The sequence below is a fragment of the Molothrus ater genome, chromosome 8 (genome assembly GCF_012460135.2).
Source record: "Molothrus ater isolate BHLD 08-10-18 breed brown headed cowbird chromosome 8, BPBGC_Mater_1.1, whole genome shotgun sequence".
NCBI lineage: Eukaryota > Metazoa > Chordata > Aves > Passeriformes > Icteridae > Molothrus > Molothrus ater.
The window spans coordinates 13,134,238-13,256,133 of NC_050485.2; the positions used below are offsets into that span (position 1 = coordinate 13,134,238).

At 38.9% G+C, this 121,896-nt stretch overlaps 1 protein-coding gene across 1 annotated transcript; it reads left to right on the forward strand.

Annotated features, from left to right (window-relative positions):
• Nucleotides 1-48,729: 48,729 nt before the first annotated feature.
• RET (ret proto-oncogene) lies at nt 48,730-121,100 on the forward strand. The gene is given in 21 exon segments (XM_036386101.1): nt 48,730-48,812; nt 49,237-49,584; nt 90,459-90,710; nt 92,278-92,571; nt 93,040-93,281; nt 94,297-94,498; nt 94,956-95,155; nt 99,382-99,640; nt 100,822-100,947; nt 101,748-101,776; nt 101,778-101,859; nt 104,394-104,513; nt 105,126-105,382; nt 106,494-106,641; nt 109,824-109,931; nt 111,378-111,592; nt 111,693-111,815; nt 113,426-113,496; nt 117,060-117,197; nt 119,072-119,171; nt 120,110-121,100. Coding segments are annotated over 20 exon segments (3,192 nt in total). The 5' UTR covers nt 48,730-48,812; nt 49,237-49,538; the 3' UTR covers nt 120,290-121,100.
• Nucleotides 121,101-121,896: the final 796 nt, after the last annotated feature.

Consider the following 121,896-nt stretch of genomic DNA (forward strand, 5'->3'; position numbering starts at 1 on the left):
AATTGTAAAATCCTATAATTTGTGTAGGTAAGTGGGCTTAATGCTGTAATTCCAACCAAAAAAAAGCACAAGTAAGAATGAGTTTAATACTTCAGTGTGCTTGTATTTTTCTTTATCACATTTAAAATGTAGTAAAGACTTCTATTTTTATTCCTGTGAATGAAATTCTTCATGAATTGTACCAGAGGAAAGATGACCACCTACCAAGTGACTGAAATCACCTTGCTCTTAAGGTATAAAATTTTCAGTGTTCACATTAAAAGCCAAGGCTTGAACTTGACATATCTGGTGAAACTTAAGCAATGAAAAAGCCTGACAAATCGAGTAACTGAAGAAGCCATCACCAATTCCAGTGTAGCAGTTCATTTGGAACTCCACACCTTTTCTTAAAAATGCACAGCTCTCTCCAAAGCTTGAGGCATAGAATAGAAGTCTGGGGGAATTGTCTCCATTCTGAACTCTGCTGTGATCATAAAATATGGGAGTTTTTCTTGGTTTCTCTCAGTGACTCTGGGATGATGCTCAGTAATGCTTATTTCAGTTGCAGTGTCCAAGAGAGCCAGTGGGTCACCAGACATCTGTGGTCCCTAATCTGTTTATGTCAATCTGTTTATATTTAGGGTGCATCTGAAAGAAGGAAGCTTCTATTAAATTCTTAGAATTTTGGAAAAAAAAACATGGAAGACCTGACAGTAGCTAGGTATTAAATTTTTATATTAACAGCATTTTTCTTGTTAGGAGCACAGTGCAAGCAGTACAGTGCAAATTAAGCTCTCAACTCTCTCTGTGTATCTGTAGAAAATATGTCTCTTGGTGCTCTTGTGTGCAGAACCTTTCAATCCAAAACTGCATAACATGACAAAAACATATACTAGCAACCAGGACGAGGCTGCCAAAACTTGTGTTTTTCCAGGGCCCAGGCCTCCAAAAAGGATATATGTTTTTAATTAGTTGTGTGATGACAAGATTAAGAAGGCAGGCACTTCTTTTTACTTACCATAGTCCCACAGCTCTTTTGGGCAAAAGTATAAAGCTGGGGTTTTTGGGAGGGGGAAAAAAGGAGGGTAATACTTAGAATTGAATTCCTTTAGTTACAGCTAAATGGTATATAAGAATACTCAAGGCACGTTATGTGGGAATAAATTGATATAGATCCATTAAGTTAATTGAAGTTTAGGTAATTTAAACTTGCTGAGAATGTAACTCCTATGGTGAAAAACACGAGGGAAGGCAAACAGGATTTTGTGTGATTCATTTCTCTGGGGAGGGAACGATACCTTGGGGTCTTTGATATGCAATGGGGCCGATCTGTGGCTATTTCCATGACTATAAAGTGCTCTAAGTTCCATTCAGGAGTGGACTAACATTATGGAATAGTCCTTTTACTTTCTTTGGAGAAATCATCTTCGTTTGCAACAGTTATACATAATATGTAAAGAACTTGGGGATCACTGAATGAAAAGTGATATGTAAAGGCAGATGATTTCACTTTCATATAAATATTGATATCACATCAATTGCTGTTCTTACATGTCAGACTTTAGAAACTGAATATCCTCTGCCTTTAAACTATGTAACAGGTCTAGCTCTATTTCCCCCAGATAACTTGGGGTGGCTCTTTGAAACACCCATTCAAATATCTCATTATTTGCTGACTACCCTGAAATTCAGTTTCTACATCCTAGTGCTCTGCTCCTTTTTACCTTCTCTGTGCTGGGAAACTGTTGTAAATTATTTTCTTTGGCTGGGTCAGGAAGTATTTTTCCATTTGGCTACTCTTTATTCCTGCTTTTCATTTGCAGAGTAATTTCATAGTTAGACACTAGGCAGCTGGTCTTCTAATGTGTGGACTGGCTTAGCAAATAATTTTATTATGTCTACAGTGCACCAGGTTGCATTATGAAGTTTCAGACAAGGCTATCTCCTTCCTTTCTCATTCATAGCTTTTAGCTACGCCTATGCAATTAAATGAGGTAGCTGACTCTCTGCACATCTTGAGAGATTCAAAGAGGAATAGCCTCTTTGGGTTCTAAGGGTGTTGTTTCAAGATTAGTTTAAGCCAATCTAATTGCAGGCAGCTCCTGTTGACTCTCATTGTCCCTGCTTCTCTTCCTCCCCAGCAACATTTTCAGCCGAATCAGGTTCTTGGCATGGTGATGTGTGTGTGCCAGTGGCAGCAAATGGGAAAAGTAGGAGGGAGGAGGAAATGACTGGCATAGTCAGGACCCAGTCACACCAAGCCGGAGCCAGAATGGTGCCCCCAGCAGTGCAGACTCACCAGGGTGGTCAGTGGAATTTTGCTGTCATTTGTGCAGGTCACCTTCAGCGGTGCTTTTATCTCCCATCCTCCAGTAGTGCACTGTACATTAATGGCAGTGTTTGGTCGACCTGTTCAGATTTGGAATCCTGTAAGATTCTGCAAGATTTGAAAGGTGTGCTAAGGCAAAGGACATGAGTAGAGGTTTTAATGATTTCCATGTTTATGCTGAAGACAGAGTAAAGTGTTCAGTTTAAGATACAGAAGGTAATTTTTATCAAGTAGTATAGCAAGGACATTTGTGATACTATTTTTATTTTTGCAAATAGTATAGATTTTGGACACCAGGATACAAAGACAAGGCAAAGTAGTCATTATTATATTTCATGGCAAACTTTGCCTTGAGTTTAGAAAGGCCAGCTTCAGCATGTGCTTTTCTCAGTGGCAGTGCTATTTCAACAAGATAGTCATTTAGATTAAATAAATAAGCTTTAATTCTGTTAAACAGACCTCAATCTCCAAGGCATGCAGATACACCCATCAGATGTAAAGAAGCCAAATCCAATCTCCTCAGCATCAAAAGAAAACATTTTAGGCACATGTTCAGAGAAATCCTGCTCCTAGACTTAGAGCCAATAGGAAACACTTGTCAATGACATTTTGATTTACTTTCCACTTTATTAATGCCTCCTGATGACCCACTTGAAAGGATCCTTGCTAAGTATTTTTTGGGCAGTGCTGGAAGCTAAACTGAAATTTTGCTTTTCTATCTTTGTCTTTAGTATGACTCCCAAAGCTGCACATATTTCTGAGCTGTCTATTAGTATAGGATTTGGGCAATATCTATACAATTTTACAAGAATGACCATTTCTGGCATATGTAATCTCAGCAAATTAAAATTTCCACTAATAAGAGCCAGAAAACAATTATAATAGCAGTGTGTTTAAAAGCTGAGACTCTCCATATCAAAGAGACGAATTGTGACTTTGTAAGGCTGATAATAGTGGAAAAAGTTTGGCTATAGTGTAAGACAGGAGATTATGAGGAGCTGTTGCCATTTAGAAAACTATTTCCTTTCTGTTCTTTACATGAAGAGCTGTAAGTTATCAGTATCTATAAAAATGGGCTTTCCTGTAGTTCTTTGCCAAGGTGGTTCACTTGCATTGCTGTTGTACCTGCTCATTGTAGGTCTGTGGATACCCTTTCTGTAGCACCATTAGCAAAACATGCTTAACCCAATTAATTTAATCTATTTCCATCTGGAAAGTAAGTAGATAGTGTGTGTTGGGAATGAACTTCTATCAAGGCATAATTGAGAAATGCCTAGCCATTTCCTCTCTCTATAATTCTATCACAAATTTGAAAAGACTGGTTTTGCCTTTTGTGCTAATAGAGACAGAAGTAGTTGTCCCTGTGGGTTTGAGAAGTGCTTTAGGATATACAGTTGATGCATGCATGTTGGAGCATGTTCTGTTTGCCAGGACCTGTTTCAGAGTACTGTTTGTCTGGTTGCACCTCGGGGAAGACCAGGTGCCCAGGCTGAGCTTACACAGCCAGCTCCATCTGGTGTAGCCCCACACTCTGGGCACAGTCTCTGTCACTGCCAGCTGCTCATCCTGCTCCTCCTGTGCCGTGGCTAAGTGTCTGGGTCATCATGTCCTGACCATAGAACAAGGGACCTCATCCAGCCTGAGAACTAATCCTTCTTACCTGGCCAGTTTGTGGTTGAATCAGGCTCCTAATCCAGCCATATAATGGTGGTATGGCCATCAGTGACAGCCCAAGGTAGGAGCAAACTGGTAACAGGTGCTAAGGCCACATTCTGCATGGCAGCTTACAATGGTGTTTGATTAAGATAACTTTATAATCCTAATGAATACTTTTACACTTTCCTTAAATACTAACCATGTTGAGTACTCTGTCATTTTACTTCCATCTCACAAAAGCCTTTTATTATCTTTGTGTTAATGTGCATTTAATTAAAAATAATGATGCAGGTGATTGCTATGGAAGTCCCCAGTGAGAGTGGATATGATCTGTTTCACTGGAATCACATGTTTCCTTCATGCTCTTTTCTTGCACTAGTGAGATTTGATTTCTTCTGATTCTTAAATTCACATATTCGGATGGGTCTACTGCTTCCCCCCTGCTGTTTTTCTTTTTTTTTTTTTTAATTCCACTGAGACTGTTTATGTGTTTATTCAGTGGTTATATCTGAAGTTAGTGAATTTTTCCTTTGTGAGTTCCAGTGCTCTGTTGTGCATCCCAGAAAGGAAGCAGGGATGGGCTGCCTCTATTCGGAACAAACTGATTGTTTTTAATATATTTTTCCCGGAGTGCCTTCCCTCTGATTCTATACAGAACTCTCCAGCATTCAGCAGAAAAACATTTTCATATTTCCTTGCATTTCTCTGCCAGCACTACCCTGGACTCTGACTAATGCTAACCAGTGTAATTATCTGTGACTTTGCTCTGCAGCTTTCTATTTCCACTCAGGCCACAAAACGGTGTTCTCCAATCCACAGCAATTATGAGCATGATATATGAGACAGCTGGAAGAGGGTATTGAGGATAAAAAATGAGATGGTAAACAACAACCACTGCAAAGCCAAATGCATAGCAAGTCTCAAGTTACACTCTCTTCAAAACTGCTACCAAAATCATTGAGGATTCTGCCTGCATGTCCAATGCTTTGATCTTTATTTTTTAGTTATTAATTCTGTGTTTGAACTTGGCCCACTCTGCTAAGATATTTGAAACACATAGTTCTGAGTTGTCTTTGCTCTTTTGCACGTGACAACCAGGGCCAGCCTGGGTTTTTCCCCAACAGATGGAAACGAGGTCCATGTTTATATAGAGATATGTGGAGAATCATGGGAAGGTTTTGTGTGAATATGTCCTGAAATAACATCCACATTTGATAATTAAGGATATAAGATACAAGGGGTGGTGGATTTCTGCCGAGGCCCCAGGAAAACACGGTTTTGCACTTCTTAAAGAAGGGGGTCAAGAGTCTGGGTAGTTGAATGTCTCATGATTCCGTGTTTGCTGGACGCCAAAGTCATTTGAGAGCATCTCCTGCAGGTCCCCTTCAGCTCAAACTGTTTCTAGCAAGGGATACACAGATCCCAGAGGATTAATTACCAATCTCAGATAGTCTGTACTCCTTTTTGCTTCCATTTGTGCTGAATTTTACAGTTTTGTTTATCCATTTTTCCATTTAATAAAAATATGTAAGAGAGTTTTCTCAGTTTCTTTTGTTTGTCTCTGACCTTTGCTCTGGCTGTTACCTTTTCATGAGGAGTCCACAGGTGGAAGGCAACACAACTTACGTAAACAGGCATATTTTCTGAAGAGATTGTGCATATACTGTATGTCCTAAACAGATGGGGTATAGAATTTGCTGATTTCATAGAAATACTGGAATTATAAGGTGTACATATGGAAAGAATGGTAGCAAATTATGGCAAAACAAGTAATGCAAAGGCCACTGTTTATTGAAATAAACATGATTTGCATTATTATTTGGATATTTGTATTGTTGTGGGAAATACAAGAAAAGAAATGTGGGAAAAGTTGGATATTGAACAGTAAAGTGTGAAGTTTTCTTTTTTTTCTTAATTTCTCGTGCAAAGCTTTACATTTTGATCTTATTTTTGGTTTCTTTTACTTTTTTTAATGTATTGACATAATAGAGAGGGTTGCAGTCATTTAATTGTACTAATCCCTTAATTAAGCAACCTCATACTCAATTTAGGTGCGTATCTTCTTGATCCAAGAGTACAAATTTTCCCCCTGAAAAATAAGTTCTCTGTATTTTTTGGCATGATTTTCAGAATTGTTAGGTATGCTCTGCTATTATCATAAAAAAACCTTAGAAGGAAAAAATGCAATAAAAAGAGTAAACCTACAAACTCCTTCTTGTTAAGAAATACAACTTTAAAAAAACCCAAATCCTAAAATATTTTTACCATAATTTGTGGAAAGAACTCAAGCTGGTTGAAATATTCTGAATAAATAAGAGTGGTGTCCCAAAATTATTAAAAACATGCCATCTGTTTTGCAGTACATTTTGGAGTTTTGATTTTGCCATTTAAATTCCAAAAATAAATGGTATCTAGTATCAATGGCATTATTTTATATAATGTTCCAAAACATTAATATATATGTGAGAGAAATCATCTTGTATTTCTAGTCTTGATTCCATTTGAAACAAGTTAAAAAAAATTTAGACTTCTTAGATTTTTATGCAAAATACAGGTTCTGTTTTTTCCGTGTTTTTAATTTAAATTCTATTATTCACCCTAAGTCTGCAAGTAATATCTGCTACAACAGTGCCTGCCAGTTTGGATTACCTTCTAAGCTCTGCTGCAACAGAATCAAGTTTTTGGGAAGCATTTAGGGAAATAATGAGTGGTTTCCATGGGCTTAAACTGTGACTCATTGTGATCATCACTTAAATAGCTCCTTTTTTAGTGTCTTAGTGACATTGGTCACCTTTGTGATTCGAAGGAGATTTGAGGATGTTTGTAGCGAGGTCAAGAGATACAGGATACAAAAAATATTGATACTTTAGGCTCTTCACCCCAGCCCCCTGTGTGCACACACAAGTGAGTATTTCACCTCTAATTCTGTACATGTGCCCCCAGTCTCAGTGGAGCAAGATGTGACTGGAGAGCTGGTGATGGAGTGAGCGCAAATGAGCTGCTGAATGAGGCTCCTCTCGAGTTGGAGGCTACCTATTCCCAGTTTTCCAGGAGGCTACTGATTTTGTTTGCCTGCAGAAACAGGAAGACTGCACCATATTTAATCATGTTCTGAAAGTTGTTTTGCAAATGTTAAACCTAGGAACCAAAATTCTGCTGCCTCATTTGTTGTGTAAGGAATTAAGTGTTAGTGAGCTGCAAAAACATCTACTGCTCAGAGACAGTATGAGAGTGTAACAGCAATAAAATTGAATTCTGTGTTTAATAGTTTTGGAGAGACAAAGGACCTACTGTGTTACAGTCCTAGTTTAGACCTATGCTTAAGTTCCACTTTTTAGCACCTTGTGAGTTAGAATAATGTTGTCAGTTCCACTGAAGCTGAAATTAGCTTTTGTGGGTTCTACATGGAACTAATAGGGCACGCAGAAAGTCAGCATATGCAAGATTCTGCTCTTCATTTTATTCCATTAATAAATAAGAGTTTCTGCAAAGAAATAAGAAAATAAAATGAATCTTACAGCACTTGATTCAGTTACCTCAGGTTTTCTTGTGTGAAGAAAAAAAAAAGCATACTTTTATGCCAATTATCAATTAGTTAACCCTTACTTTTTCTTGAATCATGTCCATGATTGTCTGATTTAGACTTCTGATTTTATTTATTTATTTATTTCCAGGCTGAGAAGGTTATCCTGTTGCATTGTAAACAACCACTGAACCTTCAGAAGAGATTTCTCATCTGGGCTGTTTTGCTGGTGAGTTGCTTGAAGCCTGATGCTATAAAGATAATAGAATTAGGAGACCTAGCAGGCCTCATTATTTTTAATTACTATTGCTGCTGCTCACACACTAGATGTAATTCAGTAAAGCTGGAGTGGAGTGAGGGGGGAACACAACAACTCTGCATTTCAAAATGGGCCATCAGAAGCAGCAGTTGTCAAATCTTTCTGTGAATTATATGTGTTTCAGATGTATTATTCTAATAATATTTTGAAAAAATCTCAGAAATTCAGTAAAGAAAAGAAGAAAAGGGAATGTGGGCCTTAAATAGGTCAAAATCTAAGTACCTTCAGCTCGCTTTTTGGTTCATTTATCAAACCAAATCAATTGTTATTATTAGCCTATTATCATCATCCTTTCAGTGAGCTGGCTTCATTTCAATCAATATTTCTAATTAAATTACATCAAATGTGGTTTTAAATTGTAGCAACTTAGCTTCATGTAGGCTAAATTTATATGCATATCTTTATCCATTATTTTCATTCTCTCGTTATTAATTTAAGGTATTTCTTTGCAAATAAGCAATAAGCAGCTGTGTTGAGGCAGCTATACATCAGAGTTGATAGTGGACCACCTGCTATGCTGAAATGCTATTTGTCTTTTATTTGTATGGACTATATGCTTTAAATAGCTCTGAAACTGCCATTGAATTTTCCAGTCACAACCCAGAGAGACTGAGGACCACTGCTCTGGGCCATGGTTTTCACAGGGTCCTTTTGGCTTGTAAACTCACCATTTATGGATACAAATGGCACAAATACAACTCCTTGGTAGTTTTTTTTCATCCTGCAAGTATCTGCTCTGCTCCTTCAGCTACCCAGCTGTGTGTGCCTCAGTGCTCTGATTCCCCTTGGTTTGGTACTGCTGCTTTGTGAATGCAGTGCTAAAAGCAAAAGTGGAGTTAGTCTTGCTTTTGTATATTGCAGTGTCCAGAGCAGGAATCTTACAGCTTTTGAGAGAGCAACAAAAATGCACTTGCTTAATTTGTTGGGGCATTTTTTATTATGGCTTCCCATTAGAAGGATCTGTGGATTGTCCTTTTCTTCCTTCCCATTAATACAAATACAGTAAGTGTTGAGAATAATTGTTTTGCTTCCCTGCAGGGATTGAGGCACTAGTAAATCATGCAATAGCAGTTTCCATAAGATGTACTTTCCAGGATGATAATGTGGCTCTAGTTGAAGCATGCATGCCTTGGAAGTATTCAATATCTGTGTGTCTGTGCTAGTTTGAGGCAGCAAGGCAAGTCTTACCTTCATTATGTTTTTCATAAACACATGTGTGTGTGGATGGGTGTTTGCACACTTGTTTATGCATGTGAGTGTTTGTATATAAAAATCAGAAGTCTTTGTTTGGTGGCCAATGAAGAGATTACTGAGAGAATCCTAATCCTGTTGCCAGTGTATGGAAGTCAGTCTGAACAGTGAGGTCCACAAGAGCACACTCAGTACTACATTTACTACTATTTCCTCACTGAGCAATTTTTTTTTGGTGAGTATTGTGGCTGTGCAAGATAAATACTTGATTTTTTAAAAAATAATTTTTGGTATAAAGATCTTAAAGCACATTCAGAAGAAGAGTTAATATAACTTTTCCTGACTGATGTACTTACAAAGAGGTCATGGCACTGGGCAGATGTGGCAATGAAGACAGCAATATAAGGACCTTTGAAGTATAGGTTTGGCATAGGACAGAAGACATATGGTGAATCAATCTTTGTCCAGTAAACCATGTGGTGAAACTGGTGGCCTGTTGATGTACTTGTCACAGTATTCAAGACTAGATATGTCATTTGCTGTCTTGCACTTCACAGTGCACAGACATGCTCCTGTGAGCACTGCTGATATGGATTATGGATTGAAGTTCAGTTATGTGGTAAAGGGAGGTGTAGAGAGAGTCGTTACAATTTTAGTATCTCATGCGATGCATCTTTCTGGGAAAATAGCCACACAGTGACTTGTGCAGCATTCCCATTTGTATCACAGCTGAATAAAATCATGGCAAAGTGAAGTTTTATAAAATTTCATTCTGTATTGTAATCAGAATAAAATACTAGAAAATAGTAGAGACAAAAATGAATATTAATCAGAGAAAGGATGTTCAGTACATGATGATTTTCCCATTCCTTTGCTTCTGCATTTTTTCCTTCCAGGCTTTCAGATGCTGGGGTGATTTTAGGTGCATCTTTATTTCAGAAGCAATTTAAATACAGATTTGCATGTTTATTTGTGGCTCGGGTTAATTAAAGGTCAATATTTTGGGAGGGATTAAGGGGTACGTGCAGTTTCCATGGGATGAACCTCAAAAAGATACCAGTGATTTATCTATCCATATATGTGTGTGTGTGTGCATATAAGGTATGGTACTTAAACATCAATTACAGAAAACAGCACCCTGGGGACTTGGGTAATAGATCATTTTAATGTATGAATAGGTTACATCCCTAACTACTAGTTGGGAAGGGTTACTTCTTATGGGAAGGGGGCTAAAGTAATTGGCCAAGAAAATTTATAGTGTTGCAATTCAACAAAAATATTGATTGGAAGATGAGGAACTCCATTTTTATAAACTTAATCAACACTGATTGTTTGATTTCAGTTAGTAGTCTGTCAGGGAGAAATAAGAGCTTGGAGCTTGGAGCGGTGCAGGGGGGAAGGAGCTGGCAATATTCTAGGGAAAAAAAAGTTCTAAAAAGCCTAAATCCAAAAGCACTAATGTAACTTTCCAGAAGATTCAAAGACTAAATATTTAAAAGGGAATAGAAACTGCCTAGGTTTTGTTTTGTTTGCACGGCCATATATTTCCCAGACTGGAAATTATATTTCAACAAGCAACTGCTGTATTTATTGGCTTATATTTTATTTTGCTAATATTCTGCTAGTGTCCTGTATTTCCATAGTAATCATGTAATAATCTGTTCCACAAAATAGTAGGTTGCCAAGAGCCATTTGGAGCCGTGAGTGCTGTGGCCAAAGGTCAGTGCTGCGGGAGCTCTGCTGCTCAGTGTGCAGGTGCCACTTGCATCACAGCCATTAAGCAGGAAACTAAAATCAATTTCACTGCATCTTTGCAAGCTGGCAAAGGTAGGAGTCACCTCAGCAGAAAAATCCCCCGACCTAACTGGCACACATGCCTGGTGTGCCTTTATAAAGAGCTGGAGAGGACCTGAAAGAAGTTTTGAAGAGCCTGTAACTCTGGTAGTGTTTCCAAAACCAGCTGTTGTATTGTCTCTGCTGCCACCATTCAGCTCTTCTCTGTTGCATTTTTATACTGTGTTTCAAGTGACTTGCCAACAACAGTTTGATTAATGCAGTGAGGTTTACAGTGGTACCAAAAAGTGTCTCAGAGTGGGGGCTTCTAATCCTGGATTTAAAATTACAACATGTGGCTCCTCCTCAGTATGTGATCCACTATGACTGTATGCTTTCATGGCCATGCTAGAGGTTCTGCACTACCTCATTGTTGAAAAATTGACTTTCCTTCCTTCACTGGTGTCAGAGAGAAGACAAACTTTTAAGAAGCTTTTCCTCCTGAACTTGAGATGATTTATTAGGAAGATGACAATGCCTTTCAGGTAATTTAGTGAAAGGGCACCCAATTAATCGATATCAATTTTGAAAAATCAGTTGAATACCAATCATTTCCCATTACGATCGTGGTTACTTTAAAGTCAAAGTCTAATTCTTGGTGAATTTAACAATAGGGAATAAAACTCCTAAACCTGTTTGGCCCATGGGTACAGTTTAAGTTACTGTTTAAGATTGTGTTTGGTTCTTTATATGAATTAGTTGGAGTTTTTTTTTAGAGAATGGTATTCTTATTGCTTCCATTCATCAGTGATTAATGAGCACAGTGTATAAGGTTATGAAGTACCTGTGAATGGCTCAACCTTCCAAGATTCTGTCATACATGCCATAAGTACTCATCTTTTACCTGAAAGCCTCATCTGCTTTGAGGGCCCCAGCCTGAAGGAGGCTTCCTGCCTTGGCACAGCAATGTGGAGCAAGACAGAAGCTGGAATTTTGCCTGGAGGTCTTCTCTCTTTAAAATAGTCCTTGGCCTGGGGATTGATCCATGGCTCCAAAGAGCAGTGAGCAGCTGCTGCTGAGGAGCACCCTGTAGGACAGGGGCACTCCAGTATGTCTCTCACCCACCCTGGCTGCCAGGAAAGCTTCTCCTTGCTCTCATGGGCTTTCTTGGTTGTGCGGTCACTGCTAGATCACTTCAGTTTCTGTTTCCTTCAGACTTGTCTTGGGCAGGATGACCACTACCAAGTGCTTTTACTTTGACATTTTCTTTAGAAGCTATCAACATCCCTGGGAATAACATCTGTCAGGGAGGTGGCAAGCTGGGAATTGGGTGCCTGCCCAGCCATAGAATAACAAGGCCACAGGGCACAATTGACTGCAGTGAACAAGGAAATTTCTGAGCCATTGATCCACAAGCCCATATAATGTGTGAAATTGGAAATGTAGCCTGTCAGAAGAAGCTAGCCATATATTTTACATTATCTTTAAAAAACAGTACCCTTAACCATTGCTTGGTAGAAAAGAGTCTTTGTTACTTTTTTCTGAAGACTGTTTTGAGGGGAGTTTTGGTTGGTTTTTGTTTGGGGGGGATTGTTTGTTTTGGTGGGGTTTTTTTTTGTTGGTTGTTTCGGTTTTTAAAGTTATTTTCTACTGGTAATGATTGTAGGATTTTCTTTCAAAATCATTCTAGTAGACCAGCTTCTCTTTCACATCACATAGCTTTGTGTGAGCACATATACATACATAATTGTTAACATAAGTGGTTTTCAGAGGCCAGCACTAAGAAGCATTTTGCATTATATTTCTGGATGGTAGAACTAAAGACCTGGCAGGACAAGAAGGAGTGCTGAGACCAAACGTGCAATGTCACCAAGATAAATGAATGTGTATCTGCATCCTTAGGAGAAGTCTAATCTCTTCCTACTTACTTTCTTACCTATGCTTGCAAGTATCTCTTGGCTTCAGTGAAATTATTTCTGATTAGCATCTATGTGAAACCATCCTAAAGGCTGTCATATCTTCCTTGTTTGTCAGTTTCCCCTCTTTTTGAAGGGTTATTACTGTTCTGTAATTCCTAAAAGAGTTTTCCTAGTAGCTGAGAAAAGTTTGTTGTAATCTGCAGCATGCCTGCTTGAAGTAGTTTCTCATTCTGCGAATGGATATTTCTGTCTCATTTACCAAAAGAATATATGAAATAAGGTGGCTAGGCTGGGACAGCACCTTTCAGCACAGCTACCCCCTTGATTAGTCCATTCACTCCTACTGAGCAGTAGCAATTACCTCTTTCATGAAACTTTTTGCCTTATGAGGTATGATGACAACATTAGCTATTCAGAAAATTGAATACTGCCATCTCTACCTGTGGAGGAAGAGAAGTGAATGTTATTTGGGCATTGACTGCGTTTTAATGTTTGCAAACCTCTTCAAGTTTGGGAGGTTATCTTCTGTGCTATGTGCCAGTCTTCTGCCAAAGCCCTTCAGCGTACAAAATTCAGCAATTTTATTTTTCTCAGCTTAAAATCAAGGTGATGAACACTACCTATAATTTTATTTTTAAAGCTCTACACAATTTGACAAGTGTTTCTTTATGATGGGTGTAAAATAAATGTGAAGCAATGTTTCACAAATTACTATTTAGTAGCATCTCTCTCTTAAGGAAAAAACTCCATCACCTTTACTACTTGTTTAGTGTCAGTAATGGCAATTGCACAGGAGTTTTAAAATGGAAGATTTTCCATGACTCTCACTAAAGAGTAAGCAGATCATTCCTGTAGGGCCCATTAACTTTTACACAGATTTGAGAACAAAGTGCAGTTAAAGACCTTCCATTTGTCTCTGAGATGAGAAATAAATTAGAGTTCTAAGTCACCTAGTAGCTTAAAGAGTTGGCCAATGTAAAATGAAACTAATGAACTGTGCTGCTATTTTTGTAAGAATTAAACAGTGAATCAGAACATAAGTGTATATAGATTTTCTTACCATCTCTTATGAGTTTCCCTACTTTTGGTTGCTGAGGGCAAATGTTTTTTAACTGGTAGTCCTGTAAATATTCTGTATTCTTGACAGCAAACTAATTAACTAGAAAAGTATAGAAAGTTATCACCTAATGTCCCACTTTACTGCTTATCCAAAGCACATTAAAACCAGTTTCACAAGAATTAGACCAATCTAATTTGTGTCTAAAGTTTGCTCTGAAGAGCAAATATTACTGTTTAATTAAAGTTAGTAAATTTATTAAAAAAGAGAAGAAAAATGTCAATGAGATAGCCTCTAAATGCACTTATTCATTCAAATAGGAAACTTCTAATATATATTAAATCTAGGATAAATAATAGGAGAAAGAACCTTTGGCGAGAAAAGTTTTGACATTTCCTTCATTGTGTACCAGCAGTACTCATACTCCTTAGCACAGGGAGGGAGAAAAGCTGTACTTCCAAACATCAAGATATTTACTGCAATTATAATCTAGATAGAAAATCAACAAGACACCAATGGAGTTCCTTGTAATTTTATTTAAACTTTATCTTCTAACTTTTTTTAATTTATGCAGCCAAGCTGAAGCTTATTTGTGCACATCTCTACCCCATAGCCTTTAGTACTTCTATAAATATTAATTTTAATACTATCTCAGTGTTTCCAGTATTGCTGGTTCTCGTAGCAAATTATGTTCTTCATAAATCACATCATTTTTGTTATTAGCCTCATATAAATAAGTAGATTTTCCTGGATTTTAGGATGTTCAGTTTTGCTTGAGAAATTAAGCAATAATACTAATTTCTATTATTTATCCCTTTTCCAATAACATATCAGGCATTTTGCAGATGCAGAGCAAAACTGCTCCTTTCCTCAAATACTTTATAATTTAGGCTCCATTATTTTCAATTTTAAGCTTCTCAGAAAATATTGAAGTAATTTTTCCAAAATAAAACATTTCAAACTTGTTTCACAAATTCAGCTAAAGACTTAGAGCTAGCTGAGTTCTGATAGTAAGATTATTTCTAGCATGAGTTCAAACACAAATGGTGATGCACAGGGCCATATACAGTTTTTGCTGGGTTTTCTTGTTACCATATTATCCTATCCATTGGCATAGCACTTTTATTCAGGTGGTCAACAGGGTGTGTTGAGCCTTTTTGATGCTTTTATGTATATATATTTATTGTTTCATCCTTACAATCCATAAGTTTCCTCTTGAAGGACAGAGTGTCAAATTCCAACAGCCTTACAGGAAGACCATCTAATAATATATGTCAGATAGAAGAGAGAGGTATGTGGACCCTGGCTAAGATATTAATTTATTGTTGTTACAATGATTCATCATTCTGTCTGATCTTGGCCTCTTAGAGTCCATGTCATTATTGAACATTGGCATGACACAAAATCAAAACTAATTTCATTTTGTAAGGGACACCCACAGCTGTGACTCTTGCTGTAAATATGATCATGTTGTTTTTCTGTCACAATGATGAGTAGATGTATGTAATGTTAATAAGATAGCCTTTCTAGCAGTGGTGAGGGAGAAAGAGTTCAAACTAAATTGTGTCAAGCTTGGAGTTTATATGAATGGGCCAAGAGAGAGATTTCTTGCTATTCATCATATTAAGTTAGTTCGCAAATCAGGTGGAGTGTTCTTTGCTTAATTTGAAACTGTTAGATTAGATATTTAAAAACCTAAAATCAATATTTTGAATCATGAAGGAAGCCTACTATAAGGCTTTTCTACACCAGAGTAGGAGGACAGCTCTGAATCATGCAGAGTTTGGGGCTGAAATGAACAGTTGGAAGCAATTGCTTCTGTTTGTTATCTAATTGCAGCAGTTCCATTCTTTCTCTCTGTTGTACCTCAACCAAAAGTTGGATTTCAAAACCTTTGTAACTACTATCAAAAATGAAAGGGCATCATTTTGACAGGTCAGAATTAACTATTTCAGTCCCAACCCCTTCTTGTTTTCAGGTTATTACTGCAAACAAAAACTAGCATTAGTCTCAACCCTCCATAGAAAAGAAAAGAAAAAAATTCTAGGAAGGAAAATTTTCATTTTCATTGTTTTTTTTCTGGAACTCAAAGTTCAGAAATCTCTGATAGAAGCAACCATCAAGACATTTTATCTAGGCCATGAAAAAGGTGTTCTTGTAAAGCAATTTCATTTTTTCTTCAATGTACAATGGTTTCATCAAACAAGCTGTTGATTACCACAATTAAGACAAACAAAATAACTCTTTAGCTTCTAATATAAACAGTAATTACCTAGTAAGTCAGAGATCCCAAAATTGATACTAAAGAAAATGTTCTTTACCTGTGGTTTGTAGTTCTGGGGTTGTAATGAGAGTATTTAAAGTCATTCTTGATCTTTAAGTATTTAAGGATCGGTTTTCTAGGTTTAAGCTTTCAAATATGCTTAATAACTGAGTAGAAAGATAGAATGGTGATCCAAGTGGCATAATGGTCTGCAGAGCCCTGAAACTTTCAGTATAAACTTCAAGAGTATGATACAAGAGGAAATGTGAAGGTAGAGTAACATGATGTAACTTGTTCAGTTCTGTACTGGTCCTGTTCTATTAGACTGGCTTCTGGAAACCCTTACATTTTCAGCCTGATTCTGACCATAGGTGTTCACCTCAGGACAGATGCATTACCTCCCTTTGCAGGCTTCTGTTTGTGTGAACACTCTGACTGCAGGCTGGGAAACTGGGAAGCACTCTGTAGTCCCTCTGCCCAGGCACCTCAGTGGGGAAAGAAGCACCCATCTATCTCTTCCCCTGCAGCTTAAGCTGTGCCCATGCCCATCAGCACCAGCAAGCAGTGCTCTCAGTTAAACAGGGGGAGTTTTCTCTGCCTTTAGTAGTTACTGTTTGGGCAGATGCTCATGAGGATGTTTAATATATTAACCACTGTTAATCCTCATTTCTAAGGCCAGCTTTGAGTGAGAAGGGGAGATTAATTCCAATCTTCTAGTGGTCTTAGCCTGTACTCCACAGGAATCGTTCCCATTTTTGGAGCATGGTACATAGGCATTTTTCAGATTCCCTTGTCTTCCTCTCCCATCTGATTTGTGTTTTCAAGATTACCTTTGCTATTCGTGAAAGCGTCATACAATTTTGAGAGAGAATAAAAAAAATGAAAAAGCAAACCAACAAAACAACATAAACTCAAATTCAGCAGTATGGAAAGATTTTTACTGTGTTTGGTATGCTTTTGGGTGAGACTGTAAGTCACTGCAAGGGAATCCTATTTGATTCTTTAGCCTTGCTGTCCCCTGCCAGGATAGTGAATGACACTCTTGCTTGTTTCCTTTGATGAGGCAAGTCCATCACTCTGCACTGTCTCTTTTTAACCTGAGAACCTGAAGATGAAAATAAAGACCAAGAGCTGCATAGCCCCTTCCTGTTCTCCCATGTCAATGTGTTATAACACAGAGAATAAAGGCCAAAGTCTGGCAGTTTGCAGCAAGCAGCTCCCCAGGCACTAAATCCACTTGCATGGGCCCATGGCTGAGGTGGTCAGCCTGCTCTGGGAGCTCCACCTTACACACAGCTATAAATTGTTCCTAAAGCAATGGCTAAGTCACTTTTGTTTTCATTTGGGACATATTGACTATTTGAAAATATTTTTATTTCATATTTTCCCTTCCTCCTTGATCCCTTTGAAAGGTGTAAAGGTGAATTAAGAATATAAAGCTCTACCCAGCCAAAAGCATGTTGTTTTCTGTTTGAGGCACTGCTTGTCATGAGAAAAATTCAGATTGCTTGTTAGTACTGAAGCTTGAACTTCAGAGGAAACAATTACCCTTGTTAAAAGAACTCTGTTTAATGTACAGTGCATAATGAGAGGACAATAGGGAGGATCATTTCACTACTTAATGGACTACAATTAAACTTAAAGCAAACTTTTGTCCTCATTTTCACCAGTGTAACAGGCCAGAATTCTCCTCCTATGACTGAACAAAATATGAAAGGTATAGTTCTGCAGCTGCTTTGTTTCTGTGGAAAGTTTCCTTCACAGTGAAGTACTGTGAAAGAAGCAGCTGCAGAATCAGGCCCTTTGTACACATGGACTTGTAGTAATCTTTAAAGAAATAGAATGGGACCAGCTATATGGCACTTCAGCTCAAAGAAAAACCCAACGTCTTCCATCTGCTCCCTGATCTTGCAGCTGCATTGAATTATGATGTGCTGTCACATTTATAGGGTGATTTCATCAACTGATTTATTTAATTAATTTAGATTTAACATTGTGCAAGGGGTATGTGATAAAGTGGTGTAACTCTTTCCTCAGCCACCACAGCAGCCAAGATTTATTTTGAATATCCTCTGCCTCACTGTGTCCTCCTTGTGCTTTTCAAGCTGCAGCCAAGGGAGAGTTCAAAATAGCTGGTTGAACCTAAAGCTGCTTAACTAACAGTGCTGCCATGGAGCAGAAATGGCAATTTGAATCTTGTGCTGTGATGTTAGAGTTAAAACATCCATAGAGTCTCTCCACCAAAAAATATCACCATGGTGTATCCCCAGTGACTCCTAAATGTGCACAATGATTTCAGGTAGAAGAACAGAGGCACCTGGGGCCAGGTGGATCCTTGGGATCTTAAAAATTTCAGGATATGCTTGTTTAATACCCTTCTTGGATATAATCTTGAAATGGTTTAGCCTGCACTCTTTTACTTTGTTTCTGTAGAATAATGAAATCTATAGGTGCTAATAGATAAAATCAGTAGCATTATAAATCCACAGTTGTGATTTGGTGCCATGCTGGTTGCAAAAATAAGGGACTCTTTCCTGGGATGGTTTCAATAATCCTAGTGCATTTATAGAATGCTCCTATATAATGAAGATATGGGGAAATCAGGGCACGGGTTTTGGCAACAGCTGTATGCAGACTCTGCAAGTCATGATCTCTGTGCTGAAAAACTTCATAGCAAAATGGTGAGACAATAGAATAGAGGTATTCCTAATTAAATATACTCTGGTATACGTGTATATCTCTGTGTGTGTGTGTGCAGGAGAGTGACAAACAGGTGTTTAATTACTCTTCTTGGCTGGGTGGACAACTCTGAGAAACAAGAGGAAGTCACAGTTTCAAATTTTTTTGTCTTAATATTTCTCCAGTGCTCACTTTGAATGAGGGTAAGGCTATGCTGAGTAAAACCCAGAAAAATACCAAGAGCGGTTTAACTGAGTCAATGCAAAATATCTACATTTCTAGCACTTATTTTGTAGTATTGATCATGCTGCAGTTATGAGCCATAAAAATTCAATTATTCTCATATATAAGATAAAAAAATCAATTATTTTTGGTGGAAGAGGGAGTGAAAACAATCAAAAAGGGACTGGATATTTATTACAATGTGTACAGAGAAGTGGTCTGGGCATCTTTTTTGTACCCCTGCTTTATGAAGCCAGAGACTATGGAATTATCTTCTGTGTTTCATTTTCATTTGTCTTGCTTTGTTTTTCATAGTCCTGAAAGATATTCAACCTTCTGCACTGTATTTTGCTGGTTTATTTTCCTATAAATGAATATTTGCTAAGAACATAGATTATTTCTATGGAATGAAACCACAGAAATAAGATGGTTTTTCGCTAGTAGCAAAACTGTAAAATAAAAGCTCAGTTTAAATGCATGTGCTTCATCTGAAAAGCTTTGAAGTTCTGTTGGCTGTTCTAATTTCACAATATTGGATAAAATCAGTACAAAGAGAAAAGGATTATTACAGAAACTAGGCTTTGTTTCCACAATGCTAGAATTAGGATTGTGACCCTAGAACTTTAAGCAGCATTCATCAAATAAAATTGAGGGACACCCCAATAGTTTCTTGTGTTCATTAATCATAAAAGGACTCATCATGTGGTAGTTTGAAAAAAAAATGAGTCAAAACAGTGTAGGAACTATATCTTAATTTCAGAAATGATCAAAGTAATTGGCAGTTGAGAATGTCATTGAGGTAACAACTCAGACTTTTTGGAAGTTTATTAATCAAAAGGTGGAGATGAGAGGGAGAAAACAGCATAGCATGTTCAGTAGTACAGAATCATGAGCTACAAATAAATGACACAGAAGATCTATTTTTGTAATAATACCCATTTCTAATTATTTTTTACCCTGTGTCTACAGCTAAAAGTGGGTGTTTGTGTCACAATCAAATCAGATTTGCTTTCTCTGTCAGTATAGTTTATCTGAGTTAATAAAATTCTACTTCCCCCTTCCCCCACCAAGAGTTTGTGTAATTCTCATGTTGCAACAGACCCACGTGTAAAATCAGAGTTGGTTCTCTGTCACTACTGCACAGTTTAACTGCTGTTCTTATTGAGCAATTCACCTTTTGGTTCTCCAATCAATACAAACGGCTTGGCATGGATGCTGCTGCCTCCCTCCACTCCATGCTCTTTCTTTTCTGTGATTTCTACAGTAGATATTGCTTGTCATGGACCCATGTCCTGGTTCCTCTCACTGAGGGGATTATTTAGGCTGCCCTGGCTGAATACATGTAAAATTAAGGATTCTTCCTTGTAGAAGACATCCCTGCTAAGTGCTTTCAAATCTGAAGCAGGGTCATGTGAGTTGGTAGTTATGGGGAAATATAGTAGAAAATACAATGTTCAGCCAGAAATTTTATCTATTATTTTTGAATGAGGTGTTGATTTTTATGAACGTATCATGTTTGGCAGATTCCTCCAGGGCTGTGTTTAAAATTTTTGTCAGTTTTACTTTTTCCTTTTCTTCTTCCTGTTAATGTTCAGCTTGAAAACTATCACCACTTGCACCACTTCCAGACTGAGCTGTGGTTTGTCTAGGAAGTGAAAATGAAATGCTTCTCAATCAGAAGTCTGATCTCCATATGGTTTCTCTCAACATTAATAAGAAGCTAACAAAAAATCATCCCCTTTTGTCAAATGCAGAATGTTTGACTTTCATATCCACTTTTTAATTAGAGAAACATGTCTGAACCTGGGAGATCAAGCAGTTCACAGACAGCAAGTTAATCCATCACAAGTCTAACAAATCTGCATTTAAAAATAGTCTCAATGCTATCCCTTGGTCACTAACAAGCATTATGTTGTTATTACTTTATTATTAATGTTTTTTTCCCAGTAGTAGTCATCTGAGATGTCTTCATCAAACTGGACATGATCTGGTAAATGATGGGAAGTGTAATATTGGCCCTGGCCAGCAGAAGAGAGAAGTAGCCAAGAAAAGTTTTATTTATCTTTGCTTACATGAGACAAAATACTGTTGAGACATTTTGTGAACAAATCAAAATGTTGTCTGTTAGACACATTTACAGATGTAAGTTTTTTTTACCCTAAACCACTAGAGAAACTTATAGAGAAAAAAACTTGTTCAAAGATTTCTTTATTGAGTTCATTCCTTGCTGTTTGATTGGAAAGAAATAATGAATTGCTCCCTTTTCAAAAAAGAATACTAGTCTGCTGGGATAGTCTTCTCCTATCCCAGCACAAGACTAGATCATAGCTATGAAAAGTTTCTAGAATCAGTGCAGTTAATATTAGTGAGAAAAATAATTAGTGAGAAGCAGAAAATAGTTGAAATCACTGCTCATTGATGAGGGTTAGCATCTCATTCAGTAGCAGGTTAAGACCTTGGTCACAGTAATAACTTCCAAGATGAAGTAAACAACAGAATGTGTGCTTACTGTGCATCTTCTTGCCACACTCCTCTGAAGAGAAGCTCAGATCTCTATTTGAGCTCTCTAGTGTGCCTTTTCTAGCAGCACTTTTCTCTTTCCAGACACCATTTTTGAGCATCCTCACCACCCAGGTAGACTCCTTTTTCCACTCCTTGATTTTTCCTGTCTCTCATGCTCTTTATGGCTGTCTTCTGACTCCTGCATTTTATGCCCTATATCCTTTTTCTTCAATGTTTGCCTCTGCACTGTGTGATCACATTTTTGTTCTGCCTTCAAAAATCTCATCTCCTGTTGTCAGGCTTTTTAATTCCCTAGGTGGTTATGTATCATTGGTGAAGGGGCCATCATCTTTCCTGAGAAAAGTACACCTTTCATGGTCTGTAGCCATGTGAAATGGTAAAATCCTTCTGTGTGCTTGCCTAGGCTGTAAGCATGCTGCACCTAAGCAAAAGGACTCCAGGCATCACATCAATAACAAGAAGAATGCAGTGAGTGTTTTGGTCATTTGAAACAGATGAACAGATTGTGAGCAAAAACATCCTCTAACCAAAATCAAGAGTAAATGCTGTGAAAATTGTGAACTACAGAATGTTGGCAACTCTTAAATATTACAGTTTTGTGGATCTTTCTCCTTGTTTGTCAAAAAGACCATCACTGTCTCCAGAGATTATTGTGATCTCTTGTCTCTTTTTACTCTTACTGGCTTTTCTTTGACTTTCATATTTGAACCTTTGGAAGAGTACATAATAAAATTCATCCCAAATTGCTAAGATTTGCTTGGTTTCACATGAAATGATACAAAACCTCTGCGTTCAGCATAATTTCAACCTGAAATCGTAAATCTGCTCACAGTCACTCAGTCTAGGATCACAGAGAAAATTTTAAAGGGCCCAAAAGGAGGTTTCATAATTAACCTGTCAGCAGGTTTGGGTTTCATTACAAACAATTTGAACAGTTCTTTTACAAAAGCATGCATGAGCAACTGGCCAAAAGACCAATCACAACTGAGTTGTGCTATCACCAGAAGGAGGATATGAATTTTGTATACTGATAATGGAACAAAATGCTATAATATTCACCACTGGTCTTCTTTTTTGGGCAGAACAAGTCATTTAGTGGTACTCAAGATTAGGATTTTGGCAACTAGACGAAAAACTTGCAGAAAGTTAACCAAAGTTAACAGCACAGATCCTACACTGTATAAAGGCCCATGAGAACATAATAAATGCACCATAAGCTATCAAACCATGAGCATCTGTCTGTGAACCTAAAGAAGAGAGCAGGTTAATGTCATGTGTTGAGATCTGCCTCCTACAGAATTAGCAGAAGCCATAAAGGCTGGAGCTTCTCTGTCCAAGCATTCATGGCTTTTTGATCTGTATTGAGAGGCACATTAAGCAAAGAATAATTCTAAAGACTTCTCTCTGTTAAGAGCTAGGCTGCCATTTTTTAAAATTAACTTTTTAAGAAAATGACAGGACTGTGAAGGCCAAAATAGCTGATATAGTTTAAAAATGGGGAGATTATTAAAGCCATGAATAGAATTTGAGAAATTGTCATGAAACTGCAGCATTCTTGCAGACATATTGTCCATGCTCAAGATATATGACAGGACTCTGGGCACCTATGTGTAATATATCTTAAATGACTTCCTAGAAAGGTCTTGCTAAAAATACTGCTGTCTGTCTTCATAATTGAATGGCTCTAATATGTGCCTTTTAAAATGCTTATGCCCAGAAATTGTACTAAGGCTACTATAGTTCTAGAAGTTCTTACATGTGAAAAAAAATCAACTATTTTAATGTGATATTGATTATAACATGATAGATTAATTCACAGTGTCCTTCTGAATTTTTATTTTTTTAATGAATAAAGGGAATTTAAGATATTTCTTACATACTTTACATGAAGCACAAGGAAATATGTCTCTTGATTGAGAATTAACTATTCTTAAGACTTGATGAGTTTCTTTGAAATATCCATGTACTGTTTTCCAGTCCTTTACACTAGGTATTTAAGTAAAATATTGGAAGAAGGCATGATGGTTTTAAAGGAGGAGGAAAAATCAATAGGCAGCTACTTAGAGTATTGCAGTATGCAGATAAGCAGCTTTGCTAAGTCTGAACTTTGCACAGCAACATCAATACAACTTGTAGAACAATGAACTTCAATACAAATGCTGTGGAGGGAGAGTGGGGAAATGCTTCTTATAAACAGAGCTGTAAATGGTGTTAATGCATGTTGACAAGAGCCTGCTTGAGTAATTTACTGTGTTCAAATACTTTGCAAACCAATTCTTAGCAATAACTGCTTCAGAAAAAAGGCATGGAACTGATGTGGCCTATTTGTGTGAAATGCAGCCTTCTACCACTACATAACTGACATGTGTAGAAGGGCTTCATTTCCACAAGGTGTATTAAGAGAATTGGGATTTTTTTAATTGTGTAGAATTCAAGTGTCTGTATTAAAAAAAAAATAAAAAATCACATGTTGTAAATATTTCAGTATAAAAGATTTGAAGTATTTTGTGAATCATAGCTTCTTAAGTGTATGCTACAAGGATTATATTGGCATGTGTGCTGGATAACTGCATTACACTTATGATTGGTGAAGGTAACTAAGTTATTGGTTACACTAAGGAAAGGATGTGGTCAGTGTAAGAGTTTTAAGTTCCTACTCCTTATGCCTCAAAAATTAATTCATTGCATACCTGTAGGGGGATAGAATATAAGAAAATAAAGATAGTGTAGAAAGTAACCTTACCCCTAAGGAGTTGCAGCTGGGCCAATTATCAAAGATCAGGAGCAGGCCTGACTTTAACAGGCCACAGCTGTAACCAATGAGAGGAAGATGCTATAAAAGAGTGGGGTGGCTGGGTGAGAGGGGAGCTGGAGTCAGTTGGATGCTTTGTGAAGAAGAGTCAGTGCTCTGAGGAGCTGCCCATGAGAAACACCAAGAAGGTATGGAACTTTTGGGATAAGGAGACAACAGTATGGAACCCTGCAATAAGATGACAGCACATACCTGGCTATTCATTCAGCTTTCTAAAATGCAGTAGTGACAATGATCTAGCCTTCAGACTTTCCAAGCACTGAGTGAGGCTGAAGTAGTAATTACAGATGTAAAAGATAAATATTTCTGTCAAATTTCTAGGTTTTTTGGGAAGGCTGGGTTCTAGGAAGTTCTTGGGCAACCCTTTGGAGAACTTCAAGTGATCATTTGTCCTCACACCTGTGTCTGGAAGGGATAATTAATGCTTTTCAGATTCTGGTTTCTTATTTCTGAGGAGCATCTCATAGCTGTCTTACTGAGTTTTCCCTGACTTTTAGAATGTACTAGAGGATTAATACAATCCTGGTGATGGCTGGTTTGAGTTGGTCAAACAAATTGTTAAAATAATCACTGGTCTCTGAACTAGTAGCTAGAAATTGACTTCAGAAAGCTCTTAGAGTCCTCATAGCTGCTGCCCCCTTCTCTGTAACTTGGAGTGCATGTCTGTTGTTGGGTGGCAATTGGGTGTGCAATTGTTTGTCCCTGCCTTTTTTTGTTACTCCTCAAGTCCACTGGCAAAATCAGATGACAAATCGACCTCTGGTTAATAATATGAAGAATTAATTTTCAATGAAGGAAATCCTGGATGTTCTGGTAATGTAAATATTTAGATTTAAAATGCATAGCTAGAAAATCCACGGGAAAATATTATAATTAGGGTTATAAACCAAACAGTGTAAGTATGGGAAACAGTGATCTCAAGAGTATGCACCTTGTTTTGATTCCTAGAGAAGTACATCCCAGCAGAACCTTCTGACTGTTAACTAGATGATTATAAGTGGAAGGAGTAAATATGTTCACTTTTATGAAAATGGAACTGGTAAATGTTTTTGCTATTTTCCTGTTTCTACACTTTATAACCATGAATATCACAGTAGTGGGAAAAAGTGGAATTGAATGTCATTTTAACTAAAAACATAATGAAAATTGACACTTCATTGCAACATAAGTGATTTCAGCTACTCTCATTTAAATGTTCAGATCCGTTTTAATATCTCATTTTTAGATTATTGTAACTTTTTAAAGATTGCATGATTTCATGCATTGATCTTGACCCAAAAAAAAAACCCAAAAATTTTAGCAAGCAGCCTTCAGTGTACAAAGGAAAAAAAAAAGGCTATGGTGATGTAAGATGCCTGAGATCAGATCCAGGAACACACCTTGGTAGCTTTTTCAATCCTTGCAGGTCATTTATTGCATCATCACCTTGGAGGCACTAAAGATTACAGTTTTTCTGGCCCAATGGCTCCCAAATGTCACTCAAAAGTTCTTCTGTGTCCAGAGCACTTTTATTATGCAAGCCCCAATTCGAAATGCTGGAGGTTTTAGGTTAGTTTTTGTTTATTTGTTGGGGTGGTTTGTTGTTTCTGTTTAGTTTTGGTTTTTTTTAAATTTGCTGTTCAGAAAAATTTATCATAAGATCTTTCAGCTAAGATGATGGTGTTACAAAATGGCCAGCTGCAATTTCAGCTCTGTCTTTCCAATACCGAGATACTTCTGAGTCAAACACATTCATCCTACATGACAGGAAGAATCAAACTGTTCTTGTTTCCCTTCTGTCTTTCCTGGATACTTAAAAGTCTATCCAAACTTTAATGCACTGAAATCTTTACTGTTATATTTCTTTTATTGTAAGTGTTTTTAAAATAATGGACTTAGCAAGAGCTGAAAGAGCTGGTATGGGTGAGATATGCACTAAAACAGGCAAGATGCTTTCTGCAGTGTTTGGTACCCATTATATCACTTTCTTTTGGGCATCTGAATTACATAATTTAAGAGTATTTAAAAATATTTTAGTACTTCTGCTTCTAGTAAAGTTGTATGAATATTTTTACTCATGGTGTCTCTGTTAGCATGAAAAATATCTAACTTCTCTTGCCTCAACATAGTTTTTTCAGCTAGCTGCCTATTAGTTTCGGTTTTGCCTCACTGGTCTTTGTTACTGGCACAAGTTAAAGCTGACTGTATAATTTTTCCCTAAGGGTGAAGCATTCAGCTCCAAGGAAAATTTCTAAGCCAGTGGGAAAGCCATACAACTCTATTTGCCCAACTGCAGCAATGCTGTGGTACATCTGCTCAAAAATCCACTCCCATGCATTTTGCAGGTCTTTTCAATGACAATGAACCAAGATACTGCTACTGTGCACTTTGATTGTTTCCTGCACTTTTCTCTCCTGTAGTGGGAGGTGTAAATCTAAATGCGACTTTCAACATTCTCCACTCTGTCTGATGGGGATTTTTTATTTGTCACATCTCTGCCCTCTGTGACTACAGTGATTTGTTTCTTTTCTGTCCTTCTGAGAGTAATGCTATGTGATGTTGATTTGAAGAACTGGCAGAGAGGCCAGTCGTCCATTTATCTCAGGGAGGACATTGGAACTAAATCATTACTCAGCTGCTGAAGTAAAGGAATTGTGCAGGAGCTGCTCAGCAGGGAGAACTGCAAGCTTGTTCCCAAAACAGTCTGTCTTACTGAAAAGTAACTGCTGTGTCCATGAGGCCCTGTTCATCATCCAAATAAGTGAAAAGACTGTTCTCTGATGTATGTTAAGCGCTTACTAACATGAACCACTCAGAAAATAGGGTGTATATTTCCAAGGGAAATCAGGGATCATTTCTGATCATCATTTCTGTTTAGTTTACAATCTCTGGACACATTTGGAAAAGCTCTACCTCATGGATGTCAATTTGCAGTTTATGAAGCTGTGATGCCAAATGTAGTGTTTCTGCAGTAGGTCATAATTCCACATTCTGAGTACACAGCAGTGTGCTGTTGATGCTCAGCCCCAAGAGAGGGGGTGGGCAAAATATCTGAATCTGATTTCCAGGACTGACTTCAGCAAAGTAAAATGTAAATAAACTGTGAGCTTTTATATCTTTCACAACAAGGGTTGCTTTCCTCTTTATTCCTCTTCTCCTGTATGGGAATAGGGCTTTTTCTGCATATTGCTGCATGCCATCCTTTAATGTCTCCACTTCTAAAGACTTTTTCTTCCAGATTTTTCATCTATTAGGTTTGCATATGCAGTATTATTTAATCCCAAGAAAGAGAAAAGTGTTTGATTTTCATAGTTTTAAGATCTGAATGTTGTCATTTTGGGGCATCTACTTACCTTTTGACTAGGAAATGAATTTTCCAAAGTTTACATATTCAGTTCCTCTTTCCAAACCTACTGGGTACATCTATCTCAGATGCAGTTATATTTTGAAAAACTACTTCTTCATATGGAGGAGAATAAACAGCAAATAGCCAATGATTTATTTTGCCTCTTGAGCTTCAGTGTTTGAAGATACTTGTTACCTGGGAGCAATGGCTCAGGTAATGTAATTGGCATTATTAATGAGTTATGGATGATTTTAAGCTTCTTTTATTCTGTATTAGTAAGAAAAAAAAATGACCAATGAGACCTTTAACAAAGCGTAAGTTTAATTGCTTGAACTTCATGAGGAGCAGTCATTCACAATTAACATATGACAAATATTGAAGTTGGGGGTTCCAATGTCAGAAGATTAAAAATAATGCTTCATAATATAGCATAATATCTCCTCAGCAATTTGGAAAATGGACGTGTAAATATGCTAAACATATTTAAAAGATGTGATGCCAAAGGGTTATGATGAAATGCAAACCCAATGCACAGGCTTGGTCACCAGCACTGGCTTTTGTGTGTATCAGCAAGCTGAGTCAGAATTTGGAGATATTTAACTTTATGCTTATTGTCTTGAGGTTTTGAGGGGTGGTTTTGGGAAAAGAGTAACAATATTCTTTTTAAATGTGGTCCCAGTACTTAAATTTTGTAGGACATCGGACAAGTAATTTTAATTTTACCATCCACATTGTTCTCAGTAGTGTTTTCCATACTGCATGTGCTAAGCAAATTCTACCTTTGACAAATGTAAGCGGTGAGGGATGGAAAAAAACTCAGAATTTGAAACTTGTTCTGCAATGATTTCTCACCTAATCATCATTATGTTTTTTGAGAACTGTCTCTGAAATAGAACTCCCTATAGAGGCAGTCACTTATATGCGTTACTAACTCATGTTACTTGATTTTTGTGATTTTTTCCAAGATAAGAAATTGGGGGAGGAACATTGCTGCTTAAATTTTATTCAAACTAATCAATCAGAACAGAAAATGAAGACATTATTAACATTCAAACTGCATTTTCACATCCCACAGACATGTTTTTTATTAGTATGATTAACTGTGTCAGCAGTCAGACTAGACATAGACTCATTGCCAATTAATAGAAAAATTCCTTTCTTTGATTTACTAGGAGAAACTGAAGGGACAGAATGGTTTTATTTTAGTTCATGCATTTCCTTTCCCCAGGCTTCACCTGATTGAGGTATTTGCTCTCTGTGGGTCAGTGTATTTTAAAGTTATTAATTACTTCACTTCAATCTATGATAATTAATTAAAGCTTTAAACAAAAATAAATTGGTTATGTTTGGTGAAAACGTTGTCAGTCAGATGGGATTTTAGCACCACAATAGAGCCGATGTATTTGTTTTGTTTATAGCGATACTGAATGACCTTGAAGTGTTCATCTGGCCAATGTGGACTCTTTAAGATAAGAACCCAATTTCTTTTCTTCTCTTTACCTGGGTTAGGATTAACAGTCTGCATTATCAAAAGGATATTAGTACATGACAAGCCTACAGATATTTCTTCCTTTACTTTGCTTGCTGTCACTTAGAGCCATCATGAAGGCACTGTCAGCAGAACTCATGATCTGACTGCAGCTCTGGCTGAACAGAGAAGATGGTTGCTTTAATATTTACCCTCCAAGATCTGTTATTGCATTTCTTAGTTTCATTGTGTGACTGACCGAACAATGCTGTTGTTCTGTTGCTCTGAGAGGTAGAATTCTGAAATGAAAAAGTTATTAGATTGAAACAGACATTTCCCTGCATCCTTAGAACAGAGAGCAACCAGATTAAGAGTTAGGTATTAAGCTCTTCCAACCCTCTCTCCTTTGCTGGAATGATTAAAGTCCAGAGGACTTTGTAGCTGGTATCATTTAAAACCAGCTGGGCAAGTAAAGCATTTTCAACATGCCACAAAATATTCTGCCCTTTTCTAGACATCAGTGATAGCTACTCTGCTATTTCTATGCTTTTCAGTTGCCAGCCAGGACTAGGAACACATGTTCTTTCTGTAATAAAAATAGAAACATTTCAGTAAATAACTCTATTATAAACTACATTTTTATCCCAAATTCCACATTTAGGCAACATACCATGATGTCCTAGTTTTCATCCAGCTGTTTCTCTAAGGTTAATTCTCTGTGAACAGAACTTACTTTTGATATCCTAGAGAGACTTTTATGCCTTTTGAATAACACAGATGCTCTGTTTTCTTTGGAATAACTACTATGGTCTTGTGAGGTGCTTCCTCCCATCTTCCTCCCTTCTGTAGTACAAATGCACTCCTTTAAAGGCAGCATATGAGCCAAAGTTTTCTCCTGCTTATATAAAACCAAATGTTAAAAATGAATTTTAAAAAGGTCATTGTTTGGGCTATGAGTGCCAATCTGATATAGATGTTACTCAAAACTGAACACAGGCAAATGCCCTTTTGGCCAAGATCAAATTTAGTTCTGGTTTAATATCTGATTTATCTTACATTTAGCATTTTCTAGGTTAAAGCTTTAAAAACATGGTATGTAATTTTCAGTAATTTTTTTGTGCTGTGTACTCTTGAAGTTCTGGGCACCAGCTTTTGAGATGTATTCATGTGTATGTATTCACTGTAAGTTGAAAACTCTTACAACACCAAACAACCCCAACACTCAGTAGTCTGTAAACAGTTGCAAGGTATCACAGCTTGCTATCCTGCTGATCCTGAAAGCCTAACCTTCTCCTTATACCCTGATATTTTCTATGTGTGTATGATCTTCACACTCTGAGCACTCTGGAGGTTCAGATTGTCAATATGTACCTTGCTGTTGGAAAATGCTGTCTCTGGGCTCCCGGGACTGTTAATGCTCAGGAAGCAGGCAGAGCTGAAACACTCACAGGCACAGAGGAAATACAAGGCAAGGAGCTGAAAGAGGAAATGGAGAGACAGAAAATGCATGAAAATATTACCCTCCAAGTCATAGATTTGTGTCATGTAGAGTCTTTTCTGCACAGATTTGGCAGGCCCTTTAGTGGAACCTATAGCTCTCTGGCAAGAGGAGAGGCATAATGTCAATTTGTCTGAGTCAAAGGGCCAGTTTAGTGAAGCATGAATTTGCAGTGTACCTGAAAGGGTAGGCATGGATATACAAGCAGAATTTCTTGTTTATATTCCCATTGTGTAAGAGAGATTTTCATAGAGATTTTATTGCATTCAGCAGAGATTCCTAACACTGGAAAGTCTAGCACAAGATGTGCAAGTCCATGGCTTCATTGTATACCTGGCTGAGTTACTGAATATTAAATCTTGTGTGTACATGGAAGCACTGAGAAAAGATGCACAGAGACACGTAAACCTTGGTGTGTTTTTTTTGCATTTGCAAATTTTGTTTTGGTGTTGAGAATATAGTCTGCTTTATTTTTTCAGAAAATATAGGAAGTTGGAAAATAATAGAAGCACCATATACTAAGGAAAAGCAGACAGTATGCAGCCAGTCCAGAAAAATTAAACTCCTGACTGTGAGAACTTGTAAAAATTGTGAGATATTTGTAGTGGTTCAGCCTGTGCAAAACAGATCAATAAATTGAAAAGATGTGGCTCAGCAAAAGCTTGATCAGTTCAGGTTTGCAATTATCTTTGACTCAGTAATTACATCACTCTGGATCCTTTCTACCTGTCACATCCTCTGACAATTACTTTATATCCCTTAGTGTCACAACATTGTATCTTAAATTATTTGATAATGACTTTGCTAAGGTCATATCTTGCGTTTTATAATCCGTTTCCTATTTTGCTTCTCTAGGGCGGGCCTTATGATACTGTGTAATGTTAATAAATTCCCTTCAATTTTAGAATCTCTACCTGTTTGATTCATAACAGTGGCATTTGGGCGTTTATGAACGTCATGACCCAAGGGACATGTAACAGGGAAACATACTGAGGCTGTAAAAAATTTGGTTTCATTAAATATCTTCGATATCACTGGGACTTTTTGTTATTTGATGCAAGACCTTCAGATGGTCTCATTTAAAATTTACATAGGTAAATTTTCTTAGTCATATTCATTTTCCCCATGTCTATGCAGTCAGTGCTTTACTTTTCCATGACTCTCAAACCAGGGAAGCAGTGATCAGCTTGTGAAGAATAATATCCTCAGCATATCTGAGAGAGTCACAGGCAGAGGGCTTCAGTTATTTTAAGCCCATACTTTTTCCCTAGAAGTAGTGGACCTGCTGTGAGGAAGTTGATTATTATGAGAAGTGGATGCCAGTGGACAGCAATGTGGGTAAAGGTGTTAGCAGAGCAGCATGGCCAGGTATTTTCTCCATTCCCAGGACGGAGGAGCAGCACTGCTGCTGGCCAAAGGCTCAGGTGAACACTCTGGTGTTAGCCATGTTCTGGTTGCTGGCTTTACAAATCCCACTGCGTTGACAGAGTGGTCAGTCCTCTGAAGGTGCTGACATATGATAGGGGATGCTGACATTACCAGTGCTCCCCTAACAGAAGGCAATATGTGGGTGTGAAGTGGGCTTAGAGAACATAAGCTCTGTACAAACACCGTGCTCTTTCTGCAGGTTAATCAGGTCTTTAATAAAAGACCATGAAAATGTCAGCAGTCTGAACAAATAAACCAGAATTGTAACTGAGTGTTCATTCAAACAAAGAAATAGAAACCCTTTTTTTATTAATGTTCTTCACGCAGGGAGAAAATGGGTGAGAATTCTTCTTAGAAAATATATATTTTAGAAATATTAGCTATAAATTTTGTAACAAAACTGAATATACATTACACATTAATCTTAAAGAGATAATCACACTTTAGGCCTGCAGTACTCATTTTTAATGAAAAATTTTTTTGGTAAACAGATTAAATAAATAGAAGAATTAACTAATTAAGCAACCCTCAGAATAGGATCAATTGAGAGATGATAATGACAGGCGAGAAAATATTATAATTTTTTGTATAAAGCGAAAGGCCAATCATTTATACTTCTGGTCAGAAATATAAAATGCTCTTTAGCCAACCTTTTCTTGCAGGTAGTGGTGAAATACAGTTATCCAAAATAAATTTTTCTGAATACTGGATGATGAGACTGAATGGTGAGTGGTCTTAAAAGATCCTACTATTGTATCCTGAATTCTCTATTAGATATAACTAATTATCTTTCCAGTTAGTATAGTTCCCATGATACTGAGGGGCTGGGGGAGGTTTATGTGTGTTGGTTTTTTGTGAAGGTTATTTTTTAAATCATATGAAAACCAGCTGACAAGCCAGTTTGTTTTCTTGCTCTTCTTATAACACTTCTCTCACTATTTTTTAAATACTGTAGTAAATTTTCTTTGGGCTTGCTTACCTGTAAAATAAGGTTACTATACTGACATATCTCCTAATTACTGGAAAGTAGATTGAAAGACAGGGAAGCAATACACTTTGTACACTGCAGATATGTGGAAATACAGTTGGTAAAGTAAGATGGATTAAATTACAGTGAGGAAAATTTACATTTAGTATAAGGAAAAAATCCCCTCTTTAATATGGAGGAGGTGAAGCATTGGAACAGAAAGCCTAGCCAGACCTTGTCATTTTTATTTTTTTCAAGAACTGGTAAGACAAATATTAGGAATGACAGTCATGTCTGATCTTTCTCTGGAACTGGGGATCGACTGTGTAACCTTTGTAGAAGAATGAGTGTGGAAGGAATCATGCATCACCTATCTAAAAAGACTGATGAGAAAGTCAGTATGCACTTCATCTTTTTCACTGTATGAAATGGTTTCTGCCTTTTTTTTTTTTCTTTCTTTTCATTGTTTCCAGATGAAATGGAACAGGGTTTCCTAGACTCTATAGTTCTGTGGATGTAGTCAAAGTTGATCATACCTGCAGAACCATGACCCTATCTTCTGGATCCTCCCTGTGCTCTCAGATTTGCCTCTATTTGAATTGTCCAGCTGGAGATAAGGTTAAAAAGAAGATTTATACTTAGTAATGCAAGGTTAAGTCTAACTGACATCTTGTTTTGGCAAGGCTTCTCCTCTTTTATATGCTGAGCTCTAAGCTCTGGTTTTTCTGGTGTTTTTTGACACAGGTGTGGTGTAGTGCCATCGTGTGGATTCAGGATGGGTGGAGGCAGAAAATGGGCTTGAAAGACAAAAGCAGGTGAGGGGTGAGTGTGCAGGTAGTTTCAATTACCACAACCAAAGAAATGGCAGTGATTAGATTATCAGGTTCTGAATAGCCAGTCCTCCAAAATTTCTTGAATGGTGAGCATCATTCAATTTAGTAAACTGTAGAAGTAATAACAATATATAATTGTAATCCAGAATTTGTCACAAGCAAAACTATAGATTAAGAAGAATTCTTTGTAAGCACTCTTCTCCTTTCCTAAATGCCTTCTTTTATTGCATATCTATCATGCTTATTGCAAGATCAGCGTAGGTTGGCATACTTGCAAAAAAAGTTGTGTCCTTTGCATGATAGACTCCTAACTAAGCTCAGTAGCTTTAATAGTATGGAATATGCCAGGACAGTGGAGTCCAGATTGGGACAGAAAAATGAGATACACTGAACAGTTGTAATGGAGACTATCAGCTGCTTTTTACATGGAAGCAACTAAGTCTGGAATGGGGCTTTGCAAGTAGTCCCCTAAACTGGACCATATTTTGCAGAATCTGTTAAAAGAAAAAGACACAGAAGAGATCACCAAGTGGTATGTGCATTAACATATAATGTGATACGTTGTGTTGTAATTGCCCATGGAAGATAATTGCTTTATTTTTTGCCATGTAGAAAATAGCAATGCATATTTTGAAACTTTGTAATGAGTTGAAATAACAGTCAGGAATTCATGCAACAGCATCTTAAACCCTTTAATGCCTACATGCTTAGATGGGTAAACTGCTGTTGGGTAGCTGATTCAGCTTGCTGAGTTTGGACCAAAGCATAAGAAAGTTTTCATCATCATTAGCCTTTGCAGAAAGGTGTTTGAGTGTCTAACAGAGTTCCTGTTGGGTACTGTCGCTGTCATTGAACATATTATCCAGACATTAATGTTGATAGCTTTGCCATTGTGTTTATGAGAAAAGCCAAAATCTGAAGAGGCACAGACTAAACTAAGTCCTTCCTTCCTTCCTTGTTATGGCCTTGACACTGTACGTGAAAAGGAAACCTATTATTACCTCTGCAGTGCCTGTCTTATGGATTAATAGCAGAATTTAGCCTCCCTGCATGTTAACATGCACTACTCTCTCAGCAGCAATAAATTCACACAAGCGTACCAGCAGTTCACCAAAAACATTGAGTCCTGTGCTCTTTTGTTTCACCTCAGGTGCACTATGCCTGAGATTTCATATGAGTGAGTCTGCTTGATGACTACTACAGGATGACTACCACATTACTGCTTTAATTACTTATAATGAAGGATCACGGGATGGTGATGTCATCATTTTAAGGCTGGCTATGTCTAAGTGCACTGCCAGGAAGAGGAAAGTTGAATGATGATTTATGTACCTTGGACAAAATTCAGGGAAAAACCACTTCAAAAATGTTAATTATTTGAGGTCATTTTCTATTATATAGGATCTGTTCTTTAGAATTTCTTCCAGGTTAATAGTGTTCAGCCTGGGCTGGTTTCACAAGAAAAAGCATCAACTGTGTGGGGGGAGGGAAGAGAAAGAGACAAAGGGTGTGATTTATCGATGTGCACTTTGCTATTTGTGACTAACAAAGAGATGGTTCACAAATGTCTCGGACTCAAAGCTGTGATCTGTCAGAACTGCTGAGCTGGGGAAATACTACCACTAAGTAAAAATAGATTGGTCAGCAGTTGCAGACTTATCTGTAAGCAGGTCATCCCATACTATCTGCATGTGCAGCAGGCAGACCATTTTGCTGGGTTAGGAGTAAGGTAACTTTGTTGCTGTGTTGTGCTTATCAATTAATGGTTTTAATTAGTTACATCATTGACTATTAAAAACTCTCCCTGATTAATTGATTTTTTTTTCCTGATCTGGCCTACACTTGCTTTATTACAAGGTGATTTTTTATTTGAAATAAATACTTTATTATCAAAGTGCAGAAGGTTTTTGTCACTTCTGAGGGAGTGGAGGAGTAAAAGTGTGCAGAGGCGAAGGAATACTGACATCTGTCTGGAAAAAAGATATTAAAGGTACTACTGATCAGTGCTAGTCTGATAAAAAATATTTGAAGGCTCTGTGAAATAGTTGTGAGGGTCCCCACATTTTTTTGAAGTCTACTGCCACTTGCAGAAAAGCAACCTTTTTCAATGATGAAAGGGATTTGGTTTAATATTATGAATATTTTAACACTTCTCATATGCTTTATGATAATGTTGATTGCATAATTTGTAAATACTTTTATATTTACTAAACAATTTAGTTTTCTTAACACCTCAACTCCAATACCGTTTTTTATATATATATGTGTGTGTATATATATATTTATATATATAAACATCATAGAATCAGACACTATTCTTAATTGGAAGGAACCCACTCTTAGCCCTACATGGGAACATCCCTAAGAGTCACACCATGTGCCTGAGAGCATCAACCAAATGCTACTTGAACTCTTGAAAAAGCAAACTGTTATCATGGGTAGTTATGTGCATATAAATTTGTTCATCATAAGCCTGAGGCAAGCTTTGCTGTGCTTAGCAGATCCCATCACAGTAAACAAGTGGTGGCATTGACTTGGCTCATGAGATCCTAATCCATACATGTATGTCATTATAGCTATAGTTATAGTATCTCTGGAGTGGTAAATACACTGTATGTGCCACAGGAATGAGCTTGTAGAATGTCTGGAAACACTGGAAGAGCATCTTGACTAAGTTGACCAAGACTTGCAGGGAAAATGGACTGAGTTGTATAGTACATGCTGGGTTGTAGGACTTTGGAATGCTAGGCTGGAAAGTCTGAGCCTTGAATAAGAGTCTAAGCAAAGGAATTTCTCCTGGCATATGGACCAGGATCTAGATTTGTTTTTCTTCATCTCAGTGGCTTTATATTGTTCTAGCATTGAATAACTTTATGTTCCAGTGTCTGTCATTGACCATGTTGGCCATTTCCCTTGATTGAGAAAATGTTCCTGCTTGCTTCTCTTGAGAAAAAAAAATTATTAGATTAGTGACCCAGAGCACCAACACAGTAATGTGAGTGCAGTTCTCCAGTGACTATTGTGGGTACATCTGCAGGCCTAGAAGTCTGACTAACACCTGCAGGATCAGAGTGAATTACACATTTATGATTTTCAGAGAATAGAGATTTAATGAGAAAACATCAAACTGACTTAAGATGTAGCAGCCTGGTAACTGATGGTGAACCAGATCATGCAGTGGGTGTTTAGTGGTGACTGTACATTGCAGGGCATGAGGAATGTACACAGCTAAGCTTACCTGGGGCTCCCTGCCAACTTCCAGCAGACAGGTAAAACTTTGCTTTGTCTCCTCCTGCCTGTTAAATATGTGGTCCTGGTGTGTATGTACTGACTCTGAACTCTGCTCCCAGCTAGTGACTCTGGACAGCTCGCTTTGTATCACAGACCACCTTGGGGTCTCTAATTGCAGATGTGCTTTTCAATGACTCCCTTTTGAGATTAATAATAACGATGATAATGGAGAGCATGTGGTTAATGTTCATGCAACACTAAGAGAAACAGACATGAGTTATTTCCATGAACAACTCTGTATTTCTATTACAGAAATATAAATCACAAGCTTATTTTGCACTGGAGCAACAAAAGCAAACTATGTTCTTTTAATACTTGCAGTGAACTTTTTTCCTGGCATCTAGCTAAAAAGTAGTTGAACCGCTTTTGCTGCAGTAACTCTGCAAATAAGAAATACTCCATGCCTGCTAAGATATCGTAGCTCTGCTTTTTGGTACCTGATGGTTTAAATGCCTATTGTTAGCCAAAGGTTCTTGAGCCAGTAGCTAATGAATTGCTTTCTGCAAAGGGAGAGCATTACAGTAATTCTAATACGTGTGCAATATTTCCAGCTTGGAGTCTTTGCTAAGCTTTAGATCACCCTTATGCAAAAGCAGTGAAGCAGGTGATGTGTGAAAGGGAAAACTGTCACTGCCAGACCCTGTGCTTCAGAGCATGTCCACTCACACACTGGAGACACTGAGCAGCTGCTTCAGCCAGGCTCTGAGTTAAACTGGCTGGTGACAAAATCACTGGGTTTATTCACTGGAGCCCAGTGGAGCTGATGAAACCTTCTCCTACTAGCTGTGGAGTCAGCACTTTTACACTAGGCAAGAGGGGAAAAACGTTGAACAGGAGGCACATTCTATTTGGGGAAAAAAATTTACTCTGTTGCCTTTGCCTTTAAACTCAGTCAAGAGTCCTGTCCCAAATGTTGCAAGCTCTGACACCTGGGACTGGCTTTAGATGCTGACTAAGGAGATTGCAGGCTGAGCCATATGTGAGCTGCTTGCTGATTTGTACTGGGTCATGGATGGCAGCAAAGCAACTTTCCCAAGTTCATTGCCCAGCTTGGAGCAATAAGGTCACTCCTGTGGGCTCTATCAACAGCAGCTCTGGGCCACTCTGCTCTGTGACTTGTGGCCAGTCTGTAGCAACCAGTACCAAAGGCTAGAAATAATGTGGGCCTGGGACCCTAATTTCCTCAGGAAGCAGATCCTGGTGAGCCCTATGCAAGTAAGATATCTTAAGTCGATCCTGACACTTCACTCAACATTTGTGCTGGAAAGGTGGCTGTTGGACAGGGCACTGACAAGGACTGAGCTTGTCCTGCCCTGAGGGTGTTCTCCTGAGGAGCATTCACTGCTCCCATGCAGTGATGCATGTCCTTAGTCCAGGTCCCTTCTCTGGCCCTTTATGCAAGCTCTTGTGCTTTTATATCTGTATTACACAGTCTGCAGGGAAGCACTTGAACACTTGGTTGCAAAAGGCTCACACGCAGACAGAGAAATTACACAGAGAAGTACAACAAGATGTAGACAAGAAGAACGTGAACCTCAAAGTTCAGGGAGGAAGGTGGAAGTACAAACAAAAAAAAGTTCAGAGGACAAATCTTTAGTGTGATCTCATAGTGGAGTTGTTTTGAATTCCAACTCATGTAGGATTGTGTAGTGACATTAAGTCACCCTGCTTAAGTTCTGAGTCATCTTTATGAAGTCACTGCAGGTTTCTTATGGCAATAATCAATAAAAACTTCTTTACAGTCTTATTTCAAACATTTTCTGGAGGGAAAAGTATTTTCAGGAGTTCTCACTCATGGGTAATGACAGGAAGTTTGAAGAGGATAGGTGTATTGTTGACACAGGTACAATGGCATTTCAGGCTGTATTTAAAAAGACTGGATTAGATTCACAATGAGTGCACAGAGCAAATTAACTTTGTCTGAAAACATCCAACAAAAATAGTTTGATTAATATTGTAGAGCAAGACTCCTACGCTAACAGCCACAAATTTGGGATCTGTGGGACACTTAGGTAAGGTTAAATCTTTGACATCCAAAATGGAAGATGTTGAAGGCAGTAGGTGCTTTAAGATTACTTCTGGGTTGTGATTTGAGGTTTTTTGTTTAATAGCTTAGAAGAAGCTATTACTCTTAACTTCACGCTCTGATAATGTGGTTCCAGTTGGTTTGTGCTAGAGCCTCCTGTCGTTCTCTGTCTATTTAAACTTCAAGTTCCCAGTGACTTGGAAATGAGTTCTGACAGAGCAGGCATTCTTGTTTCCAGTCTTCTACAGAACAAGATGTCAGCAGGTGACAACCAGTGTTTCCTTAATATGGTTAACAAGGTTCAAAGGACTTAATCCATGGCCCTTTCTTGTGAATGTCTTACTATTCTGACACTGTTGCCCACTAGCACCTTAGGCAGTGGGTATTGAGGACTGTCAGCTTAATGTCTGACATTGTACTTCAATGTAGACTGCTTAATTTCATGTCCTCTAATCTGTGGACTCTTGTTAAGAATTATTGTGTTAGGCATGCAAAATGAAGTGCAACACTCGCTTAGCTCCTTGGAAGATCCTGTTGAGCCAGTCTCAAGTACTTTTAACCTGTGCTTTTCTCTTGTTTCCTGGCCAGTGGCATAGAAAGCTATGCACGCTTTGTTTCACACAGGCAATTTTTTGTTTAATTTGATTTGATATTAAGCATCTTTTCCATGTAGATATACGGCAGCCTCTGAAAAAAGAGCACACAACACCTCTACAATAGATCCCAACGGAGCTGGGATTGTGGTCAGTAAAGATAAATTCCCTACAAAATAATGTCTAAGTAGTTACTATTACATAAGGGGGGCAAACTGTATTATACATTATCCCTTATCACTTTAGGCTGTTTCTGTGATACTCCCACAAGTTGTGTGGGCACCTTCAGGAGACCCAGCCTGCCAGTGTGGCTGGGGACTGCACTGGCTGCATGTGGCAACACCTTGTATGTCACACCCCTACAACTCTACTCTAGGACCTTACTTCTTACTGATTGTTAGTTAGAGGCATTGCTGCTCTTTAATGTACCAAACATCCCTTTCATTCAGAGATGCCTTATGCAAAGCATTTGCTGCAGAATCAGTAAAAAAAACTTAAGACAAAACCACCTTCCCCACGGGAGCACTTCCTCAGTACATGTTGATGAAATATGTCAAGACTCTCTAAATTGACTTCCTAGGTTCACTGAACGGTTTCTCTTTCAATCACAATCTTTTGTCCTGTCTGTGCCTTAGTTTTATATATTTTGTTACTCCTTCAATGGTTGATTTATTGGTGGAGAGACCAGCTGTGCCTGGTTTACATGAGCTGTGATATAGGAGGCCTGAAAAGGTCTGGTTTAACTTAGAAATATTGGAGCTGTAAAATTGGTGATTGCAGGTTGATAGAGCACTGATGTACCTGAGTTCTTTACCTGCCTCAGTCAAACCAGTTTGTCCCAGGTGCTGACTGACCAGTGTAGAAAGTGTTATGGTAAAAAGGCCATTTCAAGTTGCATCTCATGAATTTTGTTTATCAGAATCTAAGGGATAAAGGCAAATATTTCCAAGTTTTCTCTTCCAATTATTGAGTGATAAGCCTGCTCCACAACTATTGTCCTGCATCAAACACCACTTTGTGTAGCCTTGCTTGTACTCACTGAGCTCTTAGTTTTGGTTAAATGCTGCTGTGTATGTGCTAACAAAACTGAAACAGCTGTGTTGAATTGCTCTGCGTTGCAGTGGTTAGAAACAAAAACTGTTTCCATCATATATGGAGAAACTCCAGAGAAACTCCAAGAAAGACACATATCTCTGAGCTAAAATACAGGATGCTCCATAGCCCAAACAAACAGAAACAGACTCTGAGTAGCTGAACTGCCCATGATGACTTAAAAAAGAAACTGCCTAGCTGTTGATAATAGGAGACACACATGACTGCTAGCTCATCTCACAATACGCATAAATTAAAAATATGCTGGTAACCTACTTTTGCTTAGCTGCTTTAGGTACTTAGAGTTTCTCTTGTCTTTCTCCCCCGGGCTCTGATTCCTGCTCTTTAAGTTCATGGAAGTCAAGGCACAAAGGAATAGTAGAATGAGCTTCTAAGGGTTTATATTGTTTCTATGTATGTGTGTAAAGGTAGGCATAATTTCGCTAAAACAGAAATCTATCATTCCTTCTATCTGGAAATGAGAAAATTAAATATGAAATTATCCTCAGTGATTTGATTGCAACATTAAACCAAAAAAATCCTCATTACTCTCATTACTTTTATAACCTTTTAAACACATATTTTACACTGGTTTACTGTTTCTGTTTACTGTTATCTCGTACTGTTGTTGCTGTTTTTGCTAGGGAAAGTGCAAGTCAGAGCCTTGTGCTATATAATGGGTAACTGGGCAGAGACCCTGTCTCTTCTCCTCAAATAAACCTTATGTTAGTTAGATTTTGCACTTTCATATAGGTAAGTGTATCTTGTAGAAAAGAAATGGTGTCAGTGTATACTATGGAAAGCTGTCATGACCTGGCATTTTGAACAGGGACCTTAGGGGAAGAGAGGTTTGTTCCCATTTCCTTGAAAAATCAATCCACATCTGCCTGTGCATTAAGCCTCTAACTAAAAGAACTTGCACCCTCAGCTCTTTCTGAAGACTTTCTGCCAAATCTCCAGAGTGGTCCGTTTGACCAACGTGTTCTCCCCTGTACAGAGCCTTAGAGCCATGCAGGATGTTAGAGGGTCAGGGACCTGGTGCTACAGGGTGAATCCCTACTGGGCTGGCCAAGACTTAGCACCCGTCATTTTGCTTTTTAATTGCCATGATGATTTTGAGAAATTTATAGTTCTTTTAAAGTTCAAATAATGATCAAATTCCAAAGTTAAAGAACAGATACGAGTTATGGCATTTTTTTCGCTGTGTCATTCTTGTTTTGGGGCTTGTGTTCTCTTTTTTGCTTTTTTAGGAAAACCAGGTTGTACTAATGTGCTTGGCATCTTGGTCATAGTTACCTATTGTAATGAGTACGAAAGATTCTTTTCCTTTTAAATAGTTGCTTTCAGCCATTAAAAATCTTGTTGTAACTTATGCAGCACTCAGTGTGACTCCATGTGGTATAGTTCTGAAATTTTAATTTGAAAAAGTTTTAGGAAATTACATACTGGAAAAGCCTACATTAAAGAACAGTATCATAGTATTAGGCACTCAAAACATAAATAAGGTTTACCTTTTCAATCTGAATTCGCCCCCTTTGTTCAGAGTGTTTGTACATGTAATTATATATTCTTGCATTTACTGGACTCTGGGCTTACTCAATGCACAGGAAAAACAAGAATTCTTCATGAGTCTCGGGTATGCTATTTTGAGGTTATGTCTTTGGGTTGAATCCTAGGAATTTACAAGTTCCAGCACTAGTTCTGACACATTTGTAGCTGCTCCTGAATGAGACTTGTAAGGCATATCAGTGAGCAAATAAAAAATGCATGGGGCAATCTCAGTCTGAACATTTCTTCACAGGCAAGTTCTTGATTTCATTTTTAATGTAATGCTCTTTAAATGTAGAGACCATGTGCATGTGTAATAGAAAAACACATCCTGTGAGATCAATGGAACTCAGGGGCAAACGTGCCTCTATAAACCATGGTGCAAATGAAGATGTGTGACCTGACTACCTGAGTGCTCTCTTTATGGCCATGATACCATATATTTAAAGTTACAGTACAGTGGGAATCCAGATCTCTGAAATTACCCTAGGATCATATTTCCTAGTTTCTAGTGATTACGATTTAGTAACATATGGTGCTGAAAGTAAATCAGATTATGTAGATCATTTAACCCAATACAGGTTAACTTCGAGGTGAAGTCCCTTGTAAGTCCTGATTCTGATATTTTTATACTAATTCCTATAATGACAAAATTAATTGTTATTCCATTGATTGTGATCTTCTCTTCATTAACTTTGGTGTGCCTTCATGCTTATAACTGAATAATGGTCATGATTTTGTCGGTTCTTCCCTGACAGAAAAAACCTGATGATTTTGGAGACTGAAAACTCTCAGGTCACCATTTCCCCTGCTGGCATTGAGGCTAACCCACCAGTAACATGAGTTATAGTGCCTCTATTCTGAACCTATGAAAGTTGGAAAGAAGCGAGGCCCTCTCGTTGTCACTATGGCATGTACTGAACCTTGCTGTGGGTGACAGGAAGAGTAGCACTGCTGGGAAGTCTCTCTTGACTTCCTCATGCAAATCTGGCTGTGCCTCTTCTAAGGAGCACTGAGACAAAGTTGTACCTGAGAAGATTTTGGAGCTTAGTTGTTGAACTTCATGCATAGGAGATTTGATACTGCTCAAGAAAGACATACTTTCTTCAGTCCAATTTAACTGCTTTTCATAGTGAAACCCAAATATTTATATATTTTGAGTTAGTTTCTCTACCTAATTAGTTATTTCTAAAATTATGATATTTGAAATGTCTTTTCTACATTTGCAAACTACATTTACTTTTCAGGTTTGCAACTTCTAGGGTATAGTGTGGTTATGTTTTCAAGTTCTCTGCAGCCAAGAGTAATAAGGAATGAGAAAATTAAGTGTAAGCTCAGCTTCACAAATATTTACTGGTCATTTAGGATGTCTCACAGCTTTATCTGGCTGTTACTATTTTTAATTAAGTTGGTAATGGAGTGTTTTTTAAGGTCACCTGCAAACTTCAGAAATAGTTGTAGTGGGTAAATCTGACTGTACCTTGGACAGAATCACTCTCCAACACATTCACTTCCCCCAGGTCACTGTAGGGGTACTGCAGCTGGCAGGGAGCAGGAAGCTTGCCTTGGTCATAACCCAGGCTGGAACTTCATGAACTTTATGAACAAGTAGGGAATTGAGGTTACACATCTCTCATGTGGGCTGTTATATTTGACACCAAATTTTAAGAAACTAGGATGAAAATAATATTTTATTGTTATGATCACAGTAGTGTATTATCTGCTGGAAATGGACCTGGAGAAGAGTCAACAAAGGATGTTTTCTATTTTGTTAGCTGGTTTTAATTTATCAGCTGCCAGTTTCAATGTATTTCTCTAACTTTTGTTGGAAAAGTATCTACCCCCTACCATTCAGATTCTGATGGGGGATGTGTGAATATCCTTGTGCGTGATCATAACGTTTCCAAGCAGATCCCAAATGTTTGTTTAAAAGCTAGAAAAATCCAGCCTTCAAAGTTCAGAAGAACTTGACTGCTCATACTGATGCGAAGAGATTTATTGTGCCAATATCTGTTCATATCTCGGGGAAATTAATGCCTCTTGAGTAATGGGATAAATGTTGAGCCTCAATGCCAAGGTGCCTGTGGGTTACAACTGTTGGGTTTATGTTATAGCATGGTTCCAGGCAAAAAGGACTGTCTCTGCAGATGAGATAAGCGTGAGTCATCAGCCCTGCTGCTGTCCCTGATGCTAGCTGGGGATATTCCCGCGGCGCTGGAACGGCAGCTGCTGGCACAGCTCTGCTGGATGCCCTGCTACAGGCACACCAGGGCTGCAGGCTCTCTCACACCAGGCAGTGCTCATCACCACAGCAAGAGGTTCACATCCTCATGCACTCACACTTCTGGAATCCTGCTGCTCCATGAGAGTACAGAGATCAGAACTTGGGACTTCACTGAGTTTGGAACTTACACAGTGTTGTACTTTCAGTAATGTATCACAGTGGCCTTCACTCCAGATGCCTTTTTCTGACATAATAGCTGCATCCATGGCACCTCCAGGACAATCCTTAGAACAATGACATGAAAACTGAGCTTTTATTTCCTGTCAGTTTTAGAAGGCTTCTGTAACAAGATAGATGCAAGATGACATGAGATTCTGAATAGAATTGACACAAAAGCACCTGTTGTTTGCAAATATTGGGAGAATTTGTTTCCTCTCTGCATGGAAATGCTCCAGCATAGTCATCCTGTGCTTCATGGAAACCTGCAGCAACAAAGGCAAGCATTTGAAAATTTCAGATAAACAGTTAGAGACCTATTTTGGTACTGACTTCTGATGGCACCAGACATTGTGATTTATGATTTTATGATGGTTTTGATAGTTAAGTTTAGGCTTTCAGTGAAACAATCTGATGGCCGGGAATCAGGCAATTTTTGTGGATGAATGTATTTTCAAAAAGGCTTTATATTACATTTACAGTGGCACAAACTACTGTTGTTGGAGGGACTTAGAATTCTATTACCAAGAAGCAGCAGAGAGGTCAGATGAGGGCTTTCCTGATGCAGCCAGCTCCCAGGAGGGACAGCTTTGTCAGGTCACCAAGGGACATTGGTTCTTCCTGGTCATGGCCCTGGGCCAGGCTCATGGTCTGTTCTGCTTTCTCTCATATACAGCATCTTGACTTATGCCAGTCCCTTGTCACTGTTTTCACAAGAATCCTGGTTTTGCCTTGAAATCTATTTATTGGACAATCCAAAGCTCTTGCTTAAACTTGTTGTTATCAGGACAGTCTGTAGCACTTTCTCCACAAGAATGACTTCTTTCCTCCTGACTTGAAAGAAACAGCTTCTTGGTTCCCTCCTCTAGGTGCCAAGATGGAGACATCTCCTAGCACAGGTTTGCTGCTTCTTCATGGTAGTCAGTGTTTCTGACAAATTCATAGCACTTTTGGATGAGTATTTTGGGAAAACACACTGCTTTTAGCTCTTTCAATGCTCTTAAGAGAACAAAAGTTAAATAGATAATGTGGATACTGTGCAGTTTATATGTTAAGCAATATCTAACAAATAGAAAAGGAAAAAATTTACAGAAGGATAGGAAAATAAAGCCCAGGGATTGTGGAAAAACATGTATATAAGAACTTGAATTAAGTACGACATGCAGATAAATTCTTTGTCACTGTCAGGATCAAAATTTGTTCTGTCCTTTTACTATCTACCTCAAGAAAAATATCTATTCAGTGCCACTTTAGTTGTAACTGTATGAAAGACTTGACAGTTTGATCAGAAAATAGCATTGCATCTTAATAACCTCTTTTTGTAGTTTTAAAATATTTTTTTTTACATGATCAATAGCAGCGCCTCAGACTGAGTTTTTACAGTAGCCAACCTCATAGCATAGGGGAAAAAAGTATTTAAGTCCTGAACTGATCAATAATTGGATTTTAAATACAATATTCTAGGATGAGTTTTACCTGAAAATATTTCAGTGTTCATGCCTGAGTGTTTGGAAAACATGGGAAGGCAGAACAGTCCTCAAGTGTCCCGCCCTGATGCTAAATGAACATGATCTAAGACTTGTGATGAAACCAAGAAACAGTTATCAATCAGCATCAGTTTCAGGAAGCATTATTGTATCGAGACATCTCAGGGTGCCTTTATAAAAGAAAAACCTACAATAATTTAATAGCTCAGCCTGCTGTGCCAAATAAATGAGTCAAAGTGGGGGGGTGAGGAAGAGAAGGAGTATGAGCCACAGTTTCACAATTGCACTAGCCTGCAGGAAAGTGTTGATTTACATCCAAAGTATTTCTGCTAGGAGAATGATGGGAGATGTCACTGCAAAGCTTGAGCTTTTCTGGGAAATTAAGGACACATCGCTTTTTTTTATTCCCCATTTACAAGCAGTGTTTTTCATTCAGTTTTCAAAAAGCCTTCAGACAAAGAAACCAAGTGAATGACGTGAAAGTGTATTTTATGCATAGTGGAGCAGAAGTTAGCTGTTGGAAGGAGATGGTTGCTATAGGCTTGTATGGCTCATGTAAACTCAAGGGCAGATGGTTCACAGCCTGTATTGGGACTCTTCAGGGTTGTGGAAACCAGGCTGGGCAGGAAGGGTTTAAGTTTTTTCTCCTGAAGTTTGAATTTCAAGTGGAAAATTTAAAATGCCTCCATTTTGATAGGCTTTTGCAGGGTTTGAGAGATGCTGCAGTTATGTTATTTTTGTCTTCTCTGTGGTAGGCTATGTTTCCTGGATGAACTATGTTTCCTCAATATACCACTGCTGACCATAAAGGACAACAGCTTCAGGAAGAATGGTGACTACATTAATATGAGACATGACCACAGTAGGTGGAACACAGAAGACACCTGTATTTGGTCCTGTTTTCATCCAAGTTGTCCAGTTTTTTCCAGCTGTGTTGTGTGTCAGTGTCCTGGGTTGACAGTCAGCTACAGTCCTCTAAAAACACATAAAACTGCTTAGCTTAAAAGCCTGGAAATCAAATGAAAAAATTATTCTGGTGACCTTAATTCTGTTCCTTGCATGACGAACATGATGGCATCTAAAACCAGTTTTAGTGTGCTGGAGCAGAGCCTGAAGCTGGCAGAAGAGTACAGCTTTGGCTTCAGTTGCTGAGATGCCAGAAGAGATTGTAAGTCCTTGAAATTCTTCCAAGAAGTCACTTTGTCCTGGATGAAAACTGGCATTTATCAGTGCAGATGATAGTGGTGTATTTTAGATGGCATCAATATTGATTTGTATACTGCACGAGCTTTTAAATATGATTTAAGATAAAGCTTAGCTTAACGTAAGACATTTCTCCACAAAGCATTGATTTAATGTTAATGTTTTATGTGTTGCTTTCTTTGCTATAGACTTTCCTTTGGTTCACAGAGACTTCCCAAGTAACCTTCTCAGTTCCCTCTTTCAGGCACTTGCAAAAGCCCCACAAACATTTGACACGTAAGTACTTGAAAGTTTAATTTATACTATCTGACAGGAAGCTTCAAAAGCAATTAATTAATGGTGGTCATTATTGTTCATCTCAAATTCATTATCACCCTTCTAGTTGCTTCAACTTGGCTTATTGTTTTCCCAAGCCTTATGAAGACCATGGAAGAAGCTCTAACTTGATGAAGATCTGACAGAAAAGTTAAAATAGGTTAGTTTTTTTACCATTCCTATAGGGTAATTTCTCATACTTTGCCTCCTAAAGTGCTAGGTATTGTAAGCAGAGTCCTTACTAATCTAGAGAGAGAATTTCCTATTTGTCTGCTATTTAAATAATCTATAGCAATTCTTGCTGGGCGCAACGGCACTGAGTATCAATCTACTCTGCGTGTCTACTTGACCTTGCTTGGGCGTTTCAGAGTGTGAAGGCTGGGGAAGCCGAACGCTGTAGCTGCTGATCTGTGTCTGAATCCTGACGACCAGATCTGTGGAGCAGCGCGGCTGTGAGGAAGCAGCATCAGCTTTCGGGAGAGGAGTGGAAAACATCTCCTCGACAGGTTGGAGGTGCCCTGACAGGAGAGGCGCTGGGAGAGGGGCAGGGTTTGTACCAGCTGGCAGTCGCTGTGGCCCCTCCAGAGCCTGCGCGGGCGCGGTGCCCGCGGGTGCCGGGGGGCTGTGCCCGCGCCATCCCGGGGCTGCCCGCGGGCCTGGTGCGGCTGCGGCAGCCGGGGCAGGGCGCGGGCGGGCCGGGGGCTGCGGCGGGGCCGCCGGGCGGAGGCAGCGCCGGCAGCGGCGCAGCGGGGGCTCTGGGCGGTGTTTGTGAGCGGCGGCTTTTTCGGAGCGCTTTTCTCGGCGAGCCCGACCTGTTAAAGCGTATTTCAGCTTTGGCTCGGTTAGAGCCACCCCCCTCCCGCTTGCGGTTTAAAAGTGGCGTTTCGCTGCTCAGCGGGACGCGTGCGTTCCGGGTTACTTTGGTTGCCTGCCAGGTAGCGCACATCTTCTACAGCATCCTCCTACCATCAAGCAAAAATTGTCTCCTCTCCTAAGGATTAATTATTCAACACGTTTAATGTGTTTCGGCTGACAGGGAAGACGACCACTCGGGTACGTCCTGGTGCCGCAGCGCCTGTCCCCGCTTTGTCTCGCACCTGGTGTGTTTGCGCGGCTCGCCTGCCTTCCTCCCCCCGAGCCGCCGCCTCCCGCTCCTCCCGCCCGCGCCCCGCTCCTGCCCGCGGGGCCGGGGGACGCGGGCCGGTGCTCCGGGACACCGCGGTGCCGCCGCCCGGCCCCGCACCTTGCCCGCGGGGATGCGCGGGGCGGGGCCGGCGCTGCGCCCCTCGGCGGAGGCTCCGCGGGCGGGGCGGGGCGGGGGCTGCCCGCCGGGCGGGGCGGCCCGGGCAGAGCGGCCCGGCGGCCGCGGAGGAGGGGCCGGGGGCTGGCCGGAGCCGGGCGGTGCCGCCGCCCGGGCAGGGCGGGGGGCTCGGCGGCGGAGCGGGGGCTTCGCTCGTGACTTCGCTTTTCCCCGCAGAGCTCGAGAGGAGCGGCACCGCTGAGGGAACGAGGCGCTTTCTTCCCGGCCGGGGGCGGCGGGGGCGGCACCGGACCCAGGAGCACCCAGGGAAGGACCGGCGAAGGAGCATCCCGGCGCGGGCCGTCCCGTCCCGTCCCGTCCCGTCCCTGCCCGGCTCTGCCCGGCTCCGTGCGTCCCATCGCGGCCCACTGCCGCTGGCCCGGGCCATGGGCCGGCCCGACTGAGAGCCCGCGGAGCGTCCGGCAGCCCGGCCGGTGCTGCCCGGAGCGCCGAGGCGGGGCCGCAGCAGCGCGGGGAAGATGCGCTCGGCGGCGCGGACAGCCGGGTTCCTCCTGCTCTGCGGGGGTAAGTACCGCCGAGCCCGGCCCCCCGGGAACTTTGCGGAGCTCAGGTGCCACCAGCGGCTCGGGCCGGCTCCGAAAATCTTGCCACAAATACAGACAAGATATAAATGATCCTGATACGTTTTCTTCGTTTTTTAAAAGCTAAGTTAGAACAGATGTGAGTTTGTTTTTCTCTGAATTTATGATGTGAAAGGGAAAATATTAAACTATATTCCCATTTTAAGTTTTTAAAACACGATTTCTTCTCTGTTATCCTACTCCCAGAGCTTTTTGTATCATCAGATAAAATGCGTTTTGGATTGGTAAATGAAAATGACCAGAATATGAATAGTGATTGGATTGTAACTTAGATGATGCTATCCACAGATGTCAAGTTTGTAAAGCAAACAGAAAATCCATTATATCTCTTTTTCTTCCATATGGCTTTGTTTGCTGATGGATTTCTGACGTTTAAATGAATAAATCAAAGTTGTATGCTAGAGAATGCAGTACAACCTTGCACATTAAAAATGCATTTATGAAAAAAAGTAAAGCCCAAACTAGTTCACTAGTTGGTCTAACAGTGAGTAGAGTGCAATATCAATTCTGCCCTTGTGATTCTTCATAAGCATGTGATGTTTTCCTTCTCGTTATTAATTCAGGTTGACTGCATTAATTTGCACTATTTTAAACTACTTTTTGTACTTGCATAGATTATACAGCTCCTGTTAAATTTTTTAAGATTATTTTTCTTTGCTATGCTAAAGTACTTTCAGTTGTTCACATTTTTTCTTTTCTTAATATGTTGTTGTTAGGGCCTGATCTTTGTAAAATCTCACTAGTAGTGAAGTCTAGGATATAAGGAGATAACATGTGTAGGATATACTGCATCTAAACACACATCTAGTAAAAAAAAAATAAAGTGGGTTGTATCCCAAGACATTTCACTGTCAGGAAGAATTAGCCGTACTTGTGTTGCTAATGGATGATCTATCATGTCTACTTTGCTTTTATCTTTGGCAAATCCATTTTCTTTAATGTTTTTGGCAGAATTAGGAGAAATGTAATTTACCTACGTTCTTTAGCTTGAGGGGTATGTTTTTATTAGCCAAAATGATTCACGTGCATTTGCTTGAAGATGACTTCCCGTGATTTCTGTTTAAGCTGGGCGGATGAGGTTTCTTTGATTCATGCTGTGATACCCCAGGTTATTGCACATCTGAACTAGCTGGTGTTAGGAACTCCGGAGCTGCTCTCTCAAATGGTGCTCTTTTTTTCCTGCCGTATTTCCCTTTCAGTTGGACCACCATTTGATTTTACTTTTAGTTGTACAACTTTACATGAATTTCATTCTGAAACTCTCAGATGGGAGAGGGGTTCTCTCTACTGAAGACAGATATCTAAACCTTTCTAAATATCAGATCTCAGCAGTTGGAAATAGTTTCAAAGACTTTTTTTATTAAACGTAGCCCTAAATTGTTAACTTTGAGATCTGCCAAAAATATATTTGGAGGAATATTACAGGAGCTAATTTATTTGGGTAGAGTAGGCTGCCAAGTAGGTTTTTTTTTTTTGTATACTCCTTGCTTATACTTGAAGTTGCAATTATTTTGCTTATGCTGTCAGCTTTGACTACTGAGGCTTAATATTTGGTTCCTGTTAGTTTCTACTCAAACTGTGGTGAAGAAAAGTTGTGTACATTTATGCCCACATTTTAGGGTAATTGTTTTCCTAGTTATTTCAAGAAGTCCAGTGTATTAGCAATAGTCTATGGGTGTCTGTTGATAGAGAAACACTGCTTCACATTGTTTAGGTGTGTGACACTAATTAGCTTTTATGCAATAAGAGCTGATTTTACAGCAGGGGTACGATGAAGTGTGATGTCTTGGAGGTAGTAGTAAAGCTCCTGCATGCACAGAGTTCCAGTTTAGAAACAGCTGTCTTAGGAGTCATGGTGCATTCCCCTGGTGGGGGAGCTCAGTGAAACTTCAGTGGGCTCCATCCTGGGGGAAGAGCCGGGGATTCTTCAGTGGTAACTGACATGCTCTTGCCAGGTGTTGTGCAGGAATCTCTTTCAGCTGGGCAAGACCTCATCATAGAGGGTTGCCACCCGAAGTTAACCTGCAGGGATAGCCTTGCACTCAATTGCTGTGGGTACATCTTTGGTTTATCTAAAGGTTTTGGAAAGCTTAGAACTGCTGTAGTTCATAAAACACGTGCTCACAACAACCCCAAAGGCATTTGACTGAGTGAGCTGGCATAGTCAATCTGGTGAGCGTGCTGTTAGTGGAAAGGATTAGGTTTGGTAATTTTGTACTGGCGGGCTGCAGGAAGCACACTGGACCATTTGTTCTGAAGCAGAAAGGTGCAGCCTTGGTGCTTTTGCACCACAGGCAACGTGTGGGTCTCCTGCAGGCACTGTCCTTACCGTGCAGTAGCCTAGAAATAGAAAAAATAAAAGGAATGTTTCTTCCCAAATTAAGGCTTCTGTGTCTTTTACCAATTAAAAGAAATGCAGGGTTTTATTATGGAGTGTACACATGTCTTTTTCAAAAGTTTTACACCTTGTCAGTTGTAGGACTTCGGGGTGTTTACTTGCCTATCATGCTGCTGGGGCTGTTTGATGCTGGAGTTTTGATTCTGAAAGCTCATTGATCTCAGAGGAGGACCTTGTTCAGTTAAACGTAGAAAAGAGTGCCCGTGGGAAAGGCTTGGTAGGATTGTCTTGTCTGGAAAGTAATTTTTTGTTATTAAAGGGAATACTGTTGACAAAGATTTCTTTCCAGTGAATAAAACACAGTTTGTAAGCATTACACTATGCAAATTTTTTAAAATTGGAAGGAAAACCTGCTTATGGAAATAATAGGGATCCTACTTCAATGATGTGCTCTTGAATGCAGATTATTCAAACTTTTTTCCTATTTTATTGACTGTGATATAAAACTTCTGGTGAATGTACTAGTTCTGATGCTCATTTATGGACTGTTTGGGATCGATTCTTAGAGTGCATTTCCCTGCTGCTAGGATTGCTGCTAATGTTTTGACTGGTTACAATTTAGAGCAAGCCCAGGCTCAACTCATGCATCCAGATCAAGGGCAGACCAACTGCAGATATTCTTCTGACATTCTTCTCCGCCAAGTGTGGATAATTTCACATAATATTTGTATTTCATGATAGAAAATGGGTGCTTTCTCTAGGAAAAGAATATCTATGTGATTCTGTCAAATTCAAGATTTCCTGTGTGCTCATGCTTTTAGATCAAACCAGTGCTGATCAGGTCAAATGGCGGAGCACAGACCATTCATTGACTTGTGTCAGGAACTGGCTAAGACAGATATAATTTGTATGCCTGTTTTCTTTAAACAGTTATCTGTCAGATAATATATGATCAGGATTTTGCCTTGTAAAGTAAAAATTATTCTGTTTTATTTATTATAACCCTGACAGTGGGCAAGGGGAATCTGTGGAGGACCATGAGAGGCACTTCATTAGATGTTATATGTCCTAATCAGGAAAGATCAGAGTTATGTGGGAGTTAAACACCTTGCTGCTCTTTTTGATAGGAAAAGGAGTATTAATCACAATGCTTTGGTTCCTTCCTACTTTGTTGTTTTTCTCTGCCCAGAGGTTCATCATCTCACCTTCTGGCTCTTCCCCAGGTGGCACTTGTCCTGTCTCTGGTCACCTGCAGCTGCCTGCATTGGACTGTGAAAGTGCTGCTTCACTCGCACGGCACTCACCAGGATTCATCCCAGTGCTCCTACCAAGGAAGGAGCCTGGGCTCTCTGTGGCCCTCTAGGCTTTGTGTCTCCCCTCATTTTACTCCCATTGTCAGGTCCTTCACCTTCTAGTTTCTTCACAAAGGAAATTTTGCAGTGAAGTTCACCTCCTGCAGCGTTTTCCCTTTCACAGAAAGTAATTTACTGTGTTGGGTTTTTTTAAAATTCATGCTAATTGGATCCATATTTGTGTAATATTTAGTTCCCTTCTCATTGTTATGTGCTGCCTTCTCAAGGTGTCATTGGCTTCATTATTTCTGCCAGTCAGTTGCAGCCTTGGTCCTTGGCTTCATTCAAGGATTTTGCTACTATCATGGAAACAGTATAAAGGAAATGAATATGAAGATAACAAAAAGCCAGCATTTTAATGCTTAAAGCTCATTTGTTAGTCTTTGATTAACAGACAAGATTTCTCATAGTATTAACAGCAGCAGTCAGTCTGAACAACAGTGTGCGTTCAGCACCTGAATGCAAGATGCATATTCAGTAGCATGCCCACCATCAGTTTTCCATCTCTGTGTCATGTCACAGTCTCTTACGTTTTTGTTTTTTTAACTGAAATGACAGACTGGCTGGTGCAAACACATTTGTTTTGTTAATTTTAATTTTTTCCCTTTTCCCCAGTTTGGCCCCTGGCAGGAGGGAGAGGATTTGTTCACTTGTTGCTGTACTTTCATGCTTGGCTTGGCACTGCTGGTACTGCTCCTCCGGGCTGCTTTCTCTCCCATAAAGCAACCTAGCAAACACAGATAGGCCATGGGTTGGAAGAAATCCATACTAAAGAAGCTTGGTGTTTTCTGGAGAGCCTTGTTGTGTAAAGGTCATTTAGAGCCTGTCTGCGGTGAGGAGAGCGTTTGTTTTGTTCAGACATTGGCATCCTTCAGCTTTCCGGCAGAGCTGTAAGTGGTGCCAGCTGGTGATGGACTGCAATTATCTCTTGGTTTTGAAATGTAAAAATTGCCTGACATTGCTTATTGAGCGTGGGTATCTGTTTCAGGAGCATTGCAAAACTTACATGAACACAGGTGGTGGTTCCCTGTGCGAGCAGGGTGGATGTTAAGAGAATCTTCTTCCAGGATTGAGGCACGTTCATGCTGCGATTTGTTCTTAGCTCTTGCTTTCTACTTTTCTTTGGTTTGGCAGAAGCAAAGCTTAACAATTCACCAAAATGTTCTAAAGAAACTTTGGAATTGTTTATTTTCCAGATAATTTTTTTTTTTTGTAACTGTCTTATATTTTCGAAAGCAAGCAACTGAAGCATTGCAAGGATAAATACAGCAATTACTGCGAGAGAAGGACAGATTTGAGGTTTGCATATTAGTTTGGTTAGATCAGGGTTCAAATTCAATTGACAGCTGTGCTACACATTTGTTCGTTGCCTCACACTCTCTCTCTTAGTTTTCTGTTAAGTACCACCACCAGTTACTTCATCCTTAGAATATCATGTGCCTTGTTGATTGACTAATGCAGTTCCAAACTGGGTGATACTGGAGCTGATGCAACGTAGGGAAACACAATGGGAAACCTTACAGAATCTCTAGAGTGATAAAGCATCAATGAAAAATAGCATTGGAGAAGCTGTAGAATGAAATCTATTGAAAGGCTTTATTTTTACAATGTGTTTTTTTTCTTTTATCCGTGAGATATACTGAGATAATCTGCAATGTTTTGGCAAAGTCATTATGAACCCTTTAACAAGTTTTCATGTAGATATGTTGCTAATTAATAAAGTTATTAAGAAATTTTTTTTAACAAAATAGGAAGTCAGCTGAGGTGTGAAAAACCAGATGGATTTTGATCCTTTGGGAGCTTAGGATTTTTTTAAAATTTGTCTCTAGCCATCTCTTTTTTTCCCCACATAAGGAGAACACAAAGCTGTTTTTTTTGAAGATTACTTCATAAAGATGGCTAAATAGTTTCAGATTTCTGGATCTTGAAATGAGACCGTAAACATGCTAGGAACATTTTAACCTAAGAGATGCTCTGTAAATCTGCTGAAACGAAGATGATCATCAGCGCTTTAGAGCCTAAGGGAAAATTACAGTGATTGCAGTCAAAAAAGAGAATTGGAAACTTTGCTGGGGTAATTGTGCCAGAAATGTTGTTTGACTGAATTAGTTTAGAAATTTGGCTGATTGTAAATCAGGTGATTGTAAAAAGAAAATGGATGTATTACTCCTAATGGCTGTCTAATGGCTTTTCAGTGTATGCATTTAGAAAACTAATTAAACAATATATTTAACTGATATAACAAAGTTGCTTGTGTTGCTGTAATGGGTGGTTGTGTTTTGGTTGTGTTTTTTGGTTTTTTTTAATGTCCATTATGGCTTTTTTCTAAGTGAGACAAATTTCAATCTCAGATAATAAAATTAAATCTAGCTTTTTCTCCTAATTCAGAGGCACCAAGTTTTCTGATACGGACAATTCCATTATCTGTTCTTTTCACTTGTGAAATGGAAAGACTCATTTTGACGTGAGTAGACCAGAATTTCACATATCCCCAAAGCCCCTTAAAAGGCTAGTTTTGCCACTGAATTAGAGCAGGCATCCTGTGGTCCTGTCAGTGCCATTCTCAGGGGGTCTTGGAGATGAGACTTACATCTCCCAGTGGCTTAAAGACACAAGCAGTACTTTCTCTGGATTTGGGAGGAGTAGAAGTTTGGGTAGTTCTCTACCGTTCCTGCATAAAGAGCTGATACTTTCAGTTTGGCCCCTAATAAAGATGATGTAGAGCAGCTTCCTTTGACTCCCTTGAGAGGAGTCAAAGGAAGTATCACCTTAAGAGGTGATACTTCTGCACTGATTGGCTTCTGGAGATGTTTTGTCTTAGTTGATGAGGTGCCCTTCCATACCCTATCATCTTAAAGTAGACATTGAAAAGTAGACACCAAAAAGGGTGTAAAAAATATCAGTCGTTCACAAGATGCTGAGAATGGATTTGGTTCTCTAGGTTCTCTTTCCACCCCTGCCACTGTGCTGCTTAAAACTTGCCTCATGTGTTAAAAGTAGCTCTGTGTGTTGCTGCTGTGCATTTGGAAGGAAGGTACTGACCACCAGTGTTCCAGCTGTTTGGTCAAGAAGGAGAGTAATAATTTGCATTAATGCAAATAAAATGTAACAGAGTTAAATAAAAGCTATTGTTTACTGAAATTTAGCCCATAACAATTTATGACTTTAAAAAGCTGATTTATAAAAATAAGATTAATTATGCCTATTTGAATGGGAATGGCCAGTGTAGCATAATTAATACATACATTTATGGCAGTCAGTCATCTCAGAAGACCAGAGGGTTTGAAATGTATATGTACTCTAGCACAGCAATCAGGCTTTCTTTTACACAGGATAAAAGTAGACACTAGAAAATTACATGAATGCATTTATATTGCCAGACTGTGGTGTGCAAGACTGTAAGTGTGCTTTCTGTTCATGAAATCTGAATAACAGCGAGGGGAAAGGAAAGAATCCAAAGAATTCTCATCAAGAAAAGGCCTCAAGTTTTTATTTTAGTGGGAAAAGAAGTTTGTTTTTCAGAGGGAAAAAACCCGCAAAAATTAAAATCGGGAGTAGTGGAAGAGAGTGGATTTGGGTAGGGGGCATTGGCTGCCATGTGAAATTTGCACTGTGATGATTGGGGAGTTCTGATAGGACCTTTGGAGAAAGTATCCAGCACTGATTTTTAACAAAACAGAGTGCTGCTTTGGCCCCTGCAGTGAGGAGTCAAAATTTTGTAAAACACTTGAGTGGATCCTTCTGACATCTCTGAATTACTCAGACATATTCTTAGTTTATCCTGCATCAGCAAAGCATTTTAGAGTGAGACTGCTGTATCAAATAATTGCACAGTTCCCAAAGTTAAAACTCTCTGGCAGTACATTCAGAGGCCAGATTTCTCTTTGCTCCCATTGGATGTCAAGTTCCCCTTTTGTGGTGTGTGCTGTCTAACCATTGAGATGGCTCTGAGGTGCATCATCCAAGTTCTGTGTGTGTTTTAATGAGTAGCCTTAGTAGTCTAACTTTCCTCAGTTAGACCAGGGGAGATGCCCTGGAGCCTTTCTGTAGGACTGTTGTTTCTCTGGGCTGTAGATTTTTGGCAACGCTTTCTGGATGCTACCTTGGCTTGCTTCTGCTACCTTTGAACTGTGATTTATGTATTGGGTGCCCCATTTGTATTTTGATAGTCACAGTGTGTCTTTGGAGAGAAATACAGGAACAAATATTAAAAAAAAAAAAAGATTGTCTGTTACTGCTTTTCAGCAATTCTGGGTAGAGCTTTCTCTAGCTGAGCTCTTGGATGCCAGTGAAGTAAAAAGGACTGAGGATGATGATTGTGTAAAATGGCTCATCCCAATTGCTATTATGAGACAAAAAAAGCAATGGGAGTGTTTAAATTTTGGGTTTGAACATACACATACATAAATGTTTTAAAGTAATGAAGGGGAAACAATATGGCTGTAATATAAATTTTATTGCACATTTCAATTCAGCATTGCTGACACGCACTAGATGAGAAGGCATTTTAAACCATTTTATTGCTTTGGTAAACTTTTGCCTTTGTGAAGATTAGAAAAGTTGTCTTAAATTGCTTTGCTGGGGACTTTCTGGCTAGTGAGAGAGTTTATAACATTTATTTTGCAGATTTTTATTATTTAAAAAAGGAGACAAAACCCAAACCTTCTAAACTTAGTTTCTGTAGATTTAAAAACAAACAGGATCATCCTTAGAGACTGTGATAGATCACCCTTATTTTTTCTTACTGAGGCATTGAAGTGAGCCTGTTGTCTGAAAAAGGGTCTTTTTTAACTATTTATTTTCTTAGATTCTAGTCTAATAAAATTTGAAATTAAAGTTGGACCGAAGGTTTTAGGGCAGTAAATGTCTAAAGAAAATAAGCAATATTAGCCCAAGGTTTTACTTATTTTTTTGATGCTGCCCCTCCACCTTTTTTTTTTCAATCTAGCTGCCATAGACTATTTTTAGTTGCGTTTTTATAATTTATCCAATAATTTCTTAAATCCTTGTTTTCCTGGCATCATGCAGTTGGGTGTGATTTTTTTAGTTTATTGGAAAAATTTTGTTCTCTGTCTTTGCACAGGCAATTTTGGCATCATGGCAGAGCCATCCTTAGTACCTGGCAATTAGAAAGCAAAGAGGATGAATCTGTGCAAGTCTCTACTTTGGCCATTCAGAATATGTTTGTCCTAAATACAACTTCCAGGAGACAATAAAGGAAATGTACATTAATTAAATACTTAGATTGCTCATCAAAAACTCAGTTTAGATTGATTATAGTAGTAACATTTGTCAGTGTAATAAGACTGGTAGCAAAGACTTTTACTTATTTTATAAAATGTTCTGTTGCTAAAGAGTCCTTATGACGAAAGATTTTTTCTCCTTTCCCTGGTAAACCTTGGCAATGGTATGTAAGATAATGTAAGAGTTACTACATAGAGTCATACCTGACACAGTAGTTTATTTCCTGATGATCCCTGGCAATATGCAGTTTTGAATGGTGCATTTTGGTTTTCATACTTCTTGAAATGCAAAGGATAACAACAAGAAATTTAGGAAACGCTGTTTTTGAAGAAAAATATAAGTGAGTGGCAATATTTATTTACAAAGACAATTGAGAAAGCACAGAGTTCAGGTTTTTCAGTTTAAGCTGAAATATTACAAAGGTGGAAGTACTGGTGGAAATTGAGTAATAGTGGAAACTAAAACTTGGGACATAGCAAGGGATATTAGGGAAACATTTTGGTAGCAGGGAGCTACAAGGATTTTTGTCTGCAGTCATTGTGGGGTTTCTTTTCGTTTGGAATATCTTAAGAACAGGTGGGACAGCAGTGTGTTCATGTTGGTTATATATAATCAATCCTACCTTGGATCAGTTAGATGACGTCTCTTGGAAACTTTTGATTTCATCTTCTTACGGTTTTGTGCTCAGGATGTTAAAAACAAATGCAGCCTTTGTATGTCTGCTGAAGCTAATGTCTGGTGTTTGGTCAATCAGGGCTCCTCATGAGATCACGATAACTTAGTCTGCAGTTAATGTAACTTGAGAGTTAATATCAAAATACTTATATTGTTAATCATCAACAGCTGAATAGACAGGAGTTAGATGCCTTTGATGTCAGGACGAGCTTCTGGAGTTTCTGGTTTTCAGAATATCCCCAGGGATGTATTTGATATATGGTGGTCTTTGTCTTCTCAAAAATCAATTTCTAATTCCATGCTCAGCATTCTCAAATCCCAGGCTGTGAGCTGGGGACCTCACACTGCCACTGAGCGTTTCCAATTAAGGCCTTGAAAAAGTCTGTGTACATATGGCCTAACCTTGTCACTGAGAAGAGTAAAGAGTGCTGCTCTCTTCAGATAAAAAATGAAATGCATTGGAGTGATGGTGTTTGTTGAAGTAGAGACAGGATTTGAGGATCCATTTTATCAGGAGCTAAACTGGATTTATGATTTGGTAGGCAGTTCTTGTTAAATGAGAATTTAATGATTGCAGAGAGACCATGAAAAAAATTAGTACTGGGATTATAACTCTACTTTCAGTATTTTCCACCCTGAATCCTAAATTGCAATTGCCAGGACCATTTATCTGTCTTTGACATGAGCTGCCGAGAACTCTTCCTTTTATCAATGCAATGCTTTGTTAGATTTTGAACTTTGAAGAAATGCAGCTTGTATTTTTCTACTGTTGGTTCTGTTTCATAGTTAGCATCTTCCACTGCATTCATTTTAGTTTCCCATTTTCAATTTAAATGTTTGTTTAAATGTGCATAATTTAAATGGGGTTTGGGGCATGAGATACTTAGCTACTGTTGGTTGGCAGCACTGGTCTCCTCCACTTGAAGGAGCTGGTGATAAGGTGTTTCACAAAACTCCAGGGGCATATGGTGCAATCCTATAATGTTATCCTATTTCCCATTCTTGGAAGATTTTTGTTTACTCTCTATATGCCAGCATGACATTATCCTGCTCTGAATGTGAGAAAGACAGAGGAAATCACTATGAAGAAGATAAAGAATATTGTTCCTCCATTCCAAGGACTAAACTCAATCCTAGATAGTCTTGATTTGAAGCAGAATTGTTGCCTTGTCACCTTTTCTGGCATTTGGACAGCAAGTTACAAATGTGTGGAACTGCCATTGCAGATGAAATTGCACTGGGTGCGTGATTACCTTTCCAAATGTCCTGATAGAGAGTGCAGACACTGTCACAGCATCTGTGATTGTTTAGGCATGTGATTTTGTCTGGGAGGAATGTTTTATTTGGATTTTTTTCCACATGTAACTTTTGAATAGCTGTGAGTCCAATCTGTCTCGCAATAGAATGCAAACATTAAGCCTTCGCTCTTTTTTGCATTCATTAAGAAGATAGGAAGGAGCTTTATCATGGAAGAGGTGATTTGGAGAAAGTGCAGAACCTCATTTTTGCCTTTTCATACTAGACAACTCTTTCTAACAATTTTAATTATGACTGCCCTTAGATACTGCCAGATAATGGGTATAGATATACCTCTGCATCAGGGAGTATATTGCCAAAATGGTAACAACACTGAAGCCTTTTGTGCAAAGGCCTGCCTGTACCTTTTTTTGTCAAATGTCCACATGGATTTAGGATTGACTAGAGTTCCAAAATATAAACCTATTTAGAAAGAATGAGCTTTAAAAAATTGTCAGTTAGATAAGAAATTAAAATAATGAAAAACCACAACGAAATTAATTCAGCTGCTACATTCCAGCTTCTGTACCTGTTTTGTTTGCCTGGGGAAATTTCAGCAAAGTGAGTGTTAAAATGCTTGTTTCTTTTCTGTTCCTTATACGTTTTATTGGATGAATGAAAACAGACTGAAGCTTAGGAAAAACAGGAAACTGTTAATGTAAAAGTACTGTCAAAAGCAGAATGGGCAAGATTTTCAGATAATGGTTCGCTTCTGTGTTTAATGGGGTCATAGTTTTTTCTAGCATTACTTAATGAAGATGGATTTCTCACCTAGATTTCAGGTAACCTGGGGACTGTAAAATAATTAAAACAAGAATGCAATTGTCACTATTATTAATAGTAGAGTTTTGTTTTTTTTTCATTTCAAGATACTATACTTCTGGAGAGCACAGTGGGACTTAGTTTCCATTCCTTTTGCCATGGTGACTTTTCCCAACATCAAGTCATGAAAAGCACATTTAGTGACAATTCCAGAGTTTGCAAATCACTTTGGAAGAAAAACTGTAGGAGTGAGGGATTGTTCCCTTTATCTCAATGAGACATTAACACTGAAATCTTAAAGTTGTTTACGTGTGGTCATTGGCAGCTTTCTCACTGCTGATGTTTTTGTAGAGTTGTCTGGGTAAACGATTTTGGATTGTTGTGGGAACAAATGGCCTGTGATGGGCATAGTGATCTCCGCCCAGAGTTAGGTCAGTATTTAACAAGGTCTTTAAGCCTTAGTCAAAATTCACCTAGCAGTCCTATCATCCGAGTAGCACACAGAAATTTTTCATTTTACTGTTTTAAGTATCCATGGGTGTTTTTTTATAACAAGATGTTGGTATGATGATATATGAAGTGTGAAGTTGCAGAGTGACATAAAATGAGTATCCTGGAAATTAAATAAGCCACATGGACTGTTTTGCTGATTTTTATCTCCCTAAATAATGTTCCTGTTATTTTGCAAATGCTGGTGGAGAATCAGGTACCTATAAGGCACTTTGCATTTTCAGGAGTCTGTGTTTCTCATTATGAAATTAAGAGTCTTAATCATCAAGTACACAGATAAATATACACAAGTTTATTTGGGTTTTCTCTTTCTGGGGTGGTACTTTTCAACTGTGGTTTCCTTCAGTACATGGTTGACATATGGTGGTGGTCTTTGTCTCAATGTCAGTGTTTCTGTATTGTGCCTCTGGCAGCTGAATATCCATGGGAAAATGAGTTACCTTTTGATCACTGGTTTTTGAGCTGTAGGTTTCTGATGGACTGTAAGCCATGGTAAAGATCTAAGATGCCTTATTAAACAACTGTTTCAGTAGTGCTTGCAATTAAAGCCTTGATGATAAACATGTATTTGGTCATAAGAAGGCGATGAGGATTGAGAGATATACAGTGATACAAAATGCTGGGAACTCCTCTTGTGACAATCTTCCATAAAAAAATTTGTTAAACAATTTTGAATTTTGAATACACAACTGCTACTTCCTTTCTTTGTTTTTTGAGAGGGTTTTCATTTTTTTGGGGAAAAAACTCAATTATATGTATATATTTATATGTATATAAGCATGTGTAAAAATAACAAGTTGAAGAAAAAAGTAAAAGCAAAAAAAGCTTCTGACTGTCAGGTAGCTGGAGGCAATTTGCTGCTATTTAAGCACAGAAAAGGACTTGTAACTTTCTGAAACAATGGACATTTTCATTATAGGAGGCTTAAAAAATAAGCTTAGAATCAAGCCTTTGTCAGAATATATCCTGTCTGCAGCTGTTAGGTTACTTGGTTTGTTTAAATATGGAAGTTGTGAAGTCAGGATTATTCTGCTGGATCTGTAAGGTAAGGATTTCCTTCATACACTTTCATACACTTAGGCCTGTCAGATCTGGTCTGGGCACTGATGTCATACCTAATATATTATTTTTTAGCAGTGGTTGAAGAACACCAATTCCTGTCAGCAGAGCTGGATGCATTTGTCAGGGGAGAAAGTGAGAAACTGCCGTTTTGCATCACACTGTCACATCTCCCAGCACTTGTGGTATTAAGCCCTGCTTCCCTCACACTCAGTATGCAGAATGAATGAGGCTCTTTTACTATGACTTCTGTTTTTATAGTTAGCTGAACTTTGAAATTGTCTCCTAAATCATCCTTGCCAATAGCACTAACTACCCCTTTGCTGGTAGTCAGAGATTATTCTGCAGTAAGTTAAAGGGTAACTCATCTTCTTTTGTGATGACAGGAAACATGGAGGGATGTAAAAGATAATGGCTAATTCAAAGCAGAGCACTCCACTCTGCTTCTGGAAATCCATCAACTCCACTCAAACGCGGATCTGAAATTTTGCAACAAACTTGGAAATCTCTTTCCTTTTTGCTGCTTCAGTAAATTGTTATCTGGGGGAGGATGATGCAGATGCCCATGAATTATGATGGCTTTCATTACAGGGGGGTGAATTGCACATTAGCCTGGCATTCAGAAGCCTGGAGGTTTCTGCCACTGTGCTTTTACTGTTTCAAAAGAGGTAAAAGCGTGATGTAAAGTAGATAAATGAAGTGGTATTTAAGAAAGGTCTTTATCCTTCCTTCTCCTTTTGCAGCACCAGAGCCCTGAAAATAGATGATGTAGAAAGGTTCTTGTGCAGAGATGAGTCATCCCAGCTGTACGGCTGGGCCAGGTACTGAGCGACAGGGCCAGGTGGAGCAGAGGAACAGCAGGTGAATTGATCCTTGGGTAAACACCTGTGTTTGCTTTTTAAAAATTTTCTTGTTAAAGACAGCTGCAGCAAGGGAACAAGAAAAATCTGATGTAATAACAAGTCATGGAAGGATATTTCAGAGAGTTACTTATTTTTCGGAAACAAACTATATCTATCTGGCTCTCTTCACATGGCAGTTCCATCCATGCTTCCTGTTCATTACCTGGGGTTGCTTCTGCTAAGTAAAATCTTGCTGTTGTGGTTGACAGACAGATTGTTGTTCCTGTTATTAGCTGCTTCAAAGAAATTACATTATATTCTGCAGATGGAGGAGTGGGATCAAGCAAACATTCCTGTTAAGTCAAGAGCATTACCTTTTCACTTAGTATGTTCTTCTGGAGCAAGGCATCTTGCAAGACCTTGAGCAAAACACATGAAAACTCTGGATCGGACTGTTTGCATGGGGAAATATGGACAGTAAAAAGACTGGGTGGAAACAGGAGCAACCCACTTTTTAAATGTTCTAAAAAACGTTAGGAAACACTGTGTCCAAGACAGATTTAAAGACATCCCTGTGCTCTGGAGAGCTTTGGAGATGGAGCAAAAAGACCAGATTCTTCTGTTAGAGCCACTCTTAATCCTTGAGTATAGAAATAATTTACTTAGGCAGTATTTAGGTATGGCAGTCAAAAGCACTATAAAAAATTATGAAGTAGATTGGTTTTGTTAGACTGTGATTATACTTATTCACAGCTCTTGATAGGTGTCATGTACTGTGAAGCATTTTTAATTTCCTGAGAACAATGTAACTTAAGATATCTTTCTTCACCAGGCCATTTGATTTATTAGAAAGCTGCAAGATCCATGTAGTGCAAGCTCTGTTAATGATTGTTGTGTACCATTCCCACTGTGAAAAAGTGGAAGCGTGGTAGCTTGCATGTGATAAATTGATGCACGTTTTAGCATGCTACATACAGTATATCTTATACATGCTACATACATTATTTATTTCTATATAAGGTCTGTCAGACATAAAGAAAACAAATATTCGATGCTATCCCTCCAGAGTCATTGTAAAGGAGAGTAGGAGTTGCCTTACTGATGTGCTTTTTTCTTCCTATGTTGCCACATGCAAAAGAGATTTATGGAAAATAGAGAAAACAACACTGATGAGAGAAACAGATTTACAGTGCAATCCACTATCACAATATAGCTGCACTGTTTAGCAAACACCTTATGGAAGACAATACAATGTGCCAGCAAGACTGCTTTTATTTTACAGTATTTCTTTACAAGCTAATAGTCAGTGTGCTTGATAAAATCATCTTGTTATGATAGATGTATTGTCATTACAAGTAAGTTTTACTAAATGAATTAATTAGCTTCATTTACCCCTTGCAAAGTCAATGTGTTACTGGAGAATTAAGCAATTCCTTGCTGTCAGTGTATTAAATTGTTAAGAGGGGGGGAAGTAAATAAATAAATGACCTAGTGGGAGATAAGATAGGCAACTACCAAAAAGAGTTTAAATTTTGTCCAAACATTGACAAGCACTGCTGCCCTCAGAGGGCTTGGATCAATCCTTATGACTCACACCCTTAAGAAAAAAATAATAAAATTAAAAATGTCTGAATGTTTGCATTCACAAGCTTATTATCCATGAGAAATCAGGGAAGGATATTTTGCATAAAATCAGTTATTGTCTGAAAAGTTTATAGCTGTTTAATAAAACAAGTAATTGGTATTATTTTGTTGCAAGGATGCACTTTTTTTTTACAGATAGTAGGCTTGCATGATTCTGTCTTGTACGGTTCAGGTGCTTTTATTGGCAGCTTTCATGATTTATGGCTTGCTGAGTGACATTTTATTTCCTATTCAAGGTAGTAACAGCTTAGAGTCTTCAATTAATCACTTTTATAAGTAAAACTGCACTGGGTGTTTCTAGAGCAATATTCAGGCCAGGTTCCTTGAGAGATCCAAATTGCCAAGAAAACTATGTGGATGATCACAGCCTAGTGCATGCAGATAGGTATGAGCCAGAGAGGATTAAAGAAGGAGGCTGTGGCTGAAATGTCTAGACTAGCATTTGTGGCTGCTAATACACTGCTAATATGGGTCTGTTTTTTCAAACAGAGGTGTTCAGAGGGAGCTTAAGGTCCATTATGAGTTTTCCTCCTGTGACAGAAGTGAAATAACTTTGGGTAGGATCAAGCTTTGTGGATTTCAGCTGCAAAACTCTCATTAAGTTTCATTTCACCTTTTGTGTTGGTTTTGAGACCCTGTCAGAATTGCATTTGGCACAGAGAGAGCAGTGAATTCATTGAAGAACTCCAGAGTTTTAAAAAGCATGATTGCTTTTACAGTCTCGTGGTGTGTAGCCTGGCAGGACAAGTGCCTGTGCCCAGAGACTCTGTAGTTCATATCCCTGTATTGATAATTAGATGTAATTTCTTAATAAAAACATTAACTGTGGTTTAGAGAAAATGTTGCAGTGAGATGATTAGTGGTGGAAGGAAAAGACATGCTCTTACTGGAATTCAAGTGCCTTCCTCTGATTTTAAGGCACACAGTGATGAATATGCTGATGCTAATGTGTGTTTTTCACTCCTAGCCTTAGAAGCTGAGGAACACTAAAGAGGGGTGAATATAAAAGCCTGGGGAACTAAACTAGTGTAGATACCTGAAGGGAGGTTTGTTCATACTTGTGACAATAATGGCAATGAATGAACAGGTTATTGTCAGAGCTTCTGCATGTGAGGATTCTTTATGTGGAAAAGAATAACCTCCATGATCTCATGGGATTTTGGCTTCTGAGAGGGCAACACACTGGCTTGTCAAGAAGAGCTTGACAGGCTGCAGAGGACAAAATGTCAGATGAGGAGTTAGGAAAAACAGTTTCCTTTTCATTTCAGTTCTTGGCCACATTTCTCCCACTTCACCCATTATTTCCTCCTCCGATTTATGGCGATGGAGATCCAATATTGTAAAAGCTCTTTGTGGTCTGTGAATGGAAAAGTACTCTTAGTTCTAGTAACTAAATATTACAGTCTTCTTGTTTGCTGTTTTCAAATATTGCTGAATTTTTTTAACTATCTCAGTATAAAGGTTAGTGAAAAATCCTATCTTTGTTTCTTTAAGCAGATATTTCTGATCAATTTCATCATGTGAGGCACTGTAGCATTGAGGGAATGGTGGAAAAGGATAACTGCTGTTAATCCAGTCTTTTGTTGGTTTAAGTAAGATTCTCTCGTGTGTATTGCCTCCATTTGGAAGAATCAGGCAGTACTTTTTCCTGTTGTAATATGGTGTTTGTTTAAAGGCAGGATTCCAAATATATTTGTTGGCTTTTCTCCTGAATCATGACTGTAACAGGGACATGGATACCTTAGAGAGCTAAATATCCTGCAGTCTGGTTTGCTACTGATGTGCATACATAATTTCTACTGACAGTAATGGGAGTTACATGTGTATAGAAAACAAAACAGACCCCTTAAAAAAATGCTGGTCAAGTAATAAAAACTAGTCTAAAGAAAGGGTGGAAGTATAGAGTGGGAGGGAGATTTTTTCTCTTTTTTCAACTTGCTTTGTCTTTAACTTATTCTCACCTCGCCCATGTTAGCTTAATATTATTTTTATGGATTCCATCCTGATCTAATATGACATGAGGGGTAAGACAACATCCATGTGAAATAGGTAAGCAGAAGAAGATTTTAAAGTGTATTTACTCCCTTTCCCAGCTCTCAGAGGAGTGAGCAGTTGCCCTGTGTAGTGGTGGTACCACAGAAGAGCCTGCCCTACCCATGTGCTGCTGAAACTCTTTTATTATGCAGGAAATTGTAGCATTGCCCCTTGCATCAAGGGCAGGGCTGCAGACCCCCCTGCCACTGAGTGAGCACATCCCAGCAGCATCCAAAGGGTGAAACTGGCTATCCCAGTGGGTTTATTGGGAGCTCTGCTGTCCTTTGCATGCTCTGTGTTATTTTGAACTCTGAAAACAAGAACCGTAACTTCTTTGGAGGCTGACAGGACTTGGAGTGTTTTCCTGGAGCTTCATTGAGAAGGGAGAAGCACATTCCTGGATAGTTAGACCCAGTGCTCTGCTGTCTATCCCTTAATTAAATTCTCTGCAACCTGTCTGTTTTCATTGTTAATCAATGGACATTTGTCCTCAGAAGTAACTAACTCTGGGGAGTGTAAGAAAGAATAAAACTCTTCAAAACCCCAAATGTTACACAAAGGGCATAAAAATAAAATTGTCCTTTTCCAAAATAGCTGAGCATTATGGCATCTTGATAAAGGGAGTGCTAGAATATGTTCTCCTAATAAACCTCAGTAAAACCTCTAAAAATAACTACACAGATATATTTTAAGTTGATTACCAGTAATTGAACTGACTTAATGTAGTTGGATGATGTCATGTAAAATATTCCTCTAAAGTAATTTCTGTAGACAAGCCATTTGAAGTCCTCTTGCAGGCAGCATAAACATCTTCATGTTGCTAAACCGAGCACTCGGACTAAAGCATTCAGAGGGGGAGCTCTGACATCTCTGTGTTTTATCTCCTTCCTTTGAGCCACTCTGGCTTGCCTGTTAGAGGCAGCTTTGCAATGACAAATGTCTTGTCCTTGTTTTAGTGAAAACCTGGAAACTCTGTAACAGTTCAGACCTGTTAGTTGTAGAATAAGAGAGGCTAAAGGTGGAAAGGACTCTGGAAGTGTCTGGCTTCCAAGTTTCCCTGCAGTATGCATTTCCAGTGTTCTGTCCAACTTTAGCCTGCCCGAGCAATGGGGACTGTTCCATGGCCTAATTCATCTCATGAGAAGGAAGCTTGGAAAATGATTTTCCAAGGTTTCAGTCTTGTTTTTGCATTTGCTTATACATTTCCTTGTGTATTTGCTCTTGTATTTTTATAGCCTTTTAAAGCTTTGTAGCTGGTCACTGCAGATAATATCTTCTTCCAAAATTTATTTAGCTTGTATTGTTACTTTAAAGAAATGGTATAGTAGCATGGGGTTTTTTTGTGTGTTCATGTTTTTTTGTTTTATTATCTCTTTTATTGTCTGTTTCTTTGTTTCTTTTTTTGTTTGTATTTGGGTTTTGGGAGGGATTTTGGTGTAATTTTTTTGGTTGGCTGTTTGGGTTTTTTGTGTTTTGAGTTATCCTCTGAGGGCCAAGACATCCATGACTGATTCAAGTGTTCAGGGTGCAAATGTGGATTCTACAGAAATAAAGTGCTGTGTCCCTGCTCTGAGATTTTTCTATTTACTGATCTAGCTTGGGTCAGTATAGATGCACCTCAGAGTTTTTCTTCATCAGCTCTCTGTATTACTGATAATTTCCTTCTTCATGCCCTGAGGTACTGGCATGTCAGTAACTCTTGGGCAGTTTTGTTTACTGGGGCACCAGTATATCACTTACTGAGTAATTATTCTGCTGATACAATGGAGAAATTCAGTCCAGGATTTGCAGATGCTGCTCTTCCCTTTGCTACATCTGGAACAATACCCTGTGAGAAAAAGTCATAATTTTGCTGTTTTTTTCCCCTAAGGCAGGCCACAAGGTTGGTTTTTTTGGTTTTTTCTTTTTTTTTTTTTTTTTTTTGTCCAGGAAGGTTGGTCAGTGGGTGATTCAGTAAAGCACTGACGTGCAAATCCTGTCAGAAATTTGCACTAACCTCCTGAACTTGTCAAAGTGCCAAAGGCACTGTTAGTTACAGTGCTGCCCTTAATCAAGAGGCCTGGTAAGGCCAGAGCTGTGGCTTCTGTTCTGGTATTATTAAATATCAACAGCTAATAGCATGCTTAGTTAGTACTAGTTGATTCTTTGAATGATAGCTTATGGGGGAAGAGCACATCCTGTGTATGAGGGGAAGAGTCATTAACTTCCCCTTGAATAATGACATTTAGGAGCAGGCTTCAACATGCCCATTTTTGCCCCTTCCCCTGTTAGCCTTTGAAGAGGCGATTTCCTCTTTCTCTCCTACATTGTTTTGCCAACTGTCCTGGTTTGCCTGCCTGGAGCATTGAGTTCTTTTTCCCCAGAGGCCTTGTGACATGTTTTCCTGCTGGAGCATGAACCTAGCTGGCTGAATGAGTATCCTTTTTAAATCCTCTGTTCTCTGTGCACTTAAGGGACATGTCTGATGTAACCTTTTGCAGAATCAGATGCTTGCCTTGCAGGTTTGAGAGTTGCTGGTGAAAGCTATTGTCTTACTAGGCCTGGAACGCCAGCAGGACATGGACTGACAGATTTTGGAGTCTTTCTGTCCCTTAAGGACAAGTCTTAGTCATTCAGATCAGGACTGAACCTATAGTGTTTTGAGAGAGGCTGACAGTGCCATTTTTATGTGCAACAGTGCACTCTCTATTCATCAAGGAAATGACCGCAGAAATGTGTACCCAGCTGTCTCTGTATCAGTAGCATCTATGCATAGCAGCTGCTGATGTTTGTGATCATTTCCTATCAGGCCCTTCTTATTTTTTTGGATAAGCCTCAAAATAATTAGTTAAAATCTTGGAGCTCAAGGACACCTAAGAGCCAAAATCAAAGCCATTTCAGTAACACTACTGTTGCATTGCCTTAATCCCGTACATTTAAGCTGACGTTGAATGATGTTCTCTCAGGGAGTTTGTGGCAGTATTCCCTGCAGTCCTTGTCCTTGAGTGTCCCCTGCTGCAGCCCTGGTCTTATGGCACTCAGCCCAGAGGAGCCTCTGGAGTCCCACAGCACCCTCAGACCCGGGTTAGCTCCATGTGCTGCGTGGGTGTTGGGTGCTCACATCTCCTCCAGCTGCTCAGGACATGCCTGCAGCGCTGGATGTGGAGCATGCCTTGGCCATCAGCAGATGCCATCTGAGCAAAGTTCTACTCTAACACTTGGATTTTTTTGTTGTCATTTTAAAATCTTTGTCTCTTCCTTCATAAAGAGACCTTCTGGCTCATTTAAAGTTGTTTTTCAAAGTCCTTTTTGTACAATTTTACAAGAATCACAGCAAGAAAAGAGATTATATTGTGGCCAGGGCTTTAATCTATTATTTATTAGACTTCAATGAAATGAGGTGCCTGTGACAAAGCAGGGTGCGTGGTTTTGGTGAAGTCCCCTGGATCCCTTGGTATGCAGCGTATCAGAACTGTCAGTGCAAAGCACTCTTAGAGAGGAACTTTCTATTTGGACATAACCCCCTTACTACTTCCAGCTTCTCTTTGCAATGGAAATTGTGTCTTTAAAAGCAGATTGTAGGTGGATTAGGTCTGTACTGAAGATACATCTGTGTTAGAGATTTTACCTGATGGACATAGTTTTGCCATTTAGATATATCCTTAACCTTTCTGCCCCAGTTCCCCAAGTGTAAAACAGGGATAAGATTCTTGACAACTCAAAGAAGTGGAAATACATTAAACATTGTGAGACCACTTAGTACTACAGTGATGGGGAAGAATTCTCTAATGAGGAGATCCAATTTCACATTTATGTTTTTAAGGGCTTGGCAGTACTTATCCACACAGAAACTACACCGCAAATTTGTGTCCATTATTCTGAAAACCTGCTGCAAAGGGGGAATCTTTTGCAACTTAAAATTGCTAAGAGCTGTTGTAGACCTGCACACTCAGACTGTCTTGTGTTTTTCTCTTTGGGCTAGTAAATATTTCTCACCTTAGTGTTGGAACTTCTTTACCTTGTCATAAGTTAGGAACTATGAAAAGAGCATAAGGTCTGTGGAAAGGATGAAAGAAATATGCTGGTGATTCAAAAATTTTGTTTCTACCAGCAAACAACCAGGAGTATGTAAACAAACATTATTTCTTTTTTTTTTTTCTCCCTGTTTGTGTGATTTCAACCCAAGTAAGTACTTACCCAGTCAGTACAAAAAGTATTCCATGATTTTGTGCTGTTGGGGTTTTGGGCAGGAGGAGATGTGGACTGGGAGACTTTGAACATTGAGATTCTTTGTGGATATTTTGTTCCTCAAAGCAGCAGTCCCCGTCAGACACTTCTCAACAGCAGTTTTTCAGTAACCTTAATAATCTTTCAATGGATGTTGCTTTGGGAGCAGAACTAACACACTGAGTACTTACAGGGGATGGAATGACATTTAAGATCAGGTTTGCCTTTTTTCCAACCCCTTGACAGTGTACACAGAACTGATGTAGCTGACAGTGGTCCAGGAGGCCACTCTAAGTGGCTGCTTTTTCAGCCACTTGTTGGAGCTCCCAGTCTGGGCTTTTCTTCCTGAGCCATTGAAGCCTTCTCTGTCAGATCAGTGACTTGGAACAGTGATCAGTGCAGCAGGTTTCTCATTTTGCATGATTTCCTGGCAGGAGGTAGACTTCTTTTATTTGTAAGAGTTGATAAAATCAGAACTCAATTGCAAGGCTCCCAGTCTACATCCGTGTTAGCTGTGCATTAGCAGGATAGCTTTGTTTTCTAAGGTGTGTAGATGGATCCCAGACATCCCCAGTGCACCTCACATATTGTACTGACAACAGTTCTAATGAAATACTCATTTACTTTGACCCTCTTTTATTTTGCTCATGAGTAATACCAAGCCAATACCAACAAATTGTCTGAATACTTCAGTTTCATGGTTGGTTGGTTGCTCTTGTTTTGAAGTTTTTCCCTCTAGTTATTTGAACAGTTGCAATAGTTGTCTTTACATGGAGAACAGGCAAATTTGTAGTCATTACAAATAGTCAGAGAGCAAACCCTAATAAAGGGAGGAGCTCAGCACTATGCTTCCCGATTTTTCAGAATGTATAGAAAAATACAGACAGAAGACTCAGGGAGAAGTTATACCCAAACAGTGTATGCTGCTAAGACAGAGGCACTTTGCTGTGCAGGCATACGCATTGATGATTTGTGCATGTGGCCACCTAACTATAAATCAGTATCTTTTGGATGACACACTGTACTCTTTGCAATTACCCACAAGTTTTAAGAAAAATAGAACCCAGTTAAGTAGAATAGTGTGCAGAATATAGCATTTTCCTGCTCAAACTGGTGTTTTAGTATCAATGAAGATTGATTTAATGATATTTTCCTCATAAGAAGAGTTCAAAACACCAATTTCCCATTTTTTCCTAGTATGTTGTCCAGGAAAACAGAATTGGAGTGAATTCTGTTCAAGTTACTGGAAAAGTCATGGAGGCTCTCCTCCTGGAAAGAATAATGGCAAATTTCATTGGGACATCTGTTTGGTTATTTGAAAAAAAACCCAAAAAACTGGCATGATGTTAGCTTGACTTTTTTCAGAGTAGTTATTTCAAATATTATATGGTTGAAAATAAATATTTTGGGCTTTAGTTAAAGGTATATCCAGTGATTTTCTGGGTGCACATGTTTATATACATGCAGAGAAATAAAAATCCTTGTCTTACTTAGCTGCTCCTTTCTGACACAGTTTTATTCCATTCATGGAAGGATAAGTAGAGAAATGTAATAATGAACTTTATTGTGGTTAATGCCTTAAAGATTGGAAATCATCTGGAATCTGTGATCAAATTACCAACTATTATTATTTTAAGTACCCATTTTCTGTTTCCATCTAAATAATGATGACCAGTAGGGATCTGCTACATTACTTAACATGTTCATTAGCAGGTTTTCCTTTTGACAGGGCTTACACAAAAAAAAAAAGAAAAAAAAAAGAAAAAAAAAAAAAGGAGAGGAAAGGAATTTCCATTTGGAATGTTCAGGGGAGCAAAGTACAAACCCAAATTAAACTGTATGTGAATTCAGCAGTTTTCAAGGCTGAAGCAAAACAGAAGTTAAGGGTTTTTTTTCATGTCTCTGTTGAATTGTGATAATTTCATGAAATTACTCTGCCGCTGATCTGGGCAGGAAACCAAACTTCTCAGTCCAAAGTCTGATCTGTAACTCTGAGAGCAAATTTATGAAGATGAAACTCGGTATCACCTCTTTGCTCATTCAAAAAAAATTTAATTAAGGCATCTTTTTTGGCTCACTTGTAATTTCAGAAGCTTATTCCCACTAGTTTGCTCATCTGCCTCTGTATCTTGCTTTTACCAGATTTATGTAGCCAATTACACTCAATATAAAGATACAATAAATCATTTAAATTATTATAGAATTCACATGGTCTGACCAGCCAGAATAGATACTTTTTTAGATACTTAGAACATGTTTTTGAAAACTACATCATAAAAATAATTGAACAATCTTCAAGCTCATGCTACCTTTGAGAAGGAAATCTCTGTATTTTCTGGAGTCAATGTTACCAAAATATAATGCGGATAAAGGAATGAAACTTGTAACAGTGCAGTCAGCTACTGAAATGCTCTGTGTATTCATCCTTAGATGTTTGCTGGAAACTGCTACCTTAAGGTGAGAAAGGTGTGAGGTAGCTGTGTAGACTGACATTTGAACAGCATGTAGATGCACTTTCCCTGATTCAGTCTCTGCCTCTCAAGGTCTGTTGTCATGGTAGAGTTCATTTTTGATGAGGAACTACCTTAGTTGTTAAAACACAATGGAGACGTCTTTATCCATTATATCCAGATGATGTTTTCTATTGTTTGTGCTAAAAATCTGTTTTACTAGTTGTGCCCACCCAATTGTTGAATGTGCTTAACCTTGGTTTACTAGCTTCCAGTATTTTGTTTTGGATGGTTTTCTTTATGTGTTTGACATAAAAGCATGTTCATAGATTTTTTTCAGTGCAGCTGGCTGGTTAAATGTGTTTCCTCCATGTGTGATTTTGTAGGTATCCAAATACACTGTAGAGGATTTGGGTGCTTTGTCTGTTGTTTGAAGTATAAGAGCTGTAGTTTGTTTATTAGGAGCATGAGGTTCAGAGTTGCAGATTAACCAGCTGCACTGCCTGCATTCATGTGGTCACAACCTTCCAAATTTACCCCATCATGAAAGGAAGAATTAATTATACTCCTAATTGACTGTTTCCTTGGATATAAGCAGGAAGGAACTGCTAGGAGGCAAAGTGATTAATCAGTTAAGCTAGTTACATCAATCAAATGTGTGAGAAAGTTCATCATCCCAAAGGCAGAGTAAAGTAATGCCAAAATACAAAAGCCATCAACTCTTTCATTGGGGTTTTGCTGTGTTTCTTTTGTCAGTTTTCTGAGGAATTGCAAAAAAAAAAGAATAAATAAAAACACATGGTGATTGACCCAGTCTGCTTGACAATCTGTCTGGATTATGGTGGAAGAGGTAATGCAGCAATCTGTTCTCTTATCAGACATTGCATGCAGTCCTCATTAAAAGACCTTAGCATACGTTTTTCGTGCAGATGGACAAGTCACACGTGTCTTCCAAACAAATACTTGGTGCCACTATCTCACAAATCCTGTCAGTTGTTGTGCCAGTGAAATGGAATCTCTTGGTTGCAGTCTCGGTGAGGTGCTACCCACAGAGCTGGATCTAGTGAAAGCCTAAAGCTTTAACTCTCAGTTGACAGTGCTTCAGAGTGTCCCCTGTTCTCCCTGTGTCCCCGGCTGCCAGCCCTTCCTCCCCTGGGGAACATGTGGCACCTTGAGGGCAAGTGAAAAATTCTGGAAAATCCCTTTGAAGCATTATCATCCTCAAGTGAGGATATTTTAAATAATTGTAATTGACTGGATTGTAAACAGCAGATTTTAAAGAGCAGTTAAGTCTTCCTTGCTTTGGCTGACAAGCTCTGTCTCAAGGGACCAGGAATGGGAGCCACTGTTCTCCTTTGCTCTGGAGAGCCTTTGCAACAGACAAGGCCCCATGCACTGGGTTGTCTGTACATCCTTCCTTCTGGGCACAGTTGGTTTAAGCCCAGCTTGCTCCTTTAGTCACACATAGTTCCACAGTGGGAGGGAGACACATCTGAGGTGATGGGGTTGGAGAGAGAGACAAAATGTGGGTGAGAACAGCTTCTGCTGGCCTTGCCAATAGCAGCAAAGGTTGTGGCACGGAGGTCCCAGAGCCTTCAGGCACAAGCTCAACACAGACTGCATGGGTACCTTTGCTTCACTGGAGCCACTTGTGTGCTTATACAGCCACATGAACTGTATTTCCAGGACTGGAAACTTCATTGTCATGCATTATTTTAGGGGACAATCCAGTTTCACTCACTTTTCTCTGTCTGTACCTAGAAGCTGATAAATAGAAGGCTTTCGGTTTGCCTGAGCTCTGGAGGGCTCTGGGTGCCAATCGTGTGATGATTGAAGGAAAACTTGGGAAACAGAGCTGTGCAGGAGGTTAGGAGGGGTATGAAACTATAAGAACAAACAGGCTCCTATAAGTTAATACTGGAAAAACTCATTACATTTCTGTAAGGTCTACTGGAAGTAGTAATGTATTCAGATATAAAATTTGTACACAATATCCTATCTAGAAGAAGAGCATTTATGCTGAACAATTCTTGATTGTCCAGAAGATTAGGGTTCAAGTGTGTGTGTATATCTGTATTACTACTTTCATTAGGTTTTCACAGATGTGTATTTAGCTTATAAATGTACATATACTAGTACATAGTGTAGTTTGTGCATAACCAATATGAAACTCAAGTGTTGATATATAAATTGTTTAAATCAGAAGAGAAATATGAGCATTATTAATCTTGTTCTTGCTTTGTTTCTGTATTTGAAACATTGGACTTTGTAATGAAGATATGCTGGATGTCAGCTAACAGCTTCATTTATGGATGAGCTTTCTAGGGTAAATTAATTGTTTTAGTAAACAGGGTGTTCTCCATACTTAAGAAGAGACAGATTTAATCCAAATTGCACCAGAAAAAAAACATGATTACTGGTTAAAAAAGCTATTTGAATTTTTTTGTGATTATAATTAAGGTCTAGGCAGTGCAGTTTTTATTAGCATATAGATTTATTGTGTGGATTTTATGTATATTGATTTTGTTTGCTTTTATAAATATCAAATCCATAGCAACTTTTTAATGCAGCTGCTTTTCATCTTTTATCATTGTGCTAAATCCTTGGCAGATGGCTCTTATTTTGTAAAAGGAAACATTTCTAGGAAAGTCATCTTCCGCTTGTGTACTGCTTAGTTTTCTTGAATCAAAGGTGACGTGTATTAAGTGCTATTGTGACTGTAAATGTCTTAGTGTGATCAAAATGTCTTTTGGATGGCATACTTCTGGGCTTGGCATAAAAAAGGTTATAGGATAAGTGGCTTTAGGTGGTGTTTCTTGAGTAGGAGAGTTGGACCAGATGATCACCAGAGGTCCCTGCCAACCTCAAGCATTCTGTGATATCTTGTTTTTAAGAAATCTATAGCACAAGACCACTGTTTCTAATCAAATACCATTTTTTGTGTCTTCCTAATTTTCCTTTAGAAGTGGAAGAGGTACTGGTAACTGTATATTAGAGATGGCCAGGGTGTCTCAAAAATGAAGTAACCTCCCATGATTAGGGTGGTGCTGGGGAAATGGAAATGCTGTCTGCAGGTGACAGCAGATGGATGCAGGACATACAGCCATGAAGGCTGCCCAGTCTATTCTGGACTTCAGCCTTACAAGCCCAGAGGCCTGATGTATAACTGTACTCTCTGTCTCCTGCTCCAGAAGAGAGTTAGATTTTGCTCGTACAGCTGTATAAGTGGATTTACTCTGCCTTTTTTCAGAGGAAAGTGGATTAAACCCATAATGAATAAATCTAATTTTAAAATTACATTGTTGATCTTCACTGCAGCAACATGTGAGATCCTTTCTGAGGTTTGCCAATCAAATGTGCAAAGACAAAACAAAATAATATATCTGCAGCTAGGCATTCCCATTTGCAGAGTCAGAGCAATGTGATCTTTGTAAAAAGTTGTATTTCAGCAAAAATTGGGTCAGCCAGAAAGCTTTGAGTAGGTCCACAAAGTGGACCTTATGGCATCCAATAAAAAATAGTGGGCTAATGATGTATAGACTGACTGACTCCACTGGGCTTTTTGGTGAAGTAGCATTCATTCAAATGGATGGGGATCATTGAAAAATTACCATTGATGTGCTGCATTAATTTTGGTTTGAAAGGGAATATTGCCTAACCTTAAAAACAAAATATTGCTGAATTAAAGCTACAGAAAACCACATTAAACTCTTAGAATAGTGCTAATTGTCCAAATACTATTTTGAACTGAAATTCTGGACAAAGAAGCTTAAAACAGCGTTCATCATTACCCAGGGAATTGTAGCTGAGATTTTTAAATATGTTTTCCTTAGCATAAGTTCTTAAAATGTAGCACTTTCTCATTCTTTTTGACTAAACATTTTTATGCAATAGTCCCCAAGCATGCATCTTTCTCTCCTTAGGTGTAACCCATACTCACACATATTTATGTCACTGTGGGTATGATAAAATTTGTCTTCTTATCCTGCCAGCAAGTATTTGCAAAATGTTGCCTTGTAGTCTCAAAGCTGGTGAAGTCTTAGAGGGTTCTTGACCTCAGCAAGTTTGGGTGAGGCAGTGATTGTATTAGAAGTGGGTATTTTTGTGAGATGTGCCTGCAGCTGTCAGTTGTTCTGAGCCTGTAGCCTGGTGCAGGCTCAGCACTGCTTAGGCAGTAGCATGAGCTGCTGTTGAGGAACATGAGCCACATTTTAGCACGTGGTTTGTGTGCTCTGAATGTGAGCTCTCTGGGGAGAGCTGGAGCGCTTCACATCCAGGTGCTCCTCTGTGAGTGCGGCTCAGTGGTGCCAGCTGTGCTATCACAGAACTGGTAGGGCTGGAAGGGACCTCTGGCCATCATCCAGTCCCACCGTCCTGCCAAGGCAGGGTCACCTGGAGCAGGTGGCACAGGGACATGCCCAGGTGGGTTTGGGATGTCTCCAGAGTGGTAGGCTCCATGATAGCCCTGCACTGCCTGTTCCAGTGCTCAGTGGAAAGGATCTCTTCCTCATGTTGAGGTGAAACTTCCAGCCATTTTACCTGTATCTCCTGCTCAGCTCTTCCCAGCTTGTTTTCAATCTAAGAGACAAGATTGCTGATGAAAACTACCTGGCCCTTAAAACTTGGAGGCATTTAAGGAAACTTTAGAGCCCACTCTGCATTCTTAAGTGAGACATAGTTGTCAGTCTGTGGTTTTTAAGATTCTTCTGTTTCAGAAGAACCAGTCAGTTGGTGAGCTTGAAAGCAGGTCAGAAGTGTTGCAAATACTAGGTCTGTTTCTAACTGATAATGTTGATGTACTAGGAGGCAGATCTATGCAGAGAACTTTCCAGGGAGTGTTCCAAGTGGCATGAGGGGGCCAGGCTTCAGTGGAAGTCCTTTTGTACCAGAAACACAGTTGGTGTTTTGTTTTTGTTTCATTTGGTTTGGGTTTTTTTGTTTTGTTTGGGTTTTTTTTTGTTTGTTTGTTTGTTGTTGTTTTGTTTTGGTTTTTTTTTTTTAATTCTACATTGTGCTCCAAATGCACAAACACTTGGATTAGCTAGCTGAGCAAAGTCTTCTTCAGTGCATGGAAAAGTATGGGAGGTCAGTCCCTTCCTAATAATATACAAAAACTAGAGAATAGTCACTGGGAAACAGCATTGCCTTCAAAATGATTCATGCAAGCCCAAAGCAAGAATCTTCTCTTTGCTTGCAACCGGTGTTTATTAAATTGATAATTGCTTTAAATTAGAGAAATATGGAAAGGAATGACATTTATTTTCCTTCAACTGCTTTCATCTCTGCCAGCCGGTGTGTGGGAACTCCCAAGGAGGGCCAGCAGAACTTGTCAATGTTCATTCCAGAACAGAGCAATTCGAAAGCCACAAAATATTTTTAAGCAAGTCTGTCCTCACTTTTCTCGCACTGAAGTCCGGTTAGCAAAGTGAACACTTGCCCAGTGGATTTTACTGTGCTCAGAAAAATATTAGCACATCAGCAAAAGAAACGTGTGCCAAAAATATGAAAACATACACCTGTGGTTGGGTAATGCTCTGGGAAGTGGCTTTAATGCTCATCAGGGGACTCTGTGACCTGAAGGTTGATTCATACCCTGAACCTTTTATTCTGTAGCCTGAAACAATTCCCAAAATTTCCTAGGTAACTGGCATGGTTGTGGTGTGCATTTTGCATGATAGATGTAGTGGTAGAGTCTAAAATCAATGTGGATCCATGTTCAAACAGAAACTGAGTTTTTGAATATAAAGATTTATACAGATAATGTTTTGTTATGGACATTTAATTATATTATAGGGATCATGGTACATTTCCTTCTTCTCTTTCTCAGTTTTTCTAATTGCACCAGCAAGTTGGAGCTTTGATCTGAAATTTCCTAAACCAGCTCTTTTTAATCCCATGCAGCATGAGAATCCCAGTTTAGCCCAGCAGGTTTGTTTTTTTTTTTTCCATTTCTTTTCTTTTTGTTAAACTGACTTCACAAATTCTAGGAACATTTAGCTTCAGCCTTGAGTCCTGAACCTGTTGGCAGAGGAGATTTATGAAAGGAAGAGTCAGCTTTTCTGTGAGCATATTCATGGTAGCGGTGGCATAGAAAGAAATCTGGAAGTTGTCAAGATTTGTATATTGTCATCTCCTTTTGGCATGAAACACAACAGGTGTCATTAAGGATAAAATGGAAATTGAAAAGTCTATGCTGTAAACTTAAGTTTTGTTAAGTTTTTACGATAAAAAGCATCAAGCCAGGCAGCTTTTTATTCCTCATGCAGGGAAACACTGTTGCATGAGAAGCATTCACAGAAAAGTCAATGCATTTGAGTCATGTACCATGACTTTAAAACCCAGCTTGGTTTGTTGATGAGTGTTTCTGCTGTGTAGGGGGGTGTTTAAGGCAGAGGTAAAGAAAGGCACTTCTTAATGGACTCACCCAAGTTTTAAATTTGCATTTCTGTGGTATTCTGAAATCTGAACTTGTGTTTTCATTATATGTTACAGTCTACTAGCCTGTGAATATTGCTGCCTTGATCAGGAAAGAGGGGAAGCAGAGGAAATGAGGTTTTTTACTGACACTTAAATTTAAAACATGAGCTCTTGATGAAATAGTGCAACAAGCACCTTTGCAGAGGAGTTGTAAAATCAAAATGCTTTGATAAAGTGTCCATGGAGATACTGTGCTGAACCCAGCCCTGATTACTTCTTTGTGACAGAAAAAGCCACTGGAGGTGTTTTCAGCTCATGGACAGAGCAGAAAGCATCAGTTTCACCATCTGAGAAAAATGTAAATGTATAAACTTTGTGTTTCAATATTCTTTTTGGGTCGGGCTGCCCTGGAGCTAATCACTGAAGGATGGTAGCCCTTCTTTTGACTCTGGGTCTGTCACTTACAGTTTGTTTGTACATCAAAAAAGTGTAATCACAATGACTGCTATGGTAGTCTGAGTTCAGAATAAATGTCAGCATCAAGGACTATCTGTGTTCATGAGTGCAAGCCTGGACTTGGTGCAGATCTTGATGTAGAAGAAATAGCTAATAATTAAAGACAGTAAGAAGTTAGCTGACAGAGAAGCTGCAGCCTAGCAGCATTAGCAAAAACTTCATTAAAAGTGACTGTATGTATCAGAGATACAAAGAATTGGTTCTCTTCTGTTGGCAGTGGAGGGTGTAAACATGGGGCAAAGTTTTAGCTGTTACATTAAAAATGTTTGTAAAGTAAAAAAGGCATTGAAGTAGTTATGAAATATATTAAGCAAATTCAGTCTTTAATAATCAGATGAGGATTGTTTTGTGCATGCACTCGCTTGGCAATCTGTGGTGGTTTGGCATGCCCTCTAGCAAGGACTGGGCTGGAACCCAGAAATTCACTTAAAGGGAAATAAAGCTCTTGTAAAGTCCTGTAAAGGCCTCTGGTATTCCAGATTGTACTCCTGCTTTTACTGTTGTTTCTTTTAGACTTCTCTAGCTCATTCCTGTCCTTGTCAGTGCTGCGATGTAGTTTGTGACTGTCTCAGGGGCAGTACAGAAGAGCTGTCTGGAACAGGCAGCAGTGCCCAGCACATATCATTAGTGGTCTGTCGGCCCCTTTCCAAGCCTTGTCAATACAATTCTGCCCTTCTGATGACAACATTTATGCTTTAAGACAACAGCATAATGAGTAGCTACTCTGTGGTAATGACTGAAAGTCCCCAAAGGAAAAGTTCTGTTTTATTAAACAGGGATGTTCACAGTTGGGCTAGTGGGGGTTCTTATCTTCTTCTTCTTCTTCTTCTTTTTTTTTTTTTTAATTTTTTTTATTTAATGATTGCAGGTGTAATATAGATTTTTATGAAACTATTTTAGAAGCAGTCTTCCTTGTAAGAGCACTTAAAAAAATCTATTTGCCAGAGTGGCTGAAGGAATTAGAAATTCAAGTGAAGGTGTGTTTTAAAAATATTTTAGTTATTATATGTATATGCATTAGAATAAGATAATAAAGTATTAAAAAATAATAACAGCATAAGAGCTTATGTTCTGCATTTGATTTCATATAAAAATAGTAATCTTAACCTAAAATATAGTGATTAAACCTAAATGTTCTGTTAATTCACGACAAAACTAAATAAATCAATAAACAAATAAGCTTGCAGTTACAGTGAGATTTCACTTCCTGGACTGAAAATTTGAACTGTAGGCTCATAGCTCCCTTGAGTGTTCGGAAAGAGAATAGCAGCTCTTAATAACAGAGCACTTTGCTGTGAGGGGTGGACGTTCATGTCATTACCATTTTTCTGGCAACTTTTCAACCACCAGCAGCAAAAGTTTTCATTGATTGCCTCCTGCTGTAAGGCAGTAATTATACTGCTCTGTCTCTTTCATGAGCTGCAGGAATTGGAGAAAATAAGGGAAGCTAGAGATATTAGCTATGGATAAAACGCAATTCAGGCTGAGCTATTTCCTATTTTACTGCATGGGGTCAAGCAGGCTAATTTTTACACATCTGCACTAAATATAGAAAATAGGGTTTCCAGTGCAATGGTGGAGAATCCAAGGTAAAGATTTGATCCAGATGCTGTAAAGTCATCCACTCCCTAGAAAATGAGAAGGTATTGCATGCAATTCTTTCTCTGAAAATAAGACTCCTCTCGCCACAACCCAGGTGCAGGGTCACTGGTGTTGATCAAGAACAATTAAACATCGTGCAATTATCCCAAATTGGTCCTGTTACATTTGGCCATGGTTCTGTTCATTGTTGCAGTCCAGTGATGCTGAGGGGAAAGAAGCCATTTGTGAGAAATCTTGGTACTTATTTCACCTGAGCATGTTCTCTCTCTGAAGGTGGCTTAGGCAGAGGAAATGGATGGAGGTGTTTGTGAACCGCACTGAGCTGTCAGAAAGTGATCCCTTATGTCTGACTTCATCTATTTATAATTGACAGGAAGACTTGTGTTCATTTTGGTGATGCAGAATCAAGTGCAGCTGGAGGAAGAGAAATGGAGAAATTTGAGCTTAAGTCGTAATGGAATGCAGGAGTTTGTGCATATACAAATCTTTGTCATAAATCAACAGGTTTTAAATCAATTGGTTTTCATTCATTTTCATGACTTGGGATTGTGAAAGTATAGTACTCTATTAAGGAATCAGCCCAGTGATCTTGATCTGTATCTTAATGTAGGAAATGTTTTTTGAGGTTGATATCCTTTTAACTAAGATAATTAATTTAAACTTGTCTTTGCCTTTAAGGATCTTTTCATCTTATCAAGTATGCTGAACAATTTCTACAGATAAGTGTCCTCTGATTTATTTTTATGTTTTTATGAAACAAATCTCTTTGGTTGTCAGTACTTTGTTCTCCAAATTGCTGCTATAATGTTTATCTTCTGTGTGAGCTCAGCACTGTTAAATACATGTGACAGCTAATTAAAGTACAACAGGGATTTAGAGCACTTGTATGTCACTCCATTATTATTTGAGGATTTTATGGTTTTGATACAAGTAGTGTGTCAGTTTTAGCACAGAACAGTGAGAGACATGTCACCGATCTTCTCTAGCTTCTCATTAGAGCAATGTTTACATACACATAATACATAAACACATTCTAGAAGGCACATGAGATCATACACAGAGCAAATTAATTCTATTAAGTATTCATTAATATAATTTGTGCTACAATACAGTTATTTCCTTGTCTTACATTTCAGCTCAGTACTCCTACAGAGCAAAATTACATCCAGGTATTCTCCAACAATTAGGCCATATTTTAAAGAAGAAGTATTCAATCACACAAGTAAGGAGAAGTGGCAGAATCAGGATCTGAAGAGTTTTCAGAAACCCCTGTAATCTCTCACAAGAAGCTTTCCATGCGTATTAATTTCTATAATGGATAGTTTAAGTTCTACTGACACTGGTATTTAGAACAATGAAGCATCAAAAATTTGTCTTTTGCTAAAGTAATAAAAAACCCCAAAACAAACAACAAATTGTAAGAATGCAAGAGGAAGGAAGCTTCTAGCCTTTGTGGCACTTAAAGAGCAATTTTCTCAAACTTACTTAGAGGTACAGGCTCTGGAAGGAAAGCGTAGGCACAGGTTTCACCTCAGTCTGAACTCACAAGTGAAGCTTCAGTAGAGGTGCTGTCCTGTTCTCTGGTAGATCCTGAGCTGCACAGATTTTGCAGTCTTGAATTGAGACACAAATGAAAATCTTGGCAATTGTCACAAATCAAAATTCATTTCTTTTTGATAAATTTAGGCTCTGTCTTTGATCTGGACGTTTTTTATATTTTTGTTCAGTATGCCCGACATGGGAAACAAACTTTGTTTTTGTCAGATCCATTTTTTTGCTTCACGATGTCTGTCTTATTTTCCTATACCAGAAAATCTTCCTCATTTTGCTGACTAGCGGAATATTTAATATTTTATCTAAATATATATTTTTATCTTACCTAATGTATGTTCTATAATACTATATTTAATATAATATCTGATATAATATTTCTAATTAATTTCTATATTTTCAGTCTAAAATTCAGGGTCATTTTCAGTATGACTGTGGGAATCTGGTGAGGAAAATCGCAGGAGAGGCAATTAAGTTAAAGCAGAGCAGTTGAACAGGTCTGGAGTATATTCCAGTTAAGGACTGTTTCTGCTTACCATCACTTCATATGGACCTGTTTTCCCTGGAGGTACTGTGTTCTGTAAAGCACGTGTATTTCACTGAGGCTGCTGGTACTGAAATTTATTCTGTTGTTCTCCAACAATTGTGCTGCATGTAAATGTACACAACAGGTGACACTAAGCAATTATCCAGCTCCATAAGTTTGACTACAACCACTGTAAGAAAATTCTGGTATGAATCCCTACAGTGATCTTTCCCCAATCCACTCTAACCTGGGCTCCAGAGGGGAAGCTTTGTGAAAAAAAGACAAAAAAAATTGTTTTCACTTTAATACAGTTTCTTACGTTCTTGGGTTCATACCACATCTGTTACAATTTCTGTAGTGATCAGCTTAAAAATGACACATCTAAAAGTAAATAACATCATGCTGCTGAGCTGTGCAAATGGCTTGCTAGTCAATTAGGAGAATGCCACTTGTTCTCTGTCACTGTTGCAGTGACTGAAACCCAGTTTCAGAGTTACAGCCAGGCAGGAACACTGCAGCCTCAACAGCTGGTGGCAGAATTTGACTGACGTTTTTGTATGAAACCAGGAGAAGTTCTGTGACTCGTGCTTGTGTGTGACAGCGTGCCCTGCGTGCTGCCTGGGAGCCTGGCTCACCCTGCTGCCTGGCTGGGCGGGCACTGGAGGCACATCAGGGTCCCGGCACAGCTGACCATTGAATCCAAAGTGGTGTTTCTAGCTCTGCTCTTCCATACTACTTGTCTGTGAGGTGACAGTGTTTTTCCTAAATTACAGACTTTTTGGTTTATGAGGGCAAGTTTATTTCCTAATTGTGTAGAGACTAGAAGGGAATTAAGTGGGCAAGTCCTTTAATTTAAAATAGGAAAGTGTATTACTGGCCTTGTTCGCTGATGAATCGAACATTAGGTATATTAATATTAGTAATGGAAGATAATGGCTACTTGTCAGAAGTAAAGATAATTATTTCAGGAACACAAAACTAAGCTTGACAGATAATTGCCTGTTGAAATCTGATGCTGTGCAACAAATGGAGGATTATTAACAACAGACTCCCACGTTCATCTGTTACGTCATTAAATCCTGTATGTTACATTGGCAGGGTTATCATTGCATTAAAAGCATCTGCCTCTTCTTGGAGATGCTTGTCAATTCTGGATTAAAGATTTTGATTGCCTGGGGCTGTTCTGTTCTAAATAAATTGTTTTGTTTTCCTCCAAAAGGTTGAGAAGCTCTGCATAAGTTTTGTCAGGTGTAGGTTATATAGGTATTTACTACTTGCTGAATGAAAAACAACCGTCACTTCGATTTTGCTGATTTTTTTTTTCTTTTCTTTTTAAAAAACCAAACTGGTCCTACTGTTTTTAAATGAGTATTCATCCAGCAGGCACCTTGAGATCTGTGAAGATTTTCATTTACTGGACAAAAGTGTACTAACAGGAACTAGTGAAAAGAAGTTTGCAGGTAACAGACCCTCAGGCTCAAGAGAGAGTTTTCATTACATCAGTAATGAAACCTAAAATAACTTCAGTGAGTAATGTTATATTTCAGCCATTTGATTTTTTAAAATCAAGAGTAAACTTGTTGTTCAAATACCTAGTGTAACCTAAAACAAGCAGTGGTCATTCAAACTTTGAAGTTTGACTATGAACTTCATAAGACATCTGCTAGTTCAAAAGTATTTGTCTGAAGTCTGTAGTTGAACCTTGAAAGATGGTTACAGGCATTGTTTGGGAGAATGCCTTACAGTCAAGTCTTCTTCTATATCTAATTAAAATTTCCTGCTCCTTCATTTTGTGACTCAAATGTTAAGCTGTGTTTTCTGTCATCAGGTTGATATTAAGAATATAATGTTGCTGTAGTCACTTTAACAGTTTTCATCAAGAGCCATCCCCAAATGCTACTCAAGACAATAGTGGCAAGCATAAAAAGCACTAAAAACATCTTAAGTTTTGTAGAGCAAATTGTGTTCAGAAAAAAAATCAATTTGTATCAAAAAAGGCATTATTTACCTAATCATTCATGACTGGAAAAAAGCTGCATGAAAAATTGCCTTATTTCAAAAGGCAGTCATGAAGGCTTCAAAGTACATATAATCTCATTTCTCTACTCTCATTTTACCTGCTTTCTCTCCCTGCACTGGAAAACTGCTGTCATAACTGTATCTATTTCCTGTAGGAGCTATTAGTTAGTAGCATTACATCCGCTTAAACGTGATCACTTTTCTCTTCTGTGTGTTACTGATACGCTATTATTATCCCATAATATTGCTCATCCATCAGAGCTTGCCATGTTTCCTGTGCTGATTGTAGTATGGAGAGCTGAAGTGTCCTCTAAAAAAATGTTCAGAGATGCCAGAATATTTTAATGATTCTGTGATGCTACAGAGCTACAACCTTGTGGTGCATTTCAAGATTGGAATGCAAAATTTTTCTCTGCTTTTAATTCCTAAGCAAAAGCACTTTAACCATCAGTTTTGAATGTAACCATCTCAATTCCTCTTTATTTAAATGGCAGATTCATTAAAAACTCCATCTGGCTTCCATAGGAAGCTTGCACAAGTCCTTGGAAATGGATTTTTTTTTTCAGGACACAAGGAGCTGTGGCCAGGATTAGAACCTCTTCATCCTGCAGCATACTTGCCAGATGGCAAGTTTATTGAATTTGGTTTTAACTCACTAGGGCTTAAAGGAATGAACACACCTCTGAGAAGTGGGTGCTACATTTCTCCTTCAAAGATCTCCTTTAAAATTAGCCTCCAAAGATTTATATGCAGAGAGTGGTTGTGACTTGGGCAGTCTGTTGCATATCTCTTATCTCTTTCAGTGCTGAGTCAGAGTGACACAAACCACTTTACAAAATCCCAGTAATTTCACAAAACTGGGTGAATCTTGCTGCGTGGCTTAATTAAATTTTTATATAAATAAATATATTTATGTATATAATTATTTATTTTGCAGTATTGTAAAGACTCTTCACTTCAAATAGTTGTTTTCTAAGTAAAATATGAAAATTTGACATATTCACTGGTGTCACTTAAAACTACCCTTGGATATTGTCCTCAATATGGAACTCTGCTTTGTACTAAAAACTAACACTTTCAATGGACAGAATTTAGTTTGATCAGTTTTAGGTTTGAATTGAGTAGAAAAAGAGCACATGTCTATTTAAATCTCTTAGAGCAACTTTTTCAAATTTCTTGAAGTGGCTTTGAAACTTGTGAAATACATTTCCAGCTAATGAGTGTGTAAATGCTAAATTATTTTGTGGAGGGATCCTCCTCTCTTCAAAATACAAAGCATTGTTTTGCATTTCTGTTATTTACAGAGAAATCAGAATTTTTATATTACAGGATTTTTTCCCTTTCTTTCTGACAATGGAGAAGACTCTTCCTGTGAACTGATGCCAAAGAACTTCAGAGTCTGCAGCATCAATATTAGCCTTTTCTTTCAGATGCAGAGCAGTGGGGATGCTGACTCTGCTGAGATGTAGCTGCGTGCCAGGTTTCAGGCATTCAAGTGGCCATGTCTGTCATAATTATTTATGTGCTTGGTTGAACATGACTGTACCTGCGTGCAGTGTGAGCCCTCATTTGTAGAGCAAAGCATATAAAGATTTAGCACACTTGTTTAAGATAAGGAAGCAAATAATTGCAAGTCAAAATACTCCCTTTTTCTCCGTTTCCACTTCCCATGATACACAATGATATTGTTTATGTATACTCTGTGTAAGCTCCTTCTGCTCGAGGTGATTTTGTATCTCTGCAGCGATGCTGGTTTTTGTACTGCGCACAGGACTGTTACCCCAGTCTTGGAAATAAGGAAATAACAGCCACTGTTGTGTAAGCCTCATTTGTATGCATTTGTGAGTTGAAAGTAATTTTTTTAGTCTTGAGAAGTGAACCTTCAGTGTTAAATTTTTCGTGAAGAAATTTTCATTGTTTTAAAATCAAGTTTTTACACAAAATACCTCAAGGGGGTCTATTTACTTGCACTGTGAGTGGGCTTTGTATTTGGATATCACCTTACTCCTCTTGTTACTGAACCCATTTGTTAGGAGTTCTAGGAGCACATATTCCCCAAGTTTTCCTGTACTTCAAAAAAGATGGAGGGACTGAAAAAAATATTTGTAATTTAATACAAATATTCAGAAACCTTACTTACAAAGAAGAGAGGGTGATAGCGCCAGAATCAAAAGTAATAATTTTTTTTTTCTGGACAGAAAATGTCCAGAGTTAATGCTTTCCTAAAACTCTCAAAAATACTCTGGTTGGGTTCTCTTTGAATTAATTCTTTTGGAACGAATTCACCTACAGATTACTTTAACACTTTATTCATATATTGCAAAATATATGTGAAAAAAAATAATGGGCCTCTGAAAACCTGCTGGATGTAATTGCATCCAGGGATACAGATGATGTCTGAATCATTGCAAGGTACAATGGTTTCTGTGGTATTTCTAAATGAAATTAGAGGTCTCTTGTTTACAGTTTGTTTGTGGTGCACTCTGTTCAGTAGAACAGTGTATGGATCCAATACTAATGCAGAATAAATATGTGCTACAGCCTGATGCTATTTTGAAGATGTTTTTATATCCCTAGTTTTATTTCTGCATTACCATCATTTCCAGTTGTATCTGGCTTGATTTAAGCTGAGAGAGCTTTGTATTAGTAACATATGGAAGTTGTTATTGTTTACATTCGTTCAGCAGATGTGTGAGCTTTTTATATGCCTAACTCCTTATCAGTTGGATGAAGTGATGCATAATTCTGCAGTATTCAAGTATTCAGGCTGGATGAGAACAAGCACTGACTGTCAGTGCATGTAAAGTCCAGGAGTGACAGTTGCAGTATTTCAGTCTGTGTGAGCATCACTTTGTTCCCTCCTTGCAAATCAGTGATTTGTGATCACGTTTGCAAGAAGTGAAATTGGAAGGGAAGCACTGCAAGCAGGTAGAGAGGCCATTGCACAGTGACCTGGTGAGGTGAGATCAGCTGAAGAAACCAGCGCCAAGGGGCAGTTGAGCCCTACTAACTAAATGTAAATGCCTTCAGTGCCAGGGTGGGAAATGATCAGGTCAGTCACAGTCATTGTACTGAAAAAAAGTGTATGTTTCCCTTCTCCCTCACTTCTCAGCTTTCCCATCTGTCATATTTAAAATACTTAAAACACTTCAGTATTTTTTAAACTATCATTTTCTGTACCAAAAGTATCATGCTGGCCTGTTTAGAAAGGGGGAGCCAAAAAGGCTCTACAAGAGGGGTTTTGTGTAACCTGAGGAAAAGTGTGCAAGCCATTGATAAATTTTTGTGTTTTCTCTCAACAAGAAAACATGTTTAAAGGCTTTTTAAGTGTGTGATTTCATCTAAAGGGTTTTTTTTCCTCTTTGAATATCATCTGTGAGCTGATGGAATTACAACTGAGAGCACCAGATAGGAACTTAAATAAAATTTGGCAAGCAGAGCTTCCTTAAGTGTTCATCTTAAACTGGGCCTTGTCTACAGCAAACCTGTTTTACTTTCAAAAAGCAGTAAATTTTGTAATTGAATATAAACAATAGGCCATATTTTTGGTGGCTGTGTCCTTGGCTTCAGTGAAGTAAAACTGTATTTATTTACACCAGATGAGGATCTGCCTTTTTCCACATTTTTTTTAATGCTTCTTTTCTTCTTAGAGAATGAAACCTTTGTTTCTTTGGAAGCACATCTATTAAGAAAACACCAGTGCCAAAATTATTTAACTGTGTCTGCCTCTTCTCTCATGTGCCTTCCTTTGCAGTGGCCTTGGGTCTCTACTTCCCCAGGAGGGAGTACTTGGAGAATGTCTACATTGACGAGCCGGCGGGAACGCCGCTCCTGCGCATCCATGCCTTGAGGGATTCACGTGAGGAAGTGGCCCGCTTTCATCTGTGCCACAATCTCATAGTTCCTCGAGCAAGACCACAAGAAAATAATTGGTTCCAAATCAGAGAAGAAACGGGACTTCTCTACCTCAGCAAAAGCCTGGATAGAGAGGACTTTAACATGCTGTGTAAGTATGAGAAAACCAGCTTTTCTTCTTGAGGTGTCTGTTCTTAAAGAAAAATACATTCAGACAATGAGATCTCTCCATTGGAAGATGAGCATCAAATTTGAAAAAAACACATCTGACCTTTTAAAATGAGGAACCAGACCCAGTGAAATCCACAGCAATATGCCAAAGCAGATGCTGACCTGGGACAGATCCTGTTGCTCAAATTGGGAACTCCAGTAGGGTGGGACACTTGCATTACTGGAAATATTTTTTCTGCGTTTCACAGCTGTATAGGTCACAGCTTTACACTGAAATTTGCAGTTTGTTCATCTGCTGATGAAAGTTAGACCAGTTCCATTGTGTTAGGGATTCCAAGACAAATGCTGTGAGAGTGGTTCAGATTCTTAAGTAAATGGTCCTTGAATTCTGGTGACTTGGATTCACAAATTACGATTGCATGTAACACCAAAGAGCTCTTAGAAGAAATGGTTAATTGTACCTCTCTCCCTCACTTGAGATTTGGTTTTGTTAGGGAAGCTTACTGTTGAACTAAAACAATTCATTATCTCAGGGATTTTTTCTCTTCTTTTATGCTCTAGCACTAAATTGGTTTTGGTGATTGTGATCTATGAGGAAATTAGTTATCATTAGATGGTGGAGGAGGAAATGGATGAGGAGTTAATGGCATACCACTGTGATCAGTTGCAGAAATTTTACTGTTGAAGAGAGTCTGTAGTAACTGTCTTCAGTTTGTAAGATCCATATATCAACACTACCTTCAGAACTTAGGTGCCTTGATGTTGAAATTTTCAACTTCAGACACTTAATGCTTTATTTTTGAAGTGCTGAGCGTTTGATATTTCATCCATTTTTGGTACTTGGCATTCATGTATATCAAATACTTGTGCTGAACAAAGGAGGAACAGCTACTTAACACCCGAGAGCCTTGTTTTGTTCATACAGATCAAAGTGACCTAGAACTTCTTTTCAAGTGAGTTAGATCTATTACAGACATATTACTGTGCTGTCTGTAGTCAAGGGAATCAAAACAAGGCTTGAGGATGTATTAGTGGATGCCACAAGTTGGTTTTAACTTTGATTTTATCTTTTTTCCACCTCTTCATATTTGAAAATGATGAAGCAATCTGTTCTCTGAACCTAGACAATTTGGTCCATACTGTTGGAATGCTGTGACTGAAATGTTAGTCCTGATATGGATTTTTCCTGAGTATCTGTTGCCATCTCATGCATTATTTTTCCTGTTCTGCTCTAGTCTCTTCAAAAAGCAGTCCTATCAATGAGTTGATTACTGCCAGTGATGTGTTTTTATGTCAGTGTCTTAAAGACAGAATGCTGATACTGATTTTGAGATTCTATAATGCAAAATTGATGCCAAGCTCTGAAGTTTTAGGCTTATTTGGATTATTAAGGTCTAAGGTCTTCCCACTAGCATCTGGCATATTGAAGACTTGCTTTGCCATATAATAGGATTTATGGAATAATGGACTAGGGTAGAATATAAGGAAAAGAAATGTTGGCTTGTCTTCTGTGAAATATATCTTATGATGATTTCTTCCTCCTGAAGCTGTAGGAAATTGGATGCCATTGTCCAAGGTGATGCTGTATGTCTTCCTTTCATCCCACCCTTTCCAAGAGAAGGAATGTGACTCTGCTACACGCACCACAGTTTTCCTCTCTTTGATCAATGCTACTGCACCAGCTTGCAGTTCCCTGACAGCAAGGCAGCTTTGCTTCACAGAAATGGATCTCTCCTTTCACATCAAGGAGAATAAACCACCTGGTACATTTCATCAGCTCCGGTTACCCTCAGTTCATCATCTGTGTCAGAATCTCAGCATTTCCTACAAATTGCTTGCAGGTAAAACTGGATCTGAGCCGCTCACGTATTAGCAATAGATTCAAACAGCTGCACTGTTAAAAGAGCTCTTTTGTAGTAGACCATCTAGATTTGATTTTATAAAGGAAGTTCCTTTACAAGCCTAAACTGAGCCTGAAGATTTTGCCTTTGAGATACATAGAGGAAATGGGAAGGAGGACTATCCCCTTTCCTAAAGAAAAGATCAGTTTTAGAATTTTATATCTCTGCTAAAAGTAGACTGAGAATAATCCTGAGCTTTAATTTGTGCTTCTTCTAAACTGTAGAATCTTCCCATATATTCTGTGCTTTCTCCCTACTCTAATATAACCACACAACTTCCTTCTGTTTCACTTCTGAATCTTTTATTGTGTGGTCATGCTGTCCAAATGGATTCACTGAACTGCAGAAAAGCATTAAAGCCATCAGAGCCCTGCACAGTAAGTGATTGTGGCTGTGTGTGTTTGGCAGGGGAAGGAGTTCCCTTTCGGTACAACGAGAACACCACCAGCGTGCGGGTGACGCAGCGCCTGGATCGGGAGGAGAGGGAGAGATACGAGCTCATTGCCAAGTGCACAGTCAGAGAGGGGCTCAGGGAAATGCAGGTGGAGGTGCCTTTCCTGGTGAACGTGTTAGATGAAGATGACTCTCCTCCCTTCCTTCCCAATGGCACTGATACTGCAGATGCTGTCGTGGAGTTCAACAGGAAAGAGGTAATGTTGGTAATGTTCTCCTTTACCTAGTCCCTGAAGTACGAGCACAGCAGTGGGAGGCAGAACTCCTGGTAAGCATCATGTTCTGCCTGGATAATGGATCTTGGCAACAAGCCCATCACCATACCACGCTCTGCAGATCTGTGATTGTAAAATGCTGTTTGTAGGATTCCTTTGCCCCAGTTATGTCTTACTCAGCTCCCAAAGAAAGAGGAGTTTGGGTTAGCGATGAAAGAGTGTGAAGAAATTTGAGCAGTTTCCATTTGCTGAGTCTGTGGTCAAGATCACTGTGGGTCTCTCCATACAGCATTGCTCTATTTGTTACAGGGTTGCTTCTCCCAGGGGATTAAAATTGTGTTGTTAGAGCAAGTGTTACGTGCATGCCTGTCCCATACATGCAAATCTGTGTAATGTATCAGGAGTATGTTCAGAAAATTTACTAGGATGCTGTAGAAGTAGTGGCTGACTTCTGCAGACAAACCACTGCACCTGTGAAGTTAATGGTGAGCTCCAGGATCTTGTTTTAATGGTTTTAATTTTTCCCTTGCTATGCCAAGCTCATCTTTCGAGAGATCTGAATCCCTGGGAGTCTTTGGTGCCCATGTACACACACACCCCTTGCTTCAGTAGAGAAGTACACATGTGAGCTCTTCAGAGGAGCAATGACCCTTTTTAAGTCAATGGTATAGAGAAGACGTTTTGTGGGGGGGCATAAATGAGGTGTGTTTCATGAGAGAATTTCTGTTTCCTAACAACAAGATCTCTTGGTAGTCAATTTTCCCTTCAAAGTACATTTTTATTGTACTTGCATCTGGAAGGGATAAAGACTGATTTTAGGAGTTTGCTGCCATCTCCTGACTAGAACAAGTCTTGACAAGACACTTATGAATCCATTTGCCTGGGTTTCAGTGAAAGTTGTGAAGTGTTACTTGACCAGTATTTCAGTCTCCAAACCAGTTATCAGAAGAAGAAAGCTTCAGGTCCTTCAGCAGTGCCATTTATTGTTTCCTACCAGGGCACTGTTCTTTCCACGCTGACTGTGTACGATGCAGACACCACACCTATTTATCCCATTGAAAGCAGCAGAAAGAAATACACAGGAACCATCATTACTGACGATCCCTGGATAAGTGAAACATTTCGTGTAGAGCACATCTTTGATGAAATCCACTTCAGCCCAAATGGCAGCCAAGTGAGGGGAACTCGGCACGAGTACAGTAAGGACTCTTTCTTCAAATAAAGGAGAAGTTGCCTTTTAGTAGATGACCAATAATTCTTGAATTTTTCTGAGCATTTTGTAAGTATTGAGCCAAAGAAAGCTGAGAAATTTCATGTAAATAAAACACTGAGTTTTAAATATGTACTGAAAAAATGGAGCTTGTGCATCTCTGCAATAGGGAGTGTATGGGATGATGATGTATAAACTGATAAGCGAGAGGTTTTGGTTGTAGGATTCTTGACTTGGTAGGTAGAAGGGAAGAAGGCCTCCCAAACATCTTGAATGGCAGAGAGCTTAAGAACATATTTCATATTTAAGTTGCCTTCTGTTTCCTATTAGGAAAGTTGGATGTGCATAATTAAATTTGGTACATCTATTTTTGTTGGGCTTGCAATATTAAAAGATTCATTTGCAGATAATGTGAGTTGCTAATAGATGAATCTTCTCCTTCACAGAACTGGTACTGAATAAAAGTATTTCAGTCACAGAGCATCGTTCCTTCCAGCTGGATGTTTTGGTGAATGACACAGAATTCCATGGCCCAGAAAGATCGGTGATGCTCCATTTCAATGTCTCCATCCTCCCTGTCAGCATTCAGTTTTCAAACATAACTTACCAGTTCACAGTGAACAGAAATGCTGAACGTTTTGCACAAGTAAGAACCGTATTAATTATACATCCCCTTTCTGATGGAGCTTATGAGCTGGATCACTGGGGCCAGATGTGTTACAGCCCTCGTTGGTTTTAACTGTTTTAAGCAGAGTCACTGAAAAATGTGATTGTTATCATTGTGATTGTTGCTGGATGTAGGAGGTAGCAGGTAGGCTGGGCACTACCTCTCCCACCATGTAATAACAGAGGAGGAGCCACACATGGAAGTACTGATGGAGAGAAATAACATGTTGTGGACAGGAGGACTTGAAACCGTGAGTGGCTTAGGCATGAATAACTGCAACAATGTCAAGGGCAAAAAAAAGAAATTAGTCTAGCTATTGGAGCCTTGGTATATTAATGGCTTTTCTTTAGGTAATGGCTAGTTAGTAATTCATGTGTTTCCTAATTTAACCCTTGTTTTAGCCTAATCACCGCCATTGCCATTAATAATACCTTCCAGAGACACTTTCTAGCAGGTTGACATTAGTCAGGTGAAAATTACAATGTAATTCCTATGAAACATGTACATTAATAAGGCACTAGTTCAATGCAATTAATATTATGAAAGTGAATATTAAAAACATCAGTGATGAACCCTTTTGTATCTGGAAGGGTTGGAAAGCATGCCTTGTAATATTGTAGCAGAGAGGAGGACTGAGATTAAAATACGGTCATCCCAATTGCAGAGAAAACCAATTCGTTAGGAGAATTTTAAGGAAGAATGAAGTTTCATTAATCTTTAAGCCTCTGGCTAATTTTAAAAGAAGAAAAAGGGAAGTTAGATATATTGCATGTTATTATATCTAATCTGATGAAATGTGTTGCTGCTTGATAGCTCTTCAGAGTACAGAACAGGCTTTACTCTGACAAGGGACATTTTGTCCGTAGTCTGCACTGAATATCCTAAATAAGAAAAAGGTACCAAGTGTGCTCATGTGGGTGCCTCACTACAAAAGCTACTCCTTTAGGATATTTCATGATGCCTTGTGGCTGCAGTTTTTCAATTTGCAGTCAGGTAGAAACTTCAGAGGATAGTCTGTTCTTTTTGTGCAGATCAAATTATTTCTGATGTTAGGTTTGAGGCTTTTGTAGCACCAGGCTGTGAAAGCTTTACCCTTGCCTGTTGCCTGGGGATGGGGTGAAACCTGGGTTTCCCCCTAAACAAAATAATAGCACAGGTATGTAAGATACTCATAGTCTAGCTCTTGCATCTAGAACCCTTGTGTCTGTGTCACAGCGTGACTGCAATTGAAACAAATGTGGACACTTACCTGTTAGGTGTGTATGAATTTAGATTAATGAATTGGTTGGGTTGTTTTCTGTGCATGTTTTTATATATAGGTTTATGCATACAATATTATTGTGAATGAATGAGTTCCAGATTAAATTTGGACAACCATGGTTATCTCTGCATACCCTAGATGACTTGAACACTTCAGTTTTAAAATCTGAGAGTATGTGGATTTTTTTAGTTTTAGGGTGCAAAGCAAAAAAGCCAGTTGGATTTTAAAGCTACTGGTGTGGAATATTGTCATGAGAGTCAAACATCTGAAAAGGAATTATAGGATCTTTGAAAACAGTGGCATTTCACACTAATTGTGCAGTTTCACTGGGTGGCAGTAGTAGCAGGGGAAACTGTTCCTGGCAAGAGCTCCAAGTTTCTGGGAGGAGATCTTTCTTTGTGCTGCCTAAACACAAATTCACAAAGAGATTTTGTTCTGATTCTTGAGCAGCGAAGTGCAAAACTCATCCTGGCTCTGGAGGTGGTGTTCTCAGTTAGTTAAAGTGTCATCCACTTACTTGTGAAACTGGATTTGAATTTACAGTGTGCTCAGCTTGGAGCACAAGTCAGTGTAAGCAGCTTCGTCCCCAGCACTTCACATTATTAAGGTTGGCTGCATAATTAGCCTTGATGTGCCAGAGTAGTCAGGGAAAGTACTGGGCCAAATCAATATGAAGGCTGAACTGTCTCCTGCCCTAAGGAAAACACAGGAGCGTGAAGAAATTATTAACTGCTGGGCTGATGCCATTTGTCTATTTGAGCAGCTAAATGAATTGAATAACAGAAGCACAGCCTGACACTGCAGGCTTGCCCAGTGGCATTTAACTTATCAAAGGACTTAAAGCTCTATTGACATTTACTGAGACAAATGATGAATAACATTGGCTGAGATTTTTAGAGAGGTTATATTTGTCCAAATGTTCCTGGAATTCAGTGAAGAGGAACAGTATCATTATCCAGACTTGATTAAACATTGCAGCTTGAAAGATGGATTTTTCTGTTCTTATTTCTAATAATGGTATTTCTATGTTAACTATTGAGAGTCCTGCAAATTTGTAGGTTCCTCCCCTGTAAGCTGATGTTAAACCTGACTACCCTTTACCCTGATTACTTGCTTTGTCACCTTTTTGAGAAGGGGGGAGTAGCTGCTTTTACTTTTTTCTTCGGGAGTTGTGCTCTGCTGCACCTGAGAGCTGAAATGGCTCCAGAACTTGTGGAGCAGAGCAAAGTTAGGAGGTTGGGCTTTCCTCAGCGGAATCAGGCAAAAAGAGAGAGTCTATTTTTCTCATAGAAATTTCTTGAGGGAGGCCTTTATAGCTTCTTCTCTAATTATATGGAGAAAGCAAAACTGGCCAATGTTCTATTCTAAGGAATAAACTGGCTGATCTGCTCTTCAGATTTTATGGGGTCATCTGAATTTACAGGGTCTTCTCCAACCCCACTGAAGGAAATTGTTGTGATGACAAAGGTGCCTGGAAAGAGCAGTTCTGACAGAATAGGCAGAAAGGGCAGTTCAGTGTGGTCTGTGCAGAGGTTAATGCCAGGATCATCAGTGTGTTCTCCTCCTGCAAGGAGCACCATCTGAGCAGTAGCAGAGTACTGCCAGTTGCAGTGCGGCACCAAAGCTGTGCTGACGTGCTTCTGGAAGGGACATGTCTAGACCTTGTGTCTAGACAGAGTTTATGAACAGTGGAAATCTTGTCTTCTTCCTGCCAGTCCCAGCATGTTGTGCAGAGGAGACGGCCAGAAAGAAATGTCCTTGCTTTTGATGGCTTTAATAGTCTTTCTGTGTTATCCTGCCACCTAAAATCCCAACAGGAATGGTGCCAAATGACCCATCAGTGATGTGAATGGGAATAAGTTAGATGAAGTGGGATTATCCTATAACAAAGTATGCTTCTAGAACTGCAAAGGCTTCTTCTCTGACCTTAAATAGTCCAGGTTCATGGGAAGAGGTCTTAGTACACAAAAACGTCTTTGTTTTATAACATTCTTTAATAAGAATGCTGGAACCAAGATGTACAGATATGCTTTTACCAGCAGTGGTGTTTCTTGAAAACATTTCTTAACTGCAGCATTTGAAAATAATCCATCACCAAGTTCCTTTCAATAACACCCCACCCTTCACATTGTGGTTTTCCCTGCAAAGAAAGCCAATGCCTCTGGGCCTGATGGAATTCCCACTCTTGCAAATGGAAAAACCAAAGTGAGCTTTGGATCAGTTCCTGTAGGAGCTGGACAGGAGATGGGGCTTTACATTCCTGTGCTTCTTAGATGATGTGTTTTAGACTGAGGAGTGTTCTAGCCTAGATACTCTGGCACACAGAAGTTCAAATATGGCAAACCAGCATATTTTCATTTTTAGATTAAAATGTTTTAAAATTGGAAATGGGAAACAATGCGGTTCTTGTTCCTTTTAAGGCCTTCAGAGAGCTCTTCTGGCCAGAAACTTTTTGACTGTAATATAAAATTATGTAATAGCAATTTCTGTGTTATTTCAAGAGTGTCTCAGCTTTGTTCATGCTGAGCTCTTTGATTTCTCAAGGATGACAGAAGTTTTTTCAATGGTCAACCTGGGACAGAACAGAGATTGAACTCAGAATTTCCCAAATCTTAGCGTCTTGTTCCCACTGAACACTGCTGCCCATCAGCAGTAGTCACCAAATACCACTGAGTCTGTGTCAAGGCTTTTTGCATTTTCACTGCTAGTCTGAAGACAACAGGTAATGCTTTAAGTCTTGTTTTTACTGAGAATAAATCACATTTCAAGCATTTACATACTGCATTTGTAGGAAAATAACTAATCTAGAAACCCCAAATAAACACTGAATTTGGCAAGGTATAGTATGCTCCATTTTATTTCAGATATTTTTGAGAAGCACAAAGTATTTTTAGTGTAGAGTTTTGTTCCTGTCTGTGATTTCTTTGTTGGTGTTTGAGCCTAGGTGGGAAAGATCTGCATTGAAAACTGCATGAAATTCCGTGGTGTAAACATCACCTACAAGTTGCTGTCCCCCAACTCGAGCTGCTATCCTGTCGGCATTCTGCAAGGCCGAGAGGACAAATTTGGGAGCCTCTATGTGAACGATTCCTCTGTGCTGCGCAGACCTGAGTGCAAGGAAATACAGTACACTGTGCAGGCTACTGACAAGCAGAGCAGGAAACACACCAAAACCCTCCTCACTGTTGTCCTGGAAGGGACTCGTAAGTACCCCTGTCAGAACTATTGATTTATTAGCAAGTGTTGCTGGTGTGAGGTGATGCATTAGCAGGGTGATCTGTAAATGGTGGCATTAACAATGAAACCAAGTTTGAGCTACAAGATAATGGATCACAGAGTTTGGATTTTGAATTTTGAATTTTGATTTGTGCCTTCCTGCAGTAGCTATTTATTTGAGGAACTAATGCACAGAAAGGTGAGATATTATATGCAATTCATAATGTTCATGATGACCTTTGATTAAGAAGAATCTTTAGTTTGTGTGTGTCTGTGTGACCTTTATTTTGTATTTCACGTATTCCTGTGGAAGAAGAAAAAGGGTCTATAGAGGGATTGTGTGTGTGTGTATCTATTTGAAGAAAGAACTGTACGGCCTAAGTATGCTTGTTCACTGAGTTCGCTAATTTTTCTCCTTCCTTCTCTCTACAATTTTTAAAATAGTTTTCTTAGTATTCATGTAGCAATCACACTGAATTCAAGCTCTTAAGGGCAGTGTGATGACCCACCCTTATGGGGAAGGAAGTTAAAAATATCCTGTAACACCCACAGAGGAGGATTTCACTGTAAACATACTCATTTCTCTGCAAACTATATTGCATTTTATCCAAAACCATACAAATGTACCTGATCAACACCTCTGTTACATTTTATCAGTTCAGAACTCCTATGACAAGAGCAAATGGGTTGAAGAAAAAGAAACATAAACATGCAGTGGACTTTTCTTTTTGTACAAGCTTCGTATTGTCTGAAAAACATACATTTCTAGCTGGTGCTCTTTGGGTTACTACTGTGTTAGCCCAAGAACTAAGTATTTCCCCCTAATTAAACATTCTGTATGAAGCTGTAGGTATTTGTGCTCTCCATTCTTCTGTTATCAGTATGTTTGCATATATCTATAGTTCTAGGCAGTGACAGTGTGCTATCAAAGCAGACATTACCATGCCTTCATGATCTTGCTGTTCATCTTTTATTTCACGGAGAAGGAGCACCTGGGCTTTTCTTTAATTGTTCCCTAAGTTAACTGATGATTGGGTCAGTCAGTTTTCAGTCTTTCACTGCTTTGTTCATCTGTCTTTCCTTCCTGTCTATCCCTAAAACCAGATTTCCTCTTCTGAGCTGACCTGCTTGTGTGCTCATTTCCCTTGTCCTGAATTTTTCCCAACAGTTTTAAAAAAAGAAGAGGACTGCCCTGACTCTTGTGCTATAAGTAAGCACCGTGCTGAATGTGAAGAGTGTGGTGGCCTGGGAGTGCTAACAGGAAGATGCCAGTGGAGACAAGGGAGTGGGAAAGGTACATTTTTGTTGTGTGAAGTCAAACTTCTGTTTGGTTGTAATCGTGCCTTTGAGTTCCATAGATACAAACTGATTTATTCTGGCTGGAAAACATGGTATGGTGAACTACACAGAAGCTGGGGCTAAAAAAAAAATAATCATAATACCCATATGAAGTATGCACTAAAAAGGAAAATGAGGTGAAGTTGGAAGGACCATTCTTCATCTTGTCCCTGGTGATGCTGAACATGATACATAAACCAGCAGGAAGTGAGCTGAGCTTGCAGCAGTGTGCCTGGAGCAGGTGCTGAGCAGGTGCACCCGGCAGACAGTGAGCACAAAGCAGTGTCTCTTTCTGTGCTCTGGAGCACAGATCTGACTGGTGGCAGCACTTGACTCTTCCAGAACAATGATTGTGTGCCGGTGCTTGATCCCTTCAAACTGCATAGGTGTCATACGTTCTCTGCAACCACTTGTAACCCTCTCATTCAAGTGGGTGAAATTGTGTAGAGAAATCCTCAGATGTGAAAGCTGCTCTTCAGTCTCAGAGTGGTCAGCCAGCTCTTTTTCAAGCAATATTCACAGTAACTGCAAGTGACATGACCAGAGGGCTCTCAAAAGTAGAAAAGATAACAAAAAATGGTTTCCTCATTTGCTTTTATTTGTTGTCTTGCCTGTTACTTTAGCAGGTGTTTGTAGTCATAGATGTTCATTTTAAAAGGTACCATAACCTGTGGTTTGGAGTGCTAGTGTGCCCTGAGAAGATACAATGAATTTTCCTTCCTTGTGGTATTAGTGCAGCTGTTTCTCTGTTAACAGGGATCACCACAAACTACTCCACGTGCACTCCCAAGCATCAAGACTTGTCCAGATGGAATCTGTGATGTGGTGGAGGTCAGAGACCCGGCTGTGTGTCCCCAAGACTGCACAAGTAGGGAATGTTTTAGGATGGGCTTTTCTGTTACACCTCTGATTGCTTCTCAAATGTCACTTTGCCGAGCACAGATACTTTTACAAGCTCAGCATCTCTGCATTGTCACACTTGTATTTGAATCATACAATCAAGTTAAGGTTATGGGGATTAATCTCAACCTTTTTTGAGCCAGGCAGGTGACACCCATTGGCTGACTGATGGAAGGATAAGGTGTTCTCAGCAGTTCCCATTCTGCTGCCTGTTCATTCACAGGTGGTGATTTTCAGTGGAGGTACTTGCTGAAGAGGTTCAGGTTCTAGGCACATTAATGCTCCACTTCCTAGCTCAAGTACAGTATGACAGGAACCAGTCTATTTGAGCTCCTGGGTAAATGAGTGAGAAGAGACAAATTTCTGTTTAAAATAAATGTGTTTACAAAGGATCATCTGGGGAAATGTAGCTGCCCTTTTTTGACAGGTGGCCATCAGAATGGTGCAATGCCTTACCTATTTGAAGATCCAGGCAGATACTCATATGAGCAGAATTTATGAAGGAAGAATTTGAATGCATTTGTGTTAGATCTTTTTACTTGACCATATATTTCTACACTCCACTCATATACCTGTGAATACTTGCAAGTTCACAACTCACTCTGAAGATATACAGGGTAGAAAAAACAGTGTAATTCTCTTGAGCAATTTCCATCTTCTGAGAGATGATAATTTTTAAGTGGGTCTTTTTATCTGACAGTCTAATTCAGGAATAAAGACACGTGTTTCTTGAATGCTGCTTCTGACTCTGACATCATATACTTCAAGTTGAGATTTTTAAATGGAGTCTTAGAGGAACTAGCATTTTCTTAAAGCCTGGAACTTAATGTTCTTCTATAAAATTGATTACTAAAGGGGCTTCTTAGTATTTCTTACATGCAAGAATGGATTGTGTATTGTAAATTAGTGTTATCAGAAAGATAATTATTTCATCAGAGTGTATAAAAACAATGCCTTAAGTGGGAGAAATGCTTGAAGGAAATGCAAGTAACTTCTCTAATCATCTGAGAAGAATTCTTTATTGGTAATAATTGCAATAGCTTGTCATTTTGAAAGTCGAATTTGTGCCAGGGGCTGCGGTACTAAAATATGTACAACATATGCAGCATCAAATGTTTTGCTCAAAAGAAATATTGTCTTTCTGGATAATAAGCAGGCGAGTAAGACAAGTTTTCAGGATGTTATGCAAGCCCTTTTAACGCCTAAGCTGAATAATTGTGTACATGACTTGACACAATTGAGAACCTGGGCTGATGCCCAAAAGCAGTGTACTTGCAGACAAAAAAATGAGTGTGTTCTAGGGGCTCAGAGCTGCAGGAGTACCATTTTATCAGCTTTTACTGGCAGGGGACATTCCTTTGGAAATGGCAAACAATAAATAGGCCAAGATGTGTTAAGATCAAGGATATTCTGTAGGTTGTAAAAATACTTATTTCTGTAATTCATTTGTCATTATGATGGCTATGTCCTTGAGTCCCAAAATTGCTTTCTCAGAGTAACACTATGAATATTACATTCAAGGGCACTAGCTGAAGCAGCTGGTGCTGTGGCTGTGCCTATCACTTAGAGGCAACCTAACTGCATTCTTAGCAAGAGATTTTCATGTAGTAAGCAACTGCTCAAGAACAGGTTAGGTAGGAGTGGCTCATTCCCTGCTCCCATCTACTTCCAGGTTTTCAAAGATAGGCAGGTATAGGTAAATGCATACAATTTTCTGTGGAAAATGGAAACTTTATTTCATCACCTCTTCATGACGGAGGAAGTTGGCTGGGGAGAGGCAGGGAGGATAATGAGGAATTTTTGGAACACCAGTGCTTTTAGGTGTCAGCTCAGAGGGCAGTGACTCAGCAGAGTCTCAGCCAAAATTAACCACCTGAGCTGCCTGTAAAATGCTCTTTGTGATAAAGGCAGCTTAGAGATAAAAATGTCCCTGCCAATAGTAATTTTTATAACATATACAGAAAAAAATTATTTACTTGGAAATGCAGTTGCTGTTACTCTGCATGAAGAACTACTTGAAATCAAGAGTACGAGTTTCTGCAATTTTTTTACTAATATTAAATAATGCATTTTTAGATAGTACAATTCATTTTTTTATCACTTGCACTAGGCATTTACTCTTAGTGCTTTGACTAGACTGTCCTGTGGCATTTTGCAGAGGTGGTTAAGTGTTGTTATCTCCGTGTGACAGTGGAACCAATGATACCTAGAACTGACTTTTCCAAGGTGTGGGGAAATTGGCATCAGAAGCAGGAACAGAACTCAGTAACAGCTAATGAGGACTAATGTTTAAACAGTGCAAGGTCCTCCCATTTCAGCATCTCAGAAATTACAGAATTTAGAGTCTTCCATCTCCCTCAGGAGTTTGTGTCATTATCCCTGCATTGTGCTCCCTGGTTCAATTTCACATTCATACTGGGGTAAACCCATGGAAAACTGAGTCTTTTTCTTTTCCGTTTACCTACATGTAAGAATCTTAGCCTGTTGTCTGTATTTGATTAGGTGGAAACATTATTGGTGGCCATGGGAAAGGTATTGGAAATCTTGGAATTAAGTCAGGACATGGGATTTGTTACTGCTTCCCAAGACAGAACTGTTATTGTGAGAAAGATGATATCAAAGGTAAGTCTAGCTGCTGTTCTGATAGTAATCTTTTTCTGTGTATACATCATGTGTACATATAGAACTGTCTACACTTGTAGCCATGTTAATAGACCATATCTTTGGTCAGAGACTGCTAATACAAAACTAGTGAGGAACTGGCACCATGACATCCACTATAGAGCCTGAAAATTTCCAGAATGTGTTATTTATAGCTATGGCTAAGGATTCATTTTTATTCATTACTACTTGACAAACAAGTCGGTCATCCTTTGATTTCCAGCCACATTTCCATTTCAGTGAGGCTTACCTGATATTTGCAGAGGCAGCTAGGAGAATTAGAATGATTTCTATTACTTTCAAGTAATTCCAGCTTCCTGATAATTTCTGAAAAATCTCAGCTTCAAAATGTCAGAGATAACCATCACCCATGGTGTCAGAAGGAGGAGTGCATTATTTTTTTCCTTGACCTTTCTGTGCAGTTGTTTGAAACAGATAATGGATATTTTAAATCATTTTTATTTTGGCTAATAATAAACATAGCATGAAATAGTTTGCGTCTTGAAAACTGAATTATTATGCAGAAGAAAGAGACCGCAAGGAAAGCTCTAAGAAGCTCTTCTTGGTCCACAGAGCAACTGTGTGATGACATGTGCAAGACTGTGATCACAGGGGCAGTGGTGCTGTGCTTTGTCATCTCCGTGCTGGTTTCTTTCTACTGCATCCACCGGTACCACAAGAACTCCCCGAAGGCGCCCATCGCCTCCGCCGAGATGACGTTCCGGCGCCCCGCGCAGTCCTACCCCATCAGCTACTCCTCCAGCAACGTCCGCCGCCCTTCCCTGGACTCCATGGAAAACCAGGTGGCTGTGGACACCTTCAAAATACCTGTAAGCCTGATGCCTTTTTGCATGCTCTGTTTTGGTGTCGGCCTTGTTTGTGCATGCAGATGATGTTACAGGAATGTAGTCCATTCATGGAGGCACCCATTACCTTCAAACAGCACCACTGGAAATCACATGCACTGAAGATACTTCATGAGTAATTAGATAAACATTTTGATTTGCTGTATAAGGCCAGTACGTTCTTCCTTTTTATTATGCTTTAATACATTATAACATTTCAGGTTAATTTAAGCCAGTGTTTTTTACTGATGTAACTGTATCTTACAGTACTGTAGTTTTACTTTTAACATTGTCCAGTTAAGCACTAACAATCAGCAGGTTTGTACTGTCTGTGATGTGCCAAAGTACTACAAGGCTAAGTTTCAAACATTGCAGAAAAATCCCTCCTGAGATCTCTTCTCTGATATACACATTGTAGATATCAGTTGGTGTGGGAGTTTTGCCCACATTTAAGGACTTTTGCCCAGTCATGCTGCCATACCTTTACTCTACTTTTTCCTGCTTTCAATCACAACTACCCAGGATTTCTGTGAGATGGGGTGTTTTCAGGAGCCAGCACGGTAGAGAAACACTGCTGCTTCATATGGCAGTATCAGATCTATTTGAGTGTTAGATAGTGAGGTTTTCACAGACCTTGTGCTCTGTTTGCTTTAATTTCTTGTCTGGTTTGTACATCTGTCATAATTTTGCAACATTAGAGGTTATTAGCACAAATTTTCTAAGAGGATAATTGTTGTCTCTGATCAATTCTTAAGGGGAAACCTTATTCTGTCAGTAAAACTTCTCCATGAACGTCACGTGTTTAAAGTTATTCTGAAGGCAAGCATTTATCCTGTATCACTTCATTTTTCATTTGTACCCAATTTCCCAGATCTGTAAATATGATCCATTATCCATAGACTACCTGTACAGCCTGTTTTGAAGGTTTTCAGGTAAGGGAAAATGCATTTGCAAAATACCTTGATACCCAGAAGCTTTTATAAGAACTCACTGATAAAAAGAGCAGCCAAAGACTGCACACTGAAGTGCACCTATTCCTGGGAATAGCCTCTCCTTTCCTTGCTTCGTCTCACAGGGTTTCTTTTCTCTCCTGCAGGAAGATCCAAAGTGGGAATTCCCTCGGAAGAACCTAGTTCTGGGCAAGACTCTTGGAGAGGGAGAATTCGGAAAGGTCGTCAAGGCGACAGCATTCCGACTTAAGGGAAGGGCTGGCTATACCACTGTGGCAGTGAAAATGCTGAAAGGTACCTTCCCACTGGGGCTTTTGAAATAATCTGCAAACTATTTGTGGTAACCTCTGCACAGATTTGAAGAGGGGCTTGTGTGAAAGCAAAAGGTCAGCTTAAAACCCAGCAGTACCACAGCCTCTCTTTCTTCCAGCATTCTGATGCATTCTGACAGTCACAATCTGCAGATTTGTGACTTTAGCAGTTAGCATCACATTGATCCAAGTAAGTAATTCTAAATCATGATCTGCAAGGAGCCTCTGTCTTAACATAGCAAATATATTCAATTCTGTTTGGCATTGATGGGAATATTGCAAGGGTTTGTTAAAGCTTTCTGATTCTTTTCCTCTATCCAGTTTCCTTGGACAAAGCTTTTTAAATAAATCATATGAAGAGACAGAACAGACCTGTTAACTTACTCTCCTGATTTAGAATTCTGTCTAGCTTTATGCTTTCTGATCTGCTTTTCAATCACTAGGAGCTCTGTCAAAATGGCTTGAATAACCCAGTGCTGTCTCCTGCTGTCTTCAGTTTACCCTAAGACTTTAAACCTGTGGGGAACAAAGTATGCCTAGATAATGTTAAGATGATAATATGAGACCTTGCACTGAACCATTCACTGCTGCTTGGGAGTAAAAGCATGTCATTACAGGAAAACGTTATTCTTCTTATTGCCATTTCTGTTACATTCACAGCACATTTGCCACTCCTTGAGAGGAAAGATGCTGCATATCCCACCTCTTTACCTAAGAAGTAAATGCATTATGCAGTGAATGCCTTTATTGCAAGAGGTGCAAGTCACATGGAGGAAGTTTAGGAACTAGGATTTTTCAGAAGTGAAGATTATTTAACTATTACTTGTAATACTCAAGTAATGACCTGGATTGTATTACATTGTCAATACAATAGTCATTAGTTCATCTCATGTTTATTTGTGCACTTAGTAACACTGCTGTTTCTAGCACATTTTCATCAACATGTGACTGAGTTCGGATTCTAAGACATAGTGGTAAAAATGTTGCTTTTGCTTGCAGATGGTTTGACATTCAGTTTTTCCCTGTCTATTATGAAGGACAGAATTGACTAAATTGACAATGTGAAGGAGTAAAGCTTTATTTTAAGCACCTTATTTTAATAAAATGATCTGACATACACAGTAATACTTCAAGCTCTAATGAATCCCTCTGTAATGTAAATTAAATTGCAGATAGTCACCTGAAATTCCATTTTCCAGCTTGACTGTGGAGAGCATTTGTCATTCTGCAAGTATTTATGTACTGTTATTGGCTTAACTTTACTGTTCACACATGACAATTGAAGCATAAGGACCAGTGCATTAGCTTCAGTGGCCTTTGCAATGCTGCCAGGAAGGACAAAGGGCAGTTCTTTTGGATCAGGCCAGCACCACCCATTCTTGCCCCGTACCAGATGCAGAGCAGATCATTTGTCCAAGTGTTTGGGGCTGTTGTACACTGAGTGATCTTTAAAGAGCAGTGCTAGGCACACCAGAATGTTATTGCCTCTTATTGCATGAAAGAGATCTCCTGCCTGAGCTGGGTAGAGGGGCACAATCTGGGTAAGAACAGACCAAGGCAGGACTCTCCCTTCTGTGACAGCTTGGTGTTAGGTACTGTGGAGGGAACAGGGAGCAATGGGCTGAGCCAAAATAGTCTTGGAGCTATGGAGGGAGGTTTAGAGGAACAGATAGGTAATTTTTTTCAGCCCATTATTACCACTTTTCTCATATTAATTAAATTTGACCTCCTACCTGATATGAATGCCCTCATTACAATAAAATTAAAGGGGAAAACACCAACCAATACATAAATACAAATATTCACAGTTTGTTAAAATGAGTGGCCTAAAGCTTTAGAGCTAAATGTCTCCATCTTGAAGTTAGTTTTTTTTGGTAGACAAACAGGCATGGTACATGGTTAACTTTGCTCTGTTCTGTTTGTTCACATCACACAGCTCCACAGCTACAAAAATAGGACTTTTCTAACAGGCATTAAGTCGACATTCTTGATTTTTGTTTTGCATAAATATGTCGTTTTTGTAGTCTTTACTAGTAGTGAGAGACCAGCTGATACTGTTCTCCTTGCAGTAGAAGATTCTCTACTCAGAGTGCAGATTCTGACTACAGGATAATATAAGGCAGATACAAACGTGTAGTTCTGATACAAACATAACAGTAGAGCAGAATAACTGGTTTTATAAGGAGGGCAAACTGGTCACACATGAATAGGCAAATAAATCCTTTGGTGCTCACAGCCTTTATGAAAAAAGCACACAGTTCAGTAGCAAAGAGCAGAAGCCAAACTTGTTTTTATTATCCTTAAATCAGGATGAACACATCCTTGTCAATGCCCAATAATGACACTTGAGGAACTGTCCAGGCTGGTTCTGTGTGTCAGAGAAATTAAGGATGAGGAAGAAGGTTTATCTCTGACCTATAGTGTCTGTGTGACTAGGGATCTCCTTCAAGCCCAGTGCACTCAAAGAGGAAGCTTGTCAGTCTGAAGAATCCTGCAAAAAGGCAAAGCACTTGAAAGGCAAAGAAAGCCTGTTGGGACCATATGTTGCCACATGATTCTCACTGACATCGGTGAAGTCTGCATACGTGTCCCACAGTAAAATCAGTTTGTACTGTACATTTAGCTTCTGAACTCTAAATCTGGATGCATGCTACAAGAGTAAGCCAGTAGATTAGTGGATTTTTACTCTATTGGAAAATTTATTTAGGAGAAGGAGTGAGTGAGTCTGTTTTTGTTTGATCAGCATGACAGCTTGGCTTTCATATGCTTCTGAAGCTTTTATTGCACTGATTCACCCTAAGAAGTTGCTTTAGAACACCAGTAAAGGTCTGTAATAATTTCATGGCATCTTGAAGACATTACAGACTCTGCTCCTGATTCCTGCCTGACCTCCTTGTTCTGCAGTCATAGTATCAGGGCACAGCAATGCCTAAGAGCAGGCTGCTACCAAGCCACAGCAGCAGCAGTCACATTCACTTGGTTCTGATGGGAATGGCTGCAGGACACCACAGATGGGGAAGTTTCTCTCCTGTGGGGAAATGCAGAGTTTTCCAACCTCTTGCTAACTCTGGGAGAGATGGCAGATCTCATATTTCAGACTTTACATAGAGAACTCTTGAGTGATGCTTTCCTAACCAAAACTGTGTGTTTGGTCACTTTCTGCAGAAAATGCTTCCCAGAGTGAGCTGCGAGATCTCCTGTCAGAGTTCAACCTTCTGAAACAAGTCAACCATCCTCATGTCATCAAACTTTATGGAGCCTGCAGTCAAGATGGTAAATACTAAAAGCTTGTTACTAAGATGAAACCATCCAGAAAGGAAATAAAATGCAGTTTGTTGCTGGATTTCAACAACTACTTGATAATTGTTGAGCATCCTTTAAAGTTGCTGTTGGCTGAAAAAAAAGAGGGATATATTAAAAAGCAATACTTGAAAGAAAAGGGAAATACTAATTCAGTATAACTAAACATTCTTCCTGGGGTTTTCCTCAGTGCACATTTTGATTGTGAAGCTATTTTAAATTAACAAGTCTCCTACAAATTCTCTTCCCATCAATACATATTTTTATATTATGTTAATAATCAGTGTTTTCAAATATGAGCTATATTTCAAGTTTAATTGAGTTTTCATTACTGCTGTTATTATTTATCCTAAAAAATGTAAATAGACAACTACAGTCATATATAGATGAAGATAGCTGAATAGTTCGGTTGCTTTTCAGTTTTCTTCCACTGTCTCAAAATGGTTCTCTCCCTCTGGTTATGAAATGTTTCTAAAAGCTACAGTCATCAACAAGGGGTAAAATGTGCAGACACATGTATGATAAATTGCCAATGAAGCAAATTTAGTTGTGCATAGGAATTGCTCATTTTAAGTGAAGTGACATGGCAACATTCTCTTCCTTTTGCATCTGCAGTTGTGCAGCCTAAAATCACAGCATGGGTTCTGCAACCTTCTTTGCCCACCCAGTTCTGTTGCAAATGTCACTTTTTAGTTGTAGACAGAGAAGGTAATTCAGGAGTGAGTCATCTCTGAGTCTTAGTAAGGTAATGAGCCAGTGGGGCGGGTTAGTTTTTTTTTCTTTTCAGTACAATGTATTTTTCATCCCAAAGGAAGTGAAATGTTACTGAGTCACAGGCTTTTAATAAATATCAAGTTAATTCATTAGTGTATGAGGTAGGAGGGCTTTGATACAGCACAGAAATGTATTTATCATTAGGTAGGTATTACTGAGTAGGTATTATTCATGTGGGTAATGGGGAGGAGAAATTAATGGATTGTAATGGCAGAATGTTTCGAAGCGCTATCAAAAGGCACCTTAAACACAGTGCTGGAATTAGCAGATTATTTGAGCTCAGTATCACAAGCTCAAGAAGTTTATTTTAATTTTAAAGTTTTCTAAGTTAGGCTGTTTCAGAGATCTAATTTGTCTGAAGGTTGTCTGGTTTTTTGGTCTCAGATTATCTAGATGAGAGATTATAGGCAAGAGCCAGCATTCTGCTTTGATTCAGCCTGAAACTCTTTTTTTTTTGCATTGTGGATCTAAGAAGGAACATTCTTATTTCATGGCTGACTCAGTGCTTTTTACATAAAGGGCAGAGGTGTCTGGAGCCTCTGACTGTTCAAAACAACGTGCTGATTAGAAGAGACTTGTTTGAAAAAGACCCCTAAAGTGGTTGTCTGTGAATTGTTTAGTGACCTGTGTGTTTGTTTATTTCAGGCCCACTGTATTTAATTGTGGAATACGCCAAATACGGCTCCTTGCGCAGTTTCCTCAGGGAAAGTCGAAAAGTGGGCCCGAGCTACGTGGGCAGTGATGGCAACAGGAATTCCAGTTATTTGGATAACCCTGACGAGAGAGCCTTGACCATGGGAGACCTGATCTCGTTTGCATGGCAGATATCCCGAGGGATGCAGTACCTCGCAGAAATGAAGGTAGGGCAGCCAGGGGTCATCTCAGCGTGTGATAGATGTGGAGCAAGCAGCTGGTTCCTCCACAAGAAGCATAAACTGTCCTGTTGTTTCCTTCCAAAAGCTTGTGCATCGGGATTTAGCAGCCAGGAACGTCTTGGTGGCAGAAGGGCGCAAAATGAAGATCTCAGATTTTGGCCTCTCACGTGATGTATATGAAGAAGATTCCTATGTAAAGAGGAGCAAGGTACAGTGTGTGTTAAAAGCAGTAATGGAAATTATTGCCTGATCAAGGAAGTTAATTTATACTGTGGCACTTGAGAATGGATGAAAAGGAGAATGGCTGTTTTTATTAACTTAATTAAGGAAATAAAAATGACAATGAAGTAAAAGCATGAGCTTAACCAGTGGGATACAAATACGTGTATGTATATAAATATGTAAAATATGTATCATCTTTAAGTAACTATTACCTCTTCACTCCTCATTTGTCCAGTCATCTCCTTCCACTCCTTATTTATCCAGTTCCTCATCAAACTACATGAAAACACAAACAAAAAACGCCATCTTCATATAAACTAAAAATACCAAAGAGCTGGAAAATACATAGACAATTTATATCAAGTTCCACACAACTTCCACAAGTCAGTCCTGGGCGAGACTGTGATATTCGTGAGCACAGCTTCCCACTGACTGTGTCAAATGAGCAGTGGTGGTTCAGTTCCCTCTGTGGCTTAATATGAAGGAGCTGCCAACAGAATTTTTTTTGCGTGTGAAAATTTTAAAATTTTATGAGAAGATTTCCATAAATACTGTGAATTTTTAGTTTAGCTTTCTCTGTTTTTAAGGGCCAGTTTGTGTGAATGTTGCATAAGTCAGAATGAGTTGTGAAGGAAAAAAACTTCTAGAAGGCATGGTTTTATATAAAAGGGCATTGCCATGTTCATTTAGCTGTCTTCTGATGGGTGTGTTTTTACAATGATTTGTACCAGTTGCTCTGTGTTTTAAGAGTAATGCATTTACATAAAGGCAGTTTGCCAGTTTAGTTTTGTTTGGGGCATGAGGTAGTGAGTGGATACTTGCTCTTTACTTCTGAGACACTCATCACTGTAGTATTATTCAGAGCCTAACAAGCATCTGTCTGCTTGGATGAGGAGACAGGAGAAAGAAGAATTTGAGAAGGAAGAGGAAGTTTCAAGTCCTACTGAAATACTATATATATGGATTTCATGAGTATGAGAAGTAAGGCATATGAATGCTAATCATACTGCGATGGTTATGAAACATCTTGGAAATTTTGCATACCTAGACTTTCATGAATATTTGGGGTGGATTAGTCAGATTTTCTCACTGAATTTCTGCCAGTGAAAAATGACAACCTGTAGATTCCAGTTAGAAACTAGTAACCAAATATGACTGTCCAGGTTCAGTTTTGAAACCAAAGATATCTGTAACATCCAGGTGCTTCTATTTATGCATCATCCCTGGTGTAAATGAGATAGTTCTTCCTCTTTAACCATCATTCCTCATCATTTTTGCATCTGCACATTTTCAGAGCTCTTTGTTAAGAGAAGACTTTAGTTTATCTGACTTAAACTGGTGACTACCTGCAAAACGCCACACCAGTTTATTACAAAAAATTAGATTGCTGAAATGTGTAAAAAGACATGAACTAGTTTTTTTTAAAAGCACTTAAAATTATTATTCTCACTGTTTTTCTTACGAAATGTCAAATCATAAGTGCATTGGCAAGTGCTGTAGTATGGACAGACTGTGTTTTACTATTTTGAGATGAATACCTTGTTTTTTCACTTGGAAACTTATTTTTCTGACCATTACTGCTTTTTTGCCTCCTAGGGTCGCATCCCTGTGAAATGGATGGCCATAGAGTCACTGTTTGACCATATCTACACAACACAAAGTGATGTGTAAGTGTAAACTCTTGAATACTTTCTGATTTGTGTGCTTATTTATGGAGCTAGGGGAGGGAGCACAGCAAGGTGTGTAGGAGCCAAAGCCATTACTCTTGCAAAGAAACATGAAAAAGTCTGGACTGCACCATCAACTGGCAGTGATGCCCAAGATTTTTGCTGTTGAATTAAATCTGAATAAAATATTATTACTCCAGTCAGCTCAGTCCAGTTTCAGTGCCAAGATACAAGCTTATTTTCATGATGAGGGAAACAGAGACCCTGAAGATGGATATGCTGGAATCTCCACCTGATGAAGAGGAGGCAAAGCAACCACAGCTAAACTATCCCCATGTCTGATAAGCATGGGCCAGGCAGAAGAGTATTTGTAGACATTTTTAATTCAGGATCAGATACTTTTCATTTCTTTCTCTCTGGGGTGAACGATGCTTGTGCCTAGTCACCAGGCAGCCTCTAAAGCTAAAGATTATTTATTTAGGAGAAAAACCTCTAAAGGACTGTAAAAGCAGAAGTACATATGCCTGATTTTCTGCTAGGTAGCATCTTGATACCTTCTAAGTTTGCCGTTAGACTCAAATGGAGTAAAATGCTAATTTGGGTCGTGTTGCACTTGGAGGGGAAAAACGCTTTGATAATAGCAGATGTCAAAACATGCACCCTTAGATTTGTACTTCTAAAATTATTACCATTCACTTTTTACTCTTCTCTCTGCAGATCAGACCAGTTTTAGTGAAATAAAATATTTGCATGCCTTGGCAGTTCCTTACAAAATGAAACTCCAAAGTATTTTTGTTTACTTTGTATCTATTGGAGTAAGAAGAGGAAAAAATAGGGATAATTCTTGGGAGAATGTCAGTTTTACTTAGGCTAGCATACAGGTTTTTCTGGGTCTCTTTTTATCCTCCTCAGAGCACCCATTGTGCTGACTTGCTTCTCTTAAAATTACCTTTCCCAAAGAATCGTTAGAATTCCTTTAAAAACTTCTAAGCATATTTTTAATTTCTTTAGTTTTGTCACTATGGTTTGGGGCCAGAACAGATTGTTTTGTCATGTAACTGCCTCTTCTTTGATTGCTGATTGATCATCTGGATCCAATAGCATTCCTCCCATTCCGTTTTCCTGATGGGTGCTATTAAGTAAGCCCAGGAGCGTGTTTGCTGTCAGTGGGATCCAGCACCATGCAGGGATTGCCCAGCTGGCACCAAGCAGGCCAGCTCAGAGCCCTGGGCAGCACAATATGCTGGTGCTGTGTCACTTCCCTGCCTCCCAGGGCTGCCTGGGGATCTCCATGCAGGCTCTGCTGGTTGCCCAGCTTTCCTGGGGCTGCCTCAGGAGCACCTCTGCTCCCGTGCAGGGCCAGAAGGGCTCCAGGTGTCTGCTGTGCTTACACTGTGCCTTTGTCTCACTGCTGGCTCACCTCTGCTGTGTCACTGTACATGAAATAATCCAGGAGTGCTGAACAGCAGCTCCTGATTTAGCCAGGTTCCTGCAGAGCAGGACTGAGACACACACACAGAGCTGCAGAGCAAATCCTCTCCAGCACCAGGTTCCACGGTGGCATTTCAGAGCAGCAGACTGATCAGTGAAGTACTCCTTTTGCTGTGTTGATTGATACTTTAGATAATTTCACTCACTGAAAGTATTATCTTTTGGATATTCTCTGTTGTTTGTGGTGATGCAGTTATATTTTAGGTGAACATGTTACTCTACAACCATTCCAATATTCCCTTTTTTCTGATATTCTGTTTCTGTTTTCCACCCTCTTCCTTCTCAGGCTGTTATAGTTAGTGGTTAGCAGAGTTTAATAACAGTACCACTTGCCAGCCTTTACAAAAACCCCATTTTTGCTTCAGAGGTCTATGACATCAATGGAAAGCTAACCAACTATCTTCCTCTTCACATACTTTTCTTTCCTGGCTTTTTGTGATCATGCTTTTATTCTGCAATAAATGTAATACAGTGGGAAATTCTTCATCCCTCATTTCTCCTGTAGTACTTAATCTGTATAACAGTCTGAAAGTACTGCAGCATTCTACAGCATTCTATTCTAATATGTTCACTTACTGAACAACTTCAGTTAAGAAATTGTTCATCTCATCCCTCCTTCCATAGTCTGTAAAATTCCTCCAAAGCAGAAGTGGATTTTAGAAATAAAACCTGCCATGCCCCAAAGTTTATTTGAATTAATCATGGACAGAATTTTAACCTGATGGCAGAGCATAATTGGCTTCAAAAAGGGTATGAGGAGAAATATTAATAAAGTATATGAAAATGCTATAAATATTCATAAGCTTTCAAGAATGTGCAGCGTGATTAAAAATTAATTCAGCGAATGGCATTAGGCAGAAGAATGGCAGCATACCACTTGAGACCATGTGAGAGTCACTTTGACTTCTCTGACAATTTGGGAAGTTTTATTGCTGTACCTTTGGGGTTACTTTTCTTCTTTAAAACGTGAGAAGTGCAGGTGGAAGGGAGTCAGACAGGAGGTGAGGTATTTGGCTAACATTTTGAGATGGAATTTTCATAGGGAATTAGACATGGCTGTTTGGTTTGGCTGTAGGTGTCTAACACTTCCTAAATTTTTTTTAAAATGGAGTTTACAGAGAAATTGCCCAAAGCTAGCATTTTCATAAATTATATGCAATTTTGTTTCCAGATGCATCCCATTGAGCAGCCCCAGTGTTGACTGGTTTCCTTCCTTTCAAACATCCAGATTTTGTCAGTTGAGCAGATTCAGGGTGATTTGTAGCTTCTTTGTGTCTCAAAAAGCCTTTCAGTAAGAAAAGAAAAACATTTTTGCCTCTTTTCTCCTGGCTTGCTCTCCAGAAATGGACTAATTTATCTAAATATTTCTCACCCATTATGCAAGGTCTTTTTGTTTGAGCTCAGCAGTAAAGTAGGTTTAAAAATTCACTATTTCTTCCGTTCATTTCAGAAAATTGTTTTTTCTGTTCTGTGTCAAAGTTCATTTTAGGCATTTGGTATTTCCAGAGGAAATTCTTTCCTCTTCTTTCATCAACTCTAAGAAGAAAATTAAGTCCTGAATCACTGAAATGGCCCAAGAGACCAGCTGAAATCAAAGGTGTTACTTGTGATTTAAATGAACACATTGTGTTGCCTCATAGTCAAGACAGCAAACCGGTCCTGTGGTAACTCTGTAAATTTAATTTAGAGTTATTTCTGAATACGAGAGCTAATTAGGGAGGTTAGACTGCTGCAGGAGCCCCGTGCAGCAGAGGAACAAGTCTTTGGTCTGGCCCACCAGAGGAAGGACTTCCTCTTTCTGCTGTCTAGAGAAGATGGATCTACCCAGGGTATAATTAGCTTTTGTCAATGGATAAAAGAGGGGTATCTGTTTTCTCTCCTTTCTTGGTTGCTAACCTTTTCAATGCACATGGGAACAAGATGCACTGCTTGCATCTGAACAACTGCTCTGGTGTAAGGTGTCTTGAATTTTGTTAGGTTCTGAAAATACTAAAAGGAGATTTGTTGTGTAAATGCACACTAAGCTCCTGAAACCTACCACTCTATATAAAAGCTCGTTTTGTCTTTTTCAGATGGTCATTTGGAGTTTTGCTGTGGGAGATTGTCACTTTAGGAGGAAATCCTTACCCAGGTATTGCTCCTGAAAGACTCTTTAACCTCCTAAAAACAGGCTATAGAATGGAGAGACCAGAAAACTGCAGTGAAGAAATGTAAGTAACTCTTCATCTGATTAGATTCAGAAAACATTAATAAATATACTTGAAGAAAAAGGTTTAAATAAATACCTCATAAATACTATTCTGTATTTCTTAAAGATAGTCAAAATATGTCGTGCTTTAAAGAGTGTCATGAAATTAGTGAACAGTAAAGCGAGGGGGGAAAAAATTGCGCACAGAATGCCTACAGCTATATCCAAACCATTTGTAGGCTATTGAATAACATGCTTGCCAAACAATTAAAAGAGTTTGTACATTTAAAACTTCTGAGGGTGGGAGAAGGAGGAAACTTCCATAAAACACAGTGGTAGCTGAAATATTCAAGAAAATGTCATAGTACTTTCTGCAACTGAAACAGATATTCCATGCACAGTCACTGTCTGTAAGTTTCCAGAGGAAAAATGGTACCTTGGCCCAGAAATCTACACCCTTGAAGATAAAAATTTTCTGTGATTTGATAAGCCAGTGGCTTTGGAGACAGTTCATAATTTGTTAGCTGATTTATTAAAACACAGTCAGTGTGAAGTATCTTTTGTCTGTGATCTTCCATGGCATTTGGAGATGAGGTGTGATTTTATGCTCAGCCTGCAAATTTGATCATGGTTGTGGTATTTTGAAATACCACAGGCTTTAAACATTGTGACCACTCCTTTGACTGATTTTCAGTTGGAAGGATGCTTTGACCACATCTGGGATGAGAAAAAATGGTTTAAATAAATAATAGGTTTTTTAACATACAGAGAAAAGCATTAAGTATTTCCAAATTTAGGGCAGGGTAGCAGTTTACAAGAATGATTGGCAAGTATCATCTAAGAAATGTATAATACTAACCTTTATTTGTTTCATCTCAGTGAGGAATACTCATTCCACAAACATTTTATGTCATTGATAATTATTAGTTTAGGCAAGCTGACCACATCTGAGTTTCTGGGATTTTTTATTGAAACTAAATCATGGTTTTCTGACTTTTTTCAGATTTTATTCTGTTTTACTCAGAAATTTTTCTGACAGCTTGTGAAAGCCCACTTTAAGGACCATTTTTCTCAAATTGCATTCTCTCCTATACACAGTCAAGTACAAGAGGGGTCATGGATGAAGGCATAAAATGCAGTGCTTTTCAGTAGCTTCCTGTAGTTCTCATAACCCACTGTTTCCACCATTAGAGCACTTATGTGGACAGATCCCTCAGTCCTGAGAACAGCTGAGCTAGAAAAATTACATGAATGGCACAGGTTGGAGAGTTGCACTCCAGAACTTGCCAGTGTCCATCTGGTAATCACTCAACTATAAAACTTCAGTTCTGTTCATTTTCCTTTCCACCCTCTATTCTGTAGAAAGCAGTCAAAGAGAGAATAAATATAGGTTAAATCAAAAGAACAATAATAGAAGTAATCAAAAGAACATTAGTTTCTGCAAATAGGCTAGGCTTCACTTTAAAGAAAAGTTTACAGAAACTTAAGAATTCTAGCAAATGAAAACTGAAATTCTGCTTTTTGGTATAACAGCAGAGTTTTAAAGTTTGATATACAAATTTCTTCAGTGTCATATACAAAGTGAAGTTGCAATCTGGCATGCTGCCCTACATTTGAGGTGGTCCCTTGAGAAAGTGAAACCTGAGACTACCGTCCTTCAAGGACAGCCAAGTGCATCATCATTTAAACTCTTGGAGACTCTTGAAAATAAAAGCCCATTGTTGTGAGTGTCAGTTGTTAATTCCAGGGAACATTTAACAGTACTCACAGCAGAGATTGATGTACTTGTGGATAGCCTTCATGCCACAGTTAAGGTCAGTGCTGTAAATCATTAGAGGAGAAGCATGAGCCATTTCTAACAGTTTGGGGTTTTTTCCACCCTGTGACGGGTCCCAGGTACGGCCTCATGTTGCGCTGCTGGAAGCAAGAAGCTGATAAAAGACCAACATTTACTGAGATCAGCAAGGAACTAGAGAAGATGATGGTGAAGAGTAGGGTAAGTGTGGAAAGCATGGATTTTGAAAGTTCTTGTGCTCTTCTGAGTTTGAATGCACAGAAATAATTACTTTTTCATTTTATTTTCAAGTAAAGTAACTTATTTTCATCAAATCTTGAAGCATTTACATATCTAGTGTCTTCCACATGCATGCAGCTTTTTGGAAGCAGTACTACCTCTTCTAATAGCTTTGGTGACTTTAGCCCAAAATGTGGATGGATTATCCTTAACCTGTCTATTTTCTTTAAACAAGAGTAATTTAAAAACTCTTGTGAAAAGTTACTCCTAAATAAATAATGTGAGAGAGCCAGAACTAGAAGAATGTAGTATTTCATGCATTTTAAATTAGTTGAAAATGCTTCACATTCTTTTTTTTATTTTTTATTGCTTCAAAGCAATTCAACAACACAAAGACCAATGAATTCTTATCGGTGACCTAAATATTTAGTTTTAGAACAGCAACCAAAGCTTTATTTGGGAATATTTACATAGTTATTTTATGCATTGTTATGTAATAGCTTTTGTAAAATATGATTATGAGATCTGAGTACCGTGTCCTTTAAGCATGCATATGTATCTCCATATATATATATATTTCAGGCATACATATGGATCAGGCATACCAGCAGCTGAAGGTCAAACAAAGCAGTTAGGACAGATTTTCAGTTTGTTGGGCGTTTTGCTGATGTGCAGAATTAAGTAGGGGAAGTATCCATATGTCTGTAGCAGGGGCAGTGTTGAGGCAAATCAGATGCTTCCAGAGCTGCTGTGGCTGCTGGAAAGCAGAGCCTCCTCAGGTGCCAGAGGTTCTAGAGAAAGGTGAATGCAGTGAGTCTGTAGTTCCTTGCTGTAAAGAAAGCAGCTGCATATTTATGCTTTTTACCCAAACAGCAACACTGCCACGTGCATTAATGCAGCTTTTTGTGTCCATTTCTCAGGACTACTTGGACCTTGCAGCTTCCACGCCCTCCGACTCCTTACTGTACGATGACGGGCTCTCCGAAGAGGAGACACCTCTCGTGGACTGTAATAATGCTCCCCTCCCTCGAACCCTCCCTTCCACATGGATTGAAAACAAACTCTATGGTAGAATTTCACATGCATTTACTAGATTCTAGCAACACACAAAAAAAAGTTGATTTTTCTTCTGCACTGTTCTCAGACTCTGTAACCCCATTACAGTGTTTCTTGTCTGAATGAAGCCAATCAAAAATTGCTTGGAAGCTTTTTTTGGGTTGTTTTTTTGTTTGTTTGTTTTTTCTTTTGGTAAATGTCAAAGTTTGCATCAGGATCATCCTTTAGTCGTTTTGCAGCTGTGTCTAAAACAAACATTTTAAAAGGATGTGAAAATAAGTAAAATTACTAGATATCATACAGTAAAAGCAAAAAAAAAAGATCAGGGAAGTATTCTCAGGGGAAATATAAAATGCTAATGAGTATCTAATTCAACTATCCTGTTGGGGGAGGCTACAACATTTAAAATATGTTAGATTCTGCACCTCTAATTTAAGCAATAGACTTTTTTTTATACTGTTTTTTGCCATAACTCAGTGATAAGACTCATCTGCAACATTTTTCATTTATTCATAAGGATGTCTAAATTTCAGCTGCTATTAGTACATTTTGGATCTATAGGCTGAAATGTATTTAATGTATCATAGGATGAAAACAGATTATTATATACAGAAGGTAGAAATACTGTATATAAATATTATATACAGACTAAACTGACATGTAAAATCCTTTGAAAACTTAATTAACAATGGGCATTTTGAAAATATCAGCTGTTTTCACGTCCTTTGATTTGTTATGAACATGTTAGTACTAAACCTCAACTCAATGATGTAGCAAGTGTTTTTAAAAAGAACATATGCTTTCATATTGTGATGGTGACATGGACAGTAAAAATGGTTCTTGCCAAAACTCCTATATTTTGTCTTCTGATTAAATATTCTACATGGTTTTAGGTACTTAATAACATCAGATACCTTTTTCATTCTTCAAGCAGTATGACTTTTGAAAAGTTGGATCTTTTAGTTTAAAAGTTGCCATTAATACATGGCTTTGGGTCTATTTTTGATCTATACCTTAGCTATTATTTTCTTCATTAGGTTTTCTCAACTCATGTTGATTTTGGGGCACTTAGTGAAGTAGCAGAAAAAAGTTGCCACAAGGATGGTGGCAGATGCTGAATGCTTAATAAGCAACAGAATCAGATTTCTGTTTTTGAAAATCTCAACCCTGCTATGGTTCTGTGCTTGCACAGCTGAATCAACATGGTGCTAAGCACTCTGCATCCATTTTGATTATCACTTGTGCCCGAACACAGAAACAGTTACTGCACTCAATGCAAATAATTGCAGACCTGAAATACAACTTGAAATGCTGAATCAAGACAGGAGTGCTCAGCACTTTGTTGGACTTTACTCAGTTGCACTCCTGGGATTTCCTGAAATTAAGCAGAGTATCCTTGGTGGGGGTGTGAAAATGTCCCCAGAACCTCACTGAAGCCAAAGGAAAAGCACCCATTTAAGTAAATGGAAATATTCTGTCATTGAAATGGACTTTGGATCCTGTCCCAAATAGGTTGATTAATTCTTGGAGCATTTCCTGTACAGCAGGAACTTTCTCTTGCAAAGCAATATATTGCTACATGATTGTTAAATTATAAAATTATGGAAAGTTGGAGACATATGAGAAGAACAATTCTTAGCTTTTTATTATG